At 43.2% G+C, this 138,948-nt stretch overlaps 2 protein-coding genes across 5 annotated transcripts; both read left to right on the forward strand.

Moving 5' to 3' along the window:
* Window positions 1–1,445: 1,445 nt before the first annotated feature.
* On the forward strand, window positions 1,446–10,646 carry KBTBD8 (kelch repeat and BTB domain containing 8). 2 transcript variants are annotated; one of them, XM_005522009.3, is made up of 4 exons: window positions 1,446–1,476; window positions 2,756–2,966; window positions 3,600–4,714; window positions 6,939–10,646. In XM_005522009.3, the coding sequence occupies exons 1-4, from the start codon at window positions 1,461–1,463 to the stop codon at window positions 7,400–7,402; spliced, it is 1,806 nt and encodes a 601-aa protein (XP_005522066.2). In that variant the 5' UTR covers window positions 1,446–1,460; the 3' UTR covers window positions 7,403–10,646. The 2 variants fall into 2 exon arrangements, with proteins under 2 accessions (XP_005522066.2, XP_014107256.2); XM_014251781.2 differs by having other exon boundaries at window positions 1,462–1,505.
* Window positions 10,647–15,045: 4,399 nt separating this feature from the next.
* Window positions 15,046–51,993, forward strand: LOC102114655 (monocarboxylate transporter 2-like). Of its 3 annotated transcripts, none has more exons than XM_088061905.1 (6): window positions 15,046–15,114; window positions 17,840–18,095; window positions 18,326–18,583; window positions 41,024–41,167; window positions 46,785–47,633; window positions 50,068–51,993. In XM_088061905.1, the coding sequence occupies exons 3-6, from the start codon at window positions 18,367–18,369 to the stop codon at window positions 50,388–50,390; spliced, it is 1,533 nt and encodes a 510-aa protein (XP_087918031.1). In that variant the 5' UTR covers window positions 15,046–15,114; window positions 17,840–18,095; window positions 18,326–18,366; the 3' UTR covers window positions 50,391–51,993. The 3 variants fall into 3 exon arrangements, with proteins under 3 accessions (XP_087918031.1, XP_087918030.1, XP_005522065.1); XM_088061904.1 differs by having other exon boundaries at window positions 15,050–15,210; XM_005522008.3 differs by lacking the exons at window positions 15,046–15,114; window positions 17,840–18,095; window positions 18,326–18,583 and adding exons at window positions 27,111–27,585; window positions 28,029–28,276.
* The last annotated feature ends 86,955 nt before the right edge of the window (window positions 51,994–138,948 follow it).

Raw genomic sequence — 138,948 nt, forward strand, 5'->3', positions numbered from 1 at the left:
AGATTTCTAGGGACAATTTCACAGGCTGTGCCATTGCTGAATGGGGAAATTGGAAAACTGCAGAATCGATTTGCAGACGTGAAGTTCTATTTTCTTTTACAACTCCTTCATCAGAGTCTCCATCGCTCCTGCGTTGTGCAGCATTATCATCGGAGCAGCCTGGACACCACTGATAATTGCTGAGTGAGGGGAAGGCTGTGCCTTGCAAGCAAAAGTAAAACCAGTGGGGTGGCACTGCCTTTAAATCCACCTGCTTTAGAGAAGTGCTCATTTACTCAGGCTACTCATTTCTGAGAGCTAATGGGAAATTAATTTAAAAATATGATTCAAATTGGTTTTGTTTGCTTTTTTCTTTCTGAACAAAACTTCCCAGCTAAAAGCTGTGAAGTTGTATTAAATCTATCTTGTGTAAAACCAGGAACAATATACACGATTTTGCAATGCTTCCATTATTTCTTTGTAAATTGTTTCACAAAGAAAAAACCTCAAAACCTCTTCCACATCAAATGCCTGATAGTGACACAGTTCCCAAGAATGAGACCAGTGGCTAATTTCCACAAAAAACTGGAAAACCTCGTGACTATCATCCACTTGACCTTTGGGATGGAGAGAGAAGTGTGCTTTGTAACATTAAGGGTCAGGGACAGCAAAAATGGTCATTTGTGTGCCGCAGTCATTCAGCAGCTCTGTGAGACAGGTAGGGCTGATCTGGCTGCCCACAGCATGCTGGGGCTACCAACTCTGGGAAAATTAAGAATATTCCTGGTGTAATAAGCTTATGGATCAAGTATCCTACTATTGGTTTCTTTTAAACATCAAGTCAACTTTGCACGGCTGTGGGTCTCACAGCTGCTCCCCTGCCCCTGAGACATCCTTGCAGCATTAGGACGCTGGCAGGATTTCTGTGCCCCTTTCTGCCGGGTTTCAGCAGGGACGGTGGCACCAGCTCGGCTGGGCAGCCACCTCCGCTCCCCTCAGCGAGGGTTTGCCGCAGCAGCCATAGCTCAGCGCGGACAGGGGAACTGCAGGGATTGGGAGTGGAGCGGAAAATTTACTCCTCTGGACAGGCCATTTCTGCCGGGTGTCGCTGCTGAGGAGTGAACAGGCTCCAAAACGCCGGGACAAGGCACTGACGCTGCCTACAAGGCCCTACCCGCGAGCCCAAAATGGCGGCTCGCCCGGAGGCGCCGCCGCCTCGTTGCTACGCGACCGGCAGGGCCCGCCTCCCCCTGAGAACTACAACTCCCAGGCATCCCGCCCAGGAGGGACTCTAACTCCCGGCAGGCCCCGCGCGCTGGAGGCGGCCGGCCAGCACTACATATCCCGGCAGGCGGTGGGGGCAATGGCCAATCGGTGTCGTTGATGCTGCGGGGTGCGCGGCCGGCGGTGAGCGGGGGAAGCGGCGCGGTGACATTTCCTGCCGGGCCGCCCCCGGAGCCGCTGCCCGAGCGGGGCCCAGGATGGCAGCGCTGGGAGGTCGGTGCGGGGCGACGGGGGAATGCCCGGTGCGAGAGGGGGGATCCTGGTGAAGGGTATCGGGGCCTGTGTGTTGAGGGGTGTCGATGAGAAGGTTCGGGCCTGTACTGAGGGGACCACCGTGTGAGGGGGCTCGGGGGTGCCCGGGCTGGGAGGGGTCCCTGGGAGGGGCAGCGGTGCTCGGGTGTGGGAGGTGATGGCGTGAGGGGAGAGCTGAGCGGGGGCTGTGTGGGAGAGGGGCTGTGCGAGGCAGTGTGCTGTGTTAGGGTGGAAGGAGGCTGTCCCATGAGGGACCCCCCCCTGCTGTGTGAGGGGCCGCAGCCGGGAGAGGGGAGTGGAGTTGATGAAAGGCTTCTATGAAAATGGGTGTGCTCTCTCTCCTCTTTGCCCCTTTGTGTTGCCCAAATTTTGTTGAAAGCGCTCTGTTGCAGTCAGCAGCTTTACCCGATTTGCAGCTCTTGCCACCTAATGTTTTTCTTTTGAGCTCTCCTTTGTTGTTGTTGCGTAAAAATGTTGGTGCTATTACGAAACAGATTTTTGTGCTTGAGCTATTGCTCAATTTTCACTTTGGGAATTACTTCATTAGGCTTATCACATGTTATTTAGCAGCATATGCTCTACTAAATATGTTTCCACAGTGATATATAAGCTCCTTCACACCTGAGAAATTTCAAATTATAATTCTGTTTTATTTGTAGAGAGAACATGTAACTGTGTCTCCAAATTTATGTGTTTAAGTTTGCTGCCCAGCAGACTTATTGTGGGGCCGTTTCTTCATGAGTCTCTGCTCCAACCATTACTTTTGTAAGGCAGGAGCCAGTTCCTGTTTCAGTGTGAAGTCAAATATTTACATACAGGCCTGTGTGATGGCAGGGTAGGTTGGGGACTTATTTCATTCCTCTGTGTCCCTTTTCATTTTAAAGGTCAATAAGCGTTGTGTTTCTTGATTTGATTTCCAGTTGTATGAAGTATTTGTATTGTTTTCCATAATGGGTATAAGCTTTATAATTTATAGGGGTATAAACTTTATAGTTGAATGGTAACTGACATGTATATTGTGAAAAGGAAAAAAAAAAGTATTGAGGTATCTTTATATATTTACTCACCCTTGACAATGTTTGGCTTGCTGTCAATGGATGATGATGCTGAGGAAGTATGGAATATCAATTTGTGCCACTTCTTGGTCATGCGTGGGTATTTGGCACGTGTATGAATTTTTTTGGAGGCTTTTTTGTTGTTGTTGATTGTTTTCTGTTAAAGTTTTAATTTTGCTTTGTAGAACCAAGTCAGTTTTCACAAACACTGAATGGAGTTCCTCCCTCAAACCAAGTCAGCAGTGGAATGGACCCCTTCCATGCTTGTAGTATTCTCCAACAGCTGAAGACCATGTATGATGAAGGACAGCTGACAGATATTGTGGTGGAAGTGGATCATGGGAAAACATTCTCCTGTCATAGGAATGTTCTTGCTGCAATCAGTCCTTATTTCAGGTACAACTGTCCATTATTCTAGTGGTGATCAAAGCAGATAGAATATTAGTGTAGGTATGATTGTTTGAATTTTCATAAAATGAAAATAAGTTCCGTGTATTTATAGATAATACAGTGCACCTAGCAAGTAAAGATTATTGTTCTCTTAAGGTCAGTGAATTATCAGTGTCTGTTTCTCAGAGGTAAGTTTCATTGGAGAAAATGTCACACAATTTTAAACCAAGCAAAACTGCCTCCTGTACTGAGGGTACCAGAGATACAGTAAGAGTATATTGAAACTGCTTGTTTTCTTTTCAAGTTACATATTTTAGTGTGCTAGACTAGTGTGCATGTGAAATAACCTGTTGAAAGTTGAATGCAAAGACTTGGATATGTCAAGAACTTTGCTTATAAACTCAATGATTTTTAACATAGGTTTAGTGAGATAATTAAGCAAGAAGTTCCACTTTTGTTTCAGTAAGTGTAGAAATGATCTTAAATTTAGGTACCCCAAGAGAAAGTTAACACGTGTGATAAATGTGTTTGTGCTGATGGAGGGGCAAACACATTGGGACTAGCTGTACAACATATGTAAATTCATGCCTGTGGTTAAAGGTAATTACAGGCAAACTGCTGGATATTTTTGTTTTGCAGATCGATGTTCACGAGCGGCCTTACCGAGAGTACCCAGAAGGAAGTTCGGATTGTTGGTGTGGAAGCAGAGTCGATGCATTTAGTGTTGAACTATGCATATACCTCCAGAGTAGTGCTGACAGAGGCCAACGTTCAAGCTTTGTTCACTGCAGCCAGTATCTTCCAGATCCCTTCCATACAAGACCAGTGTGCTAAATACATGATCAGTCATTTGGACCCACAGAACTCCATTGGGGTGTTCATCTTTGCTGATCACTATGGTCATCAGGAACTCAAAGACAGGTCACAAGACTACATTCGCAAGAAGTTTCTGAGTGTCACCAAAGAGCAAGAGTTTCTTCAGTTGAGAAAAGACCAACTGATAAGTATCCTCAACAGTGATGATTTAAATGTAGATAAAGAAGAACATGTTTATGAGAGCATTATAAGGTGGTTTGAGCATGAACAAAATAAGAGAGAAGTGCACCTTCCAGAAATATTTGCCAAATGCATCCGTATGCCTCTGTTGGATGAGACATTTTTAGAGAAAATCCCTCCCATGTTTGCACAGGCGATGGCCAAAAGCTGTGTACAAAAGGGACAACCCAGTGCCAATGGCTACACACAACGGCTTGGAATGACCGCTTCAGAAATGATCATATGCTTTGATGCTGCCCACAAACACTCAGGAAAGAAGCAAACAGTGCCTTGTTTAGATTCGGTCACAGGGAGAGTGTTTAAACTATGCAAGCCACCAAATGACTTGAGGGAGGTGGGAATTCTCGTGTCTCCTGATAACGATATTTACATTGCGGGTGGTTACAGGCCGAGCAGCAGTGAGGTCTCCATTGACCATCGAGCAGAGAGTGATTTTTGGATGTATGATCACTCTGGCAATAGGTGGATTCCGAAGGCTCCTTTGCTGCGGGCCAGAATAGGCTGCAAGTTGGTTCACTGCTGTGGGAAGCTATACGCCATCGGGGGGAGAGTTTATGAAGGAGATGGGCGGAACTCCCTCAAGTCTGTGGAGTGCTATGACAGCCGGGAGGACTGCTGGACAGCTGTGTGTCCCATGCCTGTAGCAATGGAGTTCCATAGTGCTGTGGAGTATAAGGATAGCATCTATGTTTTACAGGGTAAGGTGATTTGACTGGCTCTGTGGTGTTTTATTGGAAGTGGGGATTGTTTGTTCTGACTGTGTTTTCTTAAGCAATTTGGAAAAACTCCTTGGGCAATGGTGGGGCAGGGGGAGCTAGGGAGGGGGAGGTTGCTGCCTTGCATTCTCATGCCCTGGGAATGTGTCACTAAGTTGTCATCTGTACAATAACTCAGTATTACATCTTTTGTGGTATTCTGAGTCAACAATACAGTATTAAACTTAATTCTGAAAATTCTTTAATCTTTACATGGGTGAAATGCACTAACACAGAAGAAAGGACACTGTTCTATGAAAAAGCACTTTGTATTTTACTTGGCTAAAGCTGAGAAAATTCCTGGTGTCTTTATTCTTGGTGACTTGTAAAAATTGATGAATGACTTCTAAGTCTTCATTTCCTGCCCTACCCTGCTTTCTGAAGTCATCTTAGAAACTAGAAAGAGATAAAGCATCTCCCTTAGTTTTAACTCTGTTTCTTTGGTCAGTAATTTCAGTACTGCCTTTACATTTTGTGCACACTGGAAAGTGCTGAGATTGATCTGAGGCTGTGGTAAGGGAACCCCAAAGTGGAAAGAAGGAAGGAGGGGGAGGTGTCCCAGTTTTGTTTTGCTGAGGGCCACCTCTATAAACACCTGCACAAGTTACGGTCTTGGAGGCACAGCAGCTCCTACTTGGGTCACTTCCATGCAAAGCTGGACCACGGGGAAGAAACAGGATAGAGAATACTGTTAGATCCTTATTACTTACAAGAAGAAGTCAACATTATTTCTTGACTTTACATTCGTGATCTTCCATGTGACTTGCAGTTTTCTTCTATTGTTTCTGTATCATGTTTAACTCTTGTTGGTTGTGGCTTTAAATAGTTCTGTTATGCTAAAACGTTCTCTAAATCTCTGCTTTAGGTGGTTAGAAAGGAATGCTGAAGAATACTGAACTTAGTATTTGTTCCTTTAATGTTTCTTAGAACTGATAAAAGGTGGATGATACTATTATAACCTCTAGAATAAGACTGCACCTTGTTCACAAATTTTAGCTGCTGATACTGTGCTTCAGTGCTTTGACTGCTTGTATAAATAAGCTACTTCCTGTGCTAACCAGCAAATTCTAGAGTAGTTTTATGGATACCTAGAAAAAAACCTTGACTGAGTTGTGCTGTAGCAGAAAGAGGTTAGCTTTTAGGAATTGTTCTAGGAAGAGCTCCAAAGTAGTCAATAAGAATTGATGAGACTGAAAATGCCTATGGAATACAAGTGTCAGTCCCAGGAGATTGCACTGTGGAACAAAACTGAATAATCAAAATTAGTATTATCTGTAAGAATTAATCTCCTAAACTCTGTTCCACCAATTTTACTGTTTCACTTCTGTATTCTATGTTATACTTGAGGTTGCTTGGTCACAAATCAGCTTGGTTAAAATTCTTAAGATAGCCACGTGAAATCATGATTTGAATTATGCTAGTATTTGGCAGATGTTACGCCTTTCTCCCACTGGACTTTATCCATGTTCTTTTCATGAAATGTACAGAGCATGAGTTTTTGGTCATCTGAACTTCCTTTATCTGCAGTCTGTAGCTGCTGCTCTGTGCACGGAGCATCAGAGGTATTTTATAACCTAACCACAAACCTAACTGTGAATGGGTAGTTTCATGAAAGTTTTCACCTGGCCTCCTTTTAAGCAAATCAGCCTAAATGTGTAACCCAGCCACCTGATACCAGCAGCTTCAAAATCTGTGTGTAGTACAAGACAGAATTCAGGGTTTAAAATCTGCTAAACCTGAGCAAATAATTGTGAGACTCCCCATCTGCAGACGACACGTTGTGAGAATGTTAAAGTGAAACAAATGTACTTCAGGCATTTCAAGACGAATCTTGAAAGGCTTTGTCCCAAATTAATAAACATGTTTTAGAAGTACTAAAGAATACCTAGAAACTGTGTAAAGTGGGTTTCTGTTATGCTTCAAATTCCCTCTGCTTCAGCTGAAACAGAAATTCAAAGTAGGTGTTAGTCATGCTATTAATGTTTTTGTAAAGCACTAAAAGGAAAGCAGTTGATGGTGCTAGGGTGTTTGTTTTGGGATCCAGGCTCTGGAAAACTTAAGAGTGTTTCTGTCTGTGGAAGAACGTACCTGAGGGCACAGTTGCCACAGAACTGTTGGCCTGGAAACAAAGCACAAGTTATATTTTATTTTTCCTCTCTCTTTCCAGGGGAGTTCTTCCTTTGCTATGATCCTCAGAAGGATTACTGGGGATTTCTGACCCCGATGACTGTGCCTAGAATCCAAGGCTTGGCAACAGTGTACAACGACTCCATCTACTACATAGCTGGCACCTGTGGGAACCATCAGCGCATGTTCACCGTCGAGGCCTACGACATTGAACAGAACAAATGGACTCGAAAAAAAGACTTCCCGTGCGACCAGTCCATCAACCCATACATAAAACTTGTTCTCCTCAAAAACAAACTCCATCTCTTTGTCAGAGCTACTCAAGTCACTGTTGAAGAGCACGTTTTCAGAACCAGCAGGAAGAACTCACTCTACCAGTACGATGAAGTCACTGATCAATGGCAGAAAGTCTACGAGACTCCAGACAGGCTCTGGGATTTAGGCCGGCATTTTGAATGTGTTGTTGCTAAATTGTATCCGCAGTGTCTTCAGAAAGTTATTTAAATTCTTTTTTTTTTTTTTCCTTTTTTTTTTTTTCTCAGTAACAGGCCTTAGTGATTTCAGTGGTAATTTGATGCTAGAGAAAACATGTCTTAAAAGAAAACAAAGAAATTCTGTCAGTATTTATTGTAAGATAAAACAGACAGTTTTTTGTATATGGGGATGGGTGCTCTTTAAAGGTTGCAGTCCGGGGGGAGAATTGTTCGTTCAGTTTCATATTTACTGATATTTTCCTGGGAAATGAGAAGGAGGTTACAAAGTGCAATTATCAGCATTTTTTTTTCTGGTAGACACTTAATCATGTCATATTAAAGGGTTTTTTTGTGGTAAAAGCAAATTAAGTGGAAGAGCCAGGATAACTATGCACTACAGTGAAAGAAAATCTAGCATTAATAGTTAAGGATGTCCAAGATGTGTTGAAGTGACTTTTCTTCTTTTTCTCTTTTTTTTTTTTAATACGGGTAAAATCTGAGGCAATATCACTAAGTTTTGTTGCTTTTTTTTGTTCTTAATTTAGATTGAAAGTACATAGAGAGGAATGGTGGAACCTGATTCATAATGATCTCTTCTTTTTGTACTGTTTTTGATGTCTAAGATGTTTGTGATGTTGTTTGTGCACTGCAATTTGGAAAAAAAAAAACTCAAGTCAGAATTGGATTGTGGAGTACCTTTGCCCCAGATGGAGGCCTGTTCATATTGTTGTACCAGTTCCTGTCTGTGGATTTTTGATGAGATTGAGCTTAATGATGGTGGGGAAAAAACCCAACACCTTTTTTTTGCCACATAGGTGTAGTGCTGTAAAAACTTTTTTTTCTTTTTTTTTTTAACACTGATTAAAATCTTTTTTTTTCACCCCGTAAAGGGCTTTAACCCAAAAGTTGATGGTGCTAGTACATTTTTAATACTTGTTTGTCTGAACTGGGCCAGCCTTCTGCTACTGTTTAAGACAGCCTGTTAATTTCCATGGAGTGTTTGTCTGTCTTCAGGCCCTGTCCTGTCATCAGATTGTCTTTTCTAACATAACATTTTTACTGCAGTGGTGTTCTTGCACAGAATGGTGACAGGATATGGCCTTAAAAATACTGATTCTCTTTTATTTTTCCTCTTTGTGTGGAGTGTTCATTCTGTCTCCACTATAGTACAGTGCTATGTGCAGAGTTGGCATGTGCTCTGGTGATTTGGAAAAGTGTGGTTTAACTTTGCAAATTGTTTTCCTTTTCTCTTTGCAGTCAAGCCCCCAACTATCTTCTATTTCCTTCTGCTCTATAATGTGAAAAATTGCACTACTGAGCTGTCAGCATTATCCAGCGTATTAAAGCAAAATTAACAGTAAGCGTCCATGGCTTAAATAATCTTAGGGGAAATACAGAATAAGGAATATAGTGCAACACTTTTCTTTATGTATTTAACATTTAACTTATTTTTAGAAAGTAAGTTCAAAGTTCAGCCTCTTCTTCAGTAGTGAGAATTGGATTTAAAAGGGAAAAGAGGACTCCTAAATCTTGCATCAGCTGCAATTTACCAGGTTTCTTACAGCTCTACATTTTGTAGAGCTTTAAGTTATCTTACTTATTCCAGTTTTTTTCCTGTTGACCTAAGTAAACCAGTTAACTTGATGTGGCATTGGCCATCACTGGCTGGAAGTGCTTACCATTATCTGGCTTAACAGCTGATATTTCAGTCAGCCAAATATTTAGCTCATTGTTTATCCCCCTGGCATGGCTGAGGATTTGGATAATGTTTGTTTACTATGTGGTCTTCCTGTTCCCAAATGGAATCTTCCTAATACATGAAAATACTCACCTGGTTCTATTTATTAATTCTTGCACAAAAATGTTTGAGAGGCAAAAACAAACAAAAAACTGTGAAATGAAAAGCAAAATAAAAATGCCTCTTTGCATTACATACCTCATCTTCCAGAGATTCACCAAACTCTTCTTCCAATGCGAGCACCTGCATTTTGTTTTTTTATTTTTCTTGAATTTGGCAATTCTCGCTAAGACCGCGTTTTCCAATAGTGTTGAGGTGTATTGTTTCTTTGTTAGTTTTCTTCTGGATAGTTTTATCTTTATGCATAGCCAAGAATAAGGGGTTTTCTGAAAAGTACAACTAATTTAACTTTTAACTAATGATCCTTAGTCCTTGGCTAGCTCTCTGCGCTGTTGTAGGCCTCTAGCTGCAAGCTTTCTGAAGCACCCTCCCTAACAGTGTTGCATTTGTGTGTAAGACCTTTTATTTTTGCAAAGTGTTATGTAACTTTTTCCTTGTTTCTTTGTTTGTTTTTCTTTTTCTTTTGGTTTTTGTTTTTTGGTTTTTTTTTTTTGAGCTTGGTTGAATATTTACAAGATTTCTTGCTGCTTTTTGACAATCTATATTTATTTAGTAGAACAAATTTCAATATATTACTTGAAACTATGAAATAGAATTGAGTTAGCAGTTGACTGGTCATGTGATGTATAAAGTACAATATGCTGTGGTTAATTCTGCAGTAGGTTTGTTAATTTTGTTTATCTGCACTAAGTACAAAGATCTCCATTCTGTTTAACCATTCAAACTGAGGGTGTGATCCAAGTCTGTCATGTGTTTGAAAGCTAAATCCTGGAACTTGCTGTGGGAGTAGAATATACTAAACCTTTTGCATGAGGAGTTTGTTGAGACAGTAATGTAGCTGTGACATTTTGCCAATTCTTAAATGCTTCTACGTTATGCTGAAAGTCAGATTCCTGGTAAAGTTTTGCTTTAGAGTCAGGCTTAAGTAAACTTGCACAGCACAAAAAAAAAAATAATTGCACCAAAGGTACTGATAATATTTGAACAGTAATCTGTACATTTTGCTCATTTGGAATTTTTTTTGCATTCATTTATTTCCCTTTATGAAATGAATTTCTGGTGTTGTAAGAATTTAGGTGAGTGTAAATCTCTTCCAAAATTATTAGTTACTTTAGAAGGAAACATTTTGTAATTTCCACTTGCTTCCATCAATGAAATTTAGAATAACTCAGAGCAGTTTTGGTGCACCAGACATGCAGTGTGTGTATGTTCTACAAGAGATCCAAGAGCTCCCTGTTCGCGAGGCTGTTGAGAAGTGGCATCCAACATTCAGTGCTCAGGTATGTTAGTAAGAAGTACTGTAGTCCTATGAGGGCAAATGTGTGGATTTTTAAACATTTTGCCATAATTGCACAATTTTGCATTTTTACTTGATGTCATGTTATGTTTCTTAAAATAAACCTATTGTTGAAATACAGTGGAGTTCAACTGTTTTTGTGACAAATCTGTGTGCATTTTAGTAAATTTCTGAAAATTAATCCAATGTATTTTTGATGTTTGTTCGGTTCTTCTATTTCTGCACTTGTACCTCACCTGTGTGTAATGTCCTTTTTTTTTTCTAAAGGTGGAAGATGCTTTGTTCATTTGTCTCATTCCTTGTGGCTGTTCAGGTGTAAATTCTCATTTGTTTACACACATGCAGCACGGTCTTTCCCTTCCCTTTCTCCATGCCTTTGTCTGCAGCTGGCATCCCAGCAGGAATGTCAAGTGGGGCTTTCCAGCCTGAAAAGGCTGTTTATTGGAAAACCCCAACCCCTTCACACTGAATTTCCCAGCACCCTGAGAGAGCTGGGGGAGCCACAGCTTTGCAAATGATTATTCTCGTAAGTGTCAATAAGGATTTTCCTTCTTGGGATACTAAAGTAAATTCCAGTGTATTTTTTTGAAGAGGGAAGTAGCTGGGCCCTTGAGAGATTCTTCCCATCTGCACATTGGGGGTGGAGTTATTTGCTGGGCATGTTTTTCCTTTCATACATCCTTTTGGAAATGAGTATTTTGGAAGCGTCTGCTGAAGGACAGGAACACACAAACTCCTGCACGCCCCCTAAAACAAAGTAGCATTACTTAAATGAAATTTCCCACTGTGTTTGTGCCCCAAAGCTGGGCAGAGCATGCTGCACACAGGGGAGTATCTCACAGCTTGGCACTGGTGTGCAGCCAAGAGGTGGGGAAATAACCATCCAGCTGTTGCTTTCTCTTTATCTCTTTGCAGCATGCTCTCCCCTCTGGGCCTCTCAAAGATGGAAGAGTGAGACCAACAAAGCTGGAACCTCCCCCATCAGTATCTCCCTAAGGTCCCCATGCCTCACTGCTGATTTTTGTGTTTTACACAATTAACGATGCAAATATCCACTGTGAAAGGCAGGTATTTATTAACTTCTATAAAGATTTTGTGATCAAGTTACTTAACAAGTAGAAGCAAAACTAACTGATTTCTAATGTCTCTCCAAAGAGGAATTTCTGAAGTACCACAAAGGTGTTTATCAGCTTTCCTTTTCAGCAGGTGCTGGTGGGGTCTCTGTTTTTTAACCAACCAGTAGGACACAATTCCTGTACAGACTTTACATCTTTGCAAGCTTTAGCCCTCTACAAAATGCAATTTAAAGCAGCCACCACCTGAGGAGTTGGGGGGTGGTGAGCAGACAGTGAGAGTGATCGAGCACATGTACAAAATCCTGAATATTGTATTTCCCTATGGAAAAAATGCTAAAAATCCCCACTTGGAGAACATTTGGCTGGGTTTGACTGTTTTTGAAGGATGAGGTGAATTCCTGCATATCACAGGATTTGAGTGAAGAAGGCCTAGATCTGCCTGAAGAACAAAAGAGAAATAGGTAAAGCATGATGCCCTCCTCTTTGTAGTACCTGAGTGATGGGGAGCCCTTCCCAGCATGGAAGGACATCTGTGTAAATTGATGCAAGTGTGTCACAGCTTTCTCCTCTGCTCTCCCTCCTTCTGTGGCTGTGATCCAGGGCACAGCCTGGTCCCAAAGCCACACCAGGGTAACAGGACTGGAGGCTGTGCCCAAATAACCTCAAGCTGCTGTCTGTTAACAGGTCAGCTCCACAATTTGTGCATGGTATGTGCGTATTTAGACCTTAAAGTGTCACTGAGTGCCAGCAACGTAACAATACCTGTAAAACATCAACCAAAATGGTACCAAATATATCTATTTAAGGAATGCCCTCTGTGCTCCCGTGTCTCCTTAGATTTGCACATGAACTCTGCTTTGCAGCCCTTGCTGTCACACAGAAGTGGCAATGTCCAGCCCAAGTGTAAGAACTGTGAACTGTATGCTCACTTCCTGACAGCTTTTGATCCTTTTATTTAATAATACATATCTAATTTTTGATTATAAATTCAGTTATGAAATTATTTTGAAGTCAAGATGGTATGTGACACATCAGTTGCAGAAAAAGATTTGCAGATAAATTCTGAATTACCTTAAACCCTTTTATTTTGATTCAGTTCATATTCCTTCAGTAACAGATTTCTTTGTAGCTTCTGAGAGGCTCAGGGGCAGTAATATTTGGTGAATATCAAATTAACCTTCTTCACCAGCCAATAAATGAAGTATTGAAATTGTCTTTACTCTGCAAATTTACATTTTATTTTTCTCAAGTTAAAGTTATACCGTGTTTTATATCAAAACTAATAAATGGAGAGGAAGTGTTAAGAAGAAAGAGCCATTGGATTAGTCATTCAAGTTTCAATTTTTCACAGGCCAAAGAAATAGAAAAGGAGAGTTTCTGCTGCTTTTGTCCATCTCAGCTGCAAGGGGCGTGTCCAAGATTTTCCAAAGTGATTTTGGAGAGCACTCTCTCAATGGTATGAATTGCTATTATGTCTGAAGTGCACTAGAAATGGTCACAGCCCAGTAACTATCAGCAAAAACATTTATAAATTAGGCAATTACTGTTAACACAGAGGTGGAAGGAGGGACAGTATCTAACAAAGGCAAATCCATATTTTGATTTGATAAAGCACCAGTCTAAATTGGCTCAGAGCCAAGGGCACTGTTAAGTATCCACAAGCAAAATAGAAAGTACCTCTTTGGAAGTTTATTCTGAAAGTCTAAAGGAATTTCAACTCTTGCAATGCCATTCTTTTTTACAATAGCATTCTTCCAACACTGCACCTTTAGGAATAAGTGACTCCCATTAACTCTAGGTCTGGTGTGGTTGCATTCTCCTCAACAGGCAGCTCCTGGTGCCCTCCCATGGGGTGGAGCACAGAGAACCACATGCACCTCCAACAATCTGTGATGAATCCCCACAGCACCTATAACTGCCTTTAAGGATTTACTCGTTTTAGAAGACAGAAAAAGCACCAGATATGCTTGTTGTCTTTCTGGCTGTAAAACATTTTTAGAGAGCATAACTGGTGGGAGCCATGACTGGTGAGGCAGAAAGAGCTGGGCCACAAGATGGATCAGCCCAAGGAATGTGTAATTGGAATTCTCTCCCTGACTCTGAACTAATGGTGGGTGCCTGAGGACACAAGCATGGAGCTGCCTGTCAACATTCCCCAAGTTCCAGCAATTTGCCATCTGCAGTGCCAGAGGTGGCATCTCTGTGTTTAATAACCATCAATAGATTTCTCCCCAGAATTTGTCTTGTTGTCTTTTGACCACTGGAGACTTTTTTATCAAGCTGTTACAACTGCCTGGTAGAAAATCTTCGTAAATGGGGATTGTTTGTCCTGTGTTGTGAGAAGAACATCTGAGCTGGCTGGGAGAGCACTATTTGCAGCATTTTGTGCTAATGCAAACTGGGAACTTGTTTGTGAGTTTGGGCATTTCTTGTGTGCTTGCAAGGAAGATATTTCTGCTGGGGCCATATGGAGGAGTGTGGATGACTGCATGTGGCTACAGGGCCGGAAATACGGGTTACAGGTGATGCTGACTGGCAAAGTTAACTTGGATGAATCGTTTTTCTTTCTCCATTTACCTTTCTGATGAATTTTCTACTTGGATTGGATGAAAACATTTCCCTGGCTCACATAAAATCAGGTTTTTTTAAATTTTTTTTTGTGCTTCAGTAGTGCATTGCAGCGTTGAGATTATAAACACGGCAGGGGAATGTTCTAAATCCCCCAAATGGGGATTTGCAACATAAGTCTGGTGGAAACATTCCTACTGAAATTGGGTTATGTTAACCTTTACAAAGCATGGACTCATGTCGTGGACATTGCTTGTTTAAATCTCCAAGTCAATCGCTTGGTTACTGTAAAATATTCAGGAATTTTCTGTATCTTTTCCCCTCACTCCAGGGTGACATTTACTCCTTGATAAGTGTTGGCTTGTCAACTCCTTCATTCCTTGGGTGATCAAAATCAATCTGACACAGGATTTTGGGTGAGCCAGAAGTCAAGCAGGAGAACTCCAGGCAGAAGAAGATGCCTGTACGAGGATGGGCAAAAACCTCCTCATGCAAATTTCCCTGGATGAGAGTGGGAGCAGAGCCTGCAAAAACACATTGCAAGGCAAGAATAAGTTAATATGTACAAGGAAAAGTGATATCTGACAAATAATTTATCGACACTCACAAGGAGCTGAGACATGCCAGCATTCCAAGCACAGCGAATGGAGAGTTTGCCCTGGATTTTTTTCCAGGGCAGATGAAGGGTGACCAAGAGGAGTTAATGTGAGATACATTTGGGTGTTCAGGTGGTGTTCCAAGCTACAGGAAGGCTTTACTTCTGAGAGTGGAGCCTCTGATCTCAACCTTTGATCTCAGCTGTGTCTGGGGTGGGCCATGGGGTCAGCAGATGGCTTTAAAAGTGAGCAGATGGCTCCAGTGGGGGCAGGAGCCGGCATTCCCAAGGGACGGGAGCCGGAGCGGTGCCTGCCTCGGCCGCACAGGGAGCAGCCCCTCGGACAGCGGTCAGTGAGTGTTTGTGTGTGCTGGCGTGCCTGGGTTGAGGGAATCTTGGCCCCATGGAGTCCTTGGATCAGCAGGAGAAGCTTCATTAGATTCAGGTTTGATTTTTCATGGTGCTCTCATTTAGCGAAAAAAACCCAGCCCCAACCAAGTAAAATGAGTGGTGTAGAAAAATAATCGTACAATGCAAGAGTAGTCCCCAGTTGATCTGGGTTACAGGATGAAGATTGTGATTGTATGTGCCAGTTCCAAAAGACAGTAGTTCAATAAATCAAGGAAAGAAGATGGTAAATATCAACTGGATTGAGATGTAAGGGCTTTGATTGTGAAAGAGATCTGGAATTCCTTTATTTCCAAGTTGTTAGTAGCCTGACATTCCTGAAGAGGATTGAAGTATAGTGTTGAAAAGATCCAGAATACCTGTCTAAAGAATAAGTCTAAATAAACTAACAGGAATTAAGCAGGAAGCCTAGGGGGAGTGGTAAGTGGAGAAATGGCACATCCAGACTTTTAACTTCACAAAAAGGAAATAGGGGTAAAATGAGAGAGCTGACAAGTAGATCTGTGCCAGACAAAGACAACTCATGCTTTAAAACTACAAAGTTGTGGTTAAGAGGGTGGCAACAGAAGGGGTAATGCCCATGGGAGAATGGTCCTGGGCCCTCCTTAGTGCTGATGTCTCACAAACCACAGGAGACTGGGACTGTATCACATCACTGCCTGCTGATTGCTCAGGGTATTAAACCCTCTAAAAATAATCCCAAATTTTATAATCCCAAAATTGGTTTCCCCTAAATCCTCCTCTGGAAGCCTTGTTTTACAGTTGAGGAAGTAAGAGTCAGCTGGTGTGATTTTTATTTTTGACTGTACAGTACATTTTCATTTCACTTTGGTTCCTCTCTTCGGTTTTCTGTATTAATTTGCCTTGGTATAGAAAAGCTGGACAATGATCTGATACCATAATCTCATTTTATGCTAATGTCTTCTCAATATATCTCATTAAACAAAAGATCTAATTAAATGTACAACTATATTCATCACATAAGACTTCTAAAGGTGGTATAAAATTTGTTATAATTTTAGAATTGACAATAAAAAAATAGCCTCTTTTTAATCCCATATAGAAAGTTCAGGCTCAACCTTCTTAAAGGACTACCAAAAAAATTTGAATTTGAGGAGCCTTGAAACTGCATATCCTAAATTTTGGTAGATTGTGAATACCAAAAATAATGTTAAATAAGGAAATGTGTCCTCACACTAACCACCCCTTAATCAGTTTTATTTTGCCTAATTTCAGAACCACTAGTATATGTCAGTAGTTTTGGGAGCTTGGTATTATCCATAATATTTTGATGGCCTAAACTGAGTAGAATAACCATAAATGAAAGAAGCAGTGCAATGAAATGCAATTTGATTAGTAATAAGATCTCTTAAACTTCAACAGGCATTCCAACATCACCACTATTACTTTTTAACTTGGGTTTTCCTTTTAAAATCCCACCCAACATAAAGTATGGTTAATGTAATTCTAAAAGAATATTATTTTTTTTACGGGAAGGCTTAGTTGATGGGGTATAACAGACTCTCCATCAGAATGTTCTATATACTGTGGATACCTGTAAGGGAAAAATAATGTTTCATAAATATCTATCAGACCACTTTATTACCTAATATCAGAGCCAGAGAAACTTCATAAGTACAGTCTTGCTTGATCCTGAAATCAAAACAGGGCATCCCTCATAGTCTAACATGGCATTTTCCTTATTATTTATTTATCATTTTATCGTAAAAGACTTGGGCATCTCTTGAAACAGCAAGGAAATCTCAGGAAGCCCTGAGATTTTTCTAGTTACAGTCGAGTTCCTCTCATGTTCCAGTGAAATCCTTGAAAAGGGGCTGGAGCTGGGTGATCCTTAAGGTCCCTTCCAGCCCAAACCATTCTGTGATTCTGTGTAAGTGGCAGTGAATCCTCTCGTGGGTCTCAGTGGATCAGATCCTGGAGCTGTGTGTGGAGCACTCTCTGTCCTGTTAGATTGGAACTGACCATGACTCCACAGAGGCTGTGAGTGGATGCCCAGGGATCAGGGTGAGGATGTGAGGTGTGTGGTGATCCTCTTCCAGTGTAACCTCTCACCCTTTGAGGACCTCCAGAACCAGCACTGATGCCTTTAGAGCACTGAACATGAGCTTACATAAATTTCCTTCAATTAAAAATAAATGGAGATGAATGGTCTTGGTCTCTAGTAAAAAAAAGACAGTGAAGAAAGGCTATGACAAGAAAAAAAATCAAAAATTATTTTTCAGGAGAGGACTAAAAGTTTTCAGTGGAGATCTGACTATTTTGCAAAGGGATTCCAAAACTCATCCCTGATGTATCTGAAAGATTCTCAGAAAACACATGTATGTTTTACTTATTTTTCTTTTTATCCTCATTTTATTTTAATGACCAGGGAAAATGGGAAGAATGCAAAAAAGTGAATGCCCTCTTTGATCTGTGTTGTTCCTGAGCATAATCTGGTAACCTGGCAGGCATCAGGCAGGAGTGGAATTGCTGCCCATAAGTAGGAAGGAACTTCAGCCCCTTTGCAAGCAGTTTCTCAGTGTGGTTGTTGGTTTGAGGAAAGCAACAGCCGAAAGAGCCCTGTCCCCCTGCAGAACAGGGGAGCTGGGCCCACTGTGGGGCTGTTCACCTGCTGCTTACATCATGGGGATTATTCTTTTAATCAGGAATAACCTGAAATCATAAGGACTTCCACCCACATCTGAAAAGCACACAATGAAGGATTCACCCTAAAAAAGGTGCAGCCACAGCGCTGGGTTCTCTCCAGAGGGACTGTGACAGGAGTAACCTCCAGAAGCCATCTCCCAAGGTGGGACACAGAGCCACAGGCTGGATGAGGTGGAGAACAGAAAGTGGAGGCACTGACTTCATCTGGGACTGAGATCTGTTCCTGGACATGGAGGCCATAGGAGTATTTTGAGGGTATGTATTTAAAATACAAGTGGAAGAGCTGGACAGGGTTATTGGAGAGGGAAGGGTAATCTTGGTTGTGTTAGAATTGAACAATAGAACTGTTAAAAGACAGAAAAAGGATTAAGGCTTCAAGAGTGGGTGATTCTCTGTACCTCTAAATTATTTTAATGTGCTTTAAAATGATGCCTGACCACATGTTATGATCATTCTGTACAACACACATCTCCTCTGCTCTGCAGGACACTGGGAAGCAGGGTTTGCTCTGGAATTTGCCCTGACCATGGCTCCTCCAGTCCTTTCAGACCTGGGCTATGTCCCCCCCGATGGTGGATGGGGCTGGGCAGTGGTGTTCGGAGCCTCCATCTCAATTGGGTTTGCATTTACCTTTCCTAAAGCTTTCACAATCTACTTTAAAGAGATCCAGGCTGTTTTCAACATCTCCTACAGCCAGATTGCCTGGACAACGTCCATCATGTGTGCTACCACCTACGGAGGAGGTAAGTGAAGCAAGGCTGTGTCTTCCTTTGGAAAGAGAATATCTGATCTCTACACCAAAAGGGGAGAATGTATTTCTTTGAGAAAGTTCCTGGAAAGTGCTAACTCTAAGTCTGGCTTTCTGTTTTCATGAGAAGTGAGAAAACTGAGAAAACCAGTAGTGCTGAGTTTTTTATTGCCAACATATATGAAGTCATCAATTATTTTTTTCATCAGAAATCCTTGCTATGCATGGGCGAGGGGAGGCTTGGAATTATGTGAGTCTGGGCAGTTATTTCAGTATACTTGGTCTTTTGTTCTGTTCCTATTCTTGTCTCTCCTTTTGAAACCAAAATGTGTAACTTGTACTCATGATTGCAGAGAAGCCACTGAAACTCAAACCCCAAGATTTGCTGACGTACAGACATAGAATATGTGCATGTATATCTGGAGACAGCATTAAAATATATTTTTCCTAAATCTGTTGCTAAAATCTTGCTTCAAATAAGTAAGGGATGATGTTTTAGACTTTTCTCTGCAGAATCTTCCTAAAAGAACAAATACATTCACCGGTTTCTTCAAATTAAAATGTTCACTGGGTACCTGTACCTTGGATGCAAAACTTACTGTTGTGGGAAGGTATTTACTATCTCTATAATGAAATCATCAAATGGGTGTTCCCTGGGGGAGGTCTCCAGGTTATCAGTCTGCCACTTTGATCTGAGGTAGCTGGTTAATCTTGCTGTTAATGGTTAGTAGAGATCATCTGGTTTAGGCTGCTGATGCCTGTGAGGTGCAGTTATTCCTGGGCTCTTAGCAGATCCTGGCGGTTCTGAGCTGGTTTTGCAAGGGTGAAAGGTAAAAGGATTAACTCTTAAGAGCTCAAGAATAGCCGCCCAAGTGTGAGTAGCCTCACATCTACCCAAACCTGTATTCTTCCTAAAAAAGTCACTGACACTCTTTGGGGAAGATTATTACAAAAAATTTTGTAGATGGAGGGATCTTCTTGCCTTCAGGACAGGGTGGTTTGGAGGCTTCCTGGGTCCCTCATTGCAAGAATCAGGGATACACCCTGTGTACAGAAGGCACACTGTCACAGTACACTGTGTACTTTAGGAACTGGTTTTACATGGCAATAAATAAAGGAGTTGGTGTGGGATGGAATAAGGTGAAAGGAGATGTGTGTGACCAGAGAGGTGTGAGGGATGAGCTGCTTGCAGAAAGAGCCTTTTCAGGTCTGGCTGGAGTGGATCAGACCGTCAGTGAGGCAGATTCCCTGGGCTCTTTGGGCTGTACTCTCTACTGCAGATGGACAGAAGGGTTCACTTCCAGGGGGAATAAATCAGCAGCTCTACTGAACACTGACTTCCCCTTGAAACAGTGGCTGTGTATCCTCTGGCTGCTGTTTGGCTCTGGTGGTTTTGTGTCAGGAGCTGAGAAGGGCTGACAGAGAGAGAGACTGAAGAGAGATTCATTTAGAGGTTCATTTCCTTAGGGTGGCTGCTCAGGGCCCTCTGGAAGCTGGATGTCTGAAACTGAGCATCAGACACTGAACATGTCTCAGAGTGGTTGGGATTTCTGGCTTTCTCCACATTCCCTGAGCGAGGGCCCTTGACATCTGGATGGAAAGAGAGGACAGCAAGGGAACTTCTGGCTACAGTATTGATGGAGGAAGAAGCTATTACTGTACCAGACTTGTGGCTTCACCACTGATCTTCCCATCCTTAAATACAGACTTTTATGACACCATCTTGCTGCAGAGCTGTTATTATAAACTACAGCTGTGTGTGCAAGTGCCTGAGTTTCCCAGATGCCACCTGTAACAGAAGGAAGGGTGGAGCACGAGCAGGAAAACTAGAGATGCTGTGAATCAAGTTTACTTTCCTTTTCAGCATTGCATTTATATTCACTCAGACTTTGGGCCAAGAACTCAGTGCTGGTAGGGGGTCCTGTCCCTTTCACAAACATCTGTGTTCATTGCTCCAAGAGCACCTTTCCTCTCTGAGGGTTTGTCCCCCAGACAGTACCTGTTGCTTTTCACCTCACTCAGCTTTTAAATCACTGCAGCATCTGAAATAGATCTTGGAAAAATATAAATCTGAAGGAAAAATCCCTGTGTACTCTTCTAGAATTAAGGGAGATCAAGTGTTTCATCTGTTTTTGCACATGATTCATAATTCTGAACATTTCCCTGTCATGTTCTCATCTTTCAGTTTTGCTGCCAGTAACTGGTGTTGACATCTCATAGATCTGAAAGCAGCAGCATGCTAATAGTAATAGAAGAGGGAATGGCAATAGTAACAGATTTAGGAGTTTCATCTCGGGGAATAAATACCTTTGAGTGCATAAGTAATTGAATACTCAGCTTGATCTACCTTTCAGCTATAGCAGCATAAGCCTACAGCAATTCTGTGGCATCCAGTGAAGCTGCATGCTGTGTTTGAGGAAGGAGGAAAGCACCAACAAGGCCTGGCCAGAGTGGTTGAAGGAGTGCAGGGGTTCCCTTCAAACCCCAGCTTTTATTGTGCATATTCAAAAAAGCTGCAGCTATCTATATATAAAACAGCTGTTTAGGACAGCCTGCACTAGAGTAAATAGAAAAAAAAAATAAAATGAAAAGCTTCAACAAACATCTAATATAATTTTTGGGTAAAGCCTGGGCTGCACTGAAGTCATCAGGCATCTTGCCATCACTTTTAGTGCAGCCAGGATTTCATCTTTCAGCTGCTGAGTTTGACCTGCTGAACGGTAGCACTAGAAGAAGCCTGGCAAATTTCAGCCTCAAGCATTTTGGGAAAGGGGGCTTCCCCAAAGGTCTTCAGGAATGAGAAGTAATGGAGTGCCTTGTAAACTCCATTACTTTACCTGGATCCCCCTTTGAAGCATGTCTTACAAGGAGTCATTTTTGTGGAACTTGGGGGGCTCTTGGGAAGGTCAGTCTGTAAGCCTGGGATCACAGCAGGCTGGAGTAAACACTACACTTGGACCAAAAAGCCTCCTCCTTCTGTTGTTGTGGGGTAACAGGGCTGTACAGTGTCAGAAGTTCAGCAAGTTCCTCAAGAACTCTCCGTGTCAGACCTTGGAAGTTAATGCTTGATCTTCTGGACAATGGTCAGCCAGAAGGGCAAAGCAGCACAGAGAATTCAGGCCCAGGAGCCTGGCTGAGTTTACCCCCAGCAATCCTGTGTGTTGCATCACGCCCTGTTAAGGGCACAGGGATGTTACACACAGCTCTCTGCACCCCGTGATGTGTGCTCTCAGCTCCTGCCAGCTTTATTTCTGTCTCTTGTTTCCATATCCCAGCTTTTTACTGAATCTGAAGGGTAATAAAGAACTTCCTGGCTTTCCTCCACCCCACCAGGAGGAGCTGGTTGTGTTCCAAGGAGCTGCAGACTTGGTTCTGTTGCCCTGCTTCTCACCTGCTCTCTCACAGTGCCCAGAGCCTTGCTGGTGACAAGCATTGTGTGGTGCCAGCTGAAACTGCTTGGACCATTCCTTGTCCTTGAAGCAGATCAAAGGTGTTCTACAAACATGCAGCAGACAGCAGCCCTAAACACTGCAGCCCCAGAGAGAGATTTCTTGGGGAAACTCATGTCTAGAGGAGATACTTCTTGGAGTTACAATCATTTGTCACAATTTTATTTGGTGGGCAGCCACAACCCATACCAAAGCCCCAGCTGCTTCTTGATGATATTTTTCTGTACTTATAATTGAATACCTCTCCATTATCTTAAAATTAGGGTGAGGTGGGGTTAATTATTTTGGAAATTGCCTGCATTATGTAATGGCTAAGAGTACTATGATCTGCAAACAGTGGTGTTCCAGAGACTACTTGGAAACTGCTGTGACATCCCCCTGTCCCCAGGGCACTGACCCTCAACTCAGGATCAGTCAACATTGTGCAGGTTTGTGCTGCTCTGGAGTGGGAATCACTCTTCATGGTGATCCTGCAACATCTCTCCTCTCTCAAACATCATGAGGGTTTAATGAGGTCTAAAGCTCTCCAGCTTGATGAAGTACTCTTGAGGCAGCTGATCCTTTTTCTGCCCTGTTGACAGCTGCTTGAGGGTTTACTTGGAAGTGGACTGGAGACAGCAGAGGTTTTCTGGACTCAGATGTGCCACAGCTGCTGAGGGCCATGCCATGGAGATGGTGCCTGTGGAGGGGCCAGATGTGTCACAATTCATCAGATTAGTTTTGGCACTCTAAGCTGCAGATCTTTGCTAACCTGGTTCCTCTTCACTGAAGAGAGTAAGGAAACCCCCACAATATTTCCACCAGAAATCAGAGGCAGGCTAGGTGGGTAAGACAGGCTGGGACAAGTTTGGTACCACACTGATTCTACTTTGGCAACACTACAGAGTCTTTATTCATTATGTGCTTACCTTGACCAAAAATGTATGGACTCGTTATCCTGTAGTAAAACCTCACAGCACAAGGCTTGAGCCTGGAGCTGGAGAGCCACAGGGTGGGGAAGGCAGAAGTTTCCCTCTGCACACATTGTCACCAGTGGACTCCCCTGTACTTTCAGTACAAATGAAAGAGTGACCTGCTGTGCTCTGGCTAATGTGTAATTACACCTTCAACACAACCTCCTGCCCCAGCTGTTTGTTTGCCTGTCTTTGTGTGCACAATCTTAAATGCCTTTAGGCTCTGCATTCAGCAGTGTTTGGAAAAAACACAGTATTTCTCCTCATTTTCAGCCATTTAGGACTTGCCATTACCAGATTTCTACCATAAAAGTTAATAGCTAAATTCTTGATGCATCTCTGAGCTCTTCAACCATGTTGTTTTTTCCCTTTCTATGCAGTCATTTTCCAAATATAACAGAGGAAGATCCTTCTGGGATTAAAATGTAAATGAGACAAAGATGCAATAGCAAAAGACTAATTTGTTTTAATTCCCCAGTGAAAACATTCCAGTTATTAGATCTAGATTAATTGTCACCATCTTTTTGCCATCAAGAATGTTTTGGTTTGAGCTGCTGATTAAACTCCTGCAACAAGGGGAAAAACAGAAGAAGTGATGTTACTGCTTGGTTTATTCTGTTTTCTCCAGGAAACCAGCACATCCTGCAGTGATGCTTCATGCACCTAGCTGATGGTTTGATGGCACAGACACAGGGTTGGGGCTGTCTGAGAGGTTTCCTGGCTCTGGAGAAACTTATTTCATGTCATGAATCTCTCTGCCCGTCTGCACTTCATGCTATTAATACCGGGGTTTAGCAAAATGCAAGTTTGACATTTCATAACTTTCTATTTTGACCTCTCCATGACCCCCTTGTAAACCATATTACTCAGTGAAAAACAAAGCCAGGAGGGCTCTGCCAGTGTCCCCGGTGGTTTTGGTGGCAGCACTGATGTCACTTGGCTCTGGGCAGTGTCACCCCCTCACCAGGTGCAGGGGGTGAGGGGCTGGTGGCTCTGCCTGCAGCAGAACCTCTCACACAGCAGCAAAGAGGCTGCATGGAAATTAAAGTTCCCCATCCTCCAAATAGCCACAGAGATGTCAGGGGATGTGGACTGACCATGTCTGATGCCACTTGGAACATGCTGCTCAGGTGCTGCCTGCACCCCTCCTGCTGCTCAGGAGCCACCAGCCAGAGTTAGGTTCCCTTTAATTAAAAACCCAGGCATGAAAATATTAGTAGTAAATCCCTGAATGCTGGAGTCTTGTGGCTAAACACTGAGGAATGTGTTTTATCAGCCTGGTCATGCTCAGTGGTGGGAAGAGCACAAGGTACAAGGGTGACTGTGCTCACTGGGAAGGGAAGAGATGCTTTGTCCCACAGCTGGTCTTTTGTGGTGGCATTGGTTGGAGTCCAGAGCCAAGAATTTTGGTGACTTGAAATCTACTCTGAAGTATTACTCTGTGTCTGTATGGGTTGATCCCTTGGAAAAAGTTCAGAATTTTATCAGGAACATTAATAAACGGGCCTGGTTTTTGAGGACTGGCATGTCTCTCTCCTAAGACAGCTCACACAAGGCAACTGCAGGGGATGTTCTTTAGAATGGCACCCAATTTAACATTTCTGGAGAAGGGAATTCTCATCTTCCAGTGATGATATCACATGGGTCCAGCCCTTTGGTTTTGCAGAAAATTTCTGCCTATATTCTCATCCATTAATTCCGGAGCTCCATTTTAACTGTGGTTATGGATGGGATTTCACTGCTGCTTCATTTTATGATCAAATGGAACATGACAATAGAGTAGTTTTAAGAAATGGGGTGTGCCACTGAAGGCCCTTTAAAGAAGTGCAGAGGTACCTCTTTTGGCATTTACCAGATGCTGTTTTCAAGCAGCAGAGCTAGGTATGGATTTTTTTATTTAATGTGGAAGCAGTTTCTAAAGACTTTAATTGACTTGCAAAGATTCAATGAAGGAAAAACTCTGTTGGAGTTATAGAGATGCAGCTCTTACCTTTGGTTACTACAAGCTACTTTGCATAAAAGGCATTGAATAAAATTATTTCCAAATACCCAAGTGGTTCACTGAAAATAAATAGAAATGGTTTTGATTCTTGAGGGGGCCCAGGGGTTTTTCCCCAATCCTGTTTTTTTTTTCTTTCTCCAAGACAAGAAAAAACACTCAAGTTGTCCTCACTAGTCACTTTTTTTGGGGGGAGCTTATGTGCTCCATTATATGGGTGAAGTGAGGCCCTGGCATATGTTGCCCAGGGAAACTGTGTCTGCCTCTCCTCTGGAAATGTTCAAGTCCAGGTTGGAAGGGGCTTGGAACAACTTGGTCTGGTGGAATGTGTCCCTGCCCATGGCAGGGGGATGGTCCCTGTCCTCCCAAGCCATTTTGTGATTCTATGATTTTAAATGTTGCTCATCAAACCTTGGGCTTCAATAAGTAAAAGCTGTTAGTTCATTTGATTAAAAAATCATGACCTGGGAACTGTCACAGCAATCTTTGTGAAGGTTGGACAGTGGGGGGAGAGGAAGAGTTTCAGATTCTGCTTTGCTCCTTTTCCTGGCGTGCCACTCTTATTTGAACAGCTCTGGAACGGAGCACTGGGAATTACAATGGCAGTCACTTATTTACATGGAATACCGTGATAGGGAAATGAGTCATTTGAAAAGGTATTTTGCAATTTTAATCAATTTTGTTGCTGCTTGCCAGCAAATTAAAAAACCTGCCCTCCAGGAAGTGTCTGCCGTCAGTGGATGAGAAAGCAGAGCCTGGTCCCGGGGGAGGTCCTGACATGGAGGGGAGAGCACAGGCAGCTGCTGTGAGACGAGCCCAAGACTCCCAAATTGCTAGGAGGTCCTTTCTGACCTAGTGAGCCCAGGATTTCAGTGTCAGTCCCACCCTCTGCCCTCGGGCTGTTCTGCTTTGCTTGTGAGCTTCTCCTCAGAGCAGCAACAGCAGTGCAACCAATTACCACATTTAGACATCTTTAGAAATCATTTGTTTGCCCCCAATATCACCTGCTGCAACTGGTTTCCTGCTCTAGTTTTGAGTTTGCCACGAGTTTGTGTGGAAGTTTACCCAGAGGTGCCCTGCTGGGGCTGGCTGCAGGGGCCATTCTTTAGCATGACACACAATTTAGGAGCTCTGGAGAAGGAAACTCTCATCTTCCAGCTGAGAGTTGTTGCAGCATCCTCGGCTGAAGTTGTACCTCTGCTGCCTGGGCTTTCTGTCTGTCCTCCCACCTTCCATGCTGCTGCTAGGGATGTGTCAAGTTCAGTCTTAGGGGTGTTTATTCTGTTTTGATCTTATTTTTTATTTTTAACAGAACACAGAAAGTAGCTGCTGGGACAGCTGAATGCTGGTATCCTCACAGCATAAAGTGGGTCAGGGCTGTACTGAAATAAAACTCTCCAAATCATCACGCTGAGAGTAAAGGTTTCTGGTCATTTTGAGTTTACTCAGTTTTATAGGAAGAAAGAAATGGCAGTAATAAAACATCTTACAGTTGTGTTGTGAGGAGATTTTAAAGCTCCAGATTAACTGTGCCAGATTACAGCAAAGCAAGGCCCTGATTTTTTCCCCCTCTCAGTTGCTTCATGGTGCAAATAGAAAAATGGGACACGGACGGGGCTGTTAGCTCAGCCAGGGGGAGGCAAGGTTGCCCAAGATATAAGGTCTGTGCTGAAACTGCACCTTCCCAGCCAGAGCAAACACTGCTTCATGTTTTCCCAACCAGAGCTCCATGTGAAAACTAGAACACACAGCAAACTGGTGAGAGTGAGCAGGGGCCAGAAGTCTGCAATGATCAGGGAATCATAGAATTCTGAATTGGGTTGGAAGGGACTTCAGAGCCCATGCTATTCTAACTCCCCTGCCACTTTCCCCTATCCCAGGCTGCTCCAAGCCCCGTCCGTGAACATTTCCAAGGATGGGGCAGCCACAGGTTCTCTGGGCAACCTGTGCCAATGCCCTGTCACGCTCACAGTGAAGAATTTTCTCCCAATATCTAATCTAGGTCTCCAGTCTTGCAGTTTAAAACTGTTCCCTCTTGTCCTATCAGCATCCACCCGTGTAAAAAAATCACTCTCTTTTTTTTATTTTTTTATTTTTTATAACGATGATGTGGTCCAGGGGCAGGGCAGCAGCAAACAATTTGGAATGGAGGAGAAAAGAGCCAGGATTTAGCACGGGAAAGAGGAGGGATGCAGGTGGAAACACAGGGGAAGTAAAAATGAACAATTTGCATTTAAGTAACTGCGGGTGGTTTAATTAATGCCCGCGGGGGGTGCTGGAGATGAAACGCGAGGGGACAGGGTGCTGGAGTGAGGGATGTGCCTGCCGGGGAGGTTTGGAGCGTGTCCCCCCGGGCCGGGCCGAGCCGCGCTCCGCAGCTGGGTCCTGCCAATGTCCCACCATGTCCCACCGGTGTCCCAAGGTGTCCCACCATGTCCCAAGGTGTCCCGGGGGCTCGGCAGGCAGCGGGGGGGCGGAGCAGCGGGTCGGAGCCGCAGTTTCTGGTTTTCCCCACTTACACGTGGCATTTCTGCCCCGGCACAGCGGCGGCGGCTCCGGGTGGGCGCCCCGGCACACGGGACTCGCCTGGACGGAGGTGACGGGGACAGGAGGGCAGGGGGAACCCGGGACTGGGGGCCAGGGGAGCAGAATCTCAGATCTGGGGTCTGGAGGAGCGGCATCCCGGGACTGGGGGGCCAGGGGAGCAGAATCGCAGGACTACGGATGTGGGGAGCAGTATCCTGGGACGAGGGGTCCAGGGGAGCAGCATCTCAGAACTGGGGGCCCAAGGGAGCAGCATCCCGGGATTGGGGGTCCAGGGGAGCAGAATCTCAGAATTGGGGTCCAAGGGAGTAGCATCTTAGAACTGGGGTCTGGAGAAGCAGCATCCCGGGACTCGGGGTCCAAGGGAGCAGCATCGCAGGATGTTTGAGGAGCAGCATCTCCGAACTGGGGTCCAAAGGAGCAGAATCTCAGAACTGGGGTCCAGGGGAGCAGCATCCCGGGACTGACCCCCCAACCCCACCCTTTGTATTCCAGGGCTCCCCGGTGAGCGTGAGCCCACCCGGCCATGCCGGCCCCCGCCGAGGCAGGGCGAGCCCCCGGCCCGCCGGATGGTGGCTGGGGGTGGGTGGTGGTTTTCGGCGCCTTCGTTTCCATCGGCTTCGCCTACGCCTTCCCCAAAGGCTTGGCCATCTTCTTCAAAGAAATCCAGGATTTCTTTGGCACATCCTATAGCGAGATCGCGTGGGTCTCCTCCATCATGCTGGCCACGACGTACGGTGCAGGTGAGTGACCCTGGTGGGCTGTAGGAGCAGGAATGTGCCAGAAATCCCCACTCTGGGCCAGAGTAGAGGAAGAGCAGCCACAGTGTCCATCTGCACGGGCACCATCCACAGATTTACTTTCTGATCGTGTTTCCAAATATTTGTTTAGGCAGCCAAGTCATATGTGGAGCCTGAGGGGACCCAGAAATCAGAAGATTACCTATGAAAACTTTCTATGGGCATCAAGGGAAAAGCCCCGAGAATAGGCTGGTGTGAAATAACTAGGTCTGGGTTCCAGCCAGAGGGGGGTGTGGAGTAGAATAATAAATGAAATAGCTGCTTGTTTATTGTGGCAGTTGATAATCACAGCAATGAAATCGCCAGTCGTTCTTATCAGTTGTAAAGCAGTACATGTAACTTTGCTCTTTTTTATTATTTCAATATCACTTTCATGACTGAATGAAATACATGGGCTGATTAAATCTTCAGCTGGAGGTGGACAGGAACCACACTCTGCAATTGCAGGAAGCTTCATCAATATTTATTCTGTCTATTAAAGAGATCCTGAAAATAATCTTTGTTTTTAAAAAGGTGGGTTTTTTTTTATTTCCTTAGTAGTGCACTGTAGTGCTTTTTAAAAAGCACAGTTGCTAATTAAAATAAAGTTTGTAAGGTGGAAGCAAGGCTTGAGTCAGAACCTATTGTAATCCACCCTGTTGTAACCCAGACTTGGTCCTACAGCTCTGCAAAAGCTGAGCTCCTGTACAAGAACCCACAAATGGAGCACTTAGAGGGCAGAACCCAAGCAGTGATTTAGAAAGAGAAATCCCCTGCTTGACCCATTGGATGTCCCATTTAACTGCAATAAATGTGCCAAAGTATTTACCTGTGGGCTCCCTGGATGCCTCTGTGAATTGTTGGCAGCTCTTTTTTCATTTTTTTCCAAAGAAAAAATGTTGTCCTTTCCCCTGGTATGGAAGAGATGCTTTGTGCCTGACGATGACCAAGTGAGGAACAAGCTCTGCAGATTAACCCTGCCCCTGCCAGCACCTCAAGTTGCTCACAGGGATTCAGATGGGGAGCTTGAGCCTCTTGGGGTTCAGCTCATGGCCAACGAGCTGGTGCTGGAGCAGGTGAAACGCTGCTCTGATTGCCTCTGCCTCCTTCCAGCTGCTCCTTTTCCAACCCACCTCCTTCTCTGTCTCTCCAAGTGCTCCAATCAGTGCTGTGTGCTCTGTACCTGGGATGTTGCACTGGACTTTTATCCCAATTAACTGAACATCTCCTGCCTTTTTGCAGGAGCTTTAACTTCGCCCTCCCTAATGCTATTACACAGTGCTGTGGGGGATGATACAACCCAATTGCAGGTGACTGTACCTTTGTGCAATCACTTGCCTTGCAGCTGCTCAGTTATGTGCAGTTACCAGTCCTCCCCTCCTCTGCTCTGGAGTCAGAATGATGCCTGTTGGATCCTCCCTGTGACCCCAGCTGAGGTGCTGGCTGGCTCAGTCAATGGAACAGGAGTGCCCGAGAGTGTATTTAACACCTCTGCTTTGATTGACTGGGCATTTAACACCAGAGCTGGTGTAGCTTATGAATGGTTCCAGTGATTTGGAAATTCTCACTAAAGGACAGCTCCTCTGAGCTGGCCAGGTTTTGCTCTGAGGTAGCACAGTTAGAACTGTGAGGATGCAAGGCTTGATTTACTCTGCTGAAAAGCTAGAGAACAGGTTAACACTGGATTTTTGCTAATCTTCCCAAAAAAAGAAATTCTAAAAACACCGAGGTTTCAACATACTCCTGAGTAACTAGCAGAGCTACCAAACCAGATGATTATTGCCACAGCACGTCCATCCCTTCCCTTCCTTTCCCACGTGGGGCAGAATGGTCAGGCTGTGTGGAGGTGCAGGTGATGCAATTCCACTGAGCATCTCCTGCACGAAGCATCAGGCACATGTCCCTGGGGGGGCTGGAGGGGACAGCAGGGCATTTGCTGCTGTCAGGGATGGGCTGTGGAGGGAAATCCCTGAGAGGACTGACCCAGGAGCTGCCCAGTGCCCTGTCAGAGGCCGATGTTTTCACTGACCACAGCTTTTGTTGACACAGTGCCTTGTTTCCTTGTTCTCATTGGTCTAAGGGCTTGTTTTTGGACTGTGCTGCTTACACTGTAACAGAGCTCGTGTTTACATCTCATAAATAATGCAAATGAAACTTATTTTCTGAAAATACATTAACTAACCCAGGTCTCCACTGGAGAAACTGTGTTGATTTTGACAGCATGGATGCAGATTTACAGTGACCACCTGAGGCTTTGCTTGTAGCACCAAAGGAATTCTAGTTTTTCAGACTAAAACTGAAAATCAGCAGCCAGGACTGTTTCTGCCCTTCACTTTCTGCTGAATTCCCCCAGGAAGGTGTTTTATACCAGCTGAGGCTCTGGCAATATATATTACAGAAGTTAATGTGTCTTATCCCCCCAGTTTCTTAATCTGAACTAGGTTGCAGAAAACAATTCTGTCACTATAATACCAGTAGTAAAACAGATTACTGTGCAGTAAAGTGGATAGCCTGGACTTTATGATGGGGTACTTGTAGCTCTTGCCAGAGAGCTCCTGTTCAGCAATTCCACATTTCCAATTGCAGAGGGCACACTGGGAGGTTTGAGAGTGAGGAGCATGAGGGAACATTGCTTTTCCCTGACCAAATCCCACAGGCTGAAGCCCTGTCAATCTGATAAAGAAGGATTTGTTTTACAATGTTTCTACTTTTATTATTTTTCTTGTCATGGTTGAAGACCTCATTTCTTATCTCAAATGAGAAAGGTATTACAGAGCAGAATCTTTGATGTATGGGAAAAAAAAAAGGAAAAAGGATCTGATCAATGATCTTAGAGGTCTTTTCCAACCTTAATGATTCTCTGATTCTGTAAGGGACCAAGGGCCATGGCATCATCCTTCCCTAAAGGTGCTTTCAGTTTCACCTGAGCACCCAGGTAACAGGCTCTGGGGGTGAAGAGGACACAGCAAATGTCCCAAAATGTGGAGCTCCCCAGGGTACCCATCGTGCTGCCAGATGCCCCTGGGCAGGGCTTCTTTTTGCAAGCTGCCTTCTTGGGCACTATTTGCTGTGCCAACACAAGACCAAGATTCCCCAGGTTTTGCCTCACATACAGGGATGAGTTTTATTTAGGAAGCAGTTTCATTGCAAAGCCAAAAGCCTTTGGCCTTTGCACCTCCTGATTTGGGCTGTGTGGTGGTGCCAGGTTCACACAACTGAGCTGCCCTTGTCCCACTTTTAAGGCTGACACATTTCAGGCTAGGCCACAGATGTGTCCCTGGGGATAGCCATTAGCCAGGGAAAGCAGGAGGCAGTGGAGCTCTCAGGAAAGAAAAGATAAGCAGTATTAATTTGCTAGTAAATTAGTTGCCCTATTCAGCATCAGGGGAAACAGTCAAACACTAAAAATAAGAAATAGTGATGCCACTAATTTAATAGCAGTAATGTTCTTGTAGCCCTTACGGTCTCCTGTAAGGCTGTAAGACAGGTAAGGATCGTGGGAAGAAGTAATATATTTTATCATGGCCAACTGTTAGAGCTTGAACAACGAGCCAGCCTCCTGGCACATGTGCCAGAACAGAGAGAACAATTTAATTCTAGGACAGCATCTGCATTTTCTTTTTTAAAATTTTTTAATGGTGAGTGTGTGACCAAATGCTTCCTTCATCTTTATAATGGAATAGCAGGAATCATCCAAGGGGAGCTCAGAGAGCAGATCCTCCTGCAGAGTCATTTCAGCTGCTCAGCTCCAATAGCTGGGGCTACACCAGGGGACATCGAGCTCCTTTTTACTAATTTTGAAGAATTTCACTCTTTTGTGATTGCTGTGCATGTTTGTATACAGCTTGTAGGTGTAAATATCTGCTGCTTCTGTTGCCCTTTAATACATAAAAAGCTCAGGCTCATGGCATCAGCACCATGCATTGTTTTTATTCAGAATGTGCTGCAGTGGAGTCTTGTCTCAGTCTTGTTATACCCTGCTGTAAAACTCTCCCTAAAGTCTCCAGGGCGCTGCTCTAACACATCCAAATTTCCATTAAAATTAAGGAATTGCCGTCTGTCTATTTTACAAAGACGGCATCAGAGAGCCACATTTTGCCAATACAAGAAAAATGAGAGTGTTTTTGGTGAAAAAGACTCCACCTGAAACCAACCTTGTTATTTACTGGTTTGTAATTTGGTGAAGATCAAATTATCTGAAGATTTAATTCTGGAAATTCTCCACAACTAAATCTTTTATCCTAGAAAAACTTTCTCTCAGAGCTTGTAAGTGCTTAATAGAGCATCTGCTAAAGCAGCAAGGAAGAGATAGGGAAGCTGAAAGTCCACCACTGACCTTGAACATTTAATCCAAAATTTTATAGCTGTATTTTATTATACTGCTAGCATGATAAATTGCAGTGACAGGTTTAGAAAGCACCTTACAACATGCAGTGGTGTAAAGCTATATTAATAATGAGTTGGATTCTGCAGTTTTTAACTTAATCAAAACCGCCAATGTTCTCTCCTGCTCTGGTCCACACTCTGTCAAAACCTCCTCTGCCTCCAGAAGACCCCACCCAGGGCCCTCCACCCATCTCAGTTGCTCTCAAATAGCTGTGAAGCACTACAAGGGGAAACTGAGGCACAGGAGGGAGGTGGGTTTTTTCAAGGACAAGGTTATGTTCTCCTGTGTCAGCTCTCTCTACTGCTGGTTCAACAAATATTCATTCTCCAGAGGGGCTTTCACCAGGATTTCCCTAGGCATGTGCTTTTCCACCTGGGTGTTTTGTGGAGGCTGAAACAAAAGGAGGAGGATTATTCTGTTTATTCAGAGTGCTGTGGATATCCAGCATCCTGCTGTCCTGGCCCAGGCCCTGGCAGGTGCTCCCTGGAGCTGCCTGATGCTGGATTCACCTTTTTCCTTACCCTCCCCACCTCTTGGAGTCCCCCTCAATCAGCCTCCCCATGCTGTGGGAACAAGACATCTTCCCATGCAGGGGCAACCCCTGGGGTAGCAGCACCATTAGAATCCTAGATTTTGATAAGAAAGCTGGATGAGGAATGGTTTGATTTCTGTAATGAATGGTGCTGCAGATTCATATACTTCTCCTGACTCTCAGAGAGCACTCCAGCTCTGCAAGGTCACCACGTATGGGCTTGTATTTTTTATTTTTTAAATAGCTCTGTTCTACTTAAGAGCAATAATAGCACTATAGGTTCAGGTGAAATATTTCTGTGTTGGTGGACTTGGTCACAAAGCTTTATCATTTTGCCCTTCATTGGAGCTACCAAGGTCACCAGGCAGCAGCAAGAGAGATGTGATAGACTTAATAAAAACCAAGATTAATAAGAACTAGGAAGAAGGACGAGTTTTGGCTGGGGGCTTGTTAATGGTGTTAAGCCAAGGAGTAAGTTATAAGCCATTCCCAACAAGTGGAATTCAAACATGTGAAAGCTTCTTCCCCCAGAGCATTGCAGCTCTTCTGCCCCTGGATGGGCTCTCCAGTGATCTCTTGGTCAAGTCATGCAGGGCTTCCCAGGGCTGCTTTTGGAGCAGCATGTTCCTCCAGGAATGGATGTTCCAGCTGCACAGGGAACTCCTGTTCTGCAGCTGGGCTTCCAGGGGTGGAAGGGATCGAAGCCAGCGGTCCTGGCCAGGCAAAAGGAAGCTAAAAAAATCCGGGAGAGCAGCTCAAATACCGTGATGTCATGACCTTGTGGAGGTGAGCAGCTGTGATCTGCTGCGTGGTGAGATCCAAACCTGCAGCTGGGGAAACCACTGTGTGCTGTCCCTTTGCAGGAGAGGTTATTTAATTGCTTAAACACAAAGTGACACGAAGCACCTTGGCCGCAGCCCCAGTTTGGGAGCTGCTGGCCTGTGGCTCCTCCGTGTCCCCCAGGAGCATCATCCAAGCTGGGTTATCTGGAAATTGAAATGCCAGAGCACTGATCAGATAAGACTGCTGGATTAGGAAGAGAACACTTTGTCTTTCTGAAGCTTGGGCCTTGTCTGCTTTGTTTTTCTTCTTCTTTCTTTCTTTCTTTTTTTTTTTTTTAACATCAGGTTGTTGCTGTGGCAAATGTAAGTATTTCTGCTGGGAGGTCAGGGTCCCTGTGTTCCCAAGGGCATGCCTGGTGGGTGCAGGGGAGGGAGGATTGCTGCAGCCTGGCTGCTGCAGTGGATCCTGTCCCTCACTACCTTCCCAGCTGAATACAGTGCCAGTCCTGCCCAGGAGGCCCAGCACCACAGGACTGACCAGTTTGATGAGTGAATAATGTGTGTCCAGACAATTTCTCCCATGCTTGGCTTATGCATCCCCTCACAGGGTTTGTGCTGAAGCTGCAGCCATTATCCCCTAAAATGAACTGTTTTCTTCACCTATGTGGAAGCAAATGCAGCATCTCTGGGGCCAGGTTAGCTGTTGAAGCTGCTGTGGCATGTGCTGGATTTCAGCCCCCTTATTTAAAATCGATTATTTACAATGCAAAGTAGCACTAATAGAAGGCATCAGGGTGATTTAGGTGTGGACAGGTGTTTGGAAGCTGCTCTGTCAGGTCTGGCAGAGGAGTATTTGAGACTGGTTGTCAGCTGGGGCGTGTGCTCGCTGCCACTTGGCCTGGGTGTGTGGCCATCCTGAGGAAGGGTTGGTGTCTGTGGGCTCCTCAGCCCATGCAGGTGAGGCTAATAATTATTAGGCTTCATTATGAGCAGGTACCACCAGTTATTCTCCAGTGTGACCTGGAGCAAGCAGGAGCAGGGCTCAGTTCCCAAGGGTGAGCAGCAGTTCTCCACACCCTGGTGCCACAAACACTTAAAAGCATGAGCTATCCAAGCCTCTTCTGGCATGACAAGGAGTGAAAGGCTGCAGGTTTTAACCCTCTCATCCCTTTCCCCCCAGGTTTGCAGCTGGGCCCCGTGTTTTCTCTGGCTGCCTCCCTTTCAGGCTGTGTGTGCCCCCTGTCTCCAGAGGCTGCTGGGTTCTGGCAGCACGTTAATAACGTGGGGGCACTTGCTTTCCTTCGGGGGGTAATGAGGAGGTTGCTCTGTTACCATGGGCTGCTACCCTGGTGGATAAATTATGAAGCCCAAGGCAGTGTTGTTATTCCACAGAGGGAATGAGATTATTACTGAGGAAATTGCAGGCCTGCTCCTGTCGTTGTTTTACTACTGGTGTAATAATAGACTTTGTTCCATTAGTATAAACGATTTCCCCCCCTTTCCCTCTCCTCTGAGTATGTTCCACTCCTTCTTATGTCCCCAGTGACTCCTCACAGGCAGTGGCAATCATGGCATGCTGAGCTCCTATTTGTATTTTCACAATAGTATGGAAAATATTAACTATCTGGGCAGTTCCTTTGGTGCTGACCAATGTCCCTGTGCAGGAGCAGCTCTTTAGAGCCACTCATCACTGTGCAAAAGCAGGAAGAGCTGAGCTGCAGCCCCAGCCATTGGGGCAGTGGGGATCTCAAACCTTCCAGCCCTGTGGTCCCTGCAGTTGAGGATTTTAGTGTTGTTGTTTTATCACCTGTGTGGCCATCAAATGGTCTGACCAGCAGACCTAGAACATTTGCACTGGCTCTGTGCCACTTTACACTGTCAGAAGGTCAGTGTTGTGAAACCTGGAAAAAAACCCTGGAAGCCTCTGGGTTACAGATTTTCAGGGCCTCAGCTCTTAGCTGCTTATCTGAAAGCCCTGCAGAGAAATATTGCAGCAGAAATTCATCCAGCACAAGTTCCTCCAGAAAGGAGGAACACTGTTACTATTAGTATCAGGTTAAGTTAAAAAAAAATAATAAAAATGACAAACCAAACCTTACAAATAAGGGATATATATACACTCAGGGTCAGAGGTATGGGAGAGAAGAATGTTTTAGTCCCTAATAGAAATACATCAGTGTTTCACACCGGCACTGGAAGTTTTGCAGCTCATAAAAAATTCATAAGGCTTGCTGAGGAAAACAGGAAGGCAATTCAGGTGTCTAGTTTTTGAGCACTGTCATACTTGCAAGAGTTTAAGCCAGTCTGGATTGATATTTCTTGTTATATGCCAGCTCTGCATTATGATCCTCTCTGGATCACAGTTCAGTGACTCAAAAAGAATGAATGACAAGGTGGCCTGGCTTTGTGGAGGAGAAGAGAGGAGAGTCCAGGGTATTTTGCTTTTTCTTTATGGTTTTACAGTCTCCTCTTCAGGGTCCTTTTCACTTCTGCAAACACAAAACTCAAGGTGAAAAGTAATTGGACAAGCTAACAAATGAGTTCAGACTTGCTGCATTCCCCACTGGTGAGTCTCTGTGTTTCTCTTGCCACCAAGAGCAGCCTCTTTGACACAGCCTTTCATGTACCAGCTAACAAAGAATGGAAACCTGCCACAGGTATGAGAAAAGAGAGGCTTTAAACAGGACAGGCACTAAACCAGTATGATTTATATGGGCTAATATATTTCATCAGTCATCCAGGGGCTCCATGATCCCAGCTGCATCTTTTGGGGATATTTGGTGCAAATTGTTGCCCTCCAGGCTGCAGAGTTTTACTGCAGGCAGAAGTGGAAGCCTCAGCCAAACTCTGCAAGGGTTTGGGGTGTAAAGTGCAGCACTTCTGAGCAGGCATTCCTTGCTCTTACCATGGGCTGATGGAGACGATGGAGAGTGTCCCCGTGTGCCAGGGGAGGTGCAGAGCCACAGGCACAGCTCTGAGTGAAGCCAGCAGCAGGAGGAGGCACAGCATCCCCACCGTGTCCTCTGCTGTCCTGTGCTGTCCCCCTGCAGTGGATGACAAAAGATGGCCATGGCTGGAAGTTCATTGGAAGGGAGGAAGTCACTGGGTCATGGAAGGGGGGCTGCCATGTGGCTGGGTGGTTGGGAGGGAATGCCATCCCTTCCTGCACCGAAACACCACCCTAATGTCAGCATTCTTGTCACTGGAATGAACTGAGGTGCAAGGGATTAATTAAATGATGCTTCTAATTTCATCATGAGGAGTTGCAGTGCTGTGCTGGTGGTGGGGACAGCCCTGACTGCCCAGCTCCCTGAGCAGCCTCAGCACACCAGGGACATTCTCAGCAGCTGGGATGGCTTTTGCTCCTCGCCCTGACTTTTCATGGACTTGCACAGTGTTTGTGTGGCTGCTCCTGCAAGGTCAAGCTGGGTAAATGGCAGCTTTCTGAGAGCTTTGCCAGCTGTTTCCCTTGCCCTGTTCTCACCTGATGCTGTAAATTAAGAAGCAAAAATCACCCTGACTCCTCTTAGCTTCTCCTTGCAAGAGGGAGCAATGGCTTCATTTGGATGCCAGGACAGGGAGCCTGTGGTTCCTGCTCGTTTCACCAGGCAGGTTTTAGCAGCTAAAGGGGCCTTGGGATCCAAGCTGCACACACTGTTACCGTAAATGCTTTCTCTGTGCTAATATACAGTATCTTTATTCTTTCCATGCCAGCTGAGTAACTGGTAAATGACAGGTCCTGCTTTTCAATTCCACCGTGCTGCCAGGGCCTGTCACGCTTTTAATTTGTGCAATAGCTACAAGCATAGCAGTAATTGTGTTTCTCATTTCCCACAACTGCAGTGCTGGCTGTGTGTTCCCTCTTCTCCAGTCCTCCTCCCTGACTTGAGCTATTTAATGTTTCCTGAAGCTACCCCACAATGCTGCTGGTAAACTTACCTAATGTTTGATGTTTAATGAACTCTTTCCCCTCAAGAAATACCCTGCAGGTGGCATGGGGCAGAGCAGGGCAGGAGGGTGCACTCAGAGCTGCTGGTGTGATGCTGATTGCTGTGGACACCTGGGCAGGGTGAGGGGTCTGTGTGTGCTCTGTCACCTGCCCAGGCTGGCAGGGCTGGGAGCTGAAGAGTGCCCAGCTCCCAAATATGACAGATTGCATCTGCCACTTTCTGCCCAGAGATGGGACAGATTTTGAAAGGCTGCTCAGCTAAAGCCTGTGGATGTTTCTGTAGGTACAAATGACTTAAGTGGAAGTAATTTTGGGGATGTGATTTTGCATTTGCTTCAATGCCTTTGAAAGGTCTGCTCAGGACTGTGACAAACCCTTCAGCCTTTGAGCAGCAACTCAAGGAAATTTGGTTTCCCAACTGTTTGAGGCTCTGGGTTGGATTTTTTGGTGTCTCATGAAAGTGAAGGTTTTCCTGCTGGGTCTGGACTCATTCAGGCTGTGAAGGAGAAAGGCTTCTGTGCTTCTGAATTTTGTCACAGTTCCCTGGGAGCTCAGCCCAGCCCAGGCAGGTGATGCCCTTGAGAGCACAGCTCTCCCATCCAGGCTGGCAGACATAGGTCTGATTTTCCTGTTGTAAAACTGATAGTTCTGGTTGCAGCAGATGAAGGCTGTTTGCTGAAGGTCACACAGACCTCCTGTAAAACATTGCTGAGAGATCACACACAACAAGAAAGGCGAAAAGTTTCATTCTTGTGGCTTAATAAGTGTTTGCTGTGGGGCTGGGATGTGGCTGAGGACACAGCACACATGGAGTGTCCCCAGGGACACACAAAGGCTGCTCTCATTTGTAAAGCCAGTAGTTGGGATACAAACATTTATTTCCCTCTGCTTTAGCCTCTTCCCTGGGCTGTCCTGATAGCTGGGTGAATGTTTCCTACTCTCAGTCCCTTCCAGTTCATAATCGGCTCTCATGGTCCAAACCCATCCTTCCTGATGGGTGAAGCCAATACAATAATCCTCATTTCCTGTCTCCTAAGCTGGATGCTGAGAGAGTGGGACATATGTGAGCAGTCCTGGTTTTCCTCTCACAGCAGGGGCTTCTCTCCATGGTGGCTGTCCCAGGTCAGAGCAGGAGAGGAGCCTTAGGAGTATTGTGGGCTTGAAATGCTTTGCTCCATGGCCCAACATCCTATAGGGTGAAAGCCCTCTGCCAGTGGGTGATGGTAATTGAAACCACATTTTCTTAGCTGAGTAATTAGATTGATTCTGCAGAAATTCGGACATGTGGAAAATTGAAAAATGGAAGAATTGGATGTCCTTGGGCTGCAGATGAATATGTTGGTGCCTTTCTGAGAACACTGGCTCGATCTATTGAATTACAGGATGTGCTGAGACCAGCTCAAGCATGGTGCAAGTGCAGGCCCCAACCAGGGGAAACTCAGACAGAAGGGTGTCTTTTTCTCACTAATCTGAAATATGTATCCCTTTCCACAGAACTTCTCACTGAATTCTGTAGTGCTCCTTGCAGCAAAAGGATGCATGTGTGTGAATCCAGTTAAAGGATTAGCAGAAAAACTCTCCATGTAATTATACACACACAGAAATTCTAATTGAATGGTGCATTTGATGGGACCAGATCACAGATCACAGTTACAGGGATGTTGTTGAGACTGTGCTTGTGTGCATTTCATTTATGAGTGTTTTGACTTCACACATCTGGTGGAAAGTATTTCTATGGGCTTCATTCCCCAGATGAAACCAGCCATACCTACTGTTTTCTATTCTTGCACATTATAACAATTGAGAACTCGTTTGGATGCTGTCAGCCACGCTGAGGGATTGTTGTGGTTTCTGGGTTTCATTCCTGTGATCAGGAGTGCTGTGGTTTTCAGGGTCTGGAGAGAGCTCTGGAGCTATTTCTGACTGAGATTATTTAAGCAAAGATAAATATTCTGCCATGGCTCTGTGGTGAGGTAGGTCCCACAGCCAAACTCTTCAGAGGTGGCTGTGAGTTTAAAATACCTGTTTGCAGTATTGTATGTGTGGGTGGTGGGGGAAGTGGCAGGAATGAAGGCAAACAAGAACACTGGGCTCTGAAACACCACTACTGTATGATGAGTAGCACCACAAATAGCCAGGTAAGTTCAGATATTAAATCTGCCTGTATTCCCCTTCCTCATTTCCAGTATGACTTTTGAAGAATTTTGATTTAGGATTTTTGAGTAATGCAGAATTTTTTCTTTACATCTCATGACTTGGACTTCTGGACTGCTCTTTCCCCTTCAGCTTGCCTTCTCTAGTTCTGACTTCTCAGTCTGTTCTAACTTCAGAGCTGGCTTTTCTTTGAGCAGGTTGGTCCTGAGGTACCATCAAAGTCCTTCCAATATATATCATACTGTGATTCTGATTTTTACTGGTCTCACTTCCTCAGATTTCAATGTTTCGTTTTAGTGTGCACAGTTTTTGTCAAGCCATTTCCCTCTTTCATAATTTTGCACTGCCCTGAACCTCCTCTTTGCATAAATGCAAGTCCAAACTGGTTCTTTTGAGCTCTGGCTAATCCATCATCCCAAATCTTTTCTACCTGCATGGACTGCTATTAAGATTTAATTAACAGTGTTCTGCTGAAGCTTTGGTCCTGGTCAGCAGTATTGGAATTGCATTAAATAGAGGAATTAAAAATGCAACAGCGTTTGTGATATCAGCCTCACAATATGAGCCACCACTTTGTGTATATAGTTTAACATCATGATAAATCAGGAAGCTCCTGATCCAGCTGGGATCCTGTGTTCACACGATTTGTTGTTGCTGTTTGCCTTCTCTGGTGACACTTGTAAGTCCTGGGGGCAGGAGCTGTCACTGACTACACACCTGTGGCATTGGACATTCTGCCATCTCCACGTGGAAGATCTCTGTTTTTCCATTTTCTCCCTGAACTCACCATAGGAGCTGTCAGCAGCACTCAGGGCCATTGATATTGCAGAGCTTTACCTGTTTTGTGTCAAACATGCCTTCTGTTGAAAGATGTGACCTCAGGGTCCCTTTTGCCCTCTTTCCCCAGGTCCCATCAGCAGCATTCTGGTGAACCGCTATGGCAGCCGCCCCGTGGTCATGTTTGGGGGGCTCCTGTGTGGTGTGGGGATGATCTCAGCTGCCTTCTGCACCAGCATCCTGCAGCTCTACATCTGTGTGGGCTTCATCACAGGTGAGAACAAAGCATCTCCTTCCCCTCCACGTGAGAGGCTCCCTTCTGGCGGCTTGGGGCTTCCACACCTGGGTGGTGTGTGCACCAGCACAAACACCATGGGAAACTGGTGAGAGAAAAAGCTGGTGAGATAAAAATCTAGTGGGACAAAGGCCCTCGTTATCAATGCTGCAGGTGAACTTTAGCAAAGAGTTCTTTAGCAGAGTGAACGTTCCCTGCCCAGCGCGGTGCTCCTGGCTGGACACGGCGCGTGGGATCCAGGCAGGGCTGTGCTCTCTGCAGTGGGATCCAGGCAGGGCTGTGCTCTCTGCAGTGGGATCCAGGCAGGGCTGTGCTCTCTGCAGTGGGATCCAGGCAGGGCTGTGCTCTCTGCAGTGGGATCCAGGCAGGGCTGTGCTCTCTGCAGTGGGATCCAGGCAGGGCTGTGCTCTCTGCAGTGGGATCCAGGCAGGGCTGTGCTCTCTGCAGTGGGATCCAGGCAGGGCTGTGCTCTCTGCAGTGGGATCCAGGCAGGGCTGTGCTCTCTGCAGTGGGATCCAGGCAGGGCTGTGCTCTCTGCAGTGGGATCCAGGCAGGGCTGTGCTCTCTGCAGTGGGACCCAGGCAGGGCTGTGCTCTCTGCAGCTCCGTGCTCTGGGCCAGCTGCTGGGGATGGCCATCAGTGCCCTCAGCTCCCCCTGAAGCAAACCCAGGTTCATTGTGCTCTGCCCTGGGCATGGCAAGTCCTTCTGGGTACAAGTGTGACTATAAAGAAAGCACCCTTGTTCCTATTTTACTGTGTTTTATCTTCCCTCTGTGAGATACACGAGATGAGATTTCAGGGGTTTGCTTCAGTTTACTTGTGATGTGAGGAAGTCCTTTATCTGAAAATAAGAACTGCTGGAGTTGACTGAAAATGGCAACAATCGCCTTATTGTGAAAAAAACACCCTGTGTTTCCTTCTTGAAGTTCCAATTTGAACTGCCTGTATTGAAATATGAAATTCCATATTGGAAACTCAAGCAGAGTAATGCATAGGCTCAGTCCAACATCTTTAAGGCCTGCAGGTGCCAGGTTATTGCACCTGTGTGAGTATAGATGCTTAATTGTAAGTATTTTTGTTTTATTATTTTGGATTAGGTACAGCCAAAGTTTATTCCAGTGCAGCTAGGACATCTGCTTGAAAACATGACACAATGAGTTCAAAATTGGCTTTTGAGGTTGCCAGGTGTATGATTTAATGAATGTTCCCAATCTCTCTGCAAATGCATTAAGTGTTGCTGCTTTCTGAATGTGAAAATGTGAGCTCAACATTTAAAATCAATAAAACCAGCCACTAGGAAAGTAAATTTGGACAGAAAGTTTGTCACCCTGTTCTTCTATATCAATATTCCTTTATTAACTCTGTACAGTAGTGAATAAATCCCTGTGTAGGATTCCCTCTTTTAAACCTTACTTTTCCTAAGGACTGTCACTGTAATTAAATGAAACTGTATTATTCTTGGATGAATAACAATCTTGCAGATTCCTTGAAACAGACTCCAGGAACAAAGGGATGGGAAATAAAAATAACCAATGTCTCCAATATTTCATAATGTATAGGCTTGCATCATTTCCTGCTAAATGAATTTCCTCTAGGAAGGCAAAGGGGGAAGTGACAGGACAAGGGGGAATGAGTTTCAACTGACAGAGGGCAGTTTAGATGAGATATAAGGAAGGAATTCTTTATTGTGAGGGTTGGGAGGCCCTGGCACAGAGAAGCTGTGGCTGCCCCATCCCTGGAAGTGTCCAAGGCCAGGCTGGATGGGCTTGGAGCAGCCTGGGATAGTAGAAGGTGTCTGTGCCCATGGCAAGGGAGCTGGAATGGGATGGGTTTTAAAGTCCCTTTCAACCTAAACCATTCTGTGATTCTAAGTTGACTAATGATGGATTAGCATATGGAAACCATAAATCCTTTGCTAAAAATATTCCATGAATTTTGGTGAGCAGAAGGACTCGGACAAGAAACAGGGCTGTAGGAAGGCACCTAGGTATTTTAGATGTTTTTAGATGATCTAAAGCTAAAAGGTGACAGGAGGGAATTCTGTGCATAACCCCAGTGGACCTGGGATTGATAAAGACCTTGCTCTGGCTTGGTCCCTGAATGTGTCTGCAAGTCTGGTCCATCACCCAGCACAGAGAGCTGTCAGTGTGGGCAGTGCTCACAAGTGACCCTCGTGCCAGCCCCGAGGTACAGGGCTAAAACACCCACATCTCTTTGTCTGCAGTGCTGTTTCCTCTGAGCAGAGCACATCTTTTGTGTGCATCTTTCCCTGCTGCTTGTTGAACAAGGGCACCTGTGTGGGTGAGGTGTTGGCTGATAACCCATCATCTCCAGGCACAGGGTGTGTGCTGGGGAAGGAATATTAATTTGACAGAGAAGGGAAGATGCTTGTAAGCCTGTTAACATGCTGGATGCCTCTAATTAAGCTTGAAGTATTTTTGCTGGTCAGGCCTAACATGGAAGCATTCAAGGGCAATTATGAAGCCGCCTGCCCGTCACGTGGCTGCGACAGCGCTGCTGCACGAGGAGAGAGGCTTTTGTAAAGGGGATTTGCAGTAACTGTAAACATCACACTTTTCTAGCCTCCTTCCTACTAGCCTGGAAAGAAAACAGACTGATGTAAAAGCCTGTGCTCATGTAAATCACAGGGATGGAGGTAAAAACAAGGTCTTGGTACGAGGAGGTCTCTGCTACAGTTCTGTGCCTTTGGCATATTAATAGAAATCTCTTCAGAGGAGCAGAGCAGGAAGTATCTGTTTGCAGTGGAGGGATTAGACACGGCAATCTCAGTTGCTGACTTGATTATGCCTGTTTCCATTTGCATGCAGAGCAGGAGCCAGGCTCTGCTGGTGGAGGCTGCTCTGTCCTTGATGGCACTTTGCATGCACTGGAAACCCCACAGCCCCTTCCCATTTGTTTCCCTGCAGCTCTTAGAAAAAGAAATGGGGTTTGCAAGCTGTCCACCTGGACAGATGCCAGCCTGGATGCATCAAATAGGTGTTTCAACATGCAGCCTCTTCTGAAGTCTGAGGTAGAAGCAGCAAATTCCAAAGCTAATTGCAAGGTAGTAACGACTGGTGAGAGTTTAGTTCAATCTGCACCAATTAGACTGCCATGAAATAAAATGGGATTTTGGGTGAGGCGTGTGGGCTAATGAGAGTAGAGTCTTTGCCATGGCTGTAAATGTTGAGCACTGAAATACCTGGTCTGATTGTTCCTTGCCAATAAAGTAAGAACAAGATCAATAACTACACAGCTGAGTCCTGTAGCACCACTTATTTCCTTCTAATATGAGTGAAATGTATTTAATCCAGGAAAGGACACTCCCTCTGGCACAGGTTCGCTTCTGCTCTTGCAACACCACTGACAGACCTCTCTGTCATATCCCTGGGGAGAAAATGTGGTTATTGAGTAACAATTCCAGCTATGGAAAAGCTGCTGTAGTTTCTGAAAACTGCAGTAAAATGGATGTAAATATTTCCTACTAAAGTCAGCCAAAAGCTTAAAGTAAATTGAAATTCCAGTTATTCAATTTGAAACTCTCCAAATTTAATTAATGGGAAGAGCATGAGGTAATATTAAATTAGATTTGTCTAACTGGTAAATTAATGTTCACATAATAAAAAAAATTAGAGATGATTATTGTTTAAGTGGGTAGCTGGCATCCAGTCTGATTTTCCTCCTTTGGAAGACATGTAGTGTGTCCCTACCAAAAATGACCCCGTGGAAATGATGGTTCAATTTCTGCCCTAACGACCAGCCCGGGAAATGGGGAATTAATGCAAACTCTCACCTGCTGTGCTGCATCCTCTCAGGTGGAAAAAGATACATTTCTGTATTTCAGCACTATCCAAGGGTGTTCTCTAACCAGGGCTGTGGTTTTCCTCTGTGGTTCCCAGCTCACCACTGAATTTGGCCCTATATGCATTACAAGCAGGCTGCACTTCCCAAAGATGTGCCCTGCCTAAGATATGGACTATCTAAAAAAGTTCATGCTGAGAATGTTTTTGTATCCAAATTAATTTTAATATGGAGCCATTTCAATTTGTTTTTAATGTTGTAAACTTCAAAGTAATTAAAAAAACCCCAAAACTTTAGACTTGGAAAATATCATAATTTTGCAAACCCATTTAAACTGAAGCTATCCAGCATTGGATGGATTCTGCTGCATCAGTTGGATTCTACTCTATCAGTGACTAATGATAGTGTTCCTTAATTAATTTTGAGGACCTTGACCTTTGTAAATTCTCTTCTGTAAAGCAATATGCCTAATTATGTACTGCACAGTTAAACAAACTAATTATATCGACTAATGAACAAGAAAAAATCTGCATGACCCTATTTTCAGGATTCATGTTCTCTGATATAATCACTTCAAGGATTATATTTCTGCTTTGTTCTAATGTGGCTCATTCTTTCCTGGATGATGGAGTGGAAAATATGTGGCATGATTTTTAAATGCCATTTTGATGGAGTTCTGAAAAATGAACTTTTTATGAAAATACTGCACATCAAAGAAATGCTTGAAAATATTATTGATGTTTAATTATTGATTATTGATGTTGGGCATCAGGAAGAATTGTTGAACATCAGGAAGATTTTTTTTCACTGAAAAGGTGATTATTGGAATGGGCTGCCCGGGGAGGTGGTGGATTCACCATCCTTGGAACTGTTCAAGAAAAAGCTGGATGTGGCAATCAGTGCTCTGGTCTAGGTCATAAGGTGGTGATTGGTCAAAGGTTGGACTCCATGGTCTTGGGGGTCTTTTCCAACCTTATCGATTGTGTGATTCCACGGTTTTACATGGCTGTGCTCTCAAACAGAACCACAGAAGTCTGAGACCATCACAGCATTTGGTATCTCTGCCTGCAGATTCCACCTGTGCAGGAAAAGCTGGCCAACTGAATTAGCAGATTTACAATGGCATTTATATATCTAAATGCAATAAAAATAAGTTCTAATTAAAAGAAACACTCTAGGGTCCTGTGTAATTAGCATCCTCAGTAGATGTTTTGCTGTGTGCTTGCAGACCTCTTAATCTTTTGCATCAGACCTGAATTGCTCACAGCACCACATCAGTCGTGGCTCAGGAGGGTGATGTGATTTTCTGTGCAGGTCTGGCTGCCTGGCAGCAGAGTTGGGTGCCCTTGGAAGGGGAGGCCAGACCTGAATGGATACACTTCGGTGGTTGACACTGTCTGAGCTGAAACAACCTTCCTCAAACTGGGAGCTGCCATTTTTTAAAAACAGATCCATCCTCTCCCTCAGCAAGGCCAATGCCTCTGGACAGAACCCACCAGCATTCTGTGAGGGAATAGTGTTGGTGCACTCTGAAGCAAACTCTTGGTGCTAGTTTTGCCACCCAAGAGATTTGCAGTGCAAAAGAAAGGGGGTTCTCTGACTGAAAGAGTGTTTCTGGGTTCTGGTTACCCAAATGTGGCAGCCAGAACTCAGAGACACCCTGAGCAACGTTTGCATCCAGATTGTTGCGATGAAGAGCCACCAGTGAACCAGCTGACTGTCAATTTCCTCAAACAATGAGCTGAGGAGAAATGGGTCTCAAATCTTCCTTTTGTTTATCTGACCTGTTTTCCAGGATTTGGCCTTGCTCTCAACCTTCAGCCATCAGTGATAATAATAGGGAAATACTTCTTGAAGAGAAGACCCATTGCCAATGGCCTTGCTATGGCAGGGAGCCCTGTGATGCTTTGCACCCTGGCACCTCTCAACCAATTCCTTTTTGACAGTTTTGGCTGGAGGGGCAGCTTTTTAATTCTTGGGGCGATTTTATTAAACTGCTGTGTGGCAGGAGCTCTCTTCAGACCCATCGGGGCAGGCACAGCACTGGTCAAAACCCAGGTGACAGAGGAAGCGAAGGAAGCTCTGAAAGGAAAGATCACTGAAGATGGCCCCATGGAGAACAGAGCAGAAGAGGAAGGAGGAAAGGACTGCTTTGAAAAAATCAATCAGTACCTTGATTTTTCCCTCTTTAAACACAGAGGGTTCTTGATTTACCTGATTGGAAACGTGCTCATGTTCCTGGGCTTCTTTGCCCCCATCGTTTTCCTGGCACCTTATGCAAAGCACACGGGCATCGATGAATATTCAGCTGCTTTCCTGCTTTCCATCCTTGCTATTGTGGACATGGTTGCTCGCCCCACCACCGGCATCGTTGCCAACAGCAAGTGGGTGAGGCCAAGGATCCAGTACTTCTTCAGCTTCGCCATTGCTTTCAATGGCGCCTGCCACCTCCTGTGCCCGCTGGCCTCCAGCTACACAGGGCTCATTGTGTACTCCAGCTTCTTTGGCTTGGCCTTTGGCATGGTGTGTGCCATGCTCTTCGAGACGCTGATGGACCTGGTGGGAGCTGCCCGCTTCACGAGCGCCGTCGGGCTCGTCACCATCGCCGAGTGCTGCACGATACTGCTGGGACCACCTATTGGAGGTGAGTGTGCTTTCCTCCTCTGCTGCCACTGGCATTCAGACTTTTGCAAGCACAGCGTGTGGGAAATTATTCCAAATGTGTTTTCTCTGCCTCACAATCATCTTTTGTCCACTGGTAACTGGACAGCAAAGGATGTCTCCTCCAGTGTTTCCTCTTTCTGCCTTTCTATGTAGTCCTCCAGTTGAAGTGAGTCTTGGAGAGCCACCTTTTAATCCTGGATCCCTTCAAACACTTGAACTGAATTTGCAGAGTGGGGCTTCCTACAACACCAGGAACCTTGCATTTCAGACAGCTCCTCCTGGAGACTCCTCCTTTTACAACAGGCTGGAGTCCTCCTCAATTTAAGTAAAACACAACAGTTCTATGAAAGCCTCTTGTTGACTCAAACCTTGCTGTTTGTCTCTAAGGCTCTGACTACGCCACTAAAGAATTTCAGTCATCTTAATGCAGCTGAAGGATTTAAGTCTGTTCTAAAAAGAATTTTAAAAAAGGTTTATTTTGGATACCATGGTTTGAAATATCAAAAGGCAGAGCCCACGAAGTATTGCCCATGTGGACGATACTGAGTTTCCAGGAGGACTTTCAGTCATCTAAAGTTAAGTAAGGGCAATGATCTCCTGTGTTTTAGAACCTTAATATTCCCTCTATAGCATGTGCTCCTTTTGCAGTGTGAACCCTTTTCCTGGATTCAAAACTCAAATCTGGGTAATGCTTCATATGACACATTCTGCAGAGCTATTTAATTCTTTATATTACTGGGTAGCTCATACAGTGTGACAGAAGCAGCTGTATCCTCTTGCTTAGAGATTCATTATTTAATTAATGACAAACAAAAGAAAATACAATTTTAAAATGACCGTTTTCTGAATTATATAATTTTCTGTGTGGGAGATTAAGTTAATGACTAGAGACTGCTAATGAGGCTAAAACAGTTCTGTGTAATAATCAGTAATATTAGTTTTGTAGGGTTTTTCCCACCATTTTAATAAGCAGCAAATTTATTGGTTCTTTGGCATTTTAATAACCTAGTGCAGGGTTCTGCTTTAATGAACTAAGTAAATTGTTCCCAGTGTGTTTTATGACTTTATCTTATTCTCAAAGGAGAAGAGGCAAGACTATCCTACTGTTGAATTTTCCAATACTCTACTCATTAAAACTCTCATTGAAACCTATTTAGGAGACCTCTAGGTCATCCTGATGAGCAGAAAAGGAAAAATTGTTGCAATTAGCATTTGGTTGATGTTTCACCAGTAGCATGAAAAACACAGTGCATTGAAAATGGTGTACCAAGTCAGCTAGGGATGATTCAGGAAAAAACACTGACCAAAACCAGTTAAAAATCATTATTTTTGTGATCAGGAAATCTATTTGGTGACCATAAAAAACCCCTGTTAGTGCAATGCAGTGGGATAATTAATCAGCAGCTTTTCAACATTAAGGGTCAATCGGGAAGTAATTAAAGGTCCCTCCTTTTGAGGAGAACATATTCCAAAACGTCAGAGATGGATGATGGGGCAGTTTCAGGGAAGATTGTCTGTACTGTGAAGGCCAGGTCAGGAGTGGGTCTTACTTTATTAGGATTTGGGATGTTAAGAATGGTCTGTGTTGCCCAGTAAATGAGAATTAATGCTCAGGATCATAATCCCAATAAGATTTGCATTACATTTTGACATAATGGAGAATGGTGACATTTCAATTAAGCCATCTCCCTTCAATTACTCTGTAACTCTGTAGCAGAGGCATTAACCTTTGAGAGGAACCTGTCACATTTGTCTTGGCATTGAAATTATCTGACATTGACAGCATCATCTTTGCTTTCCCTGGAACTAATGTTTTCCAGTTTCACGCTGTGCCCTTTCCTCTTTAGATCATGAGTGTAACTGCAGAAAGGGCAGCTGTGACCAAAAGCTGAGTGCCCTCTAATGCTGGTGGGTGACCTGTGGTGGAATAAATCACAGGGTCTTTGCCAAGAGCCTGAGATGAGACCCAGTGGGAAGGTGCCTTCTCATGAAAATCTTCCCAAAAGATGCTTTTTGACTGCCAAGCCAAATGGGCATCCTTGCAGCTGATCATTGGAGTCAGTGGAAAGGCTGCCTGCAGGCTCTGTGCAGGGTCTGTGACCAGAGGAGTAGTTTAGCATGGAAAAAATAAGTGTGCTGGAAAAGTCCAGACTTTGCAGTGTAGGTTCTATCCCCTTCTACTGAACTGTGCAAATTATCAGAGCATTACCTGTATCAATGTCAGCTACCCACAGGCTGTGTAGTACAACACCTGTTCAGGATTTGCAGGCTTTGGGTGTTTGTGGAAGAGACCAGAAGTTCAGAGAATGTTTCATCCTAAAGCCACAAAGGTGCTCCTTGATGTACAGGATCTGAATCTGAAAACACAATACCCTTGCCTTAAAAGCCCTAAATTTCCTTTTTTTTTTTTACAGGAATTCTTATTGACACCTTTGGGGACTATAAATATATGTTCATTAAATGTGGATCTGTGATGGTCCTGGCAGGAACCTTTCTGTTCATCATGAATTATTATAATTATCGTATGCTTGCCAAGGAGGAGAAGGAAAGAAAGACAAAAGAAGAGGAGCCTAAATCTGTGAGGACAGAAAATGAGGACAAAAAAACCTGGGACAAAGACTCTACACAGGATGGGCCTGAGCTGGAACCTTTGAGAGAGAAGGGAGCAGGAGTAAAGAAGGAAATGAATGGCACAAATGAAGTTTATACCTGTTCTTGTGGGCAGGATGGAAAATGACTTCTGGGTTGCTCAGGTGAGCACCAGCTGTGAAATCATACTAGGTTTTAAAATTTTACTCTATTCTCTGCCATGTGCATCCTCTTCTTTGTTGTAGGAGAAGACAGGTCCTGATTCTTATAAAATGCTGGGACACTGCAGTATCCACTTGCTTACCAAAGGTCCTGCAAGATTTTCCTTTAGATATTCCTCATTTCCCAGAGAAAAGGGAAAGGTTATGTTTTGCAGGAGGCCAGGATGAGGCTGACATGAGACAGGAGTCCTTCTTCAGGTGCTTTGTCTGTGCAGGGCAGAAATTTAATCTTAAACTTAACCCTTGTCCTACATTAAAACAGTGCAAATTAAATGTTTTCCTAGTAGGTTACAAAGTCTTTATTATCCAATTTCTGTGTGCCTTACCATTTCTAGTAAGCTTTTTCTTTACAACACCCTGGTGAGACAGTAAGCGTTGCCACCATTAATTAATTGTACAAATGAAAAAGTGAAGCACAGAGGAGCTTTGGGCATCATTGCATCAATGAATAAAGCTTAGGTGTGCCAGAGCTGAAATGGAACCCTCTGCCCTGAGCTAGCTGCCTAAAAGCCCTGCTGAGCACAGGTATTGCCTTGCTAGAAAACAGGGAATACAACGGGTAGCAGTCCACATCTCTCTCTGCAGTGCACTCTGCTCACTGTGGGCCTCACTCTACCCAGCATTAGTGATTTTGAACACTTGTGTCACAGCTGGGACCTTGTGCCCTGTTTTTTGTAACCTGGTTTCAGCTGCATCCATCCTGGAGGGACTCCAAACCCAGCTGCCTCCCCCTTGTTTGGGCTGGAGTGGGCACCTCCACTCCAGGCACTGCTGGCCTCGTGCCACCCTGCTGCATTAAGTAAAGTTTGCCCAGGCTGGAGATGCAGAGGTGGAGCTGAGACCACTTAGAGTCTTTACCATCCTGTGGTGGTAATTTTGATCTGGGAAGATCTGCACTCTGATGTATTTTATGCCAAGCAGCTGCTGCCCAAGAGCCGTGGATGCTGAGCATGGCGTCATGCAGTTGAATCATCAGACTTCTGTGGAATTTAATGGATTTGATTGGATAAAAAACAAGGACTTTTCAGGCAGATCACTCAAATCCAAAGCTAAAACTAGTCCAAAGGTTAGTTCTCCTTTTTCTTTACTTCAACACTACCCATATGTGATCAGATCATATTTTTTCATGGTTTTGTCTTTGAAGAACTGTATTTTCTTGTCACTTGTGTACACAATATGAAGAAAGGCTTGTAAAAACACTTTAATAAATGCACTGTACTCTTAAAATTAGATCATTCATATCTTCTTGTACAAAACCTTTTCCATGAATTCTTTTGTTTCTTTGAAGAATAGTGGTCTTTGACTTCAGTAGGACATAAATTTTAGCCTTATGTTATAACTTGTATTTTCTCTGAAAAAAACAAAATCTATATGAAGTAATTAGGCCTTCAGTGCTTGTTTTTCATACCCTTTATTTCTGTCAAATATATCTATGATATTTCATTAAAAAAGGCATTAATAGAAGGTGGTGAATATTTTCCAATGTGCCTTCTGTCATATACTTAATAAAACTATTTTAAAAAAATCAAATGAGTTTGCATTTTCCAGTTTGTGTAATGCAGCCTTTTGATTCAGTAAGGAGTTTATTCTCAGAGGGTTTCCAGTCCTGGCTTTGTGCACATGGTCACACAATTCTTGGTCACAACCTCATGTTCTTGTTGATTTGGATTCCTTTGCCATCTTTGGTGGTCTGGGCCAGCCTGACTCACACCTCTGGTTCTGGGCCCAGGGGACTGAAAGCAGTGCAGAATGACCTAACAAGGTATTATCATACCTTTCCACCAGTTTGTATCAATTAATCCTCAGTGCAATGACCCAGATCCCCAGCTGTCCTTACAGCAGGAGCTGATACTCAGGCTCCTCATCTCTCAGAAACCCCAAGCAAGCTTTTTAGGTCATAAAACTTTGTTAATACAGATAAAATCTTTAATAAAAAGGCGTTCTGTTCAGCTATCTGTGAAAATCCTCTGGAAAAGACTCCTTTGTTAAACTGCCCCTGAGGGTAAAAAATGTTTCATTGGATAAGTAGGTCTAAGGTTTTGGAATTCTTCTAACATGAGGCAGCTACTTCATTTAACCTACTGTCAAAGAAACTTACACTGCCTTTTAAGATTATGGCACTATTTCTGTCAGGTAGGAAGCCAGATTATTTTAAGACAATTTTGGTGATTATGGCTGGTTTTCAGTGGTGGGTGGTCTGACTCTTTTACCTGCTCCTGCTGCCACTCTACACCCAAACCTCTGATCATGACATCCCACTAATCACTGCAGCAAAGCAATGCCAAATAACTCTGTACTTATAAGCACTAGAAATGCTTCCTTGACTCAAATCCTACTAATTCAACACCTTGCAGACTCAAGCTGTAATCCTTTCTTGGAAAGCTCTCAAACTTTCCTAAGAACGTTTTCAGTTATTAAAAATGACTAGTGCAATATGAAATAACCATTACAAAAACCTCTTGTGTCGGAGTAGAAGCTGCCTGTGCATCTAATTTAGTGATTTGTGTGGCAAACTGAACACAATATTCATATTTATTTAGGTTGGAAAGCACCTGTGTAAGCAAGTCAAGAGGTGTGAGTGTTGTGCCATAAATATGCGTGCTAGGCACGTGGGGAATATTTGGGATATCAGATGTGCAGGAATGATTGAAAACACTTTCTTTGGAGTGCAGTTATGAGACATTTTTTTCATATTTCATTAGCTTGTGACCTTATTAGAAGCAATTGCCCATTGTTTCCAGGGCTGCTCAAACTTCATCAAGAGTCTGATTTGGATGCTGACCCATCATTCCCAACAACCACAAAAGAAGAAAAGTGGTGCTTGATGGGGAGGTGTGACAAGTACCACAGATTTGATTTAGATTTGTCCCATCCACTCATTTTTTGTTTACAGTTCCCCTCACTTCTATCCTCTCTATATTTAGCTTTCCAAATTCAAAGGCATGGACTTAGAATTCAAATATTTCACTACTTTGGTGCGGCAAAATTTGTACAACTTCCTCCCTTTTTAAAAGAATGTTGGAGCAGTGACTGTGCCACATGATGGAGTGCCATGCTACTAGAAAGGGACATTTTCTGCCATCACACCTTGGGCCTGGTGCTGCTTTGCCCCGCACATAAACATCATTTAAACAGAAAGAATGAACCATGCCCAGAAAGTACAAAACACACAAGGAGACTTGAGAAGTCTGGAACCACAAATGAACAGAGGCAACTTGGTTGTAACTGCATTAAAAATTAGTAAGCAAGCAAACAAACAAATGAAGTGCCAACCTCTATGTTTGAAATATGCAATCATTTTAGATGACACAGGAGATTATTCAGAAGGACAGTTCCCATGGCAGCTGACATCAGATTTATTTGGCTGTGTTCAGAAAACGCCTGGTAGACAGTACAGGTGCATTCAGATTACATCTGGAATGAATTTAAAAGATGACTTTCGTGCCCTCTGCAGTGACAGTGACATTGTCTATAAAATAGTATTATTTAGACTTATCAGAACTGTGTGAGGGCGTTTTGATGAGTGACATTCATAACTGTCAGCAAAGCTTCCCACGATGGCAGCACGCCTCAGAAACACAGATTTGATTTGCTGTCTGCTCTGACACTCACTAAAGTATTGCTGTGCTTTAGTTTGGATTTGGAAAGAGGCTCATTCACATCCTGACACCAGAAATATGAACATCCATGGGTAAATGAGGTGTTGTGTGTCACTGCAGTCAAGACCCTGCTATCACCAGTAACTGCATCACAAAATTCCCTTTTATACACTGTATAGCCTTTGTCCTGCAGAGCCCTGGCTGGTCAAGGTGTGACCCTGTGATGACATTTGTGCAAAGGCCTGTTAATGTCCCATCAGAAGCCTGCAGGTGGCTGAGTTTGTGTTTCCCAGCCCATGCTGGGGCAAAGGCTGGAGGCAATCCCAGCAGGCCAGTGTAGAGTTCAAAGCCTTTTGGTGAACACAGGTCTGTTTTATGTCTCACCTATCAAGGCATACAAGCCCAGAAGATTTTAAGAGGGATAAGAAGGAAATAGAGCCATTGCCAATGTATCTTATGCTGGAAAGGACAAGGATGTTCCTCAATGCACACACAGGACAGAGTCCTGCACTTTGCCCTTAGGAGCCAAAGTGTGGATCTATTTCAGACAAAGTACCTGACAGTCTTAAGGTGTAAACACCTCAGCTGGTGCTGCCCACCCTCGCAGCATCGTCATCTCTGAATGGTCCAGCCTATGGTCCAACTCCCCAGCCCACAAATTTGTCATTTTTCATGTCAGACTAAATCCATGGAAAGAGAGACACAGGGAAACACAGGCTTCCCACAGGCTCTCCAGATTTTTTTGGACTTCTTTCTTCTGGGTGCAAGCGTATCCCAACAAAATGTGTCACATGAAGAAACTCCCACCTCCCATGGGAACATTGTTCTTTGGGAACAGTGCTTCTACACTTTCCTGGTCAGATCCATTTGCTTCCAAGAAGGGGAAGATATTAATTCACCAAAGATGACAGCTTCAAGGTCTAATTCTGACACATCAGATTCCTTATGAGTCCTGGATCCTGTCTGATGTGCAAAGCAGAGTCTTTCAGATGAATGGGTATGATTGAAATGAAATAGGGACAAGCACAGTGCTGCAGAGCTTGGCACTTCCTTCCTGGACAGATGAGATTCTTAGGTAGTTTTAATCAGTATGTAATCAGTCCCAACCATTAGTTGTGCCTGTGATCACAAAGCACAACTCCAGGGAGAGATCCTTAGAATATCTAGGAGGTTCCATGCATTATTAAGTGAAAAAACCACAGACTCTACCTATCACCCATTAATACTATGTATAAGAAGTGCTTATTGAGCAAACTTGCCAACTCTAATTATTCTCCCAGCAGACTGTGGAGGGTTTTTTTGGCACTTCTACAAGTCTAATGGAAACCTCCACAGCTCTGCTCCTGCAGAGGCAGCGTGGGCAGGGAAATCTCTGTGATGTGTTTCAGACTTCTGAGATATCCCTACCTTGTGTCCACATGCCTACAGGCACATCCAGCATTGCTCTGACAGCTGGAAGGGAAAATCCACGTGCTGAAGGCTGGGATGCAGGGGCTGCATTTCTCTGTGATGTCTGGATTGATGTGTTAAAAGACTGAGTCACTCAAGTCTGGTATCAGAAGGGATCCTCAAAGCATCTTTGACTGTGCATCTTTGATCCCAGAGGTGGCAAAGGGAAGTGAGAAGGGAGCTCTTTTCAGCACCACCCCCAGACCCCAGCCAGGGACTGGGGAGGGAACACAGGTTGCTCTCCATGTCTGGGCTCCACTTTCCACTCTTCCAGGCAGGACAAACCATGTAATAAGCTTTGTTCACAGCTCATGACCTTGGACATGATCAACATGATGTATGTTGATTTGTAGTTCTTATTTCTTTAGACTTTTTGGTTTTTTAGTAAAAAAAGATTGTGAGTGCAGTGGCTAGAAATAAATTGAATTAACTTACTGAGTATGTATTTGTCCTCTGACTTACCTGTTACAGAAATCCTTCAAAATACAGTACTCTGTATCACATTTTAGTATGAAACATGAGGAACAATGATATTATGATTTCAGCTTTCAGCCAGGGAAGGTAGTAATTATACACCATATAAGTAGAAGTGCAACGAAGCTTCTTTGTAATTACAGTGTAACTAAGCTGTACCTCATTTACTTGTATTCTGAAGTGCATCTGGAGTTAGCAATTAGGGCCAGGACATGATTAAACACTTACCTTCACCAATCCCAGTATATATAACACTATACTTACCTTCACATGTGTATTATTTTTCACTCATATCTGCTATGAACCTAGATATTTTCCAGGGATTAATGATACACTGTGAAAAGTTGATAGCCTGAAGTTCAGCAGAGAGCTATTAAACTGGCCTGGCCATTAATCCCTAGAAAATACCCTGCACCAAGGTTATTATAAGGTGAATATGGAAAATAACTTTCCACTCCTGTTGAGCTTTGTCTTGGCTGTTACGCCTTTGCCAGTGTGTAGGAACAGCACCCCAAATTCAAGTGACTCCCTTGGATTTGGGTGTGTCTGATGTAAACAGGATGAATCCTCCCTCAGTTCACCTTTGTGCATCCCAAGGCCCTGAACAGACAGCTTGTGTTCCAGCCAGTCTGTCTCAGCCACAGTTTTCTGGCAATCCTTGGAGATCAATTTTAGAGTGAACCTCCATTTTCTGAAATGTGTAATTCCAGCTTCTCTGAGCTGAGCAACAACACTGGCAGCCAAGTAAAAATATCCATTACTGGGGGAATATGTAAAAACACTGTTTCATCAGTCATCCTGCTCACACAGCTCCCTCCCAGAACTCAGAGTGGTAATGAAAGTAATTTAACACACATCTATAATTAATTTACTACATTCTTCCTGCCGATGGCAATCATCTTACCTAGGAAAGTTCATGAAATTGATCTTAATGCATAAAAATAAAGATGGGAAAGCGTTAAAGGCAGCTAAATGTGGTTTACTTCTAAGCATGTAAGCAGTTAAGCACAGTTTGGAGAACCGATTTGGGGCTGATTTAGCAGCAGCCATTACCTGTGAGAAATGACAGTGAGGACATGAGCTGAGCAGGGCTTTGCCCTCAACACCCTCAGTTTGTGAGCACTGCTGAGAGCAGCAGCCTTTGCTCCTGCTTTGTGTGATGTGAACAGAAATGCGAGTGTGGGCTCAGAGAGGCAGGGCAGGAGGGGACAAAGCTTGGGCAGCTGGAGGCAGCACCAGGCACATGGCCTGCACCAGATTTTGCTTCAGTGCCATTTTGAACCATGAGCCTAGGTCCCAGGTACCCAGTTAGGACAACTCTGGCCAGTGTGCAGAACATCCAGATGTGCAGATGTGTCTGAACACTGCACACACAACTGTGTGACATATGTGTGACAGACAGTCCTACCTGTGCAGGCTGTTTCTAGAGCTTTCCAGTGGCTCTAGCAACATCCTGTTGTTGCTGGGACGTCACTGGGTCCTTGTTTGTGATCCATTATTGCTTCAGCTGCAGCTTTTCTGCACATCCATGAGCCCCACACTCCGCTGGGCTGGTGGCTCCGACCCTCTCTCTGCTCCCTAGAGCTGCAGAGCAGCACTTGGGACCTTCATACACTTATCTACAGGTTGTATTCTGCACTTGCCAGACATCCTACTTTAACAAGCAGGCCTTGACATTATGACTTCAGTATGGGTGGGAAAATGTAGAAAAGCAGGAGCCTGTAACAAGTAATACTCCAATGCTCTGCAGCAGCTATATAAATATTTATATAAATAAGTAGGAAGGCTTTTAAGTGTGTCTTCCATCACTGTGGCCTCCAAATGAGGGAGTACAGTAGCCTTACCTGGATGGGGGACAGAGGAGAAAGAGCCACTTTGGTGCCCCCTTTGAGGTGAAGCAGGGCCTGTCCTGCCTGCACTGCAGGGGAAAGACAAACCCTACATGGGAAACATCACTCACCCCATGGAAAAACCCAAAAGAGCATGGAAGTAGGGCAATTCTTTCCTTCTCCTGTGCCTGCGAGGCCAGCAAAAGGATCCTTGGCCTCTGGAGCTGTGAGTGCAGCTGAATGAGGAGGATTCCCCAGCAAGACTCAGCAAGAGGCATTTCCTACACGTGGCTTCCTCAGCTGCAAAGCTGTTCACTGCTTCTCCTTAATGCCAGGAGGAGCAGGGTGTGTCAGGCCCGTGCTGCCAGAGAGAGAGGCATGAATCAGCCTAAAGATTCATACAGATGACAGCAGCTTGCTGCAGGACTTTTATTAGCTGCTCTAGAGGCAGAATGGAAACCACTTGGGATGAAAAGTATGTGATAGGCTGTGCTAGATCTATTCAAAATAATCTTAATCATATCTTCATTAATTAAGGCAAGATTATGCTTTATCTGCAAAAAGAATGGCCCATTTCAAAGGACAGTGATGGTTGAAATAATTTTCTGAAGTTTGTAGGCTCTTCTGTCTAGACTTAGGCAATGCTCATCAGCAAATGGTATTAATTAGCAATTGCTAATTAATGGAATATGCAGAATATACAGCAGCGCTATGGATTTTTGCAGCTAATAAAATAAAGCTCCTATATAAAGGGGGTGTTAGCACACAGAACCATGTAAATGGTGTGGTTGCTGGTTTTGTGACTTGTCAGAATTCTGTAGAACACAAACATGTACAGGGACTGACAAAGCAAGAGCATCTTCACTATTAGTCTTACAATTTAAGAAAAAATTAGTGGGTTTAGGTTGTACATCACAGCCCAGAGGGACATGACTTACCTGAAAAATCTTACACTATATAGACCTTCAAAGTACATAATGCTTATAATTTTGGCTCTATTTTAAAATGTGCTTTGGATTCCTTCTTTCCTCCTAATTCCTAGAAGTGGTGGCTAAAAGGCACCTGTATTTCCCAGCTGCCTTTTCAGAGACTGATTTAGAAACAAGAAAGCTCAAACCAGGCACTCACTGGTGCCCATTTGAACAGGAACCCCTTTGCTGATGGCACAAGTGTGCACTTTGCTTAACGTGGAACTGTATTGTCTGTTGTCCTTTTTATTCCAAAGAAATAATATCTTTTTTTTTTTCCTTTTGTTAACAGCCCTGAAAATATTATGCATGGAGGGCCATCTCTTATTTTTGTTGGAACTGGGAAGGAAACCATTTAAAACAAAAGAAAATTACATCAAGTCTGGCCTTTACTTCTCCTTTCTCCACCTTTTCTCCTTCCATCAGTCATAGGAGGAACTAGATTGGACATGACAGGGAATTAAATAAAAAAAAAGTATTCAGCAAAGAATAAAGAGAAGAAATCGCTTTGAACAACGATTTGAAAAATTCTGGAAAGATGGAAAATCAACGTTTTCCTTTTTTATCCGAACAAACTTTGTCAAGAAGCCCAGCGCTCTAGAGGAGCGCTGCTCCAAGAGATGCACGGAGTGCTGCAAGCACGGCAGGAGGAAACACATTCTGATGTGTTATTTAAAAGTGAAACAGAATAATGTGGGCGAGTTCGGAGCCGCAGAGCGCCGCTAGAGATCAGCCTTGCCCCGCAGGATGCTCACAGCCCTCCCGCTCCGCTTTGCCGTGTGCCTGCTCTCCCTGGCCCTTCCCACCTTCCCACCTCCAAAACTTTTCTGCTTGGCTGTGGTTAATCAGCCCACAGCAGGAATGTGCATTTTCCTGCGGACAGAATGCGATGCCAAAGTCCCTCTGTCCCCGAGACTGTTTGCTTTGGTTTAGCTGCTTTTTTATACCATCCTCTGCTATAAACTTTTGGAGTTTTGTTTCCCTCCCGACTCCCATCTGCTGAGAGATGACTACCTTAATGCTGTGCCTGACATTTTTCATCCTAAGATACGGATCTGGGAGGGGGTGGATAAAAACAGGCGAAAGAGAAGGATATTTTGCTTTTCTACAAGGGTTCTCCCATCCCAGCCTGCTGCATGGTCTCTGTGATTGGAGGCAGTGGGCAGCAGGACAAGCCCAGCACTCCTCTATGGGCTCAGGGCAGGGCTGGTGGGCATCCATCCTCCACTCCAGTTCATCTTTCCACTAGGGATGCTGGGGGCAGTGATATCCCACTGCTCAATAACCAAAAAATGTCAAATTGGTACACAGTGGCCCTCCACAAGGAGCAACTCTGCAGATGCTTCCCCTGGAGCAGAGCTCTTCCAGCTCCCTCTCTGTTCCACACTCAGCCTTAATGCTGCAATTAATCTCCCACTTTCCCCGTGTCAGGTATTTCAGAGCTTCTCTGATCATCTTTCATTTTGTGCCTGGGAAATGCATTGAACATGATGTGTGGATGTAACCAGCTGTGACAAATTGTGCTGTAGATGTGAGGAGCACGTGCCATACCAAAAGATGTGAAATGCCAAGGCCTGGCCTTCAGCTTCACACGTGTTGCAGCACCTCAGTTCCATGTTTGTCTTGGGCAGAGCTGTGCTCACCCTCAGGATTTGTCCCAGTTCTTTACCAAATCTCTGCTTATGTGCATCTCACATCATGCACACGTGTTTTGGACACTCACTGTTAGAAATGGTTAAACTGCAATAGATATTTTTAACTACTTACAGCCCTTCCTGAGAAAACATACATCAGTTTTCATTGTGCCATGCGGCAAAAACCTATCCGTGGGTTGGCTTAAACTGATGAGACTGCTCTTGTGATTCTCCACCAAAATGAAAGAAACTCAGAATGAATGCTAAAAAACCAATGTGACTGAGTGGTGCACTGAGGACAGATGTGGGCTCAGTCTCCTCCAGCTCTGAGCTGACCAGATGTGTCAGCCCCCAGGGGATGTGCCTGCCTGAGGTCCCTGCTGCTCTGGGAATAATATAATATATATATAATAACTCTGTGCAGCTGTCTGAATGGGTGAATTTGAAATCCACTGTCCTCAGGGGCTGAGAATATTCCTCCTCCTGCCCATCGCTGGGAAACAAATTCAGAAAGCACTGGAAGGTGGCCAAAATTAGTTTATGAATTCTGCAGAGATTGCAGTGCTCAGTTTTCTAGAAGTGGCAGTCAGTGTAAACAGCATCAAAGTATCTTTTTATATTGGAGGGAGAGTTATTGGTCAGCCAAAAATTCAGATTCCAAGACCTGTATCTACCTCAGTCTTGAAAGCCTGAAGTGCCATTAGGTTTGTGATGTGCAGGAAGGCTCTTTGAAAAGCCAAAAGTGACAGCACATGTTTTGGGTGATGGAAACCAGACTGAAAGAGGAGCCAGCAGCTCTGCAGGAACCACAAACCACTAACCCAAAGTGACTCCTGCAAACTGGGGTGAGAGCTTGAGAGTCAGACTGGAAGGAGAGAAGGCTGGGTGAAGGGGGAACACTGCAAGAAGTGGCAGTCCCAAATAACCTTCATGTCTGCCCAGAGTGAGAGCTCTTTTCTGCTTCCACACATGGTATGTGGGCATGTGCTACTCTTCCACATTCACTGTCACCAGCCCCCTTATGCCTTCAGAGGACAAGGCTGAGCCCAGCATTACAATATCCCTTATACAAAGGAGTTTACAAGAAGTGTGACAGTATCTGAGAACCCAATCTCATTCAAAGTGAGAAATTAACCAGGAAACACTGGACCGAGTCCCAAAAGAGATGTCACTGCATTTAATGTGTATTTATGCAGCTATTTAGAAGCAAATGAGAAGCAGTGATTGTGTATAGAATAAAATGGAACAACAAATTTAGATTGTTTTAGTTTCCGCTCTATCTGATTAGCCAGGAAGAACAACAGCCTGATACACTCCGAGCAAACAGGAACACGCTCAGCCTAAATGTTCTGGGGGTCCTTGGAGGATTTATTTTTATTTACTGCATGGAACAAGGAGGGAGAATGAAAGAGATTTGTTTGGAGTCAGCTGTGGCTTTCGACAGCCCAGGCTGAGCCAGTCCTTGTGCACACCTATGTGCTGCTCAGCTGAGCAGGGCTCCTTGGTGCCACTTCCCTGCTCCTGGGGCTCTCAATCAGCTGCAGCACCAACAGTGGCAGCTTTGCAGTGGGAAATTTGGGTGGGAATTGTGGCATGGAAAGGGCTGCAGCACAAGGCTTTTCTCACCTGGAGCAGCAGAATGTGGGTGAGGGTCTGAAGTGACTCAGAATCCCCAGGCAGGTGCAAAGGAGATCTGCTTTATGGCAAAAATGTGGCCTTTTAAAGCAGTTAGGTCTTTATCAGTTCCATAGTTTAAAATCATAACAAACATTATTCAACCAACCACCATACACCACGATGGGAACACGTCATGGTGACAGAACTTGTTTTTAATTCTAATTCAGCTGAGTCACTCTGCCACAGTCCCCTTCTACTTAGCCAAAGTAACAGGCCTAAGCCACTGTTTTACAAAGCCTTCCTTTTGTAAGGTATTACCTATATGCAACAGCAGAGCATTAGGTGGAATAGCTGAATGTGGTGCCTCAGCTCCCTGGCTCAGATGTCTCAGTGCTGTGAGGCTCGAGCCGGATGCTGAGAGAACAAAAACCCACTGTGGACACACAGCAGGGATGGACAGAGGTGATTTGTGGGGAGCAGGGAGCCCACGAGATGTCTGCCATGATCCCAGCACAAGATGTAACTGGGGTGACTTCCAGGAGCCAGGTCTTAAAGAAGGAAGCAAGTTGAAATTGGACATGATCTCCTAAGTCTGTAAAGTGCCACCTCAGAAAGATGGAAATCACCAGCTATAGCTTTGCTCTTGTAGACCTTGACAGGCATAAAAAAGGATGTGCTGGGCTTGAACAAGAGCTTCTGGATGAACTCCTTGCAGTTGCATGATTTTATTCATCTGCCCTTAGGACATACCATGGGATCACAAGGCACTGGTGAGCATCAGTATTACCAAGGCTTAGGTACTGCTTTGCAAGGGTAGGTGACTGGGTGGTTGCAAAAAACAGTTTAGTGGTAAAGATTTAATAGATTTTTCATGCAGCAGTTAAAATCCTACACCAAAAAGTCCTCATGACCTAAGTAATAAGTAACACTTCTGGGGCAGGAAATAACAACTGCAAATAGCAAGTGTTTTGTGTACATCGAGCCAACCTTTTATATAAAACCAGGGAGGTTAAGCTAAACTTTGTTTTCTTCCTGTTCTCTCCTATGGCCATTGTGGTGTAGAGCAGCAAGATATTCAATTAATCCATCACTGCTGGCCATCAGAGCCCTGCTCCCTCCCTGTTGTGTGGGGATACAGTGGTGCCCTGAGAGAGTAAACCTGAGTTTACACCCCAAAAGCTGCAAAAACAACTGCAATGTGGCTGAATAAAGGATGGATTTTGTTCTCTCTCATCAAAATGTAGGAAACCAAGTGCTTCACTCTATTAACTTATCCTTGTCCTCTTAAATGCTTTAATAACATTCTTTCAGTTTCTCAGTTATGTTTTATGTGGAATGATAAAGTGAGGTTTTCCCAGAAAAGATGCTGTGCTATAAATACCATTAGAGAGGTACCTGAGAAATGGCTGAATAAACACTGACACAGAACAGGAGGACCTATTCTTATCTAGAGTTGACAGTAAGATATTCAACTTGCAAAAAATCCTGTTAAATGTAAAGAAAGGTCAGTAACATAATTTTTTACTCCTTTCCCCAAAAAGGGATGATTCATCAGAAAAGGAGTCTAGGGCTTCTGCAAACACACTTGAGCAAATTTCTACATGAGGAATGGCAATAGTTTTACAGAGGCTGGTATGAAAAAGGTCATTTGTGGAAAGAAGAGCTAGTAATGCAAAACCTAAGTGAAACAGAAGTGACTTAATAGAATATGCCAGGGAGGACTATCCAGCTGGGATAATAACAAGGCTTCTGCATGTTATGATTTTTTTAGCCTATTTTCCCAAGCAAGGGAGGTTCACACACTCATACTCCATGTACCTCTATGCCTCTTTGTCTGCTCCTCATGGGTAATTTTTTAATCCATGGGGCTGCACAATGTTTGAAAGGGAACAACAGTTTTAAAGGCAGCTGAGATTCCCTGGCTATCATGAAAACAAGACACTGTCATTCCCACTGGTGGAAAGGCTGCAGCCAGACCTCATCCTTACTCAGATATGGAGGAATCCACACAGGAAAAGATGTTATCAGCACCCAAACCCCTGGAAAATATTCACCTGGAGCCTGCTCCTTCCTGGCACCAGAAAATCAAACTGCAGAGTACAACTGGAAGAAGTCAGCTTCTATTAGTCCCACTGCTGAACAAATGCCTCATTCAAAATTCGACTTTTCTGAGCAAGTTTTGTAAGGAGAGAGCTTTTTACTTCTGACTTTTGGACACAGATCTCAAGGCCATTTCAAGAAATACACTGTGTCTCTTTTAGGCTCAAGGACCCAAGCATAAGGTTTTGCCCTTCGGTGGGCATGTGTTGGCCTTTAGACAGGTATGAGACCCTGATTCTGTAATGGAGGAAGGATGCTCTAACTGGTGGCTTTGGAGAGCTGTGTTCAATTCTCTCTTAACCATGTCACTTAGTGCTCAAGCCTCTCAGCAGTTAAACATTTGTTCCTCACTTTTATCTGCTCTGACACTGTGGAAGCTGCTGTGCTGTTCCATCCCAGGCCTGTGATCACTCAGATTTCCACCACTTGATGCAATTCAAAACACAGGGCAAGTTCAAAGCAGAGCTGAGGATGCACAACTCCTTCCCAGCAGGGTGTGACACTGAGGATCTGTGGAGGAGAGGTCCTGGCCTCTCCCCCCTCCCTCTTCATTTCACATTTCACAAGTGCATCAGGTGCCCTTCTCAGCTGAGAGCTGAGTTAGATCCTACATTTCCCTGTGCCAACAGGCTTTGGGGTAGGTGAGAGTTGGATGCTAACAGCCAAGTAAAGCAAATTTTATCTTTAAAAAGCCTCTCTCTCCATTCTCTGGGTCCCAATCTGGCCACACCACAAAACAGACAAAATAAGCAAACCAAAAACCTTAATCAACTATAGCCATACAACAATATAAATCCCAGAAAAATGTATGGGAAAGCAAGCCTAACCTGTCCTGAGAGTCCCTACTTCCAGACTGGAGCTGTTCTTGCTACAGGGTGCTGCATTGCCCTAAATAAAATTCCCACTCAAGTCATGCTAGGTTAGGTTTCAAAGATAGCTCAGGATTCATTTTATGATGTGAAGTATGGTTATCCCTGAATTTTTGTTCCAGCCTCATTGATGCCTCATAGTGCTCTCCCAGATTTTGGGACGATGAAGGCAATATCTTATTAAAGCATGACAGTATTCCTGTGCTAAGGTAAGAGGAGATGGCTGGGAATGTTATTTGCATGGATAAGGAGAACACTGAATTGAGAAGCAACATTTGTAATTCTGATTTGAAGAAATGCCCGTGTTTACCAGGGCATTACACCCTCCATTTATCTGTCATCTCTTCCCTTCTTCAGCTGACCAGTGAGATTTCACTCTGGCCAGATCTGACAGGGTTTGTGTTGTGTATTTACCTCTTCCTTGTCATCCCTGCAAACAAACACAAGCAGCACACACTGCCTGGTGTATCCATAGAGCACACACAAACTATCATCTCTTATAAATGAGCCAAAAAGGTCAGAGTATTCAGCTGGCATTACAAATCAGCACCAGTTATGTACTCTGACAGCACCAGATGTCAGCTCCAAAATGAACTGCATCTGTTCAGCAGTACACAAGGAGCAATGCATGAGAGGATGAGACCAGACTCTGGAATGGCTCCTCAGAGCCAGAGCTGTGGGCTTGCATGGCAAATGCAGCAACGAGTCCATCTGCAAAGGCAGCTTTGGGCTTCTGTCCTAGACTTGTTGCTGTGCTTAAGCTGAGATGAGAATGAGAACTGCAGGTGAAATGCAGCAGCCAGACTGACCCTGGGGCTGGCCTTAACCTGGCAATTCCCTTTCCCAGCTCTCAGCAACTCAGGTCTGGTTTTTTGGGTTTTTTTCTCCATCAGTTCTTTCCCATTCCAAGTCCTGTTCCCACCAGCTAAGGGGTGTTAACTGGGCTTTCCTTCATCTGGTCAAGCCCTCAAGCAGCATCTTTCTTCCAGAGGGTGACCTGCCCTGCCCTGGAGCATCCAGCCTGGAAGGGCTCCTCAAAGTCACACCTTTGAGTTAATCATGCCCCTTATGAGGCTTGAGAAAATATATGCTCACTGGACAGGATGAAGATGGTTTGGCTTACTTGGTCTATTGGGTTTTTTTTTTTAAGGTAAGGGCAAGGAAGGTTTTCCTTTCCTCCCTTGCACATTGCACCTGACATGATAAATCTTAGAACAGTAATGAGAAGAAGTTAGTATGGGACTATATTTTCTCTTCTCATAATGATCTTTGTCATGGAAATGCATTGATTTTATGTCACTTTCTTTCCTCTTTATAATTTTTATGGGTAGAATGAGTTAGCAAAATTTTCTCTCTCATAAATTCAACATAAATTTGTCCTAGCCTATGTAAGTCAGTGTTTATTTTGGCCACCTATTTCACAGCTCCTGTGTTTACAGCATGGGAAAGAGGGGAAATGGCCAATCAATCAAAATCTGGAATACTGAAAAGGTCACAGCCATTCACACTATACCACCATCCTCTGCAGCATTGGGCATTTCCCAGCTGCTGCACCACTCCAGATGTGCCTTCTTCTGCCTTCCCTGGACCTTCCCCCGGCCCTGGAGAAACTGGGGGAAATTCAGATCTTACCTAAAGGAAACCAATGCAGGGAGAATGGCAGTGAGAGTTTTCTGCCTCCCATCCAGCTGGAGCAGATGTCCTGTCTGGCACACGGTGAGGAGAGCGCTGAGCTCGCGATGGCAGCGCTCCCATCACCGCTGTCACTGGGACTGTCAGCCCCACAGAGGGAAAATGGATTAAATACCCACCATCTTCATCCAACTGCTCTTCCCTGTAGCCCCAAAAAGCTGCAGACTGGATTGATGAATCATTTCCCCTTGAGTGCTGCATAGTTTTTTCCATCCTCTCCAAATTTCTTGCTCACCACCTTTAATAAATCCATTTTCCCTCCAATCCAACAGCTGCCACTGTGGTAGAAAAGAGATTTTTTTCCCCAGGTACACACAAGCAAATGAAGGGCTGAACTTTAGGTCTTGCTCCTTGTAGGGCTAAACTAGACACCTGCATATTCATTAGTGCTCATTTCTCATTGCACAGAATAATTGAAACTTGAAAATCCTCTAAAATGAAAGCATGGAAATAAAAAGGGGTTTTGTCTTTCTGCGGCCATGTGCAAAATGACACATAATGGAATGAGTGCAAGTAGGACTACAAGTTGTCTTCTGCTGCTCAAAACAGCAGGGCAGAAGGAATGGATGGCCAGGACATTCCACAACAGCCTTAGGGTGTACTGAAAAGTGGCCTAATCCCTGCTGGGTAAGAATCTGGCCTCTAGAAGTCAAAATGGACCACAAGTTTGAACTCATAACAAATCTCAACTCAACCCTCTGAATGCTGTAACCCTTTGCAGTAAGACTTCATGTAAGAGACAAACCCATTACTTAATGAGTTTTTGGATGACAGCTCTTTTAAATGGGAAGATTGTATAGGAGATAAAACTAAGCAGGGGAATTGCAATTTTGCATTTTATGTAATACAAGAACTGAGGGGATGAAGGGAACACGTGGCTGCTGTTTTACAAATTGAGTTGCGGAAGCCAAGCTCCATCTTTGCTCCCATTAAGGATTAACATCTGGAGATAAGAGTTTAAAATCCAATATTGCTTTGAAAACGATGCACAGACACAGTTTCAAGTTGTTGACTTAGCTGCATTTTACAGTCACTGTGGGCACCACACAACTGCTTTGCAAAACAGCCCCATCAGACACTGCAGAAAGGGAGGGAAAACTGAGGTAGACCATGCAGAGGGAATCTCTCCCTTTTCCATAAGGATTAACTGCCCTCTATCAGCACCTCAAAGCCATCACATTAGTCAGTGAGAGAAGAGACCCACTCACTCTTGAGAGGGATTCATTTTTATCTTCATCTTTAAAGAGAAGCTTTAGGAAATGTGGAAAAAAATTAATGCAGCAAATACTGGTTTAAACCACTGGAAAAATTTAAAGCCTATTATATAAGGGGAACAAGTCCTAGAGTAGGAGAAAAATTATTGTAGCTATTGAACAATGCCAGCATGCAGACAAATGGGTATCATCTGGCTTTTTGAAGGCATGAAGCTCCGAAATTAGAAGTCAGCTTCCATTGAGAGAGAGGGAGCAAGAAAGGAGTATATTTAGGTCCTGTGATGCTAATATTAGCAGGTTTGTATCCCTTTTCCTTCTACAGGGTAGCTGAATAAACAGCCACTGATATAGGGAATAAGAAATCTGTAATGCATAACCAGTGCATAAGAAGAAGCTCTGACTGTGTATTCACAGAAGATAAATAAAGAACTCGAGGTACTCTATTTAAAAAAAACCAACAAATTCTTGGAGTTTTTTTTACAGCAAATTGTGTTATTTTGCCTCAGCACTGTTGGCAATAAATGTGACTGTAAGTAAGCATTATTAGATGTAACAGAACAAAATCCCCAACCCAGTAAGCAGTGATGGGCTCATGCCAAAATCCTCCTCCCTCTTGCTACCATGGGTTCTGAAGTTTGGCAAAGTAAAACTTAGAGAAGCAAAAAAATCCTTCTAAATCCACCCAAACACAAGGCTGAGGGGGCAGTGTAAGGGCAAAACCCAGGGGGACCTTCTTTGCCAAAATTTGTTTCTACTCCTGGATGAATGCTGACACCCACTTCGAAGGAAGCAGGGCAGGAAGGTACGTGCTGAAAGTGAGCTCCTGGTTCCAGGCCTGTGACAGTCTGCCCAGCTGCACAGTGATCAGTCCTGGGCACATCAACCAGCTAATTGACAGTTAATTGGCTTGCCAGAGAGCTCTAAATATTCCTTTCTGCTATAAGTAATAAGGATGGGGAAAAAAGCCACCTGGGAGAGAGCATTGGTTTTCTGTGTTAGAGAGTTTTTGGATAAATCATATTTTCTTGGCAGCTAATACAGATTTGTCTACAGAGCTGTTCACCTCAGCTTGTTAATATAGGGGCCCTCAGATATTGTTCACATATGAATGGAGTTATGAAAGTGTGCTGTGATTTATAGGCCCCTTTCAGTTTACATCTTTGATTTACTTAGGCTGGGATTTGCTTCTTCAGGGAGTTTTGCACTGGCATTTGCAAAGCACCAGACCACAGCAAGTTGTGAAGGACTTGGCAGCTCAGGAGCAGTAGTAGTGTACATCCTTACAGAGTTCTCTGAACCAGGGCAATAAGAAATATTCACCCTGCAAAAGTTCTTTCAATTCCTCCTTCAGAAAATCTGGTTCTTCTGCAGCACTTATTTGCCACCCGAGCCTTACAGCCTGTGAGGAGCCACTCAGGACAGAACTTTGAGCAAGTATTCATTTCCTAAATCAGGAAAATTATCTCTTGCCCTGATTAATACTTCTGGGAGAGATCAAGCGATTTGAACATTGATCCTGTCCATCACACCTTGCTGGCTTTGTTTGCCACCTCTTGCTCACTCTTTGCAGCAGGACAGAGCAGTCCTTTGGTGCCCAAGACATCCAAGAGAAGGGCTTGGTCTGCAGACACTGAGCAACCTCAGCAGGCTGACTCTTCTCTTCCTCCCTGTCTTGCCCTTTTGGAACTGGAGGACAATCCTCATCTCCTTGGAAAGCTGCTGTGAGTGGCTAACACTAATTTCAAAGCAGTGAAAAGTGGTTTACAAGCTCCTTGGCAGCAATCTTGAGGGGCAACAAATGATAAGGCAGTGGGAATGCTGTCACACCCCTGTACCTCTAGAGTCACATTCACTTCTTTGCTCTCCTGTCACTGATTTTTACTGCTCACACAGGTCTCACCTCAGATAATAAATGCTTCATACTGGAGCCATTCAGGGGAATGGGTGCACACATAGAGGGCTGGTACCATAACAAATGCATTATTACCACAAAAAGAAAAGGGAAAGGAGTTTGACAGGGACCATGGAGTAGTAGCTTGACAGAAACAGCCAGTAATATGATTGGATCATTTTAGTTCTCTTTGCTGTCTGTCTGACATGAAGATTTCCTCCTGGGTTCATGCCACCAGAGCTGAAAATTTAAACAAAACTTACATAATTTAACATTGCTTGAACACGGGTGACAATGATTTACCTTCATTTTTGTTTTCATTAATCCCAGTTTTGTTGTTAGGTTGGTTGGTTTGTTTGTTAATCCTACAAATGAAATGAAACCAAAGCTGTTATACACGAAGGGCTTGCATGGATCAGATCTTTTAGTGTCATATTGTGTTATTTTATACAAAATGGCTAGCTAGTAATTGGTTTAATGGAAGAAAAAACAAACAAAAGCCTCAATGAAATGAGTATTTCACATGCCATGCATGGCTGAAGTTATGCTGAGTGTCAGAGTGCTTTGTGTTGGACACAGCCTTGCTCCCAGTGAAACCAGCAGAGATATTCCAGGGTGGGAGCAAGCTCAGACACAGGACGTCATGGAGCAGATAATGAGCAGCTGATGGAGCTCACTGTGGTGTTACTGATGCTGGCACTTGTGAGCTGATGGCATCACATTCCAGTAATGAGCACAGCTCCTCCCTCTCTGAGGTGCTCCAAGTGGTGCAGGAATATCCCAACTTCGTTTTTTCTGTGTACGTGTGTGCACACCACGTCTCCCCAGACTTGCTCTCCTTTGCCACAAGAGCAGCTGTGATAAATGGCTCTGTAAATCATGGGGACATGCAACTTTGTTCAGCACCCTGTAATACCCCTGATTATCTCCTCACAGCTTGGTGGTCTGCAGTGGCTCATGGTGCTCATCCATCTGGACCTTTGCGTCTATCCCAAACCCACTGAGCACAAGTTTTGATGCTAAAGAGCCAGAATGGAAGCAGAGGGGCAATTAAGGCTTTTTAAAGAACCTATAAAATCTTTTACCTACTGCATCAAAATTTCAAGCATCATTTTGCCTTGGTGTCTGTTCAGAAATTCTACTCCATTCTGTTAATACCGGGGGAACTGTGTTAATTTGCCCCAGAAGAGGATTTGTCTCTTGTTTTGATCAGTGGCATGACCAGGATATTTGTGTATTTTCTGTTCTAATGTCAGAGTGACTCGATGACATGCACAGGCTATTATTCAATAATGATGCCTAAATGGAGCTATCAGAAGGGTTATTATCAAGGTTATTAAAAAGCAATTCTTTCTGCCTTCAGTTTAACCATGAATTGCAGAGCTAACCATCATCTAGGTGAGGATGTGCATATTAATCAAGAGGCTTCCTGTGGTCTACCTAGATATCCCAAGCCTGGATAATGATTGATTTACTCTACTCTTAGATTAGCACACAATCATCCAGGGGTGTTGAACATCTGACCAGAAGAGTTAATTCATGATGCTTGGCATCCATTTTGCAATTTTCTCACATCTGTTCTTTCTGGCTGAGACACTACATTTCTTTTAAGAGCCCAGAAAATGGCACATAGAGAAATGTTTGTGGTGCAGGCAATGGTTCTACTAAAACCACTTTCACTTCAACATTTTCCAGGAGAAATAAGCTTGCTATAGAACAATATGCCAGATGCTGAGGCAACGAAAATGCCAATAATTTTTTAGCAATCATTTGAAGGGAGCTGCCCAGAACTGCATTGCCAGGGAAAAATTTAATCAGGTTATCTCCTAATGAGCCTGTGAGCACCATTTGAGCTGAACACCAGCTTTAAGAAAACGTATTTAATTTCACTTCCTGCCTTGCTAAGGTAAAGGGCAGCTCCACATTGCTGTCACATGCTTGCAGCAAACCCTGAATGCAACAGGAGCTGCATCTGTTGAGCCATTTCTTTGAACAGAATCATCTGCTGCCTCAGGACTTTCCTGCTGACTCTGCTGTCAGGGCACACATTTCAGGCTTGGCAAGACTCTCACATTGCTGTCAACCTGACCAGCACATCTTGTATTAAATGGTTTCCCATTTGCTGTTATCATCATTTTCACAGGCTGCACTTCAGCTTTGCTGTGCACTTCTAACACTTTCAATATTGCATTTTGCAAGTGAGGAGACCAGAGATGCCGATGTGTCCAGCCCAGCTCTTTTCCCTGGCAGCCTGAGGATGACAGCTGAAATTACAAATGGTCACTAAAGGCAGGCAGACTTTGCTCAGGTCTATCCCTCAGTTATGTTATCAAATCTGCCCATCCTGTCCTGGGAAGTTGTCAAAGATGAAGTGTGCAGAACAAATGTGAGGGTGGATTTAATAAAGATTCTTCTGAGAAATATTGTTTACACAGTCAATAAAAAGCTTTGGAGTGGCTCTCAGGGCTTTTGGGCTGTGATTTGAGTATAAGGAGCTCCAAAAAAATGAGTGATACAGGCATTTCAGAGGGGACACTGAGTTTCACCTCCTTAGGTTTAAGTGTTGTGTGGCAGGTGATGATGTGCTGATGGACAGTCCTGTGCTGTTTACTAAAACACTGCTGTGAAGAGTGACAACGATTACACTGATTTGGAACAGCTGCCAAAAGTGTAGGGAAGAGTTATCATTTGTATGCAGAAAGACATAACTATCAAAAAAGTGAAGTGTATTCTGAATTTCATACCATTCATGGAATCAGTAGCCTGGAAGGTGGATTCACAGTAAATAGAGCAGGGTCAACCAAAACTACTTCAGTGGAAGCAGATGAAAAGCCTTGTGGAGAATCGTCTCAAAAACCTACACACTCCTATTGAATAATTCAGTGCTTGGAAATTCATGTTTAGTTGTTTCTTCTGCTTATAAAGCACAAAAATACCAGGACTCTATATTTCTGATGTTATGGCATAAACTGAGGTGAGCAGCACTTTGCTCTGAGAAAGTTTAGGTATTTTCTGATAAAAATTCCTTTGTAGGAGCTCTCTCCTTGTTAGAAGAGCAGACCTTGCTACACACAGTACTACTAGAGCCCTACTTCCCATGCTGCTTCCCATCCACCAAGCCCAACAGAGAGGTAATCACTTCTAGAAAAGCATCTTTATTACAAGTTAGGATGTACTTCAAGCTCCTACCATGGAATAGAAAATTCACCCCCTGGAAACAAATAAAGCAACTGAGTTTTGCATCTCCCCTTCAGAGCTGAGTACCAAACACAGATATCCCATCCTGCTTTAGAGTGTTGGATTAAATTCTTCCTGGAGCCCTCTTTTATGGGAAAACATATTTTCAGAGAGGATTTAGCAAGCAGAAGAAGAGCACCCAGCCCTCAAATCTCTCCAGGAAGCTGGAGAGGGAAGCCACAAAGATGGAATGCTGGTCTGGCAAAGCATTTTAGCTATGTCCAAAAGAAAAGTTTTGGGGAGCAGGGCTGCTGAAGGCTTGGCTCTGTGTGGAGCTGAGGTGCCCCAGGGTGGGCAGCACTGGGGTGGGGCCATGGGGTGGGGGTGCTTTGGTTCTTCTCATCACCAGGGGTTGCTTGAGCCCAGCTCAGCAAAGTGGACTCCTGTGGCCTGATAATTTATGCCTTGTAATGCTTTAGCTCTGTAATTTACCAAAATAAAGAATAACATTCCTGTAACAGAGATTAATGGCTGTCAGGCTGCAAAGTAATTTTTCAATATGAAATGGAGCAAAACTTACATTTTTAGCACAATTTCCCAGCTCAGTGATGCACCTGGTAATAATTATGATTTACATTAACCATAACATCATCCTTCTTATAACAACTTGCCTTAGTGAAGAATGAAATAGGCTCTTGTTAAATGTTTCATGAAATAATTCAAATTACATATGCTAAAATTTCCTGGCTCCCACTAGCCAGGCTAAAAATCAACAAGAATAAAAATTATTTTCTGCTGTAAACCCCTGATTCTGTGTTAAGAATTAGGCAAGTAGGGCCCTAAGAGCTCTTGTGGCTAAATTAATTATAAGAACAGTTGAGAAAAACTTAAAGTCTAAAATAATGATGCAACTGCAAAACTCATTTTATGCAGATTTTCCATGTGCTGAAACTGAGTTCAAGCTCACTTTTTCCTGTAAGAATTTGCCTGTAACAAAACAAAAGGGGAACAAAATCTCTGCTATCCCCAAAGTCAGCAAAGTTCAGCCCTTCAAGATCATCTAATTAATTAACTTCTAGGCAGCAGGGCTGCAGAAAAGGAAAGGAGTTGGTAATTTGTTGCTTTGCTAATCTAGGGCCTGAGTGGGTCCCTCATTCTCCAAGGCAAGATGAAACACTTTCCTAGAGGAGTTTCTTGCCAATATATGATAAACTCCTACAACAAAACCAAAAGACAATCTTTTCCCTGGAATTTGTGAAGAATGTAAAAAATGTACATGCTAAAACATTACATTAAAAAAGGAAAAAGGCACAGGAACAGTGTGAATTATTTGTCTTGGAAACAAAGATAAATGAAATACAGAACAAATGGAACCCTAAAGAGCAGGTAAATTCATTTGAATAATGGGATTATGATTTATGATTTTCCTATTGCAAGAGTGAGCTTCAATTCCACAACCTTTAATTATGCACTGGTCGCACAAAAGCTGCTCTGCTGCTGTGCATGGAGCACCAGGAGCCCAGGTAGGAGTCAGGGGGGACCTCAGGCACCACAAATTCTTTCTCAGGTTTTTTTCCTGAGCTCCTGCATCTCTGCCAAGAGGAGCCTCGCAGCCAGCAGCTTCCCAGGAATCTAGGGGGCCAGAAACCCTCACTCCCCATAAATATTCCCCCTCCCACTTAAATGGTCCCTGGAGCACCTGCTGGAGACAGAAATGCCCAGCTTAGGCTGCAGGATCCTCCCTGCCAGGTGTCAGGGAGCAGGAGTGGGTGTTCCCAGAGGAGCAGGGTGGAGAGCTCAGCCCCAAAGCCCAAACCTGCAGCAGCCAGCCTGGTTATTTGGTGGCAGGTACTGATTTGGCATCACCAATGGGCAGCACTGCCTGGCACGGGGCTGCAGAGCTGCCCAGGGAGCAGCTCAGCCTCTCCAGTCCAAAGGGCTGCTCCATTTCCTCTGGAAAACTCAGTCCCTATCAGCTGAGCTGGGTAATAGCCTGGTGCTGCTGCCACTGCCAGAGTAAAGTTCAGCACTGAATCATTAATTAGGATGACTGGATACTCTGGGATTTAAACTAGTGATTAATGAGCCTCTCCAGCTCTAGCTCCGTGTGAACAACTATCTAGTTCATGTTATATTTAATTTATTTAAAAAAAACCTCGCCAAGGCAGTAAATCTTGCTCAGAAGAATTAGTGGAGAAAGAAATAACACACCACATTTATTACATTGCTTGCAAGATTACATTCACACTCTCTTGCACTAATTTGAATGTCTTCTTTAGAGAGATAATAAAATTTATGGTTTAAGGGTTGCTTTGAAAATCTGTTTAGACTGGAAATGGTGAAAGGGGTAAAGGTAAGGTAAAGGTGATAGGGCAAAGAAAATGGGTATGGCAAATAATGCAGAATAACTCAGATGAAGCAAATATACAGTGCCTTGTTCTTATTCATTTTGGTATAAAGCTCCTAAGCCCTTTGTGGTAAGACAGTATATTCTGCCAAACCAAGCAATCCACTGTTAATTGCCTTGCAAAGGAAATTTGAATTGTACTGGCTGCATCACGCAGGTGCTCAGACATCCTGGGCTTCCTGGTGGCTTTTGCTTTTCTTAAGCAAAGGTTACAGTGCGGGGGTGCGTGGCAAATGCATTAGAAACACAATTTTCAGCTAATCTGTTCAGAGCATTAATCCACTCCTAAGCTCCCTTCTCTCCTGTAGGATACATGATAAAAGCTGGGATGGTGGCTGCTGGGGCAGTGCTTCCCCTCACATCTACAGGCACACACCAGGAACTCAAAGGCCACCAGTCTTTACTCATTCCTCTAACTGTGCTCAGTGATCTCCTCACCAGGAGCCAGTCCAGGGTATCTGCAATTTTCCATGTGTTTGAAGCTCCTCTCTCCTCTTTTATCTTTGTCTGAAAGCTGTCAAAACGCAGCTACAATTTCATAGGGTAATGAGAAAGAGATTAAGGAACGCACACATCTGTCACCTAAATACATGCAATAAGGAGAACATAAAATAAATAAAATTAGGATCCCATAAGAGCAAACAGCAGCAGCTGAATTTCCAGCTCGAGTGCCTCCTACATCAGGTTAACTCCTGCACCCCCAACCACAGCAGCACCACCTCTGCAAGCCACAGGCTCATCCCCAGCAGCTCCTGGGATATTTTCATCATGGTCAGGCTCTTGTCCAGGGATGGAGTCAGAAGAACAAGCGTGCTCTCCATCCAGCCAACCCCCTCTGCAAATGGGGCATGACCTAAACCCCTTGGGACAACTGTGCCTCATCTCTCATGGAGCTGAATGAAAACACCCCAATTTCAAACCAGCTGCAAAACCCAAAGCAGAGTCTTCCAGCAGCACATTAAAACCACACCGTTATTAAGCCTAAAATACTGACATAGGATTCTTTGGGATTACTCCAATATCATCTGTGGAAACATCATCAGCCCTTGGCTTTCCTCATCTGTCCAAAACTAAAGAGATCAACCCAAACCTGTACACAGGCAGGAGAATTCCAAGTTTCTGGGACATATTTCCAGACTTTTGAGCTGGGATGTCCACACAGCTCTGTCCACAGGAGGTAATGGAGATTGTGGAAATGGGCTCATTCTCTCAATGTTTAATCAATAATGTCCTGGCAAACCTCGCATTTTCAGCCTTTACCCAAGCAATGGTTAAGCTCCTAAATTGGATCCATTATCACCCAAATGAAGACACATACCAGTAAGCTAATTATGTTTCTTACCAAACTCGTGAATAATTAAATATTTTATTGTGATGTTACAATTTGTATTTATTATCCTTTGCTAAGGAGTGAAATTAAACATAACGAGGTCTGTTAGTGCCTCTCTTCAGAGACAGCCTGCATTACAAGCACCTATATCATTTGCACCAATGGTGATTAATGGGTTTAATTTACTTGACTTGCATGTGCTGGAATTTGTGTGGAGGAGAGAGAAGGAAACTGGGATTGTTAAAATCCTTTTAATTAGACTAATAATGCCAAGTTTGCATGTGTTAACTAGGGTGCACTATTAATTAGTTTTAGTAGGCTGTGTTCTGAAAGGTGGCACTGTAGCATTCAGGCCTGTCTTGTGATCCCAGGAGAGCTCATAAAATGACAAACAGAGCATGACATTACACATAACAGCAAACAAACAGCCTTTAATCTTTCTGGATGAGGAATTGGGGGTAATTGATAGGCCAAACGCTTGCTGCACTCTGGCTGCCTCTTACTCTCGCTGCCTTTACTGGATGTTACTCACTCAGCTAGAGCACAGCCTCCACAGAGCAGCCCATCCTCGGCACTGGTAAAATTGTTGGGTAGTTATGGATCTCAAGCCCCCCAAACTGACAGCTGAGGGCTTGTTCACACACAGAGTGCTCAATTCTGGGGTTTCACAGCTAAAATAGCTCTTCCAGTGCAGGAGACAGCAGGCTGGACAGACAAACAGCTTCCCTGCGGGTACCTGAGTGCCCTGAGCATCACTGCACTGGTGCTGGGAGCCCCAAGGCACCACCAGAGCAACATTCTCCATCTCCTCTGCTGCCTCACTAGGGGCCAACACAGAAAGGAAGGGACAGATTCTGCCTCTGATCAGGTCTCAGGTCAGGAGAAAAGCACACAGCAGGCAGAGGGTGAGAAGATGCCAGTGGTGAGGAGGATGTGTTACCTGTCACAGAGGTAAGAAACACACCACTTAAAACAACTCCCTGTACAACTTAATCCCCGAGTGCCACACTGACTGTGTCCCACTGTTGGTGCTGAGGACAATCAGTGGGAAGGTAAAATTACCTTGTGTGAGCAGTTGGCACCATGATCTGGGTGCCCCCACCCTCAGCCAAAGCTGCCAGCTGCAGCTGGGTGGAGCCGGGGCTTTCCAGATTTTTCCTAATCCATATTAATCAAGCTGTGCCACCACAAGCAGCCTTTGGGGTGTTCTCAGAAGCCATAAAACTCCTGCCTCTTTGCTGGAATAAACCTGGAATTCAGCTGCACTGTCAACAGGCATTTGTAACAGTTAGCAGTTTCACTGCTGGAATGGATGCCTGAAGGACTGAAGATTTCAATTTTCACTTGGCTTTCTCTGTTCATATTAAACACCTGACACTGCTCTAATGTGTGAAATTTGCATCCACATCTGTGGAGACATTTTGAAAGCAGATCAAGAAGGGATTGTGCAATAAAGATCCATAGTGCAGACAGGAGCTGTAATAATGGAGGGAAAATGTCTTCAGTCCATTCCTTCCTCAGCCCTGTCACACTGCTCCCAAGAAATACAGAAACACTCGTGTCCCTGTAGGCTTACTCAGCTCTAATGGCAAAGGAAATTGGCTCCTGTTGAAACAAACTGGAGTGGAGAGGGGATGTTTTGGCTATTGCTCCAGGTCAGAGGTTTGGAAGCCAGTGTAACTCTGTGGGAGTGGAAAGGTACATTTTAAATCACCCAAAAATCTCCACTCATGGCTGGGGGGAAGGTGTCTGAAGTCACCACTTTGAAGGATCACAGGACAGGTGGATGCAGCTGCACAAAGATTATTTCTACAGATCCCACAAGGCTAGGGGAAAACAGGGTGGATTTGGGATGCATGGATCAGAGCAGAGAAATTACTTAGGAACATAACAACTTGTATTTTGGTCTCTACAAATCAACTACTATTAATAACTTTTAATATCCTAATTAAGGATATTTAATATTTTCCATCCTCAGCCTTTTGGCTCTGCTTGTTAGCAGCCTCTAAGATAAACCCTGTCCTTCTTAGTCCTTTTTTGGGGGAAAAAATCTCATTAAACCCAGGTTCATAAATTACAATACCCCTACTTGTATAACTGAAGCTAGAAGATGTTTGAGGAGAACAAGCTACAGACAATGGAACATTCTGTTCTTTGGAGCCACAAAAAAACCAGATATTCAGCAAACCACGCCCTCACAGAGGACGTGGAGCTGAAATTGGGTTCTGGGTGAGGCACATCACTCCCTACTGCAGCTCAACTCACTATTGCACTCACTCCCCTACTCAAGCATTTAAAACATCCTCCCAGCCTTGCACTCAGTCTGCTTAATTCCCACTGAAGACTTGCTGAGCTGTTTTCAGCCTAAGCAAAGACAGACCAGGAAAGCAAAGCCTCAGAACTCAAGTCTAAAAAAAGAAACCCCATCATGTTCCCACTCTCTAAAGAGAGAGCCAGGGCAGATTTATCTTGCAAACTTCACAAAAAAAGGTTTGAGGCAGAGGAGAGCTCTCCTGGAAAGGCTGTTAGGTCTATTTGCTCACCTACCTGTGCCAGGCAGCCCTCTGCAGCTCAAGTTGAGGCTTTCCTGCATCCTCCCACCCCCAGAATTTCATTCTCACTCAGATGGAAGCTGATGCTGTCAGCCTTCTGAGGGACTATGCATTGCCAGGTCAGGTGTTTCTAGGGAATTTGTACACATTTTTCAAACATTTCCATTCACATGTTTTTCCTCCACTGTATCAAGCTTTCCTGATTCAAAAAGCACTGAAACAAAGGGAAAGGTCCCCATGACAATGGCTTTGGTGTCAAGTTCCAGGTGAAGGCAATGCTTTGAGGATGAGGCACCTAAACCTCGTTTATTCTGTCATCATCTGCCATGCCTTAGAGGTGAGAAAGCCATCAGCAGTTTAATCCACAAATAAACAGAGGTTAAATTAAAGCTATAGCCACACAGAAATGTAAAAAATGCTGGGAAACAGTGATAGGTGTTCAAAAAGGAAGGCAGAAGAGAGGAGAGACAGTACAAGAATATTTGTGAGTTCTTCTTTCTGTGTCTGAGCTGACACCAGAGCATCTTGGGGCTGCAGCCCCTGAGTTTGTCTCAGGGCAGGCAGTGCAGCACAGGTGGGGGTCACATCTCATTGCCACTGTCACTAAACCTCCAGCAGCACCTCACTGCATCTATTCTGAACGAGCATCAAGTGACCATTAAGACATTACCTGACAAGTGATGTGTCTGGCAGTGCAGTGTCTGTGTGCTTCGACTTCCCCCGGTGATGAGTGGGGGAGTTAGTGGCAAATAAAGCTATTTCTTTTCACCATTTACCAACCGCTAGGCTCTGAGCTGGCTTTTCAGTCAGACCTTGTCAGCCTAAATAGCAACACACTCTGAAGTGCTGTTCTGGGATTTGAAAGGAGACTCTCCAGATGCTTCAAGGAAAATGGGTTATGGCCATTCATTGCTGTTACAAGCACATCACTGCAGTTTACACCTGGTGCTTTGCTCACAGCCACGGTGTAAAATCTGCCTTGCAATAAGGAATGAACCAGCACATTTCTCCATAAATATGGATGAAAGCTTGTTTTGTTTGGCACAGGTTCTTCTGGCTGCAATGATTTGGCCATGACCAAATCACCCATGGCAGGTAGAGAGTGGAAAATTGGGATAAAGATTTCTGGCACAAAACCCACCTTCAAGTGGGGAATGCAAAAGTTTTCTCTGTGAATATTTTGAACACTTGGAGGCATTTTATCCCCAGTCAGAATAAAGGTGAACTCTCAATCATGCCTGGATATTAAGAAATGTTTCAGTATGAGTCTTTAACCTTTCTGATAGAGTTCTGGACTCCAAACCAAGTAAATTCTGGACTAACAAGTATTTCAAACTACTATTTCACGTACTATTTCACATTACAGAGATAACTTTCATCTTTAAAAAAAACAAACAAAAACAAACAAAAAGACCCAAAAAACAAACAACAGTGAAAGAGTCTGCTTTTAAAGAATTTTCAAATGCTAGTAAAAAAGACACATAGTATCCAAAGTTCAAAAACCATAAAATCAACCACACCAATTCTAGGCTAGACTCTGATCTCCAGGATTTAGTTTCCCAACATAAATGAGGGAAATACCAGGTCCTTCCACACAGATGAGGAAATATGCTTATTTTTAATTCCTTCTGGCAACTAAAGAATACCTATCACAGCTGGAACAAAGACACCCAAAAGAAAATACCAGAAGGAGGTTATGATAATAAGCTTATTTTCATTACAGTGGGATTATATTTTAAACCTTTCATTAGGCTCTTAAAATTTCAGAACATGCTTCTCAGAGCCTACATTTTTGAAAGACAAAAGAAAAACAAGAAGAAAAATTAAAGTCTGACTCCTGTGGATGAACCTAGTTTTGTTACATAGAGAAGATCTTTTTGTAAAGTTACTTAATTATATTCAGGGGACAGCTAACTCTGATTATGACTGGAATCGTGCATGCCTTCATTTACAAAGTCCTATTGGAGTCTGTGTGTCCTAAGCACAGACCCTTTGAAGCATTGCTGAGTGGGGTAATTTGACTGCACGAGTTTTCTTGTAAAAATTATTGTCTTTCTGGATGTCTAATTAAAATAAAGATGTAATAAAGAATTTATGGTTTTAATTAGAGCCTAGATCTTAAAGCAATTATAATGTGATTAATAATTCCTTAACAGGCTTCCTTAGACAAGATGAAGAAAAGAAGATTTGGGCCCCATGAAAAATCAATATGCATTACTCAATTACATTAACGAAGCTACACAAAGCAGTCTAGGTCCCAATTAAATTGCTCCTCATGTTAAACTGGCAATGAGGTCTGTGCTTACTAATGAGTCTAGATCTGTTTGTTTAGTCATTGTGGGGTATTTGAACTATGGGTTTTGAGGGTCTTATGTTGGAAGGATGCTGAAACACAGATGTGCTTATGGCCTCATCCTGCTGGGGTTCAGAGCACAAGGTTTGCTCCAGGATCAACAGGATGCAGCTCCAGGTCCTAAATACACACCCTGGAGACCATCAGCATCTCCAGGAGTCACAGGCAGGATGTCTGCACAAGAGTTTCCTTGCTTATGTACTAAAATTAAAGTGAGTGAGTGAGGAGACAATATAAATCCACAATGGATGGTGAATCAAAGCCAGGCAGGAAATATTGTTCCCTATTTCTCATAAAAGTAGGAGCTCTAGAGAACCTGATGATGTACCAGGGAGCAGGTATGAAAGTAACCAAAATAAATATAACCCTAAGGAACATGCCCTCAAAACTTTCTGACAAAAATCTATTTTAAAGATCAAAAACATAAATTGATTCAAAAGGGGAAGAGGGAACTCACTGATAGCCTGGTTTTCTCCTAAAGCTCCAGATGCCAGTTTAGTGAAACTCTAACACAGGGGTGGCCCAAAGCCATCAGAAAACACCTAGACCTGACCATCCTTGTGTTCTTAACCATTTGCACTTGGTTGCTGTCAGGGACAGGGCATTTTTCTCTTCTTCCTTGGTTCTTTTTTAGGTGCTGGTTTGATAAATATTGCCGAGAGGTGCTTGGGAGGATGAGGATTTAATGTACAGCTTGTGTGTCATCACTGAAATTTCTAACAGAAATATTATTTTACCTTTCATTAATAACCTGGCTGAACTGGTAGAGCAGAGAATTGGATAAGTTCATATTTCACAGATCAAATTAACTTTAAAAAAACCAACATGGTTATACATTCACTCATGCAAAGACAGCTCATCTGACCAAGCTGCCCAGCAAATGAAGCCACACTAATTTAAATGTACTGCAGAAGGAAAATGATCTCACACCAAACTTCTAATTTGTCATTCTGTAATATGGATTGTGGCTTGGAAACTCACTAATTGGCCATTAAGAGCACATTGTTATGGAGGTGGGCTTCTTGGTGTGTGAAGAACAAAACTCCCAAACTTCTGAAAGAAAGAAACCACCATTTACTCCAAATGAATGTACAGGATGCTGGTGTTTCATTATGTTCAGTCTCAGCTGTCACAGAACACAGATTTATTTTGGCCCTGTCAACTTGGGTGCATCCCTGAGCCTTCACTGGTGTCTGTGAGTGATGCTGCCCTACTGCAGCCACACACAAAGGTAAAGATGCTGTTAGAGCCACCTCCAGATCTCATTTCCTGGGTACATCCTGTGTTCCTTTAAAGTTCTTAAAGCTCCCTTTAAAAATGCAGCATCCTTCAGTCAAATGACTGTATGAATTCATGGTGATTGCAAAGAGTTGGTCATATTAAGAAAGAAAAGATTCAATAATTGCAATGGGGGAAAAAAAAACCCTATTCCAAGTTAATGCTGCGATTTCAGTTACTTAAAAATCTGATTGTAAAAGTCCTTTAAAACCTTTCAAAAGGAATGCAAGCTATTCCCAAGATTTTCCTTTCATATTTTTGTCTCTCCTGTCCAATATCTTTGGGTTTTCTCACCACTCTGTGTGACTGAGGGATTCACCAGACACAGCACATTTCAATTGCAAGGTGCACATCCTGTCCCTGAGGACAGCTCCTGGCAAGGTCCTGTGCTCACTCCCCCATCCCCAAGTGCTATCTTTGCTCAGCACACCCTTTCCTCCCATTATTTCTTTCCATATCTCTTTTTCCATCAGGAAACCATTTGCCTTGGCATGCTTTTTCATCTTCTCATTTACATGTCTCCTGCAAGACAAACTCCAGCATTGATTTTACCACAAGATAATGTTAATAGGATCAATAAACCACAATGACTACATCCAAGTGTCTGTTCTTCACCCTCCAGGACTGCAGAAGGTGCTTTAGACTTAAAGTATGTCCAATACAGCATCTCTCACTCTTCTTGTCTACTCTTATGCATGAGAGACTGTCTGTCTGCCAGGTAGAAAATAAATTATTAGCTTGTTGAAATAATTAAAATTTTAATACTGCTTCAGCACATATAAAATATTACTGATGCAATTAAAAAATAGACAATCAGCTCAATGCATCTAAAAATGGGTGTGGTGCACCCTGAGAGGAATAAATGAGGTCTGGTGGGAAGACTATTGTAAGTACAGGTTTCTCCTTCCTCTAAAGAATTCTCAGCTGGTAAAAATCAAGTGTCTTATTTCATTCAGCCACCATTTAATGATTTTTCTAGGGGAAGATTGGAAAAGGCTGGTTCCCTACAAGCCAGTTCCTCTAGGATGCACAGAAGGATAATTTTCAAAAGAGTAAAGGAAATTACGTCCTCTTTGGTTTCTTGATTTCTCCATGTATTGTTTAAGATGGCTCCTTTCTCAAAGGTCACAAAATAGGAATGGTTCTGGTTAAAGGATTGGGTTACAGATTTCGACAGAAAGTTTGCTCTGCCTCCTTCAAGCACTGTGCACCCCCAGGAAGAACTCACATGGTCCCAAACTGGCAATTTTTTGTTCTTTTTGTTTGCAACCAATATCTGACATTTCAACTCAAGGCATTTTGCAGACAGCAACAAAAGACCTGAAAGTCAACCTAATTATTTTTCTCTAGTTCTTGTGAAGTGTTTCAGTGAAATGCTAATGATTTTGTTCAACTTTGACATTTACCTGGCAGGTCCTGTGGCACTGGTGAGTCTGGGGGCATTGCAGGGTCTTGTCCAGGTGAAAGTTGGCCTGGGCTGACACCCAAGGACATCTCTGTGTTGGGGTGAAGGGGAACCAGGTTTCTACCTCAAATAACCATGGTTTCAGTGCCTGACAGGGGTAAGCAGGTGTAGCTCTGAAGAGGCTTAAAGGTTTAGACAGAGGATATGAAGGCAGCCCAGCTGGGAAGCAGCAACTCAAAGTCATCACCTTCCAGGAGACCCTGTGAAGCAGGGCAGGGCTCAGCACCTTTCCTAGGAAATGTCTGTGGAATATCCATGTAAAATCCGGCCAGTCTGGGTAAATCAGACCCAGCAGCTTGCATCTGGGAGACTTTACTGGAAATAACAGCTGAGATTTATAAAGCGCTTCTGTAATTCAGCAACACAGTACTACCAAAAATTCTTCCCTAAGGGTTCTTGTAAATCCAAAACCTCTAGAAACCAGATTTTCTGTCTCTTTTCCTATTGATTTAAATGGACTATGTTATCCCCAGAGCACTTTAAAGGTCTCATCAAATTTTTTTTCGGTTTTTTATTTGTACAAGCCAAATAAAGCCAAGGCTCTAACCTTATATATAATGAAACAGATTTATTCTGACAGATCAAGTTTATTTAAATTTAAAACAAAGTTCAGGACTGTAAAAACCTAGATGAGCTATTAGCATCACATGATAGAATGCCAGTTTAGCCCCATAAATATGTGTTTTCTATCCCTCTATTAAAAATAAAAAGATTCTGAAAACACAAAAAAAGTACCTTTACCTGAATATAAATATTAAGAACCCCATTAAAAAATTCTGCTCTAAAAATAAGTTGACAGGGAATAAAAACAGCACAATATATTCAGTTACACCAGTATTTTGGAGAGGGACTGATTTTTTTAAGGCCATTTGGATCAAACTCCTGCTCCATGCAAGAGCCAGCATGCATAGCTCAGGTCAGCTGTGTTTGTCTTCCTGAATCTTGAAATTATGAAATAACTTCTGATTTATTCAAAATTCAGCTTGGTGTAGAGCTTGTCTATGCAGCAAAACTGGGGAAATGTATCCAAATTAAAAGTAGACACCACCATAAAATGAATTTGTTGAATCATATTTACTTTTTTTGTAGGGATCATTATTCATGACTAAAAGAGCAATAATTTGATTTTTGTTTCCAAAGTGAATTAAGGTAAATTCAATTAAATCCAGTCTAATTCTGTATAATACTTTCTATTCAGAGATTTAATGCAATTCAGTGAGCTGGTTTTACAAGGTACTTTGGAATGGTTTTACTGAGGGCTTCCAAGTTAGACCAGGGACACTATAAATAAAATTTACTTAAACCCTTTTGTGACAGTTAAGGATAATTTTTCAGTCTTATGGATACATTTGGTTTTTTGGTTTTTTTTCTTACCATATAAACCTAGAATAGCTGGTTTTAAATTAGAATTTTATCTGAAGGAAAAAACCCAATGAAACACTCAGAAGAATACCACAGACTTACTCTCAGTAATGTCCAAGGGAGATGGGAGGAACTGTTCCATGGGACTAGCCAGGTAACTGGGGACTGGGGTTTAATTTCATTATATAATTGCAATTTCCCTTTATTTGATGTGATGATTTAGCTGTAGGTTGGCTTTCTAACATCTGTCATAATGACTTAACTAGCTCTGGGAACATGAGCACGATGAAATAAGAACAGACACCATGTTTTCAGCTCAAAGGTCAAATTGTGGTCTCAGCAAAGCCATCGTTTGCTGAGCTTCCCACCTGGGTGCAAACATTCCACCAGGGGCTCTGGCCACAGTCTGGCTCCTGGAGCCTCCAAACAGAATTTGGTCAAAGTGCAGCTGGAGAAATGACTTTAACCTTTGAATAAGTGTCCAGCACTAAGCAGATATGAACAGCATCCAAGGCAAAATGTCAAAGCAGAACAACTGTGAGCAGTGGGGGAGTCAGTGAGGGACATCGAGGCCAAGTCACACAGTGACAAACACTGCCATTGCTTTGTCTCCCCCTCCTATAAGTGAACAATATGGGTAGCAGATTCCTTTCAGAAAAGTCAAGGCTTGCCAATTTACTGCCACTCTTAAATAACTGCAGTAATTGCTTTCCAAAATTCTTACTTGTATTTTTACTACCACCACTGTTGAGAAAATCAGACTTTTCAAATCCATTTCAAAAACTCCTCTGGATTCTACTCGCAGGCTCATTATCCAAATGGTTTGGTTCACACATATTTTACAGCTGTAATCCTTGTCTGAGGATGTGAATGCTCAGAAATGGCAATGAGGGTGAGCAAAGGGCAGAGCTGGTGCAGTGAGAGCCCCCAGAGCGGCTGCTCCCTGGTGTCTGAGCTGTGCTCCAGTCCAAAAGGAGCCAGCTTGCATGCCAGGGAGGATGTTCTCCAGCTCTGTGGGGAAAAGGCTGATCAAAGCTCTGATTAAAGGGAGATCTCACAGGGTCAAACTGAGCTCCTTTGTTCTTCTGACTGTTTTAAAAAAACATTCACACTTAATAAAGCTCACTCCTCTCTTGAGGACACGTTGGCAATGGAACCCTTGCTTGGCCAGCTGGACCAGCTCGGATTTACTGAATAAATGCAGAGGAAAGTGGTGCATCTTGAGTCCCATAGCCTGAATTCAATCTGTGTCATTCACTGTTGTTCAAGCTGTTTCATTTTAAGTCATGTTTCCATAAAGGCTGGATACGCAGTTAAGCAAATGGAAGAATGCATTTCCTCATCCACTCAGCACTCTCATTATAAACATTTAGACAATTTCTTCATGTCCTTCAGTCAAGACTTCAATAACAAAGGCTAATTATACCAGAAATGCAGCAGTCCCCATCACACTTGTGGGTGCAGCACCCAAAAAATCCTTGACCCCCAAAACAAAAACAAGTCTGTTAAATGTACACACAGGCAGGGAATAAGTTGTGATTTTCATAAGTAATGCCAGTTTTTAAATGCAGTACTTCATCTTCCTGAGGATAAAGAGGAAAGCACAAATCCAGTCCAGCAAATTTACAGCATAAGAAGTGAATCCTGTTTTCCAAAATCTTTGTTTCTCAAACCAGAACCCTAAAATTGCTGAGCTCTTGCACCATCCTTTAAAACTATTCACCTTGGCCCCCTCAATCTTGTTTTTCTGCCCTGCTCCACCTAACCTGCCCCTCAGCTCTGACCCGAGCAGTCCGATGTTGGATGCAGGAGGCAGAAACTCAGACACAAACCCACTTCCTTTACCAGGATTCCCAAAGACAAATCTTTCTCACAGGGGCTGACAAGCCTTGCTTACCCTGAAGTCCTGTTACAGAGCACAGTACAAAGTCCCTACAGGTAGATGTACAAATATTTTGTATATTTTGTAATGTGTTTTGCAAGATTTAACCAAGTAATTCTTTTTGCACTAAGGCATCTCAGTTTTTTTTCCTTCTTGTTTTTTTTGTCAGATTTACACAAATCTCATCTCAGACATAGCACAAAATGTGGAAATTACACACTGCAACACAAACCATTAAAGAAAATGGATATTTTCCTTTTGCTCTATGGTTTTACAACAACAACAACAAAATCACTGTCTGGAAAAATTTTTTTTAAACTACGTGTTAATTTCAAAACAACCCATGAAGATTTTGTTCACAAAACACTCAACAAGACAGAAATGATGCTCCTACAAAAAGTCTATGCAACAATTTAACCAACTAATACCAGTTCCTCAAAGGTAGTGATGAAAGAATAGAATTATTCTGAACATATCCTTATTCCCAGACATATGCAAAGCTGCTTGCATGAAGTTTCACATCTCCAACTTGTATTCTCAAGACCCCACATAGCTGCTCCTCCAAGGAAGCCACTGCCTGAAGGGTTCTTGACTGCTCACCACTGAAAACCACATGGAACCCAAAGAACTTCAACCACAGCACCACTGAACCAAACTAAAATCTGACCTTTTACACCAGGATTTGTCTCTTGCTCCATTGTGCAGGAAGAAGCAGGGCCAGAAGACACAAACAAGGACAAACCCCAGGTCAGAAAAGGCACCTGAAAGCAAAAGGAAAGTGGCCTCACCCTTTTTAGCCTTTTTAGGGTAAAGGGTGATCAGGAGCAGGGTGATTTGGCCACATAGAGTTGGTCAAATCTCAGATCACAACACCAACACCTGAGGAGAAGGGATTGCCCACCCCAGGCTTCTTCTGGAGGCAGCAGCTGTAACGTTGCCACTGTGGGATCAATGTGGACTTGCTTCTACCCCTGAGAATTCAGCAGCAAAGTTCCTGTGACTGCACAGGGTGGGGACAGCTGGGATAAAACATGTCCTGGGTTAGCAGGTGTTGCTGTTCTCTGCACAGAGGGATGAAGAAATTAATGAGAACCAAAGGAGAAGCCAGATGTAGGATTAACACCAGCACAGCCTGAGTCCCAGAGGCTGGAGCTCCTGCAGCCAGGCTGAAGTAAGCTGTACTATAAGGTCCTGCTCTGTGTGCTGCTGCTCTCTGTGCAGCACCTTATCTCAGGCTGAGGAACTCTGAGTGGAATAAAGCCCCATCCAATGCAAGTTTGCTGGTGTATCCACAATGAAACCATAACTTAGTGTCCAGGTAAAGCAGCCCTCTTCCAGCCTGGCTTCACAGAGTGACAAAGCCAAATTGAATTAAAGAAATAAAAGTTAAATTTTCTCTCTGCTTGAGGACCATCAGGTGCTGAAAACCTGTGATTTATGGAGTGCAAGTAGGCAGTCCACCCATCTTCCCACCACATTAACATCATCAGAGGATCAGAAATGAAATGCCATATCTTGCACCCAAGTAATCCATTCTGAAGAGGAAGCAATTAATTAGTGCCAGGTAATATTGTCACAGGCTGATTAGGTGACACAGTATATTTCCTTGACCAGCTCAGAGCTGCAATGAAGACACAGCAAGATACCCTTTCACTGAAAGCAAATATTAAAACAACATTCATTATCTTTTCATGAAAGGGAAAGAAAACAGTGACCTTGGCAGAATTTGTCTCTCCTTTTCAGTCTTTCAAAGTACAACTGAGCCAAGGCAGCAGCTCTCCCCCAAGCCTGTCAGAAGACAAAGCCCCAGCAGAAAGCCACACAGCCTTTTTTAACCACTGAAGATGTTTTGAGATGGACTTTTCCTACAGGGATTTCAGAAGCCCTATTGCAGCTGCAGAAGCCAATGGAGTGAAGCATGGGCCAGTGAGTCCAAGAGGGAAGGGGAGCAGTGTACTACATAGAGCTGCTTTAAACCATTATTGGAGACCTGTAGCTAAGCTCTCCAGTGGCCTGCTTCCAGCTAAAAGGCTTCCACTTGAGTGCTTCAGATCGTGTAAGTTTGTTTAAGATGCATAATTCATGAAGGGTACATAACACCATCCTTGAATAACTTTTCACTCGGCACCTGCTTGACAGGGAGAGAGCTGACAGAGCAGTGTGACTTCAGAAATCCAACATTAGCACGCTATGTGTCCCAGCAAGGGACAGGGATCACCACACTCTCTTAACCCTTTTGTGGGGTGAATGCCTGAGGAAGCCAATTGCACCATCTCATTCCATGATTAGGACTATTTCTGTTTGTTGCCATTATCACTGAAATAAAAGAACAACAAATGGTGTGAAGAGTTATAACTATTTGCACTATAGTCCTTGAAGAGAATATGTAAAGAAAAATGTCTGTTTTTATAGGCTTTAAAAACAAATTTATTGCACATAAAGGCCCTGGGTACAACCATCCCCATTCATGCTGAGCAGTACCTTGTAACTCAAATATTCCCACTGAAATCAATTTGGGATTATAGAATGCAAGGAAGGAAAGAACCACCTGGTCTTTTGGTAGCAAAATAAGATGTGTAAGGGACAAATCTTCAGCTAAAATTAATGTGATTTGCCTCGTTGTGCCTAATGGAGCTGTGCCCATTCCCATCAGCCTGGAGACCACTGTGGCAGCGTGCTGGCTGTAGAGCACTTGGGTTTTAATTACCAATGGTAAATACTATGTCCTTAAACTTTATAGACCTTATATATTTGTCCTACTTTATTTTAGAGATAAAAGCCCAACTGTGGCCTGATAGGCAATTTAGGAATGATTTATGGACTCTGTCTGCTGTTAGTAACTGTTTGGAAGTTGCTGTTTGACAGAAGGGAGGCATTTTTTTTTCTAATTTATTTTGGGAGATAATGATTGGAATAGAACTGTCATATATTGCTTTCCCTTATAAAATTGAGAATTTTTTTTAGCAAGGCTTTAGAAAAAAGGAAAAAATATAGGGCAAGTCAAGATATGAAGAGAACAATGGACACAATAAAAAGAATGTGGGATCTAGTGCATGGTAGAGGAAGAGCACAGCTTTCATAATTTATGCTGTGGGCCAGCAGTCCCAGCAGTGAACCTTGCCCCACTCTCACCTCCGTCCCAGGGTATTCTCTCTAGAACTCCATTTATTTTGGCTTCTTTATCACTGGTAAAGGATTTATGTCTCCTGCTCTCAGGCTCAATGTGAGATTCGAATTAAGCACAGACACCTCTCCATTCCATGTAAAAGAAACAGCAAACACATGCACACACAAACCAGGAGGGGTTAATTTTTAAACCCAGAGTATTTGGGGATGGTCACCTCCTGGTACACAAAGCCTCCAAAAGAGACATTTCACACAAAGCAATATTTTGCCTCCTGTGTACTGCAGAGCAATGAAGTGAAACAGGACTTCCACCCAGGGCATTCTGAGCATGCACATTTTAAAAGGAGTAGGTGTTTCCATCCAGGAGTTCAGAGAGGTTTCGTAATTGGTGGCTTCTGTGACCTTACTGTGATTTCTGCCCTATACCAGAGTGCTGAGCCTACCTGAAAAGTGATTTGTAAGCCAGAGAGAAATATTGAAATCCATGGACCTGGTGTGTTGACACGCACTTTATCCATCCTGCTGTTACTCTGAAAGCCAGCATGGTTCCCTGCTTTTACAAGGGTCATTTGAGACTTTTATCTGAGTCAAATCCTGCTCTTGCTTCCTGCAGGGCATATGAGAGAAATGACACCAAACATTATTCTCTTACCAAGGGAGAGAGATTATCCCTGTGACATGGGTGCTTCCTGGGGACAGCCAGGAAAAAAAAAAGATGACAGCAGGAAAGAGTGTTCCATTCCTCATGATGAGGTTCCCTGAATACTGAGCTGCTGTTTGAAAAGGAAGAAGTTCAGTGGGCATTTCAGTATAATTATTTTGCATCTCTCCCTGTGTAGAACTGGGCAGAAATCTGGGCTGGTGAAGCAGTAGGTGCCCACAGGATGCTCTGGCTCAGGATTCCTTCCTCAGTGTCCTCAAGCGTGTCCTGGAAGGGGCACAGCTGTTGCTGGCAGGTGTTGTGGGGTTCCACCAGTCTTAGGGAATGGAAACATCCCCATGAGGAATGAGGGCTTATTCTGGATAGCTGGGAAAAGCAGCAAAGTAAACTTGGGGATTAGGGACTGCTCTTGGGCATCACTAGAGTCCCCAGAGAGGGAGACTGGCAGCAGAGCTGAAAGCCAGGCTGCCTCTGAGCCATCAGGGAGGGCAAGCTGGAGAGGAGGGTGGGAGCCCAGCACTGCACTTTGGCTCTCAGGTTATCCCTGTTCCTGCTGATCCATTGTAGGATAAAGCAAAATGACTGTTGGAAGTATTTAAGTAGCTTATGGACTTCTCCCATTCAAAAAGCTTTTGTTCTGAACTGCTCCTGCATGTCTCCTCTGACCTGGACCAGGGGCAGGTATTGAAGGGTTTTTTAAACACTTATAGCTCTGCCAGGTTTCTGGGGTCTGCAGATCCCCATTTAATCCAGCAGCAGTTCTGCAAAGTTCCCATGTTGAATTAGTTTGATTTGATCCATTATTACTTGTTTCAGCCTCTGTCCTTTTTCTGCCTCTCGCTGGTCACCTGATTTAATTGCCTGATGATGAGACTTTGCTCATTTCCAAAGACTGTCTCTATGTAGGACCAAACCTTCTCCCAAGGCACTGTTGAAATATAAATTGAAATAGTCTTCAAAAGTTTACAGAGTATTATGAGATCAGTGCAGATCTGACCATTACTTATTAATTGCTCAATACAAGAAATAACTATTTGATAGAAAATGGGGTGGAGACCTGGGAAAGAATGACTTTAATGAGATCTCAGTGACTGATATTTGGAAATATATTATTAAGTTTCTGCAGTGCGGCACTGAGATTTCCCAGTGCCTTCAGGAATAGTAATAGCACCCTCAGCTTTTGTGGCTCCTGCAGGGTAGAGATATTAGAGGTCAGCTGAAAGCAAAAGAGGCTTCAGAAATGGCTTATTAGGGTTATGCTCTGCCTTGCCAAGGGGTGGAAGAGCCTAGTTTGCCTCTGGAAGATCTTTTCCTCAAGCAATGTTTTTCTTCTGTCCTTCTCTTCCAGCTTTTCTACCTAATTTAGTTCCTCCAGCTCCACACTGATGTATAAACAGGTTTTCTATGAATCATCTCTTCTTAAAACTGAAATTAAAAATACATTGTCTTCCTAGAAATAAACAACAAAGACAGGAGGCAGGAGAACTGCACCTCACCCCTTTCCTTGAGAGATGTAACACACAGCTAATGAAACAGGGGGTGAGTGCCATCCCACAGCAGGAGGATGTGTGGAAAGTGTGGACAGAACAAAGCAACTTCAGGTACCAAATCTTACCCTGGCACACATACACGCAAATGATGCCAAAGAATTACACGTTCAACTACCCAGCCAAGATCTGCAGAGAGGGAAATAGAAAATAATAACTGTGTTGATGTGCACTTGTCTCTGGCACGTGGATGTGAAAAGAATTACATCTGACCTCTCCAGCAGGCAGTTATTCATGATTCCTAATGGATAACATCAGAAAGCACTAGCCAAAGCTCTGAAAACTCTGTAGCTGCAGGTGGCTGATGGAAGGAAGGTTTTGAGCGTGTCCTTTCATTCAGCCCTGCAGCAAAAGGATGGGTTAAAGGGCTCTGTGCTGCACTTGGAAGGTAATGCACAGCTCTCCCCAAGTACAGATGCCCTTTGTGGCCACGAGAAAGGCTTGGACAGAGCTCACAGAAAATTCCCAAAGAAGACTGGTGTCAGAAACCCAAGAGAGAGACCTCTGTTTCCTGGAGTACATTATCCAGTGAGCAGGGAAAAGCCCACATGTAACTTTTATTTACACAGGGGTGTTGTACAGAAGGGAGAACTCATCTTTACCCTGGAGGAGCACAAGGCTCCTGGCCCAAGTGTTAGCGTTACTCAATTGACATTTTGGCAGACAAATTGCCACCCTGCTGAGGCACATCCTGGGCAAATACAGTCACATCTGCACTGGTGAATGCAGAAGAAGGAATAAATACAAGTAAATGAGAAAAAGGTTCCTGCACACTCGTTCTTAGCCTGCTTTTTGGCTCTGTTCCTTATCCAGGCTGCGCCTGCAGAGGTGCCCAGCCCACGGCTTCCTCTGTGGCACGGGGATGTGTCGAGTTCCTTTGTCACTGAGCTACCTGGGAAAGGGATGAAGCCCACGTCCAGCAGCACTGTGAGGGGTGAGGGGACACAAGGCAGGATTCCTCCTCCTCAGCAGGGCTCCATTTGCAAAGGGAGGTCGATAACCAGGCAGGGCACTCACTGCACACCGCCGGAGGCACGGTAAACCTTGATGTGCAGCATATATCCACACAGCCAGAAACAGGTTAGGGCTCTCTTGATAGGAACCAGCAGGCAAGAGCCTCAGGAAGGATGATTTTTCTTTTCTGACTGCCCTGTAAGACAGTATAGGGAGCAATTCCTCCTGCCTCCGTTAATGGCCTCTCCCCCAAGAGTTTCACTGCCTGATTGAGGAGGACATTGTTCGCACAGGGATTCTGTAAGAACAACAAAAGTTCTGTCAGGAAGGAAGAGATGACACCCAGTCTCCCCACACCAGCATAATGGGTGAGAATGAAGCAATTAAACCACTAACTAGATCCAAATTGAATGTAATATTCATATTTGTTATGCTGTATTTTTAGGATTTCATTCTTTATTTGGTTCTTTGCAGAGGTCGCTAAAAGATTTATGACTTATAAAACTGTCAGGCTGCTCTCTGTTTCCATGAGTCCAGTTAAGGAAATCCAACAACATGTGAGTTTTGTGTTGTGAACCTGCACATATTTCTTCCCTGTAATGTTAGGCCTGCCAAAATGAAACTGATTTGGGAATGAGAAGGCTGAAGAGGCAAAAAAGAAAGAGAGCAGGACATAGTGCATGCCTGTTTTATTTGAAGAGGAAGAGAAGCAGTGGGGTCTAAATGTCCAAAGAGTTTAAGATACCTGGGGTTTAGGTCTGTTTCTGCTGACAATCTGTTGGATGACCTTGGACAAACTTTTTCATTCCACACTTGCCTTTATCACAGTTTGTTTTTCCTTATCCATTTAAATTGGAAGCTCTTAGGATGGGGTTTGGCTCCTAATGTGTGTTCAAACAGAAGCTGAGATGGAGAGACTTTTGTCTCTATTGTGGGGCTCAAGGTGCTACAGTAATACAAACAATAATAAAAAAGAATGAGTGATGCAGTATAATTGCATGAATAATAGCGTACATTTTAAGACTGTTCTTCCTGCCAGATCATCTTTGTGCTACTAAGTTCTGTTTACTCAGGAAATATTCAATAAATAATAAATAAAACCTCAAGCTGAGACTCTCCCAAGCACAGCAGGTAATTTAGGTGTATTGTCCATTAAAATTAATGCAAAGTGTGTGTCTAAATCCCTTAGCGCTCTCAGAAAATTCTTGGCTTGAATATTTAATTTCCAAACCAGGCAATTGGCAGGGTGGTCTCTGCATCCAGCAGACATCCAGGGGACAGAAATCAAGAGGAGATTGGGTGTTCTTGGGTGGAGAGCTCTCACTTACCTGAGCAGTTTTACTGACCACTGGCTGCTTTTGCTCCCCTGCAGTCCTGCGGGAAGTCACTGGGAATCCATCACCGTGTCCCTACAGGGGACAGAGCTGGGAGACTTTTGCTTCCTCTGGATTCTGAAGATTAACAGAGGAGGCAAAGAAAAGAAGATTATAAAGAAGTAGCACCTTCTCTGCATGCAATGTGCCATCTACCTCTTCCATCCCCACTGTTCCAGCCTGAACTTGTGCTCCTGAGATTTGCAGTGATACACTTGCTTTGGCCAGGGTCAGGGGGGACTGGCAGTGGAAAGGCAAACAGGAAATTCAAAGCAACTTTGAGCCACCTACTCCTCGTTTGTCATCTCCACATTTCCTAAACCCACTGCAAGGGAGGAGGAACAGCACCAGACCTTGTAAGGCCGCATCACTGAGTGGGACAGGAACGATGTGCTCGGAAAGGTGCTCAGTGCAGCTCTGGGAGATCACTCTGTCTGTGATAGCATGACAGATAACAGCCTCCAGACAGCTCTGAACACATCAGAAATACACTTCCCTCTTCAAGCAATCCCATACGCTGCAGCGCTGCCTCACCAAGGGGAGCGGGGAACGCTGCACCTCTGGGAGAGCTCTACAAACACCTGCCTCGCTTCAGCTCTGCTTTTCACTGTTGTTCCCTCCCAACAATTTTGCCACCCTTGATAAAAACCCGAGCGAGAGGTAAAAATGAGATGAGCTCTCTCTGACGTGTGCATACATATTTAAACATTTCTGTCACTGTGTGTTAGTCGCAGGTGCTTTAACGATGCCGCTTAGATCTTGCTTCTCGTGCGGCATCAGGCAGCAATATCAGGCTATAATGTTTCAGGAGCTAAACAAACCTCCCCTTTCTAACCCTTTCAAGTCGGCTGTTAAACTTATATTATCATCAGAATCACAGCAAAACAGAGCAGGTTCTGTAATTCTGTAAAGAAATGAGGCTGACAGCATCAGAGCAAAATACACATCATTAACAGAGCCCTGCTCATAACACAGCTCTTAAACACGCAGCTCTGTGAATATTCATGCTCCATTTTTGAGGGACACTATGCTTAAATTCTGATATTGCAACTGCATCAACAGTCCTTGGGCTCTCTGGGATCAGAGCAGCAAGGAAAAACAGCAGCTCTCAGTGTTGTTCAGGGTACCTTGCTCTCAGTAAACAAGACAGAGGCAAGTTTCTCTACAGAGGAGAAATTCAGGTAGAACAGTATTTGAAGAAGTGGATTTTGAATATTATGATGCTGGGCTCATCATCAGAGGACAGAGCAGATGGTGAAGGCTCAAAATATAGTCTCATCCCTATGCAAACTGATTTCTACAAATGCATATTAACTTTTATTGGAAGTTTCCATAGACATGTAAATCCCTCTGTAGTGGACTGAGCATATCCTTTAATGCAAAGCACTTCTGTGCATTACAATAAGTAGCAAGAATAGCTGATAGTCATTGCAGTTAGAAACTATTTGGTTTACTTTGAACATAAAGCAGGAATTTTATATGTTCTATCTTTTATTTAAACAACACCTTTTGTGTCAGCAACACCTTCCCAGATACAAATAAGCAAGTCCAGTTATATGTATGTCAGTGAGCCCCAAATAAAATTTTAATGTTCAGGATGCACTTTGAAGGCACTTTGGTCTGCTTAAATGTAGCTCATAACTGTGCTAATATCTAATGGATGTGCATGTTTCTATTATCTCTAGCAGAATTTTTTGAAAAGTCTGTAAAACTTAAAAACAATACTGCAGTTCCAGGTGAAAAAGGTCTAAGACACGTTCCAAACCAGTTGTGTGACCCCTCAAGCAATAATTCTCTGTCTCAGGAGAAGTGTGTCCTGCAGGGAAAACTAACAAATCTAAACTCCAGAGGTAAAATATTTAAACATCTGTTCTGAGCAGAGTGTTTCATCATCTTCTAAAAACTAGGAGGTGTTTTTATTGCAGTGTGCCCAGTACTACACCAATAAGCTCAATCCCTCCAGAAAGCTATTAATTACAAAACAAATAAGTGTATTAAAATGCCATCATATTTGCCCTGAAGAAAATTGTGAGGCAAAAATTTAGTATACTGGCAACCCACAGTTTTCCTATCAATAAATGGAAACCAATCCTGTTGATTTCCATGCAGTTTCATGAACTAAATAAAATCTTTGAGTCTTCTGATGAATCAAGGTTCTTACAGTTCTTCCCTTGTCTTTTTTCTCCTCTGCAGCTGGAGAGAGGACAGATGGACCTCTGGCTGAATGGACACCTCAAAGGAAGCAGACATTTCACTCTGGCAGAAAGTTATCTTTTGTCCTTTGCTATAGAAAGACTCAGCTAAGTTCTTCACTAAACTTTTTCATTTAATAAGGCTACAAGTTCAGTATCAGTGGCTGCTGGCTTGTGAGTGTGTGTGTATAAGTGTACAAAATGAAGTGTAAAGCTCTGTCTCAGTCTAAAAGAGGAAGGGGGTGCAAAGGGAGGGTCATTGCAAAGCAGTGCAGAACATGGGGAAGTCAGCCAAAGTGCCCTTCCAGAAATGGCAGTCTTCCCAGCCTTAAATCTTTTGTGAAAAATAAAATATTCTGTTACATTATTTTCCAATTTCAGCTGTCTCCCTAGATGGGCTCCAGGGTGGTATATTTCCAAAAGTTCAGGAATATTTTGCTGCTCACCATCTGCCTCGATAGCTGGACATATTGGACATCAACACCAGGACCAAACATCTGTGGCCCAAGGGCAACAAGCAGCCTCCAGTCTTGTTCCAGTGGGAATATCCATGCTCCAAATATCTGCAACCTCATTGATCACAGCATTGTGGGCACACAAAAATAAACTTCCCTTCCTCACTCAGTCCCCTTCTCAGTTATCATCAGCACAAAATTCACTTGCCAAATTAGGATGCGCTTGGGTTTAAGGGAAAATGCTTCACTGTGCCCTGAATTTGTGGAATTGTGCAGGGAGGATTTCTTGGCAGTCTCTTTTGGGTCATGTATCACCCTGCAGTGAGCCTCCACACACATGGCACTTGAACAGACCTTTCTGGTAGTTCAGGCTCCTTCTCATGGAATCACTTGTATTATTAAAGAGGAGAAATATTTCAGCATAAGGCTGCTAGGAGCAGCCAACCAACTCTGCATTTGGCTTAAACAGGCTCATCCTGAAGCCTAAAGCACCACAAACCTCCTGCACTGGGCAGGCAAAGCCTTACACACCACAGGAAAAGCTTTTGGGAAGGTTAAACTATGTAACCCCAGAGATTCCTCCCAAAAATACACACTCATGTTCAAAAAGATCCTGATAACAGTACAGAAATATCTACTTTGCAAGGCTCATCCTGGTATTTTTTGTCCTGACAAGCCAGAGGTTAATTTAAGGACAGAGCAACATATCCTATGATAAATGCTAAGCAATAAAAAAACCCAACCCAACAAATTAAAACCATCATTCTTAAGAACAGCATAGCTGAACTGAAAGCTGTGAAATTTAGAAAATATTTTGAAATTTCTGTTTCCTCAGTTTGCATTTTCTTTTGTGAGACCTGGTGGGAAAAACCTTAAAACTACACAGGCAAGGCTCCAGAATGCTTTATCCAGACAACATCATTTTAGACCAGTTATCCTGAAAAATATTTTGGCCTAAAATCCCAGTTTGCTTCATAGCAGCTTCCTGCTCTTCTCAAAGTAAATAAAAAATTCTCTGCATCTGGAGTAAAGCAGATGAAACATCTGAACTCTAGGTGTTGCTGTCACACAATTTCTTTGTTACCAATTCCCTTAATTCCAAGTTTTTTGCTCAAACCTCTTTGTTGGCTTTCTGCTTGGTAAACCTCTGCACATCAATTCTGCTCCTGTCCACTCCAGAAATGGGCCATTCACACACATAAACAGAGGCAAATAGAAAAACCATGACCCACCCAGGGCAGAAAGGGATGCCTCTACTTCAGCTTGAACTACAATAACATCCCTGATTTTGGTGCAGCTGGGAAGGAGAAAACTAAAGTTGAAGTCGTGTCACCCAGTAATTAAACTAAAAGTTCTCATTGTTTTCAGTCTCTAGAGCATAGAACCCCAGAAAACCCCACCCTGGGATAGCTGTACACACTTTAATTGGCTGTATCACCTTGGGAAGGATCTTCTCTTCCCTTGTTAGGCTGAAATCCGTGTTGGGCAAGAAGCCCAAAGGTAGCAGATAAACATCTCTCTCCATTTCAGTGGCTTCACATTGGTTTGCACCATGGGAGGAGCTGGCCCTGCAGAGCTGCCTGCACACGGGTCAGAGCAGGAGGAACATGATGGACTCAGGCCTGTGCACAACAGCAACACAGAAAATCTGTATCAATTTGCAGCTGTTGTTAGAGGAGACTAACCATGAGATTTGAGTAACTGATGCAGGGAGAGCGTGGGGAAAGGGCTGGTATTTTCAGGTCAACTGGAAGCTATTGTGTTTGGGAGTGAGAGGAAAAAATGGTTGGCGTTGCTTTTACGAAACATGTAATTTTCCATCTCCCTTGCCATGCCTTAAGAGCTTAATTGGACACAGTTGACGTTGATGCAAGCCCAGCTCCCGTCTCAGGCTTCTGTTTCCAAAGGTCACAGATTTCACGCTGATCCTCTGCATTATGCTATCATTTCCACGAGAACCTGAGGAGGGGAACATTAATTGCCTGTGACTGTAATTGGCTTCATGATGGTTGTCAGGCCAGTGGCTGGGAGCACACACCCCAGAACAGCTGTCGAACACGTAACCTGGCAGAAAGTCACCAAGTGTCGGGAGCGTGCTCCAAACAGGACTGACATTTCCTGAGCCCCCCCAGGCTCTGCAATCCAGACAGATCTCTTGATACAATGATTCTCAAAAGGAACTAATTTGAATTAATTTCAGCTGGTGCAAGGCGAAGATGCAAACATGACCAGCCTGTTGGCAGCAAGTTCATCTCAAATCCCCAAAGACAAACGTGCTCTCCTAGACCTCTGTGTGTTCAGGCCATGACGAGATCACTGTGGTATCACTGACACAGCACCAATATTCCTGGCCCAGGGATGGTTCAAAAAAGGCAAAATCGAAGTAGAAAACCAGCGGGTAGTGAGCAGATACACGTGGTCTGACCAGCATTAATATCAGAGCTGGTTTCTCTTCTGCTAAGTCAAAACCAGTTCTTCCTTTGAAGCCAAGAACAGCAACTTAGATCAATCAAAATACCATCAGACAGAAGTTGTTTCCTGTGTTACCACCAGAAATACCAGAATTTATCTCTAAGGCCACTGAAAACTAGCTCTCCTTGATGCAATATGCACCAGAGCAGAGAGGTTTGAGTGGGAATTTCAGATCCATATCCACCAATTATACTTTGGACCTCTGTGCTCCAAAAGAAATTGCCTTTTCTCCCTGCTGGACAAGTCTCCAGTTTGCCTTTAGCCTGATGGGATTCCTGCCCTGGAGTACCATATTAATGAAGAAGTGAATTCAGAATGGTACACTTAGGAAAAACCCTTATTTCCTGAAGCCTAGCATATAGGAAACTGGTAAAAACCCTATTAACAAAATGATTAAGACCTAATGACTTAAAATACTTGGAAGGTGACATATCTGTCTGTGGTCATGGATTTAAATAATTTGCTGCATATTTCTACTGGAAAATGTAAGATGATAATCAGATGAAACTCCTCTCAAAATCACAATTATCTATCTCAAGTATCAAGCATTCAGGTACTCACATGTGCAGTTTCAGATTAGAATTAAAGTTTCACCTGGTTGTAGAATACAGCAAAATCCATCTATACAAATATTGGATACAGCTATACTTATTTATGTGTAAAAATGAACTTACCCCTTTAGACACCTACCTGTTTAGACAATTGTAGGAGAGAAAGTAAACACACTAAACACACACCATGAACACACCTGCACTGTTGAAGAGAGATGCCTCTAGGAGTGCAACACTAGAACAGGAGAAATACAGCAGGACTGGAACATGCTTTTCTCCTGAGTCCCACAAACTGGGTTGTACAAGAAAAATCCAGCCCAGGAGTCCCATATGTTTATTACAGCAGCACAAAACCCTTCCCTGTGTGTGCAGAGTGCGGCTGGAGCAGCCTAAGCTAATCAGTGCCACAGCTGCTCTGGAAGGTAACAGATAGAACTGAGCTTGCTTTTTACCTCAGGAAAATTAATCTTAATTATAGCAACTCATTCTCGGAATTAATGTGAAATACACTGTAAGGCTGAATGTAAATCACAAATTCAACTCAATTTATACCTGCAGCAGCTCTTTTCCACATGGTTAGGGAAGGTGCTGTACAAGCACCACAGAAATGCCTCTGAAGCCTTTTCACAGCTGTAGGAGCAGGAAGATCCAGCATTAACCAGCAGATAAACTCTTGGGTAGAGCTGAGGAACTTGGTAACGCACCAAGGGAAGCCAACAAAAGACTCCCCAGACTGCAGACAAGGCTGTGCATATGTTGCTTTGCCATTTGGACCTGGCTTCAAACTGTGAAGCTGGAAAATAGAGGAAAAGAACAGCAGAGTCATGACAGTGACCTCCCTGTGAACCTGCATGGGGTAGCACTTTGCTCCCTCCCACGCTTTAATTCATATTTCTGCGCTGACTGTAATGCTGTGTATTGGCCCCAACAAGAATTAAATATTTATGCTTTTATGATGAGATACTTTGTTACCCCATAAAACTTGCACATATGGAACTCTATTAATTTATGCTAATTCCTTATTTCTCCAGAAGAGCCTTTCTCCTCATTAGCATTTGATCGTTTAATACAACTTTACAGCACACACTAAATTGAAGCCCATAATCTTTTGTAATTGAGGGTTTGTGTGAATTCATTGTCATTTTTCAAAACAAAAAAAAAGAAAGAGGGGGCAGGGAGATGTGTGTGGCAGCATTGCCTCTGCAATTGGAGCAGGATCAGCTCTGCAGGGAGCACAACTCGCTCAGGAGGCTGGACCTGCCCTTGTTTGTGTAGAGGAAGCGTTTTGTGCTGACCCCAGGGAGGGAAGAACCAGCCCTCTGGCGTGCTGCCAGTGCCTGCCAGCTGGGCCAGAGGATGGGGATAGAAAAAGAAAGGAGGGATGGAAATTACAGCCCACAGAGCAGCCCTGCAGCAGGAGGAGTGTCCAGTTCACCCTGTCCAAGCGACCCTCTGTTACCTTTGTCTCCTGCTGAATCTTTCCATCATGTCCCTGACACCATGTTTAGAAGTGATGTTACTGGGGAGGAAATTAGTGTCTCTTCCCTTGCCTTAACATTCCTTTTCTTTTTGTCCAGTGGCACAAATTCACTTTCATTTAGTCAAATTAAATTAAGCAAAGAGCATTGGCAGACCTGTCCCCCTTGATGGGATTGATCTCTGCCCTGGTGCAACTTCCCAGGCTCATCTGTGGAACTCCACTAATCAGGAGGTTGCTCCAGGCTCATCTCTGCCTCTAAGCTGTAAATCAGAAGTAAACAAAAAAAATTTCCCATTTCAGGAGAGGAAGAAAACAATGTTTTTGTCTTTCAACATGTAGCCTCAAACAGAAACCAGGGAACCAGTGGGATGCAATGCAGTTTCACATTGCTTTAACCTCCCTTTGTCCCACCTCTCTAGTATCAGCTGGGAATCTTCAGAACATTGCTGAGACAGCTGGCCAGCTGCTGGATTTTTCTAGAAACACTACCAAAAAAAAATCTTGAAATTTCAAACATCAGAATAAAAAGATATGATGTACACATTTCTATTTTATATATATAGATATATATAAAGTATGTGTCAAATTTCTGTCATTGGAAGCTCAGGAACAGCTTAGTGCCTCTGGAAATACGGGTTTTGTTTCTCACAACACTGTTTACATGTTTGACAGGAGAGTAGAAGAAAGGCACCATTGCAACAATTCAATCAGTATTTTTAGGTTTTTCAGTGCTTCTGTGCGTCCTGCACACAGTGAAATGAGGGTCAGTTTTACCTTGAGGAGCTCTCTATATTGTTTTCCATGACAAGAGGAACTCACACATGCTCATGCCCAGCTATCATTGAACTTGAACTGATAGGATTGGAAATGCCAGTTTTTAAATAGACTCTAGGAACAGGTCTCAGAATGCAGGCTGCCTGACTTTACTAATAAGGATATTCTCATTCAGCATAGGAGCTTCTGATATGCTTACATCAAAATTATTTTGAGTTTTAATTGTAAGAGTTGTCAAGTAACTGCAGATTGCAGTCTGGGTTTATAGAGTCTTGACATTTACAGCTGCGAGGTTTTGGGAAAGGCACTCAGCCTCCACCAGTACAGCTGAGTGATAGTTCAAAGCTGGAGCAGAAACCATCCAGCTGTGGAAGATTAATAATTGCAGTGTGCAGAGGCCCCACTTCATCCTTGGGGAGGAGTTCATGAGCACTCCCTTAAGTGTATCCTTAGGATTGCACGGAGGGAAGCGCTCTGAATGCTCTCATCTGTTCTCAGGGACACAGACATAAACAATGAAAAAGCTAAAAAAATCCATTGCCCCAGTTACAGGAAACACCTGCAGCCAGCAGAGCACTTAAAACTCATTTAAGTCTCATTGAGTTTGGGGAAGAGTAAAAAACCTGGCCACTCGCTGTTCTTGAGTCCAGGTGTTAAAGTCAACATCACTTCATCTGTTTTGTGGACATAAAGCAGTGACTTCAGCACCAACTGCTGTAGCCTGAGCAAACATATGGTATCAGCAATTTACAATCAAAAAGAATCCACATTTTAAGTTTAAAAAAACACTTCCTATTTAAATGCTTCTGATTGCACTGCTGTTTATTTAAATTGTCAGTTAATCAATGAAATGTAGTTGAGTTAGGAGCACATCGCAACAAATCAGTGTAATCACCTTCATCTTCATTTTACCTTAACTGGACTAATCTCACTGTTCAGCCCTGATCAGAGACAAGTCAGAAGTGAAAAAACAAGAAGCATCTTTTACCAAGCGGAGTGATTTATCTATGTTGATCCAGTTCCTCCTTTTGTGGGAGCACATCTTTATGTTCTAAAACTCTCGCTTCCAGTATCTTTTTTCCTAGGGCAGTGAGAGGAAGAGATTGGGTTACTCACCTAGAAATTAACAGCACAGCCTAAATCTTGTCTAAATCCTTTATCAAACAGCTCTTCACATTTCCTTTACACCTGGCTCAAGGCAGGAACCAGTTGTACCAATGAGCACCAAAATGTGCTGGGGTTTCTGTGGAGGTGACAGCCACCTAATGAAGGCAGTTTGCCTCAAATCAGTTACACCATCATTTCACTGACCATGAAATGACATAGTAAGTGCCTCTTAAAGACAGTTACCACATGGTTATTGCTGCTTTCCAAATTGGATTGTCATCACAAGTATTCAGGAGTGAAAGATACAGGTAGGGAACTCCTTATTCCTTAGCCCTGGCAGGTTGGAGCTCCCAGTGCTTATTCATTTTGCATTAGCAAGAAACATCAGAACATCTCAGCTCCCCACACCACGAGGTAAATTATTCCTGGAACACTGTACTTGGTAGCCTCAAATTTAATTACCTTGTAGTCTGCAGGTCATGTTATTGCTCTGCAGTTACATGAGGTTGTTTTTTTGGTTTTTTTTTCCATACCTATTTATATAACCTATAAAAAAATGTCTGGTGGAGTGAATTTCTATAAATTGGTCCCAGCCACACAGTTCTCCCACTGTTTGAAAAAAAGAGATTCTGCTCTCGGTGAGCATCTGCTGGCTAATCCTGTATGCTGTTTAAAGAATGAAACTCATGTTTTAGCAAAGTACAATGCTTTTTAGATAAAGCCAAAATATTGATGTCAACACGAATTTCAGTTTAAAGCACAGATAGCTGTTCCCAGCTCGGCTTGGGTAGTTTTCCCAGTGGGAGATAATCCAGAACAAGCATATCTCAAAAGATACATGCAGATTATGAGTTTGATCAGAATCAGAGTTTATCAGTATGTTTTGTGGTGGTTCCTTACGTTCAGCATATTCAGCCCTAAATAACAACAGACACTGGCTGTTTGGTGGTGCTGCATCCTTCTTTGTTCAAAAACAGTCCTCCTATCAAAATTTTTACAAAAAAAGAGTCCTGTATGTGGATTTTGTGCCAAACAGTGTATAGGTACACAGGGGAAAAGTGTGTCCCTCATTATTGTCCAGAGGCACATGCCATCACTGTGGACAGCAGCTGAGTGGCAGCCAAAGATCTGTCCCTCTGACTGAAGTGGAACATTTCACATATAAAGACCTTTTTTAAAATATTTTTCCCCAAAACTATAGGAAATTACTGTAACTGTCTCTGCTGGTCACTTCTGTATTGTATTTAACCTTATAAATATTTTACAGGTTTTCTTAATTTAAAACCCACTGAGATATTAACCTTTGCAACAAAGAATGCATTGAATCCTTTGCTGCGTGGTACTTGATTAATGTTAGTGCAACCCATTGTTTTTAGTTCTGGAGTACCTCAGTGTGTTATTAAACAGTGTATCATTTCTAATTACATAAGGGAAGAAGCACACATATTTTCATTGCAGGCACCATCCTTTAACTTTTCTTTGTCTTGAAAGCACTATAAGTTTCCCAAGGAAATGTTAAATATCTGTGCAAGTTTTGGTTTTTTTTCAATATTTTGACCATTTATCTGGTTAGGGGAGGAAGAAATATTTGCTCTGCCCTAGAATTTTATTGATGAAATTTTGATCCAGATGAGAAATTAATTACAAGCAGTTAGTAGTGAAGTTAAGTATCTAACTCTTATCACTTCTGGCTTATAGAAATATCTAATTCCTTTTCTGGAGCAGACTCTGTAGGAGGCATGTGAGCTCTCAGTTGTGCATTGCACTTTTTGGTACAAATGTTTTCTTGTCTGACAGGTCCAAGTTCCTAACAGATTTTACCCCCCAGCTTGATTTGTGTCCCTTTGGATTACAAATATCACAAGCATCAATATGATCTGCTCAGTAATACTTTGAGCAGCAAGTAACTCACAGGATTTGTTTCAGATGAAGCATGGATTGATATGATGTGATTTGCCTCAAAACTGTGAACAGGTTTTTCCTCCTTCCCTCCTCACCCTACTTCCCCACTCCTTTGTGAACCAGCAATAAACACCAGATGCTCTTTGCAGTATGAAAAAGGGATGTACTCCTCTAAACAGAATTTCTGAAAACCAGGTAAATTGGAAGCTTCCAAGCAGTTCTGCTTAGGGAAATGGGTGGCTGTTTTTTTTTACCTGAGAAGCTTCAATCAAAAGTGGTAATTTGCACACCTGAGGGAATAAATATGAAGCAACTACAGCATAATATTCCCAGGTGGAATCCACAGTTGAGATTTCTGGGTGGAAAGACAACAAACATTTTTCCTTTCTTCAGCTGAGGGGGTCTCACTGCTTTTGATAAAACCGAGGGAAGCTTTCCCACTGTGTGCACAAAACTCCAGGGTTTCATCTTTTGCAAGAAGTAATAGATTAATAGGAATTACTTTTTTTCTAGACTGATGCAGACTTGTTTCGCGTGCTTGCTAATTGACAAAGCAAGCCTCAAGAGCCATCTAGAGGTTGTTTGGCAAGACTCACTTTGATTATTTTAAGACTGTGGCTCTTCCATGTCAGAAACAAACCCCTACAAACAAATCCTTCAGGTTTTGCCCTCGTGCAGCACGGTAAATCAGGAAGATCTCTAGTTATATCACTTGAACTTCAGCACTGTGGTATCAGAGCAATCTTCCCCTTCACCCACAATGCAGCTGTTTCATTAATGAGCAGCTGCATTCCTGTGGCACAAGAAAAAAGAGTTACACGAGGTACTACGTGAGGCAGAAAGCATTTGGCATGAGGACTGTGATCTTGTGAGCTCCAGACACACTCCAGGGGGAAACAAGAACCCCATAGGGGAATAAGCAGATTTTGCCAAACTGGAATTTGGTTAATGATGATGTTTCTGCTGCCCTGATGGTATTGTCTGGTCTGTTCTGGCCACCCTTTAATTCTGTGTCAAATCAAACCAAAGTCAATACCCTGAACTGGGGCCACGGTTTGCAGAAGAATGGGAAAATAAAGAGGTTTGAGGGTCTGTGAGTTAGTTTACTCACACAGTTTACAGATAACCAAAATGTGCCAGCCTTCAAACAGACAGATTCTCTTTGGGGGCAAGCATGGGAGACTTGTTTTTGAGGTTCCTGCATGGCTTCAAAATAAAGGAGAGAACAGGCTCTTGCAGACAAGGTGATGGGAGCAGTCCTTTCAGTTCTAGCAGATGTTTGTTTCAGTTTGCAGCTCCAGTCTTTGGTCGTCTGGGTTTTCATTCAGATTTCATGACATCCTCAGACAGAAAGGTTTTTAATATGAGCAACGGAGATAATTTTCTGTACTGAGTTTAAATCTCTGTTTGTCAGAAAAGAACAAGTATGACCTTTCATTAAATCAGACTGAAACCACTTCCTGGCACCCTTTACTCTCCAGAGAGGAATCCAGTGAAGTTCTTCTTGTGTAAGTTGCTTTGATGTTATTACATCTTGTGTAACAAAAACCTTGGACTTGAAGGTCTAAATATACTTTGCCCAATCCAAATATTGCACTGACATGACAAATACAACTATACCTACTAAAATCCTGAGTAGGAAGCACATCTGTATACAGAAAGAAATGCAGCAGGAATGTTATATATTCACTTTAGGTTAAAACATGCACTTTGGATTTAGAGGAATCTCTTTGATATTTACTGTGTAATTAATCTGCTGGAGGAAGTGCTTGAGTGCTTGAACGCCAGACTGGAGCAACAGAAACACAAAAGGGGTGAAGTGCTGATGTAGCACCATTAAAACTGAGCCTACAAAACTCTCCAGAGCTGCACAGATACAGAGATTTCCTGCTCCAGGGAAAGGAGATTCCTGCAACTTGTGTTTTTTTTTGGATTTTCCACCGAGGTTGAGTTTCTTGGAGAACAGCAAGCAGCAAGAGAGGTTTAATTTCAGGATATTAAAGCCTCCTAAAATGTTTGTGAAGTGGTAAGGCAGGCAGCTGCCTAATGGGCTCCCAGGGCTGCCCTGGGCTCCTGTGGGTCCCTGAGCAGACCCAGCCCAGGCACAGCTCCACTCCTGCATTATGCATAACCCCAGATGTGGCGGAGAGGGGAACTCGTGCAGATGCTGCTGGGTAATGGCAGGGGCTCTTGGAGTCCTGGGAGAGGCAAAAAGAGGTTTTATCAATACCTATTATGACTGAGCTGAAGTGAAGTGTTTCCATAAGGGATTTCTGCCTTCAGGATGCATAAACTGGCTCGATCAAAATGCTGAAGGTAGAAAGAGACAACAAAGATAAAGACTTCAGGGGGGCTGCTGTTCTGTTTATGCCAGATATTCCAGCCATGACTCTGAGTGTCAATGAGAACAGACAAATAATAGAAAGGTGAAAACTGAAAATCACTGCTAAAGTGTTTCTCCAGCAGAGATGTATTTCTCTGTACATCTGAATTCAGAACACTGGACGTGAAAAATAAGATTTAGGAGTTCTAACCTTTAGAGAAAGAACTGCTCAAGAAAATGTGTTCCTGTAAAAGATGCCAAAACACAAGTTCACTAAAATACAACAGCCATATAATTAACAGAAAGGAACGAGCAAAATATGAGAAACACAGCATGTATAAACAGAACAGAGAATAAAAATACTTGTGTATACACACACATGTATTTTCAATATGAATATGAGGACAGCATCTGCTGATAGCTCAGCTATGCTGCACAGTGAACACTACCAAATTGGTGATGTCAAAATAACATAAATTATTTAATAGCATTTCTATTATAAAGTACACCCAGGCCTGGGCCATGGAGAAAGGCAGGGATCTCACCAGGAATGTAGGCTGGGTTGGTATGGTTAGGTGAATATTTATAAATCTCTGACTTTTGCATACTGATCCAGTGCCTAGAACTATACAAACTTCAAGTCAGTACTAACCAGAGCTCAGAAGAGCAGACCATCCAGTTAATCACTGATCCTGCCTAAAATTGTTCAATGATCTTTTGTAAAATGCAATTTTAAACTATTCTTTCCTTTACATGATAAAATAAACAGTGATGATCCCCTAACAGAAAGCACATGGGTAATGCTTCAGACAGTTCATGGCATTTAGCACCTTTAAGTGAAGTTGCAGACCTAAACTCAACATAAAACTCTAATAAACATCACAAATCAAAAATATTTGTCTAAGAAAAGAATTTATTTTTTCCTCATTTGAGTATTTAAATGGATTTAATAGAGATATTCTTCACTGAAAATAAAAGAATGATGTGGCAAACCTCCAAATCTGAAACTCCAGGCCTTAATGGCTAAACCATTATGGGGTCTTTATTCCACATCTTCACAGTAACCATTGCCTTCAGACAACATCCAACTCCCTCCACTGAGAATAAGCAAGATAAAAAACCCAAACCCACCAGACATTAGTAGGTAATGAATTATTGAGAACAAACTAAACCAGAAAGTAAACACCACATCTTTTAAAAAGCAGGTTTTTGATGCCTTTTGGAGGCTTGAGAAATGAGCTAAGCTAAGTTGCCCACAGTCTATTACATGTCTGATTGCTTCTGACAGGGGGCAACACTTCACACAAAGAGCACAAAACACCCTCAAACATCAGAGAAAAGCAAGAAAGAAATGTAGATGAGAGATTAAAAGGAATGTCTTGGGCTGGATGTTTGCTTCCCTTTAGTAAACTCACATCTGTCTACAGCATGATCTAGGAGTGATGAGGTCAATGTTTGTATTTTAGAGTAAAATCAGGCTCTTTTCCTCACCCAGGGATCAGTGTTATCATTCTCAAGTAGTCCCAGTGAAATAAGAGATTCCTGCAGAGTAAGGGAGCATTAAAAACGTGCAGATTGCAGGTGCATTTATGCCCAATGTCAGAGGTAACACATTCTCAGAATTATCAACAAATGAGTTGGAGTTTTCCTTTGTGTGACACAATTGTAAGACATTACTTTTTAACATTCTTGTAACACATTTGCAGTCCCACTCGGCCCCCAGAGAATACTGCAGAGTATATAACAACAGCAAAATTTGTGATATATAATCAAAATCAACAGCTTTCAATGAAAAGTATCCTGTAAAATTTGCCATGCTGCCAGCTACACTGAGCTACACACTTTACATGATGGAGACCAGCATGTATATTTGAGAACAACTATAAGTAAATATAGAACCACATCCTACCTGTAGACATTTGCTATATGATTTTTCCTCATTTGCAGGCCCCTGTGTTCACAAATTATAGGCTAGGATGTGGTCCAAAGCCAGGAGAATACTTCAGAGCTTTGTTGCTTTCTCTACTTTCCATCTCTTGAAGAACAGCAGTCTAGCTGTGAGCTCAATAGGATGTTTAAATTTGAGTTCTGTGAAGCTGACAGACCAAGAAAGAGGAGAAAGAAACACACAAGAATGAAAATTTCAGCATGTGCCAATGTATAAATGAAAAGGTGTCGTGATCCCTTCTCTAGACCATGATCTCTGTGACCCTCTGACTTTGCCAGCGCGAACTGTGGCTCGAACATCCCATCTTCCCCAGCAGCATCTTTGCATGACACCCAGTTATCCTGCTGAAGGAATTTCATTAAATTCAGATGTTTTCATCTGCTGCTTTTCATCTGTGGCACCAGGCTTCACTGCACCAGACTGGCTTTTGTCAGCTCACAGTCTTGTTTGTCACGAGCAGAGACGTAGCTCAGATGTACTGAGGAAAAAATCTGTCCAAAATTGTTTGTCAGGAAATGTCTGTGCTTGCAACAAAAGTATCTGAACCAGGATGGAGGGCCCAGGGTTCTTTCTGGTTGTGGATTGTGTGAGGTGCCACACCAGGTAAGTCACAGGATATGGATATCCCAAATCTGTACTTGTTGTTTTAGTTCCTGGTACATCCACACACATTTTACTGTTCATTTCAAGGAACTTTTTGCAGAATTTAACCTTTAATTTCCATACTAGCAACTAGTAATAGTATGTTCCAGATCATCTATAGATTTCAACATTTTAACACCTAGATATGAGATGTAGTCCTGCAAATTAGGATATTTATGATGCCAAATGGTTGGTTTGCACAACTGCTGCTCCATGAACTTATCAGAGTAGCAACATTCTTCCCAGCAAAGTTTGCTATTATCCTAACAACCAAGTCACTTCAATCAAATCATCGAATCTATTTGTGTCATTATGTTAATTAAAACACATTAATGTTTATACACTGAACCTAGAAGCAGATAAAGAAGAATTGCATATATTAAATTCACTTGGAAAATGAAAATTTCATTCAAATGAGTTTGAATGGAGGGCACAGAGCTACTCACCAGTTTGGTTTGACACAGATAAATATTTTCAATTTAACAAAGAGAAAAGTTGTTACTGAAAATTTTTGAATCTTCAGTTCTAGTGTTTTTCTTAAAAATGGAATGCATTTCACTTTGCTCTTCTCATGTCTCATTTTGTCATTTCTGATGCTCCTTCATTTTCTATTTCAAGATTACATTTTTTCCTGTAAAATGTAATGATTTGTTTTGATTAAACAGCCTGAAGATAAAAATCCACTGCTTTGGGCAAACTGGTTATTTCAGATGAAGTCAAAATTACTCTTTGTTTTCTTTAATTATTTTTTTAAAGAAAAGAAAACAACAATAAAAAACCAAAATAGTTTCAGTCACCCTGTTCTTCAGGTTGTCTGGCACTTCCCAAGGGTACAGGTGAGATGAGAACAAGGAGGGAATTGAGACTTGGAACCCTTGAACTTGGATCTTGCAAGAGGACATTTATGAAATATGATGCAACAGTTCTACCTGTGAAATCTTTCAGTTCAGCTTGTTGATACTAAAATTGGAATAAGTCCAGTTCAGACCAATATTTCTGTTTTTCATCTCCAGCTACCTCTTCACTTCAGCTGTAAAGGTCTCAGGGCAGGAATGTCTGACCTGCAAGTGAGACACTTCACTTCAGAAACGTCTCCCCAGTATTCTTGCTCTGGTATTCCCTGGTATCTTTCCCTGATCGTCCCTGAATTTCCTTATTTTCAGCCTACTGGCCCTGAGGCACAGCCAGCTGTTTTCTGCCAATGCCAGAGCATGTATGACAGGCGTAACATAATATTAAACACATTTTATCTATGGACTATTCTGGGCTATGTCTTCTGTGTCTGGGCTCCTTGCCAAACCTCTTGGCACATCCCTGCCTTTTCCAGCACCCAGAATGAATTGATGACTGAGACAACTTATATGATGGAGTAAAGTACCCTTACTGGAAGTGACAACTGTGTTCAGGTCTAAAAACTGGTGAGTTAGTTAAAAATCAATTTTCCCTATTAGCCAATCAATAAACTAAAGGCAGCTTAGAGGTCATTGGAGCAAAAATGTCTCCCCTGAGTCGTGAGCTGGGATCACAAAGAGCCCAGAAACCAAAGCTCTCCACCCTCCCAGTGCTGTAGAGCTCACAGTGCAATCACCTCTTTTGTCTATAAAAATGCAGCGAACACGGCAACAGTACCCCAGGATTCTGAGAGAACAGTCCTGGAAAGAATTAAACAGAAAAGATTTTTATCCCTTTTTTTTTCTCTCCTGCATTGCTTTCCACTTTTCCCAAAATACTCTTTACCTGGTGCCTTCTTTTCATGACAATCCTGGTTTAACCATGTCAGGTATGGCTGGTAACATGACAGAAAAAAAGACAAAAAGACAGAAAAGAAGACAAAAGAGGGATAAACCCAGAGACATTCTGAGAGCACTTTCAGTGGGTGGGGTCCATGGAAAACACAGAAATCTCTGCACAAAGTTGGAGGATTTTTAAACCAAACCTAGGCTTTAAAACCATTGCAGACATGAGAAAGGTACTGAATATCTGTACAGAAAAGCCACAAATACACAATTTCCACTGATGTGCTGTGTTGCTCTATGTAGAAATTTCTGAACATACACTACAGTGTAATTTATTTGCTTATTTCACATATTTTTACAATATGGAGACTAAATACCAAAGTGTTTAATGAATGGGGAGCAGGCCTAAGCTTCTGACCCACATGGGGGCTTCTAAAGATTTTCTTGTTTGGATTTACTCTGTTCATTGAGTATCTCATAATTTCAGAATCTCAGAATTTACAGCTTCAGAATAGCTGTAAATTCATGAAAGATCCAGTTAACCTCATTTAGATTAGGGCATAGCTAGGCAAATTACTCCCACGAGCATACTTTATCCTGTCGTGGTTTTTTTCATATCCTGTTACTGTAGCTAGGGGAGGTGCAGTGCACACCTGTCCCAGGTACATGTAAAGGAACAAATCTTTGTAAGGCACAGGAATAAAAAGTGAAATCCCTGAGCTCACACAATAACACCTGAAAAGAGGTACTTCTGTCACAGCTTCCTTCACTGGTTATAGAATGTTTTTTTCCTCTTTTGCTTTGGACACCCACAGAATAACTGAAGGAAAAATGGTCCCATGGGAATTGGTCTTGAACACTGCTAAAAAAGCTGTACCAACTGCACAGCATGCACTCGAGCTGCATGAAGATGAATGGAGGGGAAAAAATGTCCAATATTCCCTGAAAGTTTTCTGAAGTTTTTATGGAGAAATTCAAGCCCATGTATCTGCTAAAATATCCATTGTTGTGAGTAGTTTACCTCACAGAGAAGTTCAAATGCTCTTTTTATTTTGTGACAGGGCAGAAGTATTTACACCCATCAGGTTTACACACAGACATAATCAATTGCTGCTTTTCTGACAAAACTCCATCACTGTAAAAATGCTCCATTAAATGCCTGGTAATAACATTCCATAGATGTTTTATTGAAAAAACAAGTTTCTGTAAGTCAAACTGCACACAGCATACTGGTAAAAATGGGAAATAAAATGTTCATGCAATGGAAATATGTCCAAACCAGAAAAGACTAGTGTAGAAAACACAGAGAAGAGCTCAGTAAATAAGTTTGATCCAAGCTATAAAATTCTAGTGGTAATCAAAAAAAGCCTGGTTCAGGTGGCTGGCTGCAAAGATATCAGTGAGATTGGCACCAGGAAAATGACCTTTGGTGCTCTTTCTCCTTGAGAGCTGTGCTCCCTTCTCACTATTTACTGTCAGTAGCTCAGCTCCCAGAGGATCTGTGTCGAGATTTTTTGGAAAACATTTTTGTATGACTTTTCTTAACAAAAATTTATCTCAAACCAACCAAAATTCTTCCACTGAAAGTACACTGGAAATATTTAGTCTCTCTGAATTGTAGAAATGTTTTGGTTTTGCAGAAAAAGCTCCATGTTTTCCACAGGGAAAAATAAACCTATTTTCTAGACAGCTATCCCCCATCAGCTGTCTCCTCAGCAGGCCTCCCACCCTCCTGGGAACTGAGCTATAGGGAAGACATCAAAGCAGACAGATCCTTCTCTCTAGTTGTAGGAATTGGTTTTGCTATCTTCTCTTACTCTGCTGACAATTTTCAAGCTTCTATTTTAGTTTCTTTCTTCATCAGTCTCCAGGTTTTAGTATAAATTGTCCCTGGTATCCTAGTTTATATTTCATTCACTTTTTCCCGTGGTGGTGGTGATTATATTTTCTCCTGTGTTGGTCACTGAGCCTTGGCTCTTCCATTATTTCTTACCTACGCCTGCCATAATAAATTCCCACATAACCTTTGAATCCTTGAGACAGAAAAACACAGCATCTTTGAGCATTGTCTAGGCTGTCACCTTTTGGATTTAGGAATATCTGCAACCTGCTGATTAAACCCCTGCTCTTGTCTAAGGTCTTCAGGTTTGCCACACTTACCTCTGTGACCCAGTTGTAAGGGAATTCTTAAAATTAAGTTACAAAACTCTGAATTATCTCACCATTATCCCCCTCCAAATCATGTATATATTTTTTCTTATTTGGAAAACCTTTCCTATTTAATTTATCCCAGGAAATATTTATCCAGGGAAATTCTTGAGAGAATCAGACTGGATGCACTGAAAAGCTAAAGATTAAGGTCCAGGGGACCAAGACAGGTGACAGGGACTGAACTGGTACTGGTGGCTCTTGAAATCCTGGACTTGGAGTAACAACTTAGACTCGTTCCAAGGTTGTAGAGATTATTCCTCTGGATATTGCACAATGCAGCAGACTGGGCTATGGAGTGCTCCAAGATCCTGTTTATTCAGTGTATAAAATTTACCTCTGGGGGCCCCAGCTGAAGAACAGACAAAACAGTTTTCCCCATAAAGTTTTACAGCTGCTCCAAGGGCCTTCCACTAAAAGACTCCACTCTTGTGAAAAGGAGAAGAAAATGAAAATATGTATCACTTCCCAGTTATGAAGTGGGAGCAATCACATTTATTTTCTTTCCTTTTATTCTAGACTAACGCTCTTTGGAATAGAGACCGTGGTGCCAGGGAGGTCCCTCATGATGTGCACGAGGCTCTGCTGAGAACAGCTGGGTTAGAGCCACATGTGGAACGAGGGAATGAACCCTTCAGTGCAACCACCACTACACACACCTCTGAATTTGCTCTGGCTCTGGAGGGAATTGGCTCTGTCGTGCTCAGGAGAATGGCACGGCCCAAGAACGGGCCTGTGGAGGTGCATCAGGCTGCCTGGTCTTCATCAGCAGGAAAGATGATGATATTATGATGATATTAACCCCTGGTTTTCCCTGTGGAGACCACATTGGCATGTCCACTCTCCTGCTGTGCCCAACATTCAGCATGCACATTATAGCTCCTAAACCCACACTCAGGTCAGGGGTGTTTGCAGGGGCTTTATTCAAGTGCCTGCTCTAGGAAATAAAAGCAGATCTGTAAAATCAGAGTGTATAATATATTAGAAATGCAATACAATTCTCAGGGGGATCTTCATTGAGAGCAATGGGATGATCCAGGGGAATATGATGAATGGCTACTGCCCTTTTCTTCTTCCAAATAAACATTTCATCCCTCTCCACCAGAGCTGGGCAGCAGATGCAAAATTACAGTACAGAAAAAGAGCATAATTTGGCCATAAAAATGTTGCAATAAGTTGTTACATAACTGAAATGCCACCGCCTTTAGTGCATCCACCCACTCATTTTACAACCAGTTAATATTTTTCTGAACTTACATGTTGTATTCTATCCTGCTGCCTCTGCAATCTTTTTGCCTATTTTTCTGCCAAAGCCACAAGAATAAAGCTGTCAACACTGCAACTAAGCCATCTTTCTTGTCTGGCAAATTGTCTAGTGGAGACTATAACCTCCTGGATGCTCCACTGCATAATGTAAGTATCCTGTCTTAACAAAACAGAATTTAAATATTCTTTAGGCACAAGATATCTTCAGGCTTCTGTGCAGAAACAAGTTAAATATATTTTCCTGACATTTTTTTACTTTTCTCCAGTGGGAATGGCACAGACATTCATATTAAGCTGAACACGTATTGACATGCTTAGAGAGATGTTATATGGCTTTTCAACTGAAATATCTCCAGGTATTTGAACTGCAATAATAAATATGGCCGCTCCTGAGGGAAGGAAGAAGCAGCAAGAAAATTCCCCAGAAGAGTGTGATTAAGAACTGAAGTGAGCCTCTGGCATACAGTAGTTATGCTTTGGATGTGATTGGGATTTATGAATTCAATTAATGCCGGAGCACAATTTTAGAAAGTTATTAGCAAGCTCCTGGCTGAAGAGAACACAGTTCATTTGTGCATTCCTCCAGTTTAGCTTTATCATTGTGTTGTTTAGAAACACAAGGCTGGATCCTCTGAGATGTGTTTTGGGGAGGCACAGATGACAGCTGCAGAGGAGCCACATGGACCAAAAATGCACCCACATCTGTGGGGTAGCTTTAAGTGTATTGGAGGAGCTGTAATTTTACATTTGACAGACCAAAAGAGAGAAACTCATAAGAGAAGAAGGACCAGTCTCCTTTTCTCAGCTTTTACATTTTGTGTCCCAAGAAAGGCTCTGGGCTGTGTGTTCATCTGATGTGAATTTTCTGGATGTACATCACCAAGGAGCTGGGCCCTCCTGAGGTTCACTTACAATTTACAAACTAAGCGAGGCCTGACGTGACTGTCTGCGTGGGCTTGTGCTGCATGCATCTATATACATTTACATCTTGGTATTTATATATGGATAAATATAAACATGTCTCAGCTTGCCTTTTTATTTTTTCTATAGACACAGCTCTCCCCATCTCCCTCCTAATTTCAGAATTTCAATGTCATCTGTATTTGTTAAGGCCCTGTTACCTCAGGCAGGGTCTGCTGGTGGGGATCTCCTCTCTGTGCACCTAGAGAGAGCCCAAGAGCTGCGGTCTGGGTCCTAAACTTGTCTTGGCTCACTGAGCTGAATAAAGTTATTCATAAAGGCAAAAAAAAATCAGGTGTAAGCAGCTGAAGGCTTGGAGATTAATGAAGCATTCGGGAGGGAAAGCAGCAGAGTTTTCTCAAGGCAGTCCTGCCCCGGACAACCAGGGAGGGGCACAAATGCCCTGAGGTTGGTGTAGCAATCACAGCCAGCACCAGAACCTCCTTTACCCTCAGTCACTCACTGTCCCCTGTTTTAGTTAGACCTCTTCCACAAAAAGCAGTAAAGGCCACTTATTCACTTCTGTCAGGTACGAACAAATATTTATTCATGCCTCATTATGTAGCTAGGTCAGAGTAAATACTTTGGTTTCTAAGGATGGCAACAATCATTCTTTCTCAGAAGAAATACCAAAATCTCCATTTAGACTAGGTCTTACATAAATCCTCTCTCTCTGGGCCTGTATGGCTGAAGAATGAATGCAAGGGACAGCAGAATTACATCTCCTTGTTTTCCTATTGCCAGCACTGCAGTATTTCAGACAAAGCAGTTTTGTACGAGAAGCATCTTCCCTTTCATTTCAAAGAGCAGCATTTCAAACCCTGTGCCAGGCTTGAACCAACACTGTGGCTGCCAGCATGACTCACAGCCACTTTGGCAAAACAGTATCTGCCAGTGAGGAGAAAATCTCAGTGATGCTTCAGGCACAACTCTGTGACAACAACAGAGTAATTAACTTTTGAAACCAACCATATCAATCCTGCACAAGAGTAGGAGAAACCTTGCACCTTCATTTTCTGGTGTGTCCCTGAACCAAGACATGCAAATGTTTTAAACTTTGTGAATTAAGGTTAAACTACAGAATACACAGCTGATCCAATGGAAAAGAGATTCTACTTTACAATAATACGTTACTTGGGATTCCTGTGAAGGCTGTGGGGGAGGTAAAATCTCTGAGAAATAATCACTTCTTTAGAAATTTTGACATTGTGAGAAGCACTGTAGCAGAGAACTTACCTTTTGAAGTTTTGCCTTTAGTGGTCTTCACATGTGCAGTTCAGCAAGGCTCCTGGACACAGGCATCACAATTTTGGGAGCTGCACTGAGGCTATAAGTGTGGAGCAAGAGGGAAAGAGGCTAAAGGCAGCTCTGTTTCCTTCAGATCACAGGAGCCTCTGTGCCAGCACTGAGAGACTCAAGACAAAGGTTTTGGAGTAAGTTGAGAATTTTCTGAATCATTTCAGGGGTGTCTTTGGTTTTACCCTATAGGGCCACTGGAAATGGAAAGGAAAATGAAAACCAGAGCTTGTGGGTGCTCTTAAAGCCGATGTTAGTCCTTCATAGCCTCAAGCACGTTCTTATTATTACTCTATGTTATGTTTTACAGTTTCAGAAAATTGTGAGTAAAATGTTTTTTGGCTTGTTTATTTTTCCATATGTCAAAGGCAAAACTTTCCCCTTTGCTTCCATTGAATTTAAAACTGACAAGGCTGCTCTTCTTTAACAAATCGTAAAGCACCTTATCCTGCCAAGACATCTTTGTTTGTGCACCAGCCACATCAGATGCAGTTAGTGCAGCGCTGGGAATATTGTTTATTAGTTAACCACAGCTGCAGAACTAGCAGATGGAGCAGAGCACATTTTTGTTGAAGATCACAAAAGTAATGACTACTGTTCTATTCTTTTTTCATTTTCACTCTGTCATTGCTTCATGATGGAGTTGCAGATTTCGTTAGAGCTTCCACAGACTGGTACAGAAACCATAGTATCCATTATATTAAATTACTCCCCTATTTGTTTAAACAGTGAGTGATTTTATTAAATTGAATTATTTTCCTCTGCTGCTTACATGAGAAAGGGGCATTATAATTACAGTCAGGTTGGCATTTTAAAGTTATAACATTTGTAAGCTACAGCAAAATTTTCCAAAGCCCTGTCAAAATTACATGCATATTTAAATGCCAACAAAATTTGCTTGTATACCACCTTTAAAAATATCTTTCTCACTTCTGGGAGCTGAAACTGAGATCCCAGCTAAGGGGTAACAAATCAAAGTGACCGAGTGGCCAGCAAAACCTGTGTCCTCTGAGAGCCCCCAGAGCAAAGACAATGATGCAGTGCCAAGGAGACAGCAGTGACACTGGGGCTGCTCACTGTTATTTAGAACAATTCCCACTGGCTTCACTAAAAGCAACAAGCAAAACAATAAACAAGAAGTAAATTTTTAGCCTTTTCATTTCTAATGAAGCAAGTGTGCTTCATTAATCTTTAATCACCAGGATTTCAGGTCATAGCTTATTCTGATGAAGTTCCACTTCTCCTTTACAGCCTTTGCACTGGATCTTCCACATCTCCAGCTTTCATATCCACACCTCCAGCTTTCATATCCACACCTAAAGCTTCACAGAATCCAGATTCTGTCCCAAGGATCAGACTACAGCTTCCTCAGAAGGGGGAGTGGAGGGTCAGGGACTCAAGGACTGATCTGGTGACCAGGACAGGAGCCAAGGGAACAGGATGAAGCTGTGTCAGGGAAGGTTTAGGCTGGATATTAGGAAAAGGTTTTTCATCCAGAGGGTGGAACAGGCTCCCCAGAGAAGTGGTCATGGCTAATCAAACCTGTTGCCACATCCTACAGTGCACGAAATGCATTAAGCCTATACTCAAGGTCTACATGAAGAAATTAGTTTTGTCAGGGCTCTTGCTACAACACACATCAGCAAAAATATTAACTCTGTTAAGGATGGAAGATTACTTCTTCTGCAAATGAAAGTGGGGATGAACAAAAGGTGTAACTGTGTGATGTGATTTTTCACTAAAGCTATCAGAAAAGTGGGGTGTAAGAAGCAGCTTTTTTCTGACTGATATATCAAAAGAGCTTGGGGTGCAGAGACAGAGAAATGAAGGCTGGGTTTGGCAGGACAGTGGAGTAGAAGAGGGATTTTATTGCAGCTCTGCTGTTACTCAGCTGCTAGCAGGTGGTTAAGACTCCTTGTGCCTGTGCTCTGCTCTCCTGTTTGCTCTGCCTTTTGGACAGGACCCTGCAGGCTGTGAGCTTTTCCACATGTTACTCCACCCCATGGGACTCTGGCCTTGGCAGAAGGCCCTAAAAGCTACCAAACCCCCCCAAAACTCACACCCAATTATGATGAGTTCTGATGATGGCATGAACACATTCCCAAGATGCACCTTTAGAAAATATAACCTGCAGAACTGCTCTGGCAATGGCACACAGAGGGGGTTTAGGGTGTGGGCCATGATTTCCTGACCAAGTCTGTCAGTGCTTCAAAGAGCAAATCATTTTAGTGTTTCAAGTCCTCAAGCAGATGAAAATGTTGAGAAATAAATGCCAAGTGACATCAGCCAGGGCTGAGTGTCTGTCTAGAGCTAAGGCTTTATAAATCTTGAAGCAGAACCATGACAATGATGATAAAATTCTTCATTGCCAGTTTGTCACTCAGCCACTGGATGAGAATCCCACCAAGACCAGTGGTGGGAGCATCTCTGTGGGCAGCTTTTGTTACACTGAGATCTGTAGTACTGGTCAGGGAGAGCAAAGATGCTGTAAGCCTCTCTCCCCCAGAATTAGCCCAAAGTGTCCCTCTCAGCTCACAGCAAGCCTGCAAGTGTGTTTCTGCAACACCTAAATGTCCCTCCATGACAAGAGAAACCTTTGCTGTCTATTCAAAGAGGCTTTAGCCAGCACCAAATATAGGCCTAACTCCTCAATAAGAAGATAATGTATAGTGCAGGTCCCTTCCATGAATAACATTTTTCAATCTGAGTGTATTTCTCTGCTTGAAAGTACTGGTATCTTGAAGAAAAATGAGAGAGGTTTCCCAGATGCAGAATTACTAGGAGCTGCCAGGACTGAGACTGTGAAACCAAGGCTCTGAATGCACAGAATCAGACTCTGCCAGCACATTGCTGCTCTGCACTGTCCTCGGGATGCTCAAACCCATCCCAGACAGTCACTTAACCAGAGTCAAGATTGCTTTGCTGTAAAAAATAACCTGTCTGCACCTCTGGCCTGCAGTGCATGGCTTACATCCAATATTAATATGTTATTGATGTGAAGATTCACACCAATGATAGTCATAAAAAAACGTGGATCTTTTGTCGCCTGATGGATTTGAAGGAAGAATGAATCCTCCAACCTCTCTCTGCCAGGCTTTCCCCCTCACCATGCCTCTGACATGCACATTGCAGCTGAGCCAAGTGAGGCATGAAGCACCACAGCTGCCAAAAAAGTTAATTTTAGTTAATTCCACAAACCAACTAAGGCAGCCCCACTTTAAGAGTGGGTGAAATGCTGAGGATGAAACCCTGCAACACTGTTCCAAATACAGGTTTAGAGGTTTAGCCAGGTAGTTTTTACATCAAAGAAACTTTCCTGAGTAGCAGCTGGATGATCTCTTTGCTCTGTAGAACGTGGAAATGAAAATCTCAGTAGTAGGTTGAATCCATTCGTCTCTCTAAGATTATTTCTTGCAGAAACATGAAGTTCTTTTTGAGCACAAAAAAAGAAGAAAACAGCATTGGGGTCAAAACACTCTTTGAAGACTCATGGAATTCAGACACAGTGCATTCCTTCTGTTTCTCCTCCTCATGACAACATTTGTCACAGACACACTCAGCCCACATCTCTCTGGATACGAATCTCTGTAGTGTGAATTTGGTTTGCATTCTAGCAACATGTCCTCAGCAGATATGCCCAACCTTGACTAAACCAAAGGAATCCAACAAATCGGTGGATCTACATCCAACTGATAAAAAAAATCCTACATTTTTCTTCCCACAGACTGCTTGCAATTGCCACCCACTTTCTAACCTTTCCTGTTCTGAATCAAAAAGAAAACACAGTAGCCAGAGAATTGAATTACAAAATAGTGAAATAAGTCTGAAAGCTGCAAGGCATCAGTCAGAACAGAACATTGTCTGTGACACAGGAGATTTTAGATGCCTCATTTTCATGACAAAAAATGTGCACTCCTAATGCCATCCAATGTTTTCACTGTGCACTGGTGAACTGTGTAACTCCAATAATGAGTGCTGGGCACTTCACCTGTCCTCAGACTGGACTTCACACTAGTAAACACAAAAAGGGCTACAGCAATTCTGCCAGAAGTAAATTGTTCTCTCTGAAACAAGCACATATGCAGCAGAGGACAAATCCCTTCCACGTAGAAATCTGTGAACAATAAAACCAAATCAGTCAGCCTAAAACTATTTGTGTTTTACATCTGTGTCTAATAGGATCTCAAGTGTTTGTACAAACTGGGTTTATCAGTTTAAAGCATCTTTAACTCAGGAATTCTAGAAATCAATCAAAAACTAACTCAGTCTCTAGGGCAGATAAATCTTAGAGGACGTTTGCAGAACTCTGTACTCTTGAAATAAAATCATCTTATATATCCACCTGCCAAAATGGGCTACCATGTATCCAGAGTTAATGAGGTCTTGGTAGACAAGCTGGCATAGGAATATTTTCCAATCAAGATATTTATGTCTGTTTTTATCTGATATAGATTAACAGACATCAGATATTTATATCAGGTATAGTTAGAGAGAAACACACACTAGAATTCATTCAATGAATCCACTGAAAATTTTATAACTGCTCAGTGTTAGGTACATGCCATGCACAGCCTGAACATAAGACATCATCAACACATTCTCTAAAAGTGCCATTTTAAATTGGAAAATAATTACTGGCACTACACTTTATATTATTTTAAATAATTTAGGACATCAGCTAATTCAGTGCTCTCTTAAAAGTTATAGCTCCAGTAATTTCCAGTTCATAAAGAAAACAGCTGAAGGCTTTATTATGCTTTGGGCTCCCAAATACTGAGAATTTCTCCTTGCAGAAGGACTTAAAGGACCTGGGATGAATAAGAGATATGTCTGATTTATTGACTTACAGAGGTGTTTGTAAAATGGAGTTGGCTGCACTGATTGCAGATATGACAGGAAGATTATTATTGTCAGAGGCATCCCCAGGCCTCCAGGTTAAGAAGGTCAAATGTATTTCTAAACTTCCAAATGTATTTCTTAGCACTTATACGTGCTTTTGGCTACTTGGAATTGCTCTCAGAGAAAGGAATCCTTGAAGGAGCAGTGTGGTCTTCCACAGAGCCCAAATCAATGGCTCTGGGAAGGGAACCTCTGACCCTCTTGCAGAATCAGTGGAAGATGCTTGGCTAATTTGCTCCTGTAAACCTCCTACAACAGAGTTCCTCATCTCCTCTAGCTGGTTTTGCTTTGTTTTGCTTTCCCCACATTCCCAATTCACAGGCTACCCTGGGATTCACCACCAGGATGTGCAGCAGTGAGCAGGAGAACAACTCTCACAAACCTGTTTGAGGGACGCCGCCTGCTCCCCTTTGCTGGTGCCTACCAAGGTATCGCCAAGTACAGACAGCCTGGGAGATGGGAATAGAGAAAGCATCCAAATCCTTCCACAAAAAACTTCATTTTAAAGCATTTACCCAGTCTTTCAGGACAGGCATTTCCAGAAGGTCAGGGCTCTTGCCAGTGACCCAAGCTGGAAACCCCAAAACGCAGCTCCTCAGAATGACACATACCCCCCGAGAGTGCCAGCCAGGGAGTGCATAATACGTGCTCAAGGAAGTCAATGTTCATTGAGGCAATTAAATATCATGCTTTATATTGCTGTCACTTGTAATTTAGTTATACTGGAAATGAAGAATGGGTTGTCTATGCAATTGCTATCATAAACATCACCGAGTCTGTGTGGAAAGATTCACAATAAAACACTAAGTTGCCATTATCTCAGTGGCAGGTCTGTCCTCTCACCGAGCAGTAAGTAATAACTCTTTCACATTTGCAAAAGAAAGCAATGTTTGCACTGCAAGGATGTGTCCTGTTAGTTTGAAAATAATGCCAATAAGGTGCTCTCCTTAGAAACATCTCCACCATCCAATTGTTTCCCAATCACAATTCATTTACTCAAGGACTGCACTCTGCTAGAGAGAAGGAATGATCCTGCTCTCATAATTACTGCTCCTGTGTGCAAACATTGACAGCACAGAGGCAATTCTGTCTGATTTAGCCAAGTGAAAGGTTAATACTTGGGAGCTGCAGGCAGAATATTTCTTCCAGCAGGAAGACATTCAGTGTGCAATAAAACCTTCTCCCCAGCTCCTGTGGGCTTTGCTAAGTAAGGCTTCAGAGAGACAGCAAGTGCTGACACACAGGGACTGGAGCCTCCCTGGATCATCCATACCTGACATTGCACGACAAAAACACCCCATGAACCCATGCAGTGAAAATCTTCAGCACTTCTGATTCCCCTTTCTGTTCTGAAATGTACCTTGGCACTGCACCAAGAGGAATTTAGGGTAAAAATATTTATGTTTTATCCATTCCAAGAGGAATTTCAGCCAGAGACAAGATATTTTATCAATTATTGGTTTGGGGTTTTTTTTCTTAATCTGTGGCCTCAAATACAACACTCTCACAGTAACAAGGCAGTTACCGAACACTAGTTTACACTTTTCAAGATGCTCCATTGAAGGAAAAGCACTCAAGGGAGTCAAGTTACAAATTTCTTAGTGGACAGTTATTGATCTTGCTCAACTTTTAAGGTCATCATTGGAAGATACAGGGTATTTATCATGTCTGAAACATACTAGAGAAAAAGACTAAATTGAGTGATTTAAAAAAAATAAAAATAAAGTAACCAGGTTCTTGTGCTGTCCCAGACTAAAAATAAATTGAATCAACAGCTATGTAGACAGACAGGTTGTATATCACAGACACTGGCAGCCCTTCCATATCACCTGCTGCAGGTACAGATATTCACATTCACCCTGGAGCTACCTTCACACTGAATTTCAGATGCTACATACAATCCTGTCCTTCAGGAGGTGAAGGATCCATTGGGATTTCATTCTAATCAACATTTTTTCAGGCAACAGGAGATCTATGGTGCCCCACATGTGATGGTTTGGAGGGGACTGATCTTTGGAGAAGTTCTCTAAAAACCTCTTGTATCGTCTCTCACACTGAGAAGCCAAAAATGGATAGAGCTTAACACTCTTTATTCCCAAGCTGCATCTTGAAAGACAGAGGCTAAATCACATCTTGCCTCAGCAAGTTAATTCAGGCTGTTGTAAACCAAAATAAAGGGTAGAGGTCTAATATTTTGCTATGTTTATTGAAATTCTCAGCATCTTTTCAAGGAGGTGATGCTCTCCTTTGATAAAAGGCAGCTTTAATTGCAATAGTTGTTAGGTGGCTGTCTGGTGTATCAATTGCTCCATCCTCCTCCAGTGAGATAAAGTGAAGGGAATTGAAGCTGCTAATGATCATGCACATGAATACATTAGGAAGAACTAAGTTAGTCCTCATGTGCTGCAGCACAGCTGTGAGCAACAAGAGCATTATTTTATTTTATTTTTTTTAACAGTAGCCCTATTTACTCTGCCATCAGGCCAGTATTTTTTTTATCATTCTTTCATAGCCAATGATAATTACCTAATATATTTTGTAAACTGCAAGTCTGTTTTCAGAGCAGAAAAGGCATTTAGGCACAGATTGACTCCAATTGGCTTCGCTGGCTGCTCCACAGAGGAGCAGCCATCACATGACTTTTAATCTCCTATGAAACAAAATGATTAAAGTGTCAATATCAGGATGAGCCACCATGACGGCCACCCTGATGGAATGGTGCCTCCGAACTGCTCCTAATAATATGTATGCAAGGAATAGATTTTTCTTTATAATGCATGTAATTAGAGTACAGGACAAAATGTTCTGTTCAAATTCATGACATGCACAACTAATAGAGAAGGAGAGAATGAGGCCCTTGGCTATTTATTTGCATGAAAAGGCTCTAATATAGGATATACTTTAGAGAAATTAGTTTTTAATCTAGGTGACTAGATGAGATTTTAACCCTGAACTGGTTTTGAGCTGACCTGGGAGAATTTATGCAGACATAAATGTGATGCCCTGGAAGCCAGACGAGTGTCACTTTTTCATTAATTTTTGAATATCTTGTGCAGTCAAGGGGAGCAGAAAATCAGTCCCTTTAGAGGCTCACCTTATGTGAATTTGCTCTGGTGAGACAATCAAGAAAAAGCAGATAGAAATTTTAGAAGGAATGTATTCTTTGTAAATTTGGGTGTTGGAGGAGTTAGGTACATTGATTCAGCAGTGATTCCCCCTGCTTGACCTGTAGAAAAGCAAAACCTACAGCTGTAGCTTTCTATGAATACATTTAGTAGGGCAAGTTACTCTCCCAGCACAAGTCTATTACAGACACTATTGCTCTGCAATTTTAACATAACTGATCCAACAAGTCCTTGAAGGAGAATTTCAGAACACAACTGCTGCTTAAACAGCACTGCTCATTTAATGGCTGATGCAGGAAATGTGTGGTTTTTACTGTAGATTTTGTATCAGGGCAGGGGACACACCTCTCATCCCCTGGGAAAAAGGGCTTTGAGCACATCTGAAAAGGACCTACAGCTCTACCACCTCAATCCTTGATGAATCAGTGCTAACAGCATGAAGTAGGGACAACTTCTCCTGTGTTAGACTGTTAATCTATTGCTCCTTCGGCATCTTATTAGCAGCTCTCAGCTTGAGTCAGATCTTACAAGTTATTTTTATACAAAAGCAATCTTTTAAATAATCAGCAGGGACTTGGGAGGCACCCCAGTCATTGCTGGTGGTGTTTGAGGTGCTGGGTGACCCTGGACATGCATCAGGGCTGGGATTTTTGCTAACCCATTCCTTTCCTCCCAGCAGAAACCCAGACTCCACCAATTCTAGAAATTCAGCATCTCACCCTTGGGACTCCATAGCACAGTTCTGGCCACCACTGGAACCAGCAGCCAAACATTTCCAACAGGGAAGGAGCAACCTAATGAGCATAGAAACCTCACAGCGGTGAAGGACATGGAGGATTAAATTATTTCCGTAAAAACCACCACATTAATTAGGGAGAATGCATAATTTCTTTCTGATTTTAGGCTTTGAGGAGAGCAGAGAAGAAAGAACCTTTGATGGCTGGGGAAAGGCAAGGGCAAAGTGTCTTCTAGTGGCTTGATGAATGAACAGGTCACAGCAGCAGGGGAAAGTCAGGGTTTCTGTGTTAGCTGATGAAAAAGGTGTTTCTGTGTGCATCTGCAAGGTGGGAGCAGGCCAGAGCCATTTTGGACTTTGCCTAAGGCTTGGGCAGTTTCAAAGGCAATCTAGCCACAAATTTCTGTGCTAATTGCTAAATCTACTTTTTCTGGGGAAGCCCAGCTTCCAGTGTGCCATTACTAAAAATGAATAAATTTTTTTCTGATATTTGCCTCTTACAGAAAACTCTTCCAAGTCAAGTTCTTCTGAAGACTCATATAAATGAATATTTTCACAAATGACTGGGGAAAAATGTCCAGAAAATTGTGTCAATTCTCATTCACTTTCGCAACTTTATCTTCCAGCATTTCTAAGAGCTTTTATGAATATACATATTTTTTATCTTGGAAAATAAAAGCTAATAAAGATAATAGATAATTAGAGAAGATAATGCAATGATTGATTTCTCATAACATCATATACAGAAGATGAGTCCTGAAAGTACTTTTTCCTTCTTGGGGAATTGAGTCATGGCTTAAATAAGAGAATAAACCCATATAAAGGACCTAAAAAATGACCATGAAAGAAAGATACTCTTCCCCTGATACTTTATCTAAGAATACAAGAAGAGAAGCAATAAAACTAAAGTGTGGAATATTGAAACTATGTGAATTCAGAGGAAAAATAAAAGGTGGGGGGGAAATAAAAGGAAAAAAAGGAAAATACCTGTAATCTATGTTGTTCAGGTGTTGTGAGACCTATGACTATCCAGAGCAAGGGTGACTTATTTCAGTTGGTCCAGAGAGTCCCTTACAGCAGCATCCAACTCTTCAAACTGCCTCTCTTGAGTTCAGATTTTTATAACAGGCAACCCTTCAAAACTCAGTACAGCAGAGCAGTTCCATCACCTGGGGAACCAGAGCTGACATCAGAAAAGGCTCCTTTACCAGTATCTTTCTATTTGGTGGCTTCGTGTTCCCAGGTCGCTGCTCACCCTCTATTGCTCTGGAGAAGAAATGTAAAATAACCCAACAAAGTTACTCATGAGCAAATCCATGTTGTGCAGAAACTGGTGGGCATTTCTCTCTAACCACATGTGCTGCCCCAGCCTTGGAAAGGTGGCATCCTGGATGGAGATAAAACACCTCCTGGTTGTTGTGAAGCCCAGAAGCAACAGATCTGTGAACAGCTCGAGGGCTTTCCTGAGTGCTGAGCACATCTGCACAGCACCTGGCACATCTGGGTAATTTCCTGCACTGGTCATGCTTGTGCCACTTGACACAGTTGGACTTTTGGTTTGTGTTTCTGTTCTATAGTTCTAAGATCTTGGCTGTTGAAAATGGGAAACGCAGACAGAAATGCTTCTGGAGAATGGTAATGAGGGGCCATAAATGCATTGCTAATACAGTTGATACATTCCTTGTATCCCCAGCTTTCTTCATGGGCTAATTACTATTCAGGCTCATGTTTTGGTTTCTGAGCAGTTGGGAAACTTGTTGGAAGGTGTCTGCTGAAGCTACACTGTCTCATTATGCTACTTGCTTCCTCAGTTGGAAAAATCATCTCTGACAAGCCACTTTCCTGGGTGCAGAGCTCAAAAGACGCCAAGAGGCTTGGGGCTCGATGAAAGGTATTTGATGTCAATTGCACTTGACATATGCGGGTTTGATATGTTCCTGGCTTCTAAGTGATGCCAAAAATGCAGTTTATGAGAATAATATAAAGGCAGAGGACAGAGATCTAACCTCCTTCAGATAATTGGTCTGAGTTGTTGCAAGGTGACCTTCATCCCCACACAGACAGCTTGTTGGTGAGAGTGCAAAAACATTTATCTCTCCCAGTTTTCCATGGTCACTGAGCCTGTGTCTGCCGTGCCGGTGGGTGACATGGTGACCTTTATCCAAGAACAAAGGGAGCTGTCTTCTGGCTTCCCAAACAGTTACTGAATGGGCTGCTTCCTAGTCCCCTTGGTAAGACCAAAAATTTGGTTTGTAAGGAGAGAGACCTGCAGCATGAAACCTTCCAAAGCTGTAAATCCACCTCTCCTGTCAGCCTTCTTCTGTCAGGCAGGTGTCTGGGGTCTGGGCAGGTGCTGATGGCCAACACAGATCTTTTTTCCTCAAACAAACAAGGAAGGAGGCTGTGAGGGGTGGATCCTGCAGAGCTTTGCCTGCCCCTCACACCCTGCAGAGCCCCACTCCTGACTGCATCCCTTTCCAAAGGTGTGACTTCCCCCAGCTGAGTCCTGAACTGCACCATGAGTAGGATTAAACTGGAGGTGAGACAGGGCATTAGTAACAGGAAAGCACTGGGTGCCTGTGTGCTGAAGGCTCAGCCTGTCCCCTGGCAGAGACAGACACACATCAAGGGCTCCATTTCCCTGTCCCCAGGGCTGAGGAAACACTCTGGACACGGCGTGGAAGTGGAAACTGGACCTACATAATTCCATCATGCTATTTGTCTGCTCACATCTTCCCTGTGTGCCCTGTGACAGCACCATTCTCCCAAACACTCAAGGCAGAGCTGACATCCCCCACAATCCCAAAACCATCCCCATGTCTCCAGCGGGGAGGGAAGGGTCCCCAGCTCTCTCCTGCCTGCAGGACCCCATCCTCCTGGACAGCCAGCAGAGCCTCAGCCCCTGCTGTCCCTGCAGGGCTGGCTGCCACCTCAGCACCTCACCAGGAGAGCCCTCCAGGGAGCCTGACCAACCGTGCTGACAGCTCTGCAGCTGGGAGAGCAGCCTTGGGGATGTCCTAAGCAACGTGGCTCACTCAACCTCCCAGCCCCACCCTGTTGACTTTGTCCCCAGCTGCCTCCTGTCACAGTCCCTGCTCCCAGGGCAGGCTCAATCCCTTTCTGGTGGCCCAACAATCACCTCTAGACCCTTCTGTGGCAGGAAAAGTGATCTCATCCCTTGGGATGAGGCTGAGGAAGGCCAGGAGCTGAGTTCACACTGCCCACCCTGACCCAGCTGACCCTCACAGAGCACGGGAGCACACACAGTCTGAACATTTGGACATTTCCACAGAATTTTTCTCCAAGGTAAAAAAAAACAGCTTTTCACACCGTGTTCCCTAATGTGGAAATCAACAGGAAAAAAACAAGCTTCTCTTTTACTGATTCATTTTCCTTGGTGTCAAAGCAGCACAGGGCCACAAGTCAGGAATATTAATGATCTTCTGTCTGGGCTGGGCAGCACTGATGGCTCCTTACCAGCACCAGGGGGGAAGAGAGAATGAGTCTGAGCATTTCTATAAGTCTTTTCCTTCTTTCAACACTCCAAGAGTGACCTCACCTCTCCCCGAATGTCATCAGCTGCAGTTTGTTCCCAGCAAATTGCTTTGCTGTTTAATGAGGGCAATTTCCATGCTTGCTTAGATTTTGCATCTCTTACTGTTGGGGCCAAAATTAATCTGCCCTTCCTCAGGGAAGAATACCTTCTGTACTTCCTCTGGGAAGAATACTTTCTGTCCTCCAGCTGTCCCTGTTCATGTAGAGCTGCCTGCTGAAAGCCCATCTTACCCTTGTGAGATGCAATTGTTCCCAGGAAAGACACAGACTGTTTAAATTGGTCTTTGAAGCCTGGTTCACTTAAGAACTTTGGAAAACTGCTGCCCTAAATCTCACAGCTGGAAGTCATGGATGGGGCTGGGATGGACCCGCAGCTGCTTCTTAAAGCAAATTGTAAATACCACAGCCCACTTCAAAATCAAGTCCTGTACATGCCAGAAGTGGTACTGCATTCCATTTATTTTGCTAAAATCTCCAGAGCAGGAAATAGCTATTTTCTACTATAAAATTCAAAATTCTAGTCTGTTTTTTGCAAGCTGCAATTCCCAGCTATTCAAATTCATGCCTTTTACCCATTTTACTGCAGTATTTTTGTGAGAGTGTGTATACTTGTAAATGCTATATACCATCCAACTCTTCAGATTTGGTTTGGGCTAGAAATTACATGTGCACATAATAAGACATAATCCTGGTTTGAAAGATGCAGACAGATAAAAGGTAGGGTACAAAACTCCAAAGTGGAACTGCTGCTTACAGTTTATGTATTTCACACAGGTCCTCCAGAAGCTGGAAATACAAACACCAAACCTGGAGATGACTTTTGAAAACACAGGCCGAAGGGAATGAAGAATTTGCCAGAGACATCCAGGGAATTTGCAAGAGCACCAAGAATGGGAGAAAGATATCGCAAGTGAAATTTAAAATACTTGTCCTAAAACTCTCTGTGGTACGACAATGCACCGCTAATTCTCTGCCTTCTTTCTTAGGTATCTCACTCCAGCTTCTTAAATATCTTTTAGGAATGAAAAAGAATGCAGGTGCTTCTATTTATGAATAAGAAACTTTCTTAGAAGTTCACAAAAACAAGAAAAGCAATGTGTGTTCCCAGGCACAGTAAGATTTCTGAGCAAGCCTTTTTTATTATTCAATTTAAGCACAAATAAAATATATAGCTGTTTCAGATTTGGTTCCTCTCTGGAACATGCCTTGTAGAACAATGTTTCTCTCCCCCTGTAATTCTGACTCCACTACACCAGTTTTATTTGCCAGGCCTGGCAAACAATGATCTATCCATCCATGTCATGCATATTATGTCAAATTTATTATGACAGCTTTCCAGCGTATTTCCAGTCAAGGTTTCATTCTTCTTATAGATTCTGCAAATGAGCAACAGTTTTACTTACAAATGCCTCCCCATGAGGCAGCACTCCTGACAACAGAATGGAACTTACTGTATTTCTTGCAGAACTGTGACACCCATACAACCAATCATTGTGACACACTGCTGAGGAACACTGTTTTGCTCTGTGGTTGATATATTCCCAACTCAAAATGAACAGGAGGGATACTGGGAGTCATTCAAGCCTTGATTAGTACTTGACTGGATCAGGCATACATCTTCATGTCCTGAGAGGAGTAGGCAACCCAAAGAATCAGCTGCCCACAGCCAAGGCCCTGAGCCTTGGGAGAGGTTTGACCACAGGACAAAGGACATCTGTGGAAACATGAATATCAAACATGCACGGAGCAAACCATGGAGCAGAGAGAGCTACAAGATGTTCTTGACAAATGGTGGCAGTGCTAATGAGTGTCTGGACTAAACAATTCTGTTCCCTTCTTGTTGGAAAGCACTTAGAACTTTACATTAGCTCTGACCCAGCAAAGCTTTAACGCCTGCTGAGAGTGAGGCTCACGTGCAGGTAGATAAATGAACTGGGGTTTGAGCAGGAAAATGCCCTGTCTGGTTCTTCCCATCTGGGGAAGCACCCAGTGCAGGTGGAATATTATTTTCAATCAGAAAATGAAATTCAGTCCTTGCTTTGCAAATTTGCAGCTATGAAAGCTGCAAAGACCAGCTCTGAGATGCACCAGGAATAAAAGAACTGTTACAGCAGCTCCCCATAACACTTCTTCTTCTTCTTCTTACGTCTTCTGCTCCCTTCCCACAGCACTTTTCCCTTTCTGTGCCCAGGAAACCCTGGCATGGGCTCACCTCTCCTTTGGTTTTGCCTGCAGAGGAGCCTGGAGCCAGCCCTGGCCACTCCTATCTGCTGAATGCTGCTGGACAGCTGTGTCCAGGCACCAGGCGAGGCAAGAAATGTTTGGGAAAAGCTGTTTCTGCTTTTGCTGAAGGATTTCCCAATCCTTTTGACACTGCAAACCTCGCAGTCCATGCAAATTGTGACAGCCCTGGAATTTCTGTTGGCAGAGGTACAACAGGGGGCTGAATGTTTGGGAGCATTATTATCCATTCCATTCTCTGCTGCTCTGACAATCTGTGTCTCACAAAGAGAACAGAAATGCTGCATTATCAACATCAGACCCACAGAAGAGGATTAATGTGATTAGTCATAAATGGACCGAGAAAAACTCATTTTGGAGTTTAGAGGAGTTCTGTTGGAGAACTTGCAAGTGTGAAGATATTGAGCATCCAATAACTATTTAACTCAGTGTGCCAACATTATTCTGCTTTGGAAGTTTATACCAGCAACTGAAAAAAGCTGGATTTAAATAGCTGTCAGAGAAACTGAAAAGGCTTCACAGCTCTAAAGGTTTGAAGAAAATAAATGCAACCACTAAGGGTATTTTTTAAATCATGGAAAAAATGACATTGAATAAGGTAACAATGGTGAATTTCATACAGCAGTAAATAGGAATATCACTCTTCAGCCTTGGGTTTTACAAAAGAAACCAATGTCATTTGACAGATAGCAAACTGAGGTACAAAGAAATAAAAAGGGGTTTTGTCCTGGTACCCCAGGAGACTGGCTGGGAGCCACGAACAAAAGACAGGTCTCCTGCACAGCGCCCCAGTGCCTTTCTTAAGAGCAACACTGCCCATCCACACAGCTTTGTATCTGCTGGAGGTGCCCAGGGGCACAGCAGAGCTCAGGTCTGAAGGGGCTGAGCTCCTTCCCTGCCATGGCAGCGGGGTGAGCCCATGAGCTCTGGTCCCACTCCAGCCAGAACCCCCTCGTCAGAGCCAGCAGAATCAGCCACTCAAGGGCTGACAGTGGCCAACTCAGCCACAGGGCAGCACCAGTGCTATCCCCCAAATCCCAGTCATCTCAGGAGCTGGAGCAGGTTTTCAGCTGGCTGGGAGAGCCACTGAGCCCTGTGGATGTGCTCTGAGGGATGCCAGAGCACGGGGAGTGTGCACAGCTTTGAAGGGGACTCCCACCAGGTCAGGTCACCCAGCACTAAGCCAGGGGTTCAGCTTACCAGAATCAGTTCTACAGCAAAAATAGCACCAGGGTCTAATCCTAAAGCAGCAGTGCTGGGTGACAGCTCTGAGAACCAGGTCCAGGGGGACAAGGTGCTCTTCCAGGCTGGTGTGAGCAATGAACTCCTCTGCGGGTGCTGGTTACGATACAGCTGGAATTAGGTGAAAGTCTAATAAACCCCTCAGAGATAAAAATGAACTTAAAAAACCCATCAGCACCTCTCCATTGCTGTTCATGGAGCACAACTTCTCCCTTCCATCTTTGCTTACAGCAAAGCACATGCTTAAGTGGTTTCCTGCTGTGGGATGTCTTTGCTGAGCCGGGGTCTGCAGGAGCCATTGATCACTTCCAGGGGTAAACAACCTTGTTTTTCACCAAGCAGAGAGTACATGGACACAAAGATGCAGGCTGTGAGCTAGAGGGTTTTGCAGACAGCTAATTCAGGGAATAACTTTAGTATAAAATTAAAAAGAAAAAAAAAGGAGGAAAGAAAAATGTTGACTCCACCTCTCTCTGAAATCCCTCGGAACCCAAAAGCTTCTTTTCCAATAAAGGACACAGAGCAGCTTCCAAAATGTAACTTCATATGCTGAGTACAATTCATGCATCCAAAGTCTTTTTATCAAAACAAAACAACAACAACAGAAAAAAATTCCAGGAAAGAAAAAAAAAAGGCATTGGCCCTACCACTGGAAAACTCATGTTTTGTCATATGAGTCAATCAAAACAAGGACAATATTCCTTTGGTTTCAGTATAAACTGTTATTTCCTAACTTTCAGTGAATAACATCCATTCCAAATGGTCATTTATCTTCAAAAGCAAAAATAAATCTTCAACCACAGTACGTCAACAGGAGATTATTGTCCTCAGAGGGGAAAATCCAAGTCCCTTTTCCAGTCACCTGTGAGTAAAACAATTTATTTTCTAATTCTAGAAAGGATTCTACTGAGCAGAAGGCTACCTGTGGCTGCCAGATCATGGATTTCCAATGGTTTAGAGTTTTTTCGGTTTTTTGTTTGGTTTTTTTATTTTCTTTTTGTGTTATCTTTAATTTTGTGGTCTCTAAATGTAGTGTAAAAGACTAACGTTTCTAATTAAAACCCCCATTAATGGAAAATTAAATAATCCCATGGTCAGGAATGACTATTAATTTGTTGAATATAACCAGGATCATTCAAAATATTCTCAGTTTCTGAAACAAGGGAGAATTCTTGGCCTTTCACATGATTTGCATCTAATGGGAATTTTCTTTTTTTTTTTTTTTTTTTCATTTCTCCAGAGTTTCATATTTTTGGATATTTCCAAGACTGACCAACATTACCCAAAGTATGAGAGCTACAGGAAATAAAGGCCAAGGAAAATCAATTAAATCCATGTTTTCATATAGATTTTTTTCCCCTTCAGCTTCAGTGAAAGCAGGAGATTGACCTCTCACTTTAGCAGCCACTGAGTATTTAAGAGACCATCAGGAATTTAACAAGCCAAGTGCTGTACTTATCCTATAATTAAAAGCTGCCCTTCCCAGAGGGCACTCCCTTCCCACTCCCTTGAACACGGAATTTTTTTTCAAAATACATATCAAGATGTTATTTTCTCTTAAATCTCCTTTAAACTGTCCCCATCTGTCACTGGGTGCAAGTCTCTCACACTCTAGGCAAAGGATGCAACTCTGTTTTGGTTATTATCCCTTGTTACACCAAAATTGCAATGGGATTAAACAGCAAAACACTGTGATTTTCTATTTCACTTAGAAATTGGAACCTATGCTTTTGGAAATTAGAACCACAGCATTATGGACAGGAACTTGGCTGACTTATTCTTCCTGTTGGTGCCACCTCTGCTTTTCTCTAGTGGAGATGGGGCAAATATGGAAATCAGAAAAAAAAAACAAACCAAAAATAGTAAAAAGAGGAAAAAAATAAATCTCAGGTTTCTTGAAATAGATTTTGCCTTGCTTTGGGCTGGTTTTGATTGGCTTCTGTATAATTAGTTCTTGCTCACAGTTTCTGTGATAATTGCTCTCTCTATTAATTGAGCATATATTGTACTCCATGCAGTCAGCAAGTGATGAAGCTGTCACTATTTTGTTAGCTATTACACTCCCTGATTCTTATGGGGTGTTTGATATTGGTAACAAATTAGCCAATTTATACGTCATAAATAAGATTCAAAAGCCCTGCTTTCAAAAGGCCCTCAGCTGGAGAGAAAAATACTGTTATCTTGGTTGACAAAATGCTTGTACTAAGATTCCAAGTGCCTTTTGGCAGGAATTCATCAGAGCAGATGTATTCCTTCTATCAGGAACCATTTGGTTCAATTATTCTTAATGTTTAATGGCAGAATAATTGAACCAAATGGTAATATATACCCCCATAAAATACTTTCATCAAATGCTTTAATTGCTGGTTCTCTATAACTGCAGTGTCTGAGCACTTTATTCTGCTTATTGACACTTGACAGACCATGATGTTAATACATTACTTTCATAAATCTCTTGATGAGCTTTATCAGAGGTGAGCACTAAACCCATGCAAACAGGTTCTCCACTGGTAAATGGGCTGGGGAACTGGAACAAACAGGGGGAAAGGCAAAGTGACACAAAGCTGCTTCCTCGCAATCCCTCACAATCCCAGGCACTCCCGTGCAGCCACCCTGCAGGAGGAGCAAGGATGAGGGTGGCCATGCCTGTTCTGTGCTTTCAAAACCTGTTCCAGACATATCCCCCCTAGCTAGCATTTTGGTCTAAATGGCAAAGCAGTTTCTTGTTTTCTACTTACCAGGCATTGAAGTGCTTGTGCTCACAAAGTTCTTCCTTGGGCTAAATCTCCCAAAACCCACAAGAGCTGTGACAGTAATAACGTGGGGTCTGACCCACACTCCATGGAATTGGCAGAGGCTGAGGATAAAAACGATGGTTCAACACACTCCTGACCCTCCCTTGGCAACCTGGAATGCCTAGACAAAAGCAGGAGGATGCCAGGAGACGGGGTGAGCAGGAGGGAGATGCAGAGCCAGGGGAGAAGTTGCAGGGAGGGGGTGGATGACTGCACTCCCTGCTGGATGCAGGGAATAAACATCTGTAAGTAAGGAATAATTGGAAATAATATAAATGAATGGTTTACAGGTCAGGGGGAAGACTTATAAAGCAGAGGGGGATCTCTGGTTCCCCAAGGCACTGCCTGGCTCTAGTGTTGCATGTTTGGTTACTGCTGGGTACAGTGGTGGTCACTGATCAGGGCTCCTCGCTGCCAGGCAAAGGAGGCAACAACCCAGGTATTGTGCACAGAAATTGCCAGAAGACAGTGAGGAGATGAGGCCACCTTCTCTGCTTCTGGGAAATTCCCAGGCTGTCAATAGCAACAGATTTCGATATTAAACTGAGGTCAGGGAAAAGCACAGAAACGCCTGCCATTGTTACAGATCCATGTCCTGACCTCCCCACCACCAAGAACAATGCAGGTACTGGACCTGGACACGCTTGTGCCACCCCAGCTTGTGCCAAAACAGAGAGCACCCAGGAGGACAGAGCAGCAGAGGGAACTGCAAGAAAAGTCAGTCCCTCCCAGGTCCCCAAAGAGCCCCACTCTGCTGAGACACCTGCTTTAACTGCAGACACCGAGCTAACACCAACACGGTGCAAAATCCCTTGTGGAGAATTCTGCTGGGATTCTCAGAGGATTAAACAGAGCAGAAGGAATGGGGAAGAGATGCAATTTTAAAGCTTCTCAATTAGTTTCTAATTGCTGGCATCCAGCCAGTCTGGAGATGCAGGGAAGGGAGGGGAAGCAACTGCTTCCAGCCCAGTGCTCCCCCAGTGATTCCCCAGTAGATCAGAACCACCAGGGCTGTGAGAGCAGCCTTCACCCTGCACACTTTCATGTGCTTTAGGCCTGAGAAATGAAACATTACAGTATTTTGGACATATTTACTATTTTGTTTTTACCAATCTGGGTTTTTTTTTTCTTTTTCTGGGTAGAGACAGAATTGAATGAAGACTGAAGGGGTGGAGTCTGTGGAAAAGTCCTTCCCACTTGAAGTTTTCATCATGATATGGCATTTATGTATATACAAGAAAAAGCCCCTTCCAGTGCCTAAAGGAGGCTACAGGAAAGATAAGTGGGACTAATCATCAGGAAGTGTAGATTTTAAACAGAAGAATCTAAATTTAGATCAGATACTGGGAAGAAAATCTTCCCTTTGAGGGTGGTGAGGCCCTGGCACAGGTTGCCCTGAGAAGCTGTGGCTGCCCCATCCCTGGAAGTGTTCAAGGCCAGGCTGGATGATGCTTTGAGCAACCTGGGATAGTGGAAGGTGGTTGGCAGGGAAGGTTTGACTGGATGATCTTTGAAAGTCCTTTCCAGGCCAAATAATTTTGTGATTCTGTGAATGGGAATTATTGCAAACCATTAAAGCAGCACCTGCTCCTGAACTGCCAAATGAATGTTTCATTGTGATTCACATATTCTGAGTTAGGGATGGGGATCCTGGGACACCATAGGCAAGCTGCACAGCTCTGTCCTGAAGGCTGTAAGTGATACAGACACTTTCTGAACCACCTGCCTTTAATACCCATCTTAGAAGTGACTCCAACACAGAGTGTGTGGTTGTTAC

The sequence above is a fragment of the Pseudopodoces humilis genome, chromosome 13, assembly GCF_049639895.1.
Source record: "Pseudopodoces humilis isolate 2021_Gansu_Grassland_sample_001 chromosome 13, ASM4963989v1, whole genome shotgun sequence".
NCBI lineage: Eukaryota > Metazoa > Chordata > Aves > Passeriformes > Paridae > Pseudopodoces > Pseudopodoces humilis.

Excerpts from the sequence above, each read along its gene's own strand:
- KBTBD8 (XM_005522009.3), top strand. Across the intron at positions 2,967-3,599 it reads GCAATCAGTCCTTATTTCAG|ATCGATGTTCACGAGCGGCC; the intron begins GTACAACTGTCC and ends TTTGTTTTGCAG. Across the intron at positions 4,715-6,938 it reads TAGCATCTATGTTTTACAGG|GGGAGTTCTTCCTTTGCTAT; the intron begins GTAAGGTGATTT and ends CTCTCTTTCCAG.
- LOC102114655 (XM_088061905.1), top strand. The coding sequence starts at position 18,367 with ATGGCTCCTCCAGTCCTTTCAGACCTGGGCTATGTCCCCCCCGATGGT. Across the intron at positions 18,584-41,023 it reads TGCTACCACCTACGGAGGAG|GTCCCATCAGCAGCATTCTG; the intron begins GTAAGTGAAGCA and ends CTCTTTCCCCAG. Across the intron at positions 47,634-50,067 it reads GCTGGGACCACCTATTGGAG|GAATTCTTATTGACACCTTT; the intron begins GTGAGTGTGCTT and ends TTTTTTTTACAG.